Raw genomic sequence first — 137,983 nt, forward strand, 5'->3', positions numbered from 1 at the left:
GAGCGCTTAAATAAGAGACTATACCGACCCCAAACTTTTGAACTGTAGTGCATCTCTGCCTGCATACAGTAATGATACAATATTTAAAACAATAAGTTGATTTATGCACTGATAATTATTCAAAATATAACAAATTTTGCACAGCTGTTTTTTTTACATACAAACACTTTCCCTCCAGGATGTTTATTTTTATTTGCAAGGATTTGAAAAAAAGTTAATGCCAGTTCTATCACATTAGTGAACGCAGGAGCATGAACGCCTCTCTGTCAGTGTGAAGGAGGTCAGGCAGACACGCTCAAACTAGTACATACCGAGTACACAAGACGACGTCCTGATGGCATAATGACTTCCTCCACCATAGCAGTTGTCTGGACATCGTGTCCCTGCAGAACAACTGTGCCAGAGTATCAGGAAACCCCTAATGCCAGACAGGGAACTGTTAGTTTACTGGAACAAAAAACAAGAAGTGTAATACAGTATTGAGAACAGTTTATTGGGATTTGTTTATCAATAGAAAGACAAAGCACGGCGCCAATGGCCTCGTGGTCAGTGCGCCGACATGTAGCGCCTTTGCGCTCGGGTTCGAGTCCCGGCTCGTGGACCTTTCCCGATCCCATCCCCTGTCTCTCTCCCACCTCGTTTCCTGTCATCTCTCTACTGTCCTGTCACAATAAAAAAAAAATAATAAAATAAAAATAGAAAGACAAAGTAAAATATCTGCCATTCAACTTTATCAGCTCACATGGTAAACACGTGGACTGGGCTTCTGATGCACGCAGTATTGAGCAAAACTTTAATCCGGTTGATGGATTTGGATGTGAAGTTTTACCGTGAATCCCTCTGACTTTGTTTGAGACGCTCAGTAGTATGAAAGTGCATTTTTTTTCGCTTTGAAATAGCCTTCCATAGAGTAGCAAGCAGGAGCTTAGGAACAATCTGAATAAAATATTTTATGCTCAAAAGTGGCATTTATTTGATCTTAAATATGAAATGAATGAAATATGATTACACAATATTACATCATTTAATAGCTGTTTTTGATTTCAGCATCATTACTCCAGTCATCAGTGTCACATGATCAAGAAATTTGCTGCTCAAGAAACATTTCCATCAAACAATCGAATTGATTTAAAAAAAAAAAAACATTTATGATGGAAGTCTGGTTTATCTCATCCTATCCATCCATCCCTCCCTCCCAAAAAGAGGGATTTTCCGAGTGCTCTTCCTGTTTTCTCTCACTCTCTTGAGTATTTAGGATGCTGTTCTATCTGCTGTATAACTGTAAATCTACCCCCGCTCTCTTACTCTATGATTTCTCGTTCTCACTCTTCCTCTCTGGAGTGTTTAAACAGATGAAGTGTCCAGAGTGCTTGGCTCCTACAAGCATTTAGCGGCTATTTTGGGCTGTTGATGACATCATAGGGAGGCCCTGGCAACAAGATTCACGATGCTATGACTCATAACCTGACACACACACTTAACAATAAACATGACTTCATTGCCTGGACACTGCCCTGGCAAATAAAAGAAATATAGACACTGATTCTTTAAAGGAATACTGCCATGCAAAGGCAAAACACTGCAACTTACACTTTGTGTTAAAATGATGACCAAAATCAGGTCTCCTTGACTATGTCCTGAGACAGACTGATTTAGCCTATCATTAAAAGCCATTTTCTCACTTTCATTTTCGATGTAGCTAAAACATTAGGTAAAAATTATGATTAATAAGTTGTGACAACATATGTTTTTACATTGCTTTAACTCATCAAAATAAGTTAAGAAATTTTAAACTTTTTTTTTTATAAGATTCAGCTCATTTAAGTCAGTTTAATGTAACTTAAGTTGAAATGACTTAAGGAACACGCCGAGTTTTTGGAACTATATTCTCAGAAGGCGAAGCACTGCTACTTGGGCGGAGTGATTTGCTCGCAGCACCTGAGAAGCCCCGTGGTAAGGAGCAAAGTTCGCTCTGAGTTGGAGTAAATCACTATACAAATCACAACATGTAAATAGGAAAATGTTGGCGTTATTTTGTCACTTATTGGGAGCAGTATGCTAGCTGGAGCCATTTACCTCCAGTCTTTGTGCTAAGCTAGGATAGCGGTGGGTGCGTCAGACAGAGTTACGGCACGCACAGAGATGAAAAAGGTATGTATGGACTTATCTAACTCTGGGGGATACGGTGAATAAGCTAAAGTCCCAAAAAGTCGGCATGTTCCTTTAAACATCCAAGTTCATTGTACTTAAAAATTTAAGGCAGTACGTTTTTTTCCTACAGTGTACTGCAATTTTTCATTCCAAAATGAAATATATGGGTTATGGTATTTACAAGTCGCTGCATTGCATAAGGTTAAACTTTTCCCAGCTGTCACATTGTCAATGTGCCAGAAATAGCCCATGTTCATTGTAAGTGAGTGACTTCTGGTTGTTTTATCAATCCAAATAGCTGTATATGTGATCTGCAGGTGCTGGTCATAAAATTAGAATATCATCAAAAAGTTGATTTATTTCAAGAATTCAACTTAACAGGTGAAACTAATATATTATATAGACTCATTACATGCAAAGTGAGATATTTCAAGCCTTTATTTGTTATAATTTTGATGATTATGGCTTACAGCTATCAAAATAAATCAAAATCCCAGAAAATTTGAATATTACATGAAATCACACAGTAATTACACAGTGATACCATGGTCATTGAACCAGGTTTTGGTTATTTTGGCAGTGTGGGCAGGTGCAAATCCTGCTGGAAAATGAAGGAAGCATGAAGTGCTCTGAACATGTCCTGGTAGACGGCTGCGTTGACTCTGGATTTAATAAAGCACAGTGGACCAAAGTCCTCTTTTCTGATGAGAGCAAATTTTGCATCTCATTTGGAAACCAAGGTCCCAGAGTCTGGAGGAAGAATGGAGAGGCACACAATCCAAGATGCTTGAAGTCCAGTGTGAAGTTTCCACAGTCTGTGTTGGTCATCGGCTGATGTTGGTCCACTGTGCTGTCCACTCAACGCAGCCGTCTACCAGGACATGTTCAGAGCACTTCATGCTTCCTTCAGCAGACAAGCTTTATGGAGATGCTGACTTCATTTTCCAGCAGGATTTGCACCTGCCCACACTGCCAAAATAACCAAAACCTGGTTCAATGACCATGGTATCACTGTGTAATTACTGTGTGATTTCATGTAATATTCAAATTTTCTGGGATTTTGATTTCGTGGGTTTCATAAGCTGTAAGCCATAATCATCAAAATTATAACAAAGGCTTGAAATATCTCACTTTGCATGTAATGAGTCTATATAATATATTAGTTTCACCTGTTAAGTTGAATTCTTGAAATAAATCAACTTTTTGATGATATTCTAATTGTATGACCAGCACCTGTATATGTGATTGTTCCTTTACACACACACACAGAACAATAAACGTTTGCATTTGTATAGCAGTAAAAAGCACATATTCCCTAAACATTACAAATGAGAATAGTCACTATTTAATACCTTACGCTCCATAACGTTCATACTGTCTGTGTGAACCTTACTTTATGTAACTCATAAGAGCTCCATGGTGATTAGACCTGATTGATTTCGACCTGTATTTGGACAGGAAGTTGTCTTCCCCTATGATGTCATCACACTTTAGAATCCTACGCACTTCAGTGGATCCAGCGCTCAACATCTATTGTTACCATGGTGACAGCACTGACACACTGTTCTGTTTTGCACACAAGTATTAAATGATACAGAAATTATCTTGATTCAAGCTTACGCCCTCAAGCACGTTGTTGCTGGTCAGTGGAAAAACGAAGGACAGAAATACCTGTTGTTTGACGCCAGGTAGTTTATGGGGTTATTGAATGAGAGGGAACAGAGTGTTATAATGTGCAGGGAAATAAAAGACATCTTTCACTCTGAGAGCAGCTGGTGGCGTCTCTCCTCTCATCCACCCACCTAGACAAACACACACACACATACACACACGAGAGAGAGAGAGAGAGAGAGAGAGAGAGAGAGAGAGAGAGAGATATGAAGGACAATAAATGAGTACTTTACCCAGGAATGAATGTTGTTCCAAAACTGACTTACTTTCTCCTCTGGAACATAAAGAATAAATTGAGAAATATCCCGGTCACTCTTTTCTATGAATGTGAATGAGAAAACAGAAATAGTATCATAAACATAGTTCTGTCATGACAACTCTTGGAGTGTTTGGCATGGTAACGGATATGACGATGCTGATATGTTTGGTCTTGGAGGAATAAATCTGCTACGCTGCTGCTGCAGAGCAAGTACGGGACTTGCTACTGCCAAAACATACACAGACACACTGATGTGAGCAAGTAAGACATGCTGCTGCTGCTGCTGCTGTACAATAGGCTATAGCATGAATTACCTGTAGCAGGTCTATACAGGTGGAGCTGGGGAAGGTGGAGGGTTTCTGAAAGCGCGCTGCAACTGCGACAGAAAATGCTGACTGAGTATTTGAAGGTTGAGCAGCGAGCTCATTGGCTACTAGTACAGCAGGAACCAATCAGCTGTGCCCTAATGATGCTTGCTGATTGCAAGCAGATTGTGTTAAAGGAGAACTCCGGTCAATTTTAACATTGAGCTCATTTTTTTGTACATTTGGAGTGCTGTCAGTACAGAGAACAACGACAAAAATCGGTGTTGCCTACAACGTGTTATCCTCGTTTTAAAATTTGCACCCTGTTGACTTCAATGGGGCAAGTTTTAAACCTGCTTTTAGCCTCTTAACATCCTTGATGTGTCATTACAAGTGCACAGGTCATGTGAGTGTTTGATTGTCGAGTTCACGCGCATAGGTTTAGTACCTATGATCACGCGCGTGAACTCGACAATCGATTACTGTGGACTTCGACCGAAAACAGGATGTAAATACAGGTATGTGCGCTGGCTGAATAAACATCATTTTTTATATATTTCTTTCACATCTACTGCAGTCAGATTCACCCGCGTTCACTCAGAAAGAATCACTCACATTGGCTGTGCACTTGTAATGACACATCAAGGATGTTAAGAGGCTAAAAGCAGGTTTAAAACTTGCCCCTTTGAAGTCAACAGGGTGCAAATTTTAAAACGAGGATAACACGGTGTAGGCAACACCGATTTTTGTCGTTGTTCTCTGTACTGACAGCACTCCAAATGTACAAAAAAATGAGCTCAATGTTAAAATTGACCGGAGTTCTCCTTTAAGGACCTGTCAGCCTGCGTCATCTAGAGTTTCATGACAGAACTTTGTATTCTATGACTCATATTTCAAGTCTACTGCAGTCATTCAATAGCTTTCTGTGAGAGGTAAAACAAAGAAATGTAAGTTATTATTCACTGATAATTATCCCCTTCAGTGAGCTGTTAACCACTGTTAACCAGAGCCAGTGAGTACGCAATCTGAAACTACAATTGATTCATTGAAAAGACTCTAAAGCAGTGTTGTTATTGTTAACTAAAACTAGAAACTGTTTTAGTTCATTGAAATAAAGCTGAAATAAAATATATATAAAAATAAAATATTAGGTGAAAAACTTAAATAAAAAACTTGGCAACTAACGGAAATAAAATAAGTTCTAAAATAAATAGAGCTGAAAAAAACAAAAAAAAACTAAACAGAAATATATATATATATATATATATATATAAAACTAACAATAATAAAAAATAAAAAAGCACATAACCAGAAGTAAAATGAAAATTGAAAAAGTAGAAAAATACAATTATAAAAAAAAAAAATACTATAATAGTATATTAATAATAATAATAATGGTAAAAACCATACCCATATCATAAAGGCTGGCCAGGATATTTTTCTAAATAATATATATATTTTGTGTTCTAAAGAAGACAATTCCTACGAGTTTGAAACATCATGAGTGTGAGTACATGATTATTATTTTTTTATTTTTTTTTATTTTTTGCTGAAGTAGTTCTGTTGTTTTATTTTATTACATTTGCGTCTTTACTATAGTCTCCCACTCTTCATATTCTAATCAGTCTCATCAGAGTCTTGTTAATCTTCTCTCTCTGCCCTTTTTCTCTCCCTCAATCTGTTGTTTTGCTGTTTCTGATTTAAAGCTGTTGATGTTTGCTTTTGAAAAATGTTTGAAGGCTTTTCGCCATTTTATTGGTAGCAAAACTAGAGAGATAACAGGAAATGATGGGAGAACGGAATTGGGAAATTACAAGAAATTTGAAACCTGCATCTCTCAACTGAGCACAACTCACTATCAATCACAAGACTACTAAGCCATGGCTCCAACTGGATATTTGTTTTAAACATCATGACTCAGTTGTTCTCTTAATCAATACACATAATCCATGGTACTACCTTTTGGATTTGTATCATGATATTATACAGTTTTCTTAGAAGTCCAATGGAGTACCATGTAAATACCATGGTATACTTCTGAGTACAATAGTGTTACCATATGATACCATCATTGTACCCTTTACCGTCCTAATACTTTTGTGTAGGGTAACGTTACAGTGATGGTCTCATAAGGTAATATTAAGGTACTTTCCTTTGGAAATGTAATAATGCTGTTTAAAAAAGAAAAGAAATGAATACTTTTATTCAGCAAGTGACAGTAAATACATTCATAATGTTAGAAAAGATTTCCATTTTAAATAAATGCTAAATAAATGAATCTTGGGGGGAAAAAAGTATCATGGTCTCCACTAAAATATTGAGCAGCACAACTGTTTTCAACATAATACATAACTATACATAACAATACATAACATAACTATAGTTATTTTAAATTGTAATAATGTTACTGCTTTTACTGAATCATCCCCTCAGATTCAGAAAGAAAACAGTCGTGCGCTCCCACACTTTACCCCCGTTTGCTTCAATGTCAGGACTAGAGGCCCGTGATCCAGTCAAGCCAAGCTACTGGCGTCATTCCAGATCCACAACACACACACACACACACACACACACACACACACACACACACACACACATCGCCTAAACCTTCACTGCATTAGCTGAGAGAGCGAGAGGGAGAGAGAGAAAAAATGAAAGGGAGGAATAAAAACGAGTAGCTAAACATACACGAACTCCCTCCGCAGATCCGCATCATATGAAGTCAGGCTGGTGTCTCAATGCTGCATTAGTGATCCATTAGAAGTCACTGCCTGGGGTCAGCGCTAATGCTAAATTTAGCCGAGTGTTTATTTCAGGAGCAGCATGTGGTCCGCAGACTCCGCACACACAAAAAGACTTACTGTGAGGAGACTGGTCTCTGCTGTAGCGGTAAAGAAAATATATGGTTTGGCTGTGTGACCGAGCCAACAGAGAGGACCGTTGAGAAAGACCCTCCCACTGATTGTGTACATATACTGTCATACAGAGGAAACACAGTCCCAGAGGCCCTCGGGGGAGAACTCAAATCCAGCTGCCGGTCGCATGGGCCTCATGTCAACACTGATTGCTTTGGAGCAGAGGTGGACAAAGTACACAACTAACTTACTTGAGTGAAAGTACAGATACTACTAGTCAAATATTACTCTGTTACAAGTAAAAGTTGTAAAGACCGATTTTTACTTAAGTAAAAGTACAGAAGTACTTGTTTTTAAAAGTACTTAAGTATCTAAAGTAAATGTCAATGCATTGTTTTTTTTATATTGTTGCATTGTTCTATGTAATACTTACAGTACCTTATGCCTCTGAATCTATGCCTCATATCAATATCAAATTTATTTCTAGAACACAGTTCCAGTAGTGGGATTGAATGTGAGATTGAATAAGTGCAACTCAATAACGTCCACAATGGTTTCGGACACCCAAATGGCTGTTCCCTCAAATAGTGCCCTATTTAAAGTTTTTTGGCTTTTAGTATGAATATATCTTAGCCTTACTGTTATCTATAACAGTGTGCTCCAAAACAATGACAAAATTTGCATTTAGAAGACCAAACCCAACGTTGAAAATGAAAATCAGGTTGATGTCAGAATCCAACGCCAGATTGACGTTAAAGGATAACTGTCGCCAAAATGCAACCTATGGCCTTTTTGTGAATCTACGGCAAACTTTCGTTTAAAAGCATAATTAGGATGGAAACACCACTTTTAAGATTGACCGTATTTTCGTTTTATGGTCAAATTGCTTGTTGAATGGGAGCGCTTGGGGCATTAATATGAAAGCATCAAAAATCGCTATTTTTAAAACACTAAGAAGGCTCGACACATTCAAAAGGCAATTTGACCGAAAACGAAAATACGGTCACAACTTAAAAGTGGCATTTCCATTCTAATTATGATTTTAAACGAAAGTTTGCCTCGGGTAGATTAACAAAAAGACCCTAGGTTGCATTTTGGCGACAGTTATCCTTTAATCTCCAAAGTTGCAGACGTTGTATTGTGGTTGAAAATGAAAATCAGGTTGACGTCAGAAACAAACATCTGTCGGGTTCTGATGTCAACCCGACTTTCATTTCCAACCACAAAGCAACCCCTGCAACCAAAATCATCCCCTGACTGACGTTGCTACTTTCTACTCAAGGACCTTGACAGAATTGTAGTGGAGTAAAAAGTACAATACAAGACTACACCATTATGACCATAAGTTTGCTAAGAAGTATTTTCTACTAAAGCAAGGCGCTATATGACTCTGTTAAGCTTATAGAGAGCCTAAGTCCCTCCCCTCCCGGCTCATGGGACCTTATTTAAAAAAAAAAAAAAAATACTGTCTATGATGGTAGGCTAGTCAATGGCGAGAGACAACTTATCTTTTTATTCCGTCTGAACTGTGCCCTGAATTACACATAATGATGTTTGTCAATTTAAAAGATAATTATGAAAGTCAAGAAAGTCGCAGTTTGTCATAAAACAGAAGAGTAACATTTAGTTTTATGTGAAAATCGCTCAATGAACTCCATCTCTCGTCTCGCGCTATGTACGTCACCAACATGGTCTCGTGCAGTCTGGTACAAAACACTCAGGCATGACGGCGTAACGTTACGATTATAACGTAAGACTATAGAAAAAATGACAGACGTTAGCTTCAGTAAAGTTAGCTTCATTCATTGAGAGAAAAGGTATGACGTCACATGTGCGCCTTTTGGGTTTGTAGTCTTTGTAATTACGTATTTTCACAGTCTTATACCTCAACAGTTTTACATCAAACTGCGACTTTCTTGACTTTAAAATGTATCTTTTAAATTGACAAACATCATACGTGTAATTCAGGGCAGAGATCAAAATATTTGTTGTCTCTCGCCATTGACTACCATACAATATTTTTCCGAAATAAGGTCCCATGGTGGTCAACCGGAAGGGGAGGGACTTAGGCGCTCTATAGCAGACTGGTGGGCGTGGCCTTGGGACTGTAACATGTCCAGTGCATTGTGGGTGTTGAAGTTTTCCTACCTAATTGGCAAAAGGGAAGAAAACAGCCTTTTTTCTCTAGTCAGGTAGCACAGATTTAAAAATGTTCTCGCCTTTTTACTGTATAGGCAGCCAAGTTTTGTTGAAAACCCATTTTTACAAGTGGTGAAGTACCCCTGTTTTAATAAAAAAATTTAATAAAAACCTTAAGGCTTGTTCACATCAAGAACTTGCATCACATGAGAAGTGACAGAAGACAGTCACTTCTCGCACAAGATTAACAATGTGCTGACATTTAAATCAAGCGTGAACTCACGAACCCACATACAGTATGACCACTGGATGGAAGTGATGGTTTACAATTTAAAAGTTTGAAATATAGTTCAGTTCTTCCCTATAAACATCACTACCACTAAAATGTTTCTATATAAGGAATCTCTCATTGAAAATGAACGAGTTTTATATTAATTACTTCAAGTCAAGAGTATTTTCATGTATTTGGTTCTGATATTCTATATTTTCACCTCTGAAAAGGCTTTTTGAGGAACCTGAAACCAGAGCAGTGACGCAGGACAAACCATACGCTGGTAAAACACAAAACTCAAGTGCATTGAATGCATTGACCTCAGATCCTCTCCTGAGTTTTGTAGAGAGAGAAAGCCGTGTTGTGGCAGTGATGCGGTTGGGTCTGTGATTTATATGGAGGGAGAGACACGTAAACAGGCAGACAGATAGTGGCAGCATCAGGGGTGACTCATCCCTTCAGAAGGATAATAACAGCTGAAAGGGGAAACACGCAACCAGCGGCCAAGAGTGCTTTAGAACATTTACATTTATGCATTTGGCAGATGCTTTTATCCACATTGCATTTCAAGGTACACATTTACATTCTTATCAGTTCTTGCTTTCCCTGGGAATCGAGCCTATGACCTTGGCGTTGCGAGCGTCAAGCTACAGGAAAGCTCAAATGAAATTCTATGGCTTTCCATTATTCCAAAGTCCTGTATTCCACTCATTCATCCTCGTTACAACATTACACATTCGTGCTAGAGAACATGAGCTCGTGATAGGTCTAAACACATTGGTGTTGGTGACTTTGGATTAACAGATTGGCCCGGCAGAAGTGCTAAGGAGTGAGTGTGAGCCGCGAGACACAGAGAAATCCACTAATACAGCTGTTATCCTGTTACTCATAGACAACAATAAGTGTGTATTTGCAATGCATTCTTCCATAATGTGACATGCTGTATATTTCAAATAGAATACTTATGTATATGGGGCTTGATTTTAACCCTTGTGCATTGTTCAAATTCACTACCCTTTCGTTATGTTCGTGGCTGAAAACAGCCACTACTTTAAACTGCTGTAAAAATTTATCAGATAAATATTTTTTTCATTTTTTTTTTTTTGCATAAATCTATTAATCAACCTCAGTCCTGATCAAAACTTCTAAATATTTTTTTTTTTTTAAATCAGGATTTTAACTCTTTAATTGCCAAGTTCATAAATTATGTCACTGATTTGCATTTTTGATTTTCTCAGACGCATCAAGGTGAGTTCTCACACTCTCTCTCTCTCTCTCTCTCTCTCTCTCACACACACACACACACACACACACACTTTAATATGCTATTATACTCCATATAACTCCATGTAAAAGCCAGAAACTATAAGATTTTTTTTTGCACAGGCCTGTCTAAAGGGTTAATGGTGCCACCTGGTTATCAACAGTAAAAATAAAAAATGTTACCTCTTCCCAACAGGGAAAACCACCAACAATAAAAAATGCATGATTATATGGTGTCATGGCTTTGCAATCAAAAAATGTGGTTATAATGGAAGTCAATGGGGCAAAAACAGCCACGAACAGTAAATGAGGGAGAAAAAGTTAAAATCTGATGCTGCACAAAAACTAACAATGCATCAAAACCAATGTTGTTTCTAATCTTTGACATGTCCAAGACTGTGATAAAAGGTAAAAAAAAATCCAGTCCACAATCACATTTTATATTGAAAATAAGTCATTTTGTGTGTTTTTCCCCCCCAAATCAGTGACATCATTTATGAATTTGGCAATTAAAGAGTTAAAATCCTGAATTTTTCTTTAAACATTTAGTAGTTTTGATCAGGAGTGAGGTTGATTAATAAATGTATGCAAAAATATTTGAAAAAAATATTTATCTGATACATTTTAACAGCAGTTTAAAGTAGTGGCTGTTTTCAGCCACGATCATAACGAAAGTGTAGTGAATTTGCCCACAGTGTACTGTTGAGTTTTTTGTAAATTTCCAAAGCATTTTCCCAAAATATGTGTCAAAATAAGATTTGTCACCAAAAATCATTCCATTTGCTGAAACACGGAGAATGTTATGGCCAAATTAAGACTCAAAAATACCCCATAGTGGATGAAAACATCCCCAACAGCACATAAGGGTTAATGGGACTTTTGTGCACTATAGGCCAGACAAGCAGAAAAACAACTTTACTACTTAAAATTTCAAATCCGACTTTGCATATATTCTTAATCAACCAGGCAAAACAGCAACATGAGGATGGGTATAGAAGATGACAGAATTTTCAGTTTAAACAAAGAAATATGACTTAATTAGACTGACCAAATTTAGACAAACCAACTTTTATTCAGTAAGGATGCATAAATTGTTAAAAAAAGTGACTGTTCTTTTGAACTTTCTATTCATCTTGAATAAGTCGAATCTAGACTTACAACACACACAAAAAAAGTTTAAGATGTAAATAATGGTTTAAAGGGGTGACACTTTATATCAAAAGTCCACTTTAGACATTCTGCTTACTATAAGTAACTTCATGCCAACTTACTCTCATTAGCGTATCAGTATACTGTCTGCTTAATATCTGCTAACTCTTTATTTTGATGATTAACAACAGACTTTGCGACAGGCAACTTATTCTACTTACCCGAACCCTAACCTAACAGTCTACTAATACTCTGATTAGAGTTAGCTGACATGTAATAGCAAAGGAATGTCTAAAGTGGACTATCAAAATTAAATGTAACACTTACTGAACAGTCAGTTAATCATTAATTATTGGCTTATTTTTGTTTAATTATCCTTCAAATGTTTGAGAAGTTGTAAATAATGCTAATATGCCCAAAATATATGTTCAGTTAACTATTAACTGGTTTGTTAAAGCTTAACTACATAAATAATGTCTTATATGCCTTTACTTGTTCAGTTAATCATCAACTAGTGGTGTGTTAATGTTTAAGCGCATAATCATTGACCCTTAAAATAAAGTTAACAATGTTTCTTGAGCCGCAGATCAGCATATTAGAATGATTTGTGAAGGATCAAGACTGGAGTAATGATGCTGAAAATGCAGCTTTGATCACTGAATAATAATTATAATTGAATAAAAGCATAACCCTAAACCCCTAATAAATCATTTTTTCTTGAAAAAAGAAAAAGAACAACACGTACTGAAGACGTACAGACAGTAAGAGGGTAAGGTTGCAATAAACAATTTTGTGCTGCTAGGATAATGACTGTTTCCGAACAGTAACACTCCCTCCATCCACCATTGTTCAGCAAATTGTCTCGCCCATACTCAAGCTTCCACATTTTCAGAGTGACTAACACATATTTTGCTTACAGAGTCTGGAGCTGTCACAGGAACAGGTGTGATTTCTCAAGACACCTATTTCAGTCGTCTGTCAAATAAGACATTTTATGCTGAATGAAAATGCTTACAGCGGCTACTGTATACGAAATGAAATGGGGTCGAACTTGTTTTTATATGGTCTTTAAAGTATTATTACCACCTATTCCAATCAGTGTTAGTTTGGAGATGCTATTTTAAAATGACTGAGACTTATATCAGCGAGAGACACACAATAGATACACACATTTTGCGCCTCAGGCATTTTTTACAGCTGGCACTAAAAATGCCAGCTGAGGCTCGACGAACCGATTCACTCGTCTCTCTCCACCCATCCATACATCTATACACACATGTGTGTGTGAGCACAATCAGTCAGTCAGGCTCCTTCCACCTCTGAATCATATTCACCCTGTGAAACACACCAGCTGTGTCTTGGTTAGTCGATGAAGCCCCAAATCAACAGGTTTCCTATTTGATGTGCTTTACTTGTATGACCAAAGGAGGATGCAAAATAAGTAGAATCATGTAAAATAACAACAGTAGAAATTGATTAAACAAGCATTAAGAAATAAAAGTAATTGAAATAATTGAATATTTGAAAGATAAAAGATAAAGAACCCAAAAATATCCAAATAAAACATTTCTAAAATAAAATAAAACAAAAACTATACTTTAAATCAAGAAGAAACATTACTTTAAATTGTAAGTTAAATGAAATAAAATACTAAAATAAAATAATAACATAACATAATAAAATAATATTAATAAAATCAAAATCATAAACAAAATGAAAAAAACTTTCATAAAAGAAATGTAAAAATATAATGTGCTACAATAAAATACTATTTAAAGTAAATGAAATTAGATACTAAAATTAAATTAAATTAATTAAAATAAAATAATTATATAAAAAACTACAGTAAATAAAAATAGCATAAAGTTAATGAAATAAAATACAAAAACAAAACAACGAAATAATATTTAATAATACTAAATTATTTTACTATTTTATCAAACAAGTAATCTGAGCTCAAATGCAAGATATCCCAGCAGCTCTCATTCACACTTTCACACAAACACATGTAATGGTGCAGTGCTGATGGTCGGGCACTGGTGGGGTGGCAGGGGACCAGACAGGGCTGGAAAGTTCCCAACTGTCAGCAGCTGCTCCTGCCATTGTCACCTATTCTGTCAGCAAAACAGCCAGAGAGAGCGAGAGAGAGAGAGAGAGAGAGAGAGAGAGAGAGAGAGAGAGAGAGAGAGAGAGAGATCATTTCTCACTGAACGGCTGTATCATCGATCCTCCGAGTGCATCTGTCACTGTCAACTCACTGTCCAACAAGTTCAAACACACTGATCTCATAAAGGCACAGGTGCTCGTGATGACATCATCAGAACAGCTGACGCATCAAATCCACACAACGCGCTTCAGGATCATAAAGGCTTAGCTCAGCCCTAAAATACAAATGATGTTATCGTTTATTTAGCCTGATGTCTTTTAAAAGTAGATTGTTCTTGCTGCTCTTTTCCAAATAATAAAACCGAACGGGAATGGTGCTGTTGAACTCCAAACATGACAAAAAGAGCAACATAAAAGCAATTCAGGTGATACAGTGCTATGCATAAGTTTAGACACCCATGCTAAAGTTGACTAAAAAGAGGAATAAAAAATCATCTTTTGGAAATTGAACTTAATGCCTTAATTTAAAAAAATTAGGAAAAATCCAACCTTTAAGGACACCAATTTTCTTTGTGAATGAATAATGTATCGTAAATAAATAAATGTTCTTCCTTAAAATACAGGGTGCATAAGTTTGGACACCCCTATGTTAAATTCCCATAGAGGCAGGCAGATTTTTATTTTTAAGTATTTTTTGTAATTTTTATTTTAGGATACTATGCATCCTGATAAAGTTCCCTTGGCCTTTGGAATTAAAATAGCCCCACATCATCACATAGCCTTCACCATACCTAGAGATTGGCATGGGGTACTTTCCATAAGATCATCTCTCAATTAAAATCAAACTAGCTATTCGGCTAACTGAAATAAAACCATGCCAATCTCTAGGTATGGTGAAGGCTATGTGATGATGTGGGGCTATTTTAATTCCAAAGGCCAAGGGAACTTTATCAGGATGCATAGTATCCTGGATCCATGAAGTAACTGGCCTTTAAAAATAAAAATCTGCCTGCCTCTATGGGAATTTAACATAGGGGTGCCCAAACTTATGCACCCTGTATTTTAAGGAAGAACATTTATTTATTTACGATGCATTATTCATTCACAAAGAAAATTGGTGTCCTTAAAGGTTGGATTTTTCCTAATTTTTTAAATGAAGGCATTAAGTTCAGTTTCCAAAAGATGATTTTTATTCCTCTTTTTAGTCAACTTTAGTATGGGTGTCTAAACTTATGCATAGCACTGTATACACCACTGTATTTGTCATAATAATAATTAAGATTTACCAAGCTCACATTTATTTGATCAAAAATACCTTAAAAACAGTAACATTGTGAAATATTATTACAATTTAAATGTTTGATATTTTAAAACGTAATTTGATGCAAAGCTGAATTTTCAGCGTCATTACTCCAGTCTTCAGTGTCACATGATCCTTCAGAAATCATTTTAAAATTCTATTATTACTGTATTTTTGATCACATAAATGCAGCCTTGGTGAGAATAAAAGACATCTATCTATTAATCTATCTATTCCAAACTCGCTAGACTGGCAGTGTATCAAGTCATCCGAGGCCTATAAAGTCTATGACACAGCCTACAACACTTATACTGTAACATGCCAGTTCATGTAGACTGTGTGTTTCAAAACTTTAAAGAAGCTGCTCAGGCTTTAAAATCATCTGTCTCAATGCCAGTCAGTGCCGTCCATCATCACAGTTTAAACACGATCCAAAGAGACTCTGGCATTCAGACATCAAAGAAATGGCACAAAACATGACATTTTCCTGGATCCTCTGTCAGGAACAGATGGTTACCGCTTCACTGAAGGGGTCTTTTACACACCATAATAGAAATTAGAACTATATCTGATACTCTTATATATGCTACAGAATTATATAACTCTGAGACAGTGTAATCTTTATCCCTTTTAAGATTAATCTGTTTCATCACTTTCTTTCCACTGAACTAAGGCAGACTAAAAGATGAGTTCGTGAACTCAAAATGTTTAAATCTTAAACCAGTTTCAGCCGCTGCATGCACTAAATTATGTTCTTATAATACAATTATGACAATGAAGAACTACATATAAGAATGTAAGCATCTAAGTATCCATCCATCCATGTATGTATGTATCCATTAGGGGTGTAACGATACCCTCATGTCACGATTCGATATATCATGATGATACGATATTATTGAGTATTGCAAAATGGAAATCCAGGCCTAAATCTGAAAGATTAATGGTCTGGCGTCGACTAATGAAAATCTGCCAGCTCGAGGGGCGGCACCAAGCATGCGTTTGAAAATCTCACTGCACGCAATTGGATAACACTACGACCAATCACAACAAGCCCCATTCGCAGCGGAGCTAACTGGTAGATTAGACTCTTACCGTATCCGGTCGGCAAAACAGCAAAAACGCCCTTCTTGCAAAGGAACGATTCGAGCGCCGTCTTCTGTTCCTCTTTTAGAGAAAAAGCCAAGTCTAACTCGTTCATTGTAGCCATTTCAAACAACTGGAGTTCACCCATAGCCATCTTGCAATGTTTACTAATGACTTCGACGTCGCAGCGCTGTCGTCATCTCGCCTCTGGCCCGCCTATATCAGATAACCCGATGTGATTGGTGCAGCTCGGATACAAGGGCATATTTAATGAGCATCATTACTAGACACCAGAGTAAACTCGCTGAGCAAATTCAACTTGTGCTCTCGCGAGAACTCTGGATTTCCAGGGTACCAAGTCATATGATAAAAGGTTGACAAAAAAACGAACTGTTGATTAAAATGCTAAATTTGGTATTACATTGGGTGTGGAAATGAATAGGCTTGGACTTGGTGCTGGAAACCCAATGCACAGGACAATAGAGACACCAGAGTACAAATATTCATGATTCTGAACGAATATGCTTGCACCCTGTCACCCTGTCACTGACTAAAATAATGTAGGCCACTTTTTACTGGTAACATAAGACATTTGGCACTATCAGGACACACAGATATTCCCCCATTGCATTATTATACAGTAGGTCAAAAGTTTGGAAACATTACTATTTTTAATGTTTTCTTCTGCTCATCTTTCTTCTGCATTTATTTTGATCAATTTTTCTATATTGTGATATATTATTACAATTTAAAATAATTGGTTTTCAATTTATTATACTTTAAATTATCATTTATTTCTGTGATGCAAAGCTGAATTTTCAGGATCATTACTCCAGTCTATCACATGATCCTTTAGAAATCACTCTAATATGATGATTCATTATCAAAGTTGGAAACAGTTCTGCTGATTAATATTTTTTCATAACCTGTGATACTTTTTTAGGATACTTTGATGAATAAAAAAAAAAAAAAAAAAAAAAAAGCAGCACATTTTTTAAAAATAGAAATCTTTTGTAACAACAATATACACTACTGGTCAGTAAATTTTTTTTCTTTCTTTTTTTGAAATAAATCAATACTTTTATTCAGCAAGGATGTGTTAAATTGATAAAAAGTGATAGTAAAGAAGATTTATATTATTAGAAAATATATATATATTTTTTTAATAAATGCAGTTCTTTTTAACCTTTTATTCATCAAATATATTAGGCAGCAGAACTGTTTCCAACACTCATAATAAATCAGAATATTAGAATGATTTCTAAAGGATCATGTGATAGACTGGATTTCACATGTGACACTGAAGACTGGAGTAATGATGCTGAAAGTTCAGCTTTGCATCATAGGAATAAATTATTTTTTAAAGTATATTCAAATAGAAAACTATTATTTTAAGTTGCAATAATATTTCACAATATTACTGGGGGTTTTTTTTCAGTATTTTTGACGCAGCCTTGATAAGCATTAGAGACTTCTTTCAAAAATATAAAAAAAATCGTAATGTTTCCAAACTTTTGACCTGTACTGTATATAGTAGTTAATGTAGTACTGACAATAAAACTCTGAAAACTTGTTTTTTTCCCTCACATAGTAATTTTTTTCTTTTTTGGGGGTGAACTATCCACGATACATACTGTTGCTTTTTTGCTTTGCGATATATTGTGACACCCCTAGTATCCATCCATCTCCATCTCTCTCTCCGAACACATTACTGGGGTCACCATTAAAGAAATGACACATGCTGAAGCCTCAAAATATGCTATTCAACACACATAATGTGTTGGCAACATCATAAATAGCTGTTTTGGTTCACAGACAGACAGTAATTTCACACAAATAGTGTATGGGAAAACGAGAAATGCTTACGCCAGTTAGGAGGAACGTGTGGAGCTCAGAACAGGGCATTATTTGAACATGAATCTGCTGGGAAGTTGAACTATTCGGGAAACAGTGACAGATTTGTGTGTTGCACTGGGATGGGCTTTCCTCCTGCACTCTGACACTATAGACGAGCCCGCCTGACTTAAACCACCAGAGACTGACTGATGCACTTCACACAGAGAAAACGTGTGGCTGATCGCTTCACACACACACAAGAGCAGAGCATGCAGAAGACACATGCAGGGTTACGTAAAGGCCGGAAGAAGGCACATCCACAAGTTGTTTACCAGGACATGCTCACACACCTGCCTGTATCACTTACACACAGAAACATCATCTGCACTTCAGTGTCCTGAAAGACGCGCTTCAATCTCATACATAAAGTCCAAAATGTTGGGGTCTGTAATGTTTCTGAAAGAAGTTTCTACTGCTTACCAAAGCTGCATTTATTTTAATATATTTAAAAAATGTGTCAAAGGTGAATTTTCAGCATCATTACTCAAGTCTTCAGTGTCACATGATCCTTCAGAAATCATTCTAATATGATGAGTTGATGGTTTCAGAAATGATTTCTTATTATCATCAATGTTGAAAACATCATGCTGCTTAATATCTCTGTGGAAACTGACAATTTCTTTTCAGGATTCTTTAATAATAGAAAATAGAAAAAAAGAATAGTATTTATTTGAATTATAAAACTATCATAAATATGTATATAGATGATATGATGTCACTTTTGAACAAATTAATGAGTTCTTACGGAATAAAAGTATTCATTTCTTTCTTTTTTTTAAATGTCTAACTCCACATTTTAAGCAGTAGTGTGTATATGGGTCATATTTTACCAAATATATATATATCTTTTTTAACTGTTAACATTTTCATGACCCAAATTCCCATTAATGCGATGCAGCTGGAATTATAATTTATTTTTTATACAATTATTCTCGGTGGTGAGTCTCAAAGTCATTTCTAATGTAAACATATCATTTATTTTATTTCTTTCGATTTTGAGGAAAAAAACTTGATCTGACAGGTTTTGTGAGATTCATCCTTTTATGCCAACAGAAGGAAGAAAAATGGGCAATAACTTTCAGAAACAGTCAGCTTGTGTAATTGGCTCCCGAGGCTGTATGAAACACGCTTGGGTCGAAAAAAAGAAGAAGTAAATAATAGAAAAAAACCCACACAATCAGCAAGAACTGTCAAGGACAAAAGAAAGCAAACATAGGAAACTCCCCTCCAGGAAAAGACATAAAAAAATTGCAGACATAACAACAGAGAACAGCTCTATTGCATGAACTACACAGATTTTCCATTCAACATTCTGGAAATGTAAATCCCATTGGAGGACACAATACCTGCACTCATGACAGGAACAACTCACAGCAATTGGTTTAGTTAGAAAACATCATTTTTTTTATCACTTTGGTCCGAACCCTTATTCAATGAGATATTATAAGGAACGCTCTCATCATCATAAGTCATTTTTGCTTATTAGTATGATTGAATTGGATCATTGAAGATCAACAGCAAAGACATTGGTTAATAAAGTGAGATTAAATACACAAATGCATTTGTGTTATTTCAAATTTTTAATTACTGCGTTACTTGAAAAAGTAATATCATAACTCGCGTTATTTGTAATGCGTGTACCCCCAACGCTGCTCATTATTCATTTACTCTCATGTAGTTCTAAACCTCAATGACTTTTGTGGAACACAAAAGATATATACAGAGTTCATAGTGAGCGGTCAAGCGCTGTAAAGGAACAAAATATGACCAAAACAATTAGCTTGGTGTGCTGTAATGGCACTTTCTTGGAGTGAACTTTATGACTGATTAGCAAAAAAAAAAAATATATATATATATATATATATATATATATATATATATATATATATATATATATATATATATATATATATATAAATAATAATAATAAACAAAAAATAATAACAAAAAATCAAAATAATAATTATTATTTTATTTTTTATATATATATATATATATATATAAATAAAATAATAATTATTATTTTTTTTTGTTTGTTTGATTTTTTTTTTTGATACATTTCACAGATATATATTTTTTTTATATATATATATATATATTTTTATATATCTCTATATCTATCTATCTTACTAAAAACGTACTATTATATTACAAAATGAAAATGAAAATATAGGCTAATTCTAAATATGAATACAACTATAATAAAACTAAAATAACACTGGACCATACAAACAAAAATAAAAATAACAATATTGAGTCATGAACATGCCAAACTTTTAGCAAAATGCATTTATTAATGCCCATATGCAATCATTTAATATGCAAAAAATAGCAATGATTATTTACAGGGCTCAATATCAAGACATGAGCAAACTACATGTGAACAAAACAATCCCTGCCACATCAATGATCTTAAAACACAAAAACTTTCAAATGAGAAAACATAAAGGGGAAAGACCAAGAGGTTTGCAAACACTGCACAGAATAAGATCTAGAAGAGTCCAGTATGGCATATCTGACCCAGAATCAGCTGTTGGTGAGGTGGCTCTACCAGGAGCTGAAGTCTCCAAAACCTGCTCTGCCTTTGTGTTTCTTGGCAGGAGCTTCACTAGTGGAGGGTTTGTCACCATCTGGGTGGGAATGTTTCCTGATGAAGGAGAGTGAATGAGACGTTAAAGTTAATTAGGTTTGTGTAACTGATTCAGTGGTGATTATATATGCGAGTCCGACCTCAGCAGTTTGTTTGGCACGTTTCAGAGCGCAATGTTTTGTGAATCTGTCAAAGTAAATGCAGACCTTGCAAAGAGGCTGTTATTGAAGGAAACCCAAGCTGGACCTTGAACATAATTCTTATTACTCATTTCACAAGCAGAGGTTAGCCAATGACATAATTCCTTTACATAAAGTGGTCTTAAAGGTACAGTAGCACAAACAGCCTCTTTAAATCAATGTTTCATAAAAAGTGGGGGAAAAAATGGTTATGCATTTATTAAACACTTTGAATTTTTTATCTTCTCTCTATCATTTTCTCCTTTCATCTTAAAGAATCTCAATTGCCAGTTCTTTTAATTATTTTGAGCTTTACCATGGTAAATATTGGCCAAAATTTGATTCAAAGCGATAATTTGAGAGTCTTTTTGACCAGAAATATTTCAAAGACAGAAAACAAAGTTCCTCATGCTGCGTTAGCTTGCAAGACTCTTTACACCAATTCGGGTTAATTAATTTATTTTGCTTTGATGTTGAAGATTCAACAGCGACTAGAAAAATTTGTTGTAACCCTGTGTGTGTGTGTGTGTGTGTGTGTGTGTGATCCAGATCTCAGGTGTGAGCAGCAGGTGTTCACATCGCTCTGTACGCATGTGCTTGTCTCTTTAACAGTCAGTCAGTGTGTTAGGGAGAGTGTATGGGAGTGTGTGTGTGTGTGTGTGTGTGTGTGTGTGTGTGTGTGTGTGTGTGTGTGTGTGTGTGTGTGTGTGTGTGTGTGTGTGTGTGTGTGTGTGTGTGTGTGTGTGTGTGTGTGTGTGTATGTGAGAAACAGTGGGGTTGGTGAGGGATAATTAGAAAGATCTCCTGCCATTCTCAGTAAACTTTGCTCATATCCTGAGCCCTGCTGTGGTGTGGGACAAACCCCTCACCAGTAACACAAACATTTGCCAGGATATGACTTTAAGCTTATTTTATATTTAAGTTATTAATTATTAATAACATAAAACAGTAACATCCACTGAAAGCTGTGCACATTATTATAATAGGCTACGACACATCTATCTACCTACCTATCTACCTACCTACCTACCTATCTATCTACCTATCTACCTATCTATCTATCTATCTATCTATCTATCTATCTATCTATCTATCTATCTATCTATCTACCTACCTACCTATCTACCTACCTACCTATCTACCTACCTATCTACCTACCTACCTACCTATCTATCTATCTACCTACCTATCTATCTATCTACCTACCTATCTATCTACCTACCTATCTATCTACCTACCTACCTACCTATCTATCTACCTACCTATCTACCTACCTATCTACCTACCTACCTACCTACCTATCTACCTATCCATCTATCTATCTATAATATATACTTTTTTTGTCTTTTTGACCAGAAATATTACACAGACAAAAAACTAATTTCCTCATGTTGCTGTAGCTTGCAAGATTCTTTACATCAATTCAGGTTAAATTATTTATTTTGCCTTGATGGTGAAGATTCAAAAGCGACTGAAAACACATTTGTAATCCTATAACCTTTAGATAAATAACAACAAATAACTTTTATTTTCAGAACTCAAACAGTGAAATATTGCTTTTAATAAATAGCTTGTTGTGGTAAATATGAGGATTACCAGAGCAAATTTCAAAAGGACTATAAAAGTCAACAGACTAATGAATTACTTGTGTGCTTGGAGGAAAGGTTCTGGTGATGTAACTCATATTTATTACCTTAATAATGATAATTATTTGATCATTATAGAGGTAATAAATATGAGTTACATTACCAGAACCTCCTCACTGTTGTGAGAGGAAAAAGTTCAATGAAATAAATCAATGCAATATCTTGCAATATAAAAAGATCAGAAAAAGTCTTGCAATTTTATGAGGCGGTCGTATTCATCAACCGTGCATCATCACAGATGAGTGTGAACTCACGTGGCAGCCATGTTGATGTATTTGCCCACTCCTGGTTTGAAGACTTTAGGCTTGTCCTCTGTTTTTGCTTTAGCTGAAGCAGAAGTTTGCGCTCTCTCTTCCTCCTGTTTCTGTGCTTCCTTCTCTCGCTCGGCTGCAATCTAAACACACACAGTGTCACATCGACTGCACGCCATGAAAACAACAAATACGACATTGACTACATACATGCACACAAATGCTGACCTGTGCATCGGCTTCCTCATACGGATCCACAAATACTGAAGCGCTCAGCAACTTTATCTCAGACTGAGAAAGTGAAACAGAAACAAGAGATTCAGACTGAGAAAAAACACTCTTGACTCATTAGCATGCTGTTACCGTTTAAGAAATGAAAAGGCAAAGAAAAAGCGAAGTATTCAAAAACTCTGTTGCCCCAAGCTAAAATACAGTTTGCATTTTACATGAGGCAGAAAAAAATGCTTAAAAAAAAAACATGAATAAACGTGACTATTTTCTCTTTTGGCATTCTGGGATTTGACAGCAGGTGGAAAAATATAAACAAACAGGAGGTACCATGAGTCATGTTGCACAACCCTACACTGCTGACACACGCTTCTGCAACCGAATCATACATTTCTGATGCCACAGAAGGGGAATAAATGGAATAAAATAACCTTGGGTTTGTCTGTCTTCGGATCACTTTCAACATTCTCCATCGCTGTGAGAGCCTCTAAACCGCCAACCACTCTAAAAGAGAGCAAAAGAGGGACAGAAATCCTATTAAAACCCCGCTGCAATGAGTAAATGAGGTAAGTATTCAGTGCCAAGTGGTGATAATATCACTAATGAGACTGGATCAAACCCTTTCACTGTAGACGACAATTTTGAACTTTTCTTAAAGTAACAGCACACCCCAAAATGAAAATTATGCAATTTACTTTAACTGTTACGCTCCAAGAAGGGCAAAAAATAAATAAATGAATACGATTTAAGCAGTCCATATGACTAAAATAAAACTCACTTTCAACCTGGTTTTCAGTGAATAATGACTCAAAGTTCAGGCACACAAAGCTATCAAATGGCTTCAAAAGATTCGGAAAATTGTGCAAAAGTTGTATGGATTGCTTTTGTGATCATTTCTTGCTTTTTGCCGTTTTTGGAGCTTGACGGGCGCCAGTCACAGTGCACTTTCATTATATTGACATTTTCAATATACTTCTTTTGTGTTTCACAGAAGAGTCACACAGGTTTAGAGCAACATGAGGGTTAGTAAACAATTTAAGAGTATTCTCATTTTTATTTATTTTTTATTAACTGTTTCTTTAACAAGTAGCTGTAGTTGCAAAGTAAAAAAAAAGTGATGATTCAGTGCCAAGCTGTGATAATATCTTGGATCAAATCTATAACGTTGTTTGTGTGTTAGAGCTATATGTGCACATGCTGTGCACTTTCTCTCTTTGCACAGCTGTGGGACATTTCATCTTTAACAGGGGCTCAGGTTTCTAGGTACCCCATAGGCTAAGGGTCGAGGGGCGAGTGTGTGCGTTCTCACTGCACGTGCTCAGTAAGTGCACAGACTTTCGTTTGCTGTGGGGTGAGGGGTGCATGAGAGTGTGCACAGCAGTTTAGTCCAGGCTTATGCTGACAAGCCTCTGAATTCCACAGCTAGAGTCCAAGGGTTTCCACTCAATGCCAAATGGGCAAAGACTTTCCCTCAGAGTGAAAGTGTGCGCGTGTGCTGGAATGTTCTGATTCAACAGAAGACAAGCTTTCCCCCAGGAAGGACTTCACACACACAGAGAGCGGACCAAATGAAGAATATACCAAAAATGGTACCCCCAAAATAGCTGTATGATGTTGAGATCCATTATTACCACTCAGGACAAGCGAGAAACTCATTCACGGCTGCAAACAGCTATTGATGCACTCTTTGGTCTGAGGGATGTGAATGTACACAGGTCAAATCTATTACTGAAGACAAATCCATAAGTGTACTTACCTTCCAAACACAGTGTGTTTCCTGTCCAGGTATGCGCACGAGCGGAATGTTATGAAGCTGAAAGAAAACAGGAAAAATATTCTCATGTGAACCGAGAGTTTTCGTAACAGGGTAAATTTATATTTAAACTAGATTTGTATTTAATGAGCAAAGCACCAGAGCTTGTAAAGGCAAAACAACAACACAGTGTTGAAGATTAAGGTAAATTTAAGCTTTGATTCTTCCCATTTGTCATTGCTGGTTATTAATGGTTAAACGCAAGGGTAAATTCATATTTAAATTAGATTTGTATATATTGAGCAGTGCTTGTAGAGGCAACAAAACTGTGCTGGTTATGAAGGGTTAAATGCAAGAAAGACCATTCTCAAATCAGTATGCAAATACCATAAGAAAATCAACAAGAATTCAGTATTCAAATTCTCTCTATCTCTCACTCAAATTTCTCTAAAAGCGGTTTATAAAAACCAAAAGTAGCCTAAAGTGGCCTGTGATCCAAAGTTTGAATGGTGTTTGTATGTTCAGAAGTTTGGGCTGAAATAATTGCAGAAGTTTAATACTTAAGGGATTTAGAACAAACACAAACCAGAATGTCTGAAGCTGACAATCACTGTAATGAGCAGATGAAACATACTCACAACTGGGATTTATTTGTGTTGGGTCCTGAGTTAGCCATGCTCAGAATCCCACGACCCGTGTGAGACAGATTAGGCCTGAATTCATCCTTGAATGGCTTTCCCCAGAAAGACTCGCCTCCTGATATACACAACGACAGAAAGAGGATCGACAGGGGGGAAAAATATGAATATTAAAGATCTGTATGAGATTAAGAGTAACACATCATGACACCTGGCCAATAACAACCCTGCTGCATGTGCTATCACGTCTGGTGTAATTGCACTGGAAGAACAAATCCAGAGATCCAGCACAACACAACACAAAAACGACAATTACATTTACACACACAGAAACACAATAGTTTAAATGTAGTGTTATTTCTATGACACTAGCAGCACCAAACAGGATTGCAAAAACATACTTTGGTTCCCAGATATGGCTCAGGTCCCTCACATTCAATGTCTTTGGGGTTTTGTCCTGCCTATGTTCAAAAGTGCCAGCATATCTCTTAAACAAAGCCAAGTGATTTGAGGATAAATCCATGTCCGTAGCACAAATGATGGTGAGGCAATTCACGTACTAGATTTCAATAGGTTTAGTGGTTAATCTCAAATACTTAGAATCAGCAATATGCTCAATTGAAGAAAACATACACTACCTTTCAAAAGTTCGGGGTCAGTAAGATTTTTCTGACTTTTTGAAAGAAATTAATACTTCAGAAATGATGCATTAAATTGATCAAAAGTGACAGTAAAGACATTTATAATGTTAGATATGTATAATGTTATAACTTTCAATTCATCAAAGAATTTAATGAAAAAAAATGGATCACCGTTTCCTCAAAAATATTAAGCAGCACAACTGTTTTCAACACTGATAATAATAAGAAATGTTTCTTGACCATCAATCAACTCATCATATTAGAATGATTTATGAAGGATCATGTGACACTGAAGACTGGACTATTGATGCTGAAATCGCAGGAATAAATTATATTGTATAATATATTAAAATAGAAAACAGCCATTTAAAATTTTACTGTACTGCATTAATCAGTTAACATTAAAACGTTATCAGTATCTTTTAAACGTTAGCAGTAGTCTATTTAATTCTTCCTACAGATTTTACACTGAAATATTAAAGCCGTTCAACTAAACTTGACCCAGATTGTCTTTTTCAATCACTTCAAATCATTTATAAAATGAACCCAGTGCCACATGCATCGTCTTCCGCCACCATAAACAAACACCTCATGCCAAAGGCCTCCAAATCAGGTTCACTAATTAACGCTTCATCACGCTCAATCAAAAGCTCTGCTGGATGCGGCTCTCTCAGCGAGTGTTCGCGTGTGTGCTGAGGCTGACGCGAGACGTTTCTCAACTGCAGGATTTCTGTGACACCTGCACCTACCGAATTCACAAAGTCACGCGAGTTTTAAAATCTTTTGTACTTCTTAACGAGTCGCCGCACATGATTCTAGACGTAGCGTTTTAACGTCCAGCAGCTTGTGTCGTTGCGGAGCGATGGCTTTACAGCGCACCAATTCTACCTCTGAAAACTCGGCACACCCTCATAAACATTCCCCCCAGGTGACATTTCTGCATAATTTATGCCCGTGCTGACATTTCCTACCCCCATGCCACAGACTTGATTAAAAAGGGAGGGAAAAAAAGGGTTATAGGAAGTGGATGAAAATCAACCGGACAGAATAACAAGGCTGACACGATTAAAAACAATGAAAACATGATTTATTCATTTTGAGCACCTTAGGGGGTTCAAGATTAAAATGTTAAAATCCAAAAAGGTAGATGGTTAAATCCAAGGTTAAAACCAACTATCTGTAGAAGTCTATGAGCCAAACGTATCACAGCTGTTGCCCCAAAGACTTTTCTGAAACCAAGTTGAAACTTTTTTTGTTGAATAACTGACAGCAATGTATAGACCCTGTATTATTCCTTAAAATGATTTGGAAGCAGAGCTGAATAGCAATAATCAGAGCTGAATAAAATAATTTTAACATTAAATTTAAGATTAATTCGTTTTTATTCCATTATTTTGCAATAAACAAAAAAAATCATGTCCTCTGACTCATACATAAAAAACTAATTTCACACAAAGGCAACTGAGTAATTCAAGCTTCGTGTCTTGAGTCGGCAGTGAGCAATTAAAAAATTATCTCCGATGAAAATATGTAACTGATTGTGATTAATATGATTAACCTGCAAATCAAACTAAATTGATTATAAATGCAATTGTATGATTGCCATAATTTTAACAAAATAACAACAATTAAGAGACTCTGCGAATAAACATAGTACATCACAGCCGATGACTGCCACAAAACTAACTGGAACTCAGGAGTCTTCTATATTCTATAATATTTCGATACTATATTCTTTGTCATTTAGGAAAGATTTGATGAGCTTTTACTTATTTCCTTTCCTTTGCCAATCATGTATACCTTTATACCTACAAATACACATCTAAAAACGTCACAGATGTCACCGTGAGTTGTGATGTTTTCTGCCGCACTGATCCCAAACTGCTGCGCAAGAAGCCTTGATTAAATTTTGTAGATGAATCATAATCATTGCACATTCATTCACAGCCTAACAGAGCACCATTATTACAGAACGTGGCATCTCTTCAAAGGAACATTGTGTGATTTGACACACTCGTGACTTCTTGCTGCAGCATCCAAAACACATGTGGATAATTTGGTTAATATTATCTATTTTTCAACTAAATGGAGGAAAACAGGATGGCTGAACACATGATCAAAGCTTTCAAAATAATTTAACTAAGCCACGTTACACACTCAGAAAAAAAGTTGTACCTTATTTATTACCCCTAAAGATGCATTAGGATCTAAAAGTGCATATTAATACCTTAAAGGTAACATTTGAAAGAGTACCGTCCCAGTGACAGATTTTGTACCTTTTTTTCCGAGTGTATTATGGTTTTGTATAATGCCAATGTTTATCAGAACATATCTCATATAAGGTATATTTTCACTCAGAAATGTACTTATCCTCATGTTGTTCCAAAGCTTTATGACTCCTACTGAAGCATTTTAACAATGTACTGGTCATTCTTCTATGCAATTCAAACAAAAGTATCATAAGTGTCCATATAATTCTTGCATGTCATACAATACTATTCTTTTATTTATTTTTATTTTTATGAAGAACAGACTGAATTTTAAGTTGTTATTTGATGCAACTGGAATCATTGAACATCACAATTGGTCCAATTATTGAATAAATCACTCATGTTTTTTGAGCTGTATAAGCAGATTCATTAGATCTAACTGATTCCTCCCAAAATTGGACATCACTACTTGCCAAAGGAAAACTAGGATGAATTATCAGTGTACAGCAACATCAATTTTAGTCTGTTTGTCACACAATTGCTATCATATGACTCAAGAAGACTGCTTCATCCAATATTAGGATGCATTTATGGTGTTTGTCACACAATTGCTATCATATGACTCAAGAAGACTGCTTCATCCAATATTAGGATGCATTTATGGTGCTTTTTTGTCATTTTGTCCTTGTTTGCTTTCATTATATTGAAAAGAGTAGTCTTGAAAGTTCTCCTTTTGTGTTCTATAGAAGAAAGTCATACAGGTTTGAAACAACATAATAGTGTGAGTAAATAATGATGATTTTCATTTTTGTGTGAACTATTCCCTTACAAAAAAGGGCATGTGTTTTTAATCATTTAATGAACCTATTGTACATGGAGTGTCACATATAGAGATGGATTGAGGACACTGCAAACTCTTCTCTAACATCCGTGAACATTCACTCAAATGACTAAAAGCACATATTTTGGGCAGGCAATCAACAGTTTGCTCTGATGCAAAATCTCTGCCTCTTTTTGCACCTATTTTCAGGTCAAATGCAAATACAAATCTTGCCTCAATGTGCGTGATGATGGCTGGAAGATAGAAGCTGCTTCTGACCTTCAAATCTAATACTCAACACTTTAAATTCACTCTCTGTTCATGAAAAATCATTCGGTCTACTTCCCTGTTCACTTCTTGCTCTCAATCTTTCTCTCTACACAAGAGTCTCAGGTGAGGCTGGTGCATTTTTTATGGGATTGAATTTTAGATACGCACAAGACCATTCAAGGGAATGGAGAGTGCACAAGCTCTTTACCGTTTCTTTTCCTCAGTTGAACCTGCAAGATTTTAACACTCATGACCACAGGAAAACATCCCTCGCAAATGTGCACCAAAACGGCATTCAGAGAGCTGAGCTCATATTGTCTAGACAGCTCAAGAAAGTCTGAGAAAGCAATGCAATTCTCATCTGATCAACTGAATATGATAAAGAAAGTCAACCTCAATTTTATTTTTTTCATTTTATGAAAGACTAAACGTCGAAAATAATTGTTTCCACTAGAAAAACCTTTTCTGATCATTTTAAGAAGAATCACAAAAAAGAGTCAACTGGTTGACTTAGATTCGTAACTAAAACGATGTATTCGATGTATATTTTGTACTTTAGTGAGGGTAGGTGCCATATTTAACTCGTTGTGAGAGTCTGAAGACAGTAACGGGGGGAGGACCCTGTTTGTAACTGTTAATGCGCAAGTGATCAAAATGACAAGTGATTCTGAACAAATGTTAAAATGATTACCTGTACCAGTCCCTGTAGGGTCTCCTCCTTGAATCTGAAAACAAAGAATAACAAAAAAACAACATTAAAATGCCACATTTTCTAAAAAAAAAAAAAAAAAAAAAAAACTGAAGCTAATTCTTTGGTTTTAAATGGCTAGCAATCTACTTCAATTACTATTGATGTACCGGTCAAGTGTTTTTGTGCCTCCAATATTGAGCATCTGCCGATACAGAGTCGATCCGATCTGATACTTGTAATTTCCCAGTGCTTGGTGCACAAGTCAAGTCAACTTTATTTATATAGTGCTTTTTACAATACTGATTGTTTCTAAGCAGCTTTACAGTGATAACAGGAAAATAATGCAACAAAGTTTGCATTATATATACACACACATGTACTTCAAGTACATGTATATAAAGATACAGGAAAGAACACATCAACCATTTCACATCTATGCAATTTCTTGGTACATTAATAAAATCAAATAAATAGTGAAATTACACGGAAATCAAAGTAAAATTAGCAGGAGAACTCTAGAATTCTCTCACGTATTTCTAGAAAATACAGTTTTGTGAGAATCACCCTTCAATCTTACAGTTTACTTTGCTGGATATGGCAAATGATGACTATATAAACGCGTTAAACAAGATAAATTATTTATGCTTAATTTCATGATAAATATGCAATTAATCACGATTAATCACACGCTTAATCTAATCTTAAAATATTTTTGACAGCCCTGATGATTGGTAGTTATCTAACGCTAGCAAACACACACACACACATATTCAGACACACACTGAATATACTGTAGGAAAATATTACATTCGAGGTAACATCTTAAAATAAATTTATTTAAAGGCCACATTTTAGAATAATAAAGAGAAACTTATTTACCATAAAATTTCGAATAGAGCGGTGGAATACTGTGCCATCATAATATCCTTTCTTACACAGTTTAATAAAGTTCTCTCCTGCCTTGGGGACCTGCAAGAAAAAAACAAAACAAATATCAGTTTTAATGTCAGGAAATGTGATTTATGAAAACGGTTTGTCATTATGACAACACCAGCATTGCAGCACGCTAAACTGATAAAAAAAAAAAAAAGAGGGTTTGAAGAAATGTTTAGACATTTACAAATACTTTGTTGTGAGACCATACAAATCACATGAACAATCAATAAAGAAACTCTTCTGAAACTCTTTTGACTCGAAGATGAACCCACTGAATCTATAGGAACTAGGAAAAAAGTAAAAGTAAAAAGCTCTTACAGTGGGTGAATCTAATGAAATCGGTCAAGAGCACGTCCAGTTTAATGTTTAACCCCAAAATTAATTTAATTACAAAATATTAAAATAAATTAGAAGTTTAAAATAAAAAGAGAAATCTATGTTGGACAATTTGGATTTTTTTCATTGTGACATTAAGCACATTTGACCCCATTTTGTTTATAAACAAAACAAACAAAAACAACCTGTAATTACTGTAATTCAAGAATTATTTAAAAATAATTATTAAATATTAAAATATTTATACATCATGGAAAAATGTATTGCACTAAATAAAATAAAGAAATGTCTGGGCAGGAGGATTTTCTTTATTATATTACAGAAAACGCTTAATTATCATGAAAATAAATCAACAATCTAAGATCTTAATGATATTAAAACAGGCTTAATTTTCTTCATGCAAAATATAACTTATTTTTTCTTATGATATTTGTGGTGAAACGTATTATATTTCTTCATGAAATTCAACCAAATTAAACAGGACTGCAAAACATTCACATTACTGAAACTGCAGTTGGCAACATTAAATCACTTATGAATATTACAGGAAGTGTCCACTGTAACTTCAGATGATGTCTTAATGATTTTTATACAAGCCTCTCAAATCCCATGTGTGCTACCAAAAGGGCCGTCTGTGGGATAAAAAGGCCAATAAACACTTAGGTTTTGTTTGCGATACATCTGCCAGCTTTGAATGTATTTTAAATCTGCTACGTTATTCAGGAAGAGAAAGGCTTGCTTATAAGACATATAAAACATAGCACTGAAAGTTTAAGGAGCTGGTTCCTATCTCACTGTGTAATGTTTATTTGTTCGTTTCTATGGCGATCAGACATCCCTCTCCTCAAATAAAACCTCAGAGAGTCACTAAACTGATGTTGTGCTCAGGAAAGACATTGGGAGATGCAGAAGCAATTTCCACATTAAAGTTTTATAAGTTACCCTGAGAGGAGGTCAAGTATGGAAACTTGTTTTCGCCACTGAATCATGAAAAATTTATATAAAAAAAGTAATTGCGCCATATTCTAGACTTTTTTTTCGCAATTGCGACTTTACATCTTGCAATTCTGATCTTTTTTTCTCAGAATTGCGGGATATAAACTTGAAATCGCGTGTTTTAAAGTCCAATTCTGAGGACAAAAAAAACAAAAAAAAAACACTGACTCACAATTGCGAGTTTATATCATGCAATTCTGAGAAAAAGTAAATTGCGAGGAAAAAAAAAAGTTAAAATTAATTTAAAAAAATACTTTTTAAATGTTTTATTGTGTGGCGGAAACAAGCTTCCATAGTCAAGCATCTCAGGACTTCAAAAGAGTCAAGATTTCAATGTCTCACACTCATGCATGAAAAGCACACAGACACACAAAACAGCTACAAAAATAAAGTTGTCAAGCTTGATCTCAATCATCTGCTCCATCTAGACTTGACATTGTTGCATAACTGGCCACAACCACATTCCAATCTAAATGCCACTAAAAGAAAAAGAAATGCTGTAAAATGTACATCCTTGACAAGAGGGCATTTGCATATAGGCAAATCAAAATGAAAATAAGAAATCGTATTTTGATTACATAAATAAAGCCTACTTTAGACCATTACGATTTTCTGCATTGACTTAATAAAATAAAAAAAATAAAATATCCACATTTACCTCAAAATGCTCATAACCCCCCCCCCCCCAAAAAAAACATTCATATTACAGTAATGCAAAATAAGTAAATAAATATTACTTAAACTAATGTGTATATAGGCTACATATGGTATTGTTTGTTTCATTTTAGGAAGTCACAGTATTAAGTCATTATTGTATTTCTAACAGTAATACATTAACGATTGTCTTAAATGTTATTAAAAGCAAAATAACTTAATGTTTTTAAATGCACCTTTTTGAAGGTTTAATTTTTTTTTTTTGCAATTCTGTTTTGAATTCTGTTTTGTTTAGGAGTGAAATGTGAACATCATTACGTTTGATCTTGACATTTGTCTTAAGATTTCATAAGATTTCATAAGATTCAGTGTTACAGTCAAAAAAGGCCACTGTATACTTTGTAAACATTGCACCACAAACAGAATCGTCACGAATGCAAGCAAATGCAAGAGGGAGGGAGGGAGGAGAGGAGAGGAAGAAAGAAAACGGAGGGTAATTTTCTTATCAATGTGACCTCTTCTCTTTATCCTGATTTGACAAGCACACAACCAATGAAAATACTAGGACTATGAGGACCATGCAATGCTGTTTCTGTGTCCATTAGGCAGTGTTTACCTTGGTTCCCAAGTCACACTGACACACACACACACGCGCTTCTAAAGGGTGTGTCTTATTCTGCACAATGTGTTCCCTTTTCCCTAAACTTTAGTTACGTGTAAATCTAAAATTCAAGGAATTTTCAAACCAAATTAGGTCTTTTATCATGTGGCCTTGTGAAGGCTTAAAGAGATAGTTCACCCAAAAATGAAAATTGTGTCATCATTTACTCGCCCTCAGGTGCTTCCAAACTGTTATGAGTTTCTTCTGCTGAACACAAAAGAAGATATTTGGAAGAATATGGGTAACCAAAAAAAAAAATACTATAGAAGTCAATGGGGTCCATCAACTGTTTGCTTATCGACATTCTTCAAAATCTGTTCAGCAGAAGAAAGAAATGAATACAGGTTTGGAACAACTTGTGTTCCAAATGATGACAGAATTTGAATTTTTTTGAACTATCCCTTTAATGAATCTGCTTCTTTTGTGCAAGACTGAGCCAAAGCGTTCAAGTAAAGTGATATAAAAGTGCTAAAATGCAAAAAAAAATGTGAAGTGATTTAAATGTACAGAATCTTATGTATGTAATTAAAGTCAGTAAAGACCAAGCTCACCAGTTTCTCTGTACCATATTAAAGTGAAAACACTAAATGATAGATATAAAGTGATTCATGAGCAGCTTTGACCCCAGGAGTGAGAGCCTGGCACACGCTCTCACATAAATCAGAACAGGGACGCTGAGGAGAGAGAACTATCTGCCAGCACAAGGCCACAACCAACACAATTTTTCAGAGGAAGTGTTTTATGGCAGGGATGATTTTACAAGCTCAGTGGAATACAGAGCACATCAAGGAAAAGAAATGAGTAGAGAGAGAAAACACATTAGAAACGGACACAAAGAATAAAGAATAGAATCTGACAGCAAAAACAGAGCAAGGAAAACAAGACAACATAAAAATGAGAAATAGAAAAATAGAGTGAGTCGACCTATATAGGTCAGCAAATGCAGTGTGACACTCTGAATGGATGAATTATATATTATGTAAAGACAAGATGGCCTGTAAACTACATACACCCCTGCTCAATCTATAAATATCGGGACCAGTCTGTATTCTTTGTCTGCAGTTAGTCTAAATTGGAGTTTAATTGTTTCCCCCTGGTTTCACAGACAAGGCTTCAGCCTAGTCCCAGACTAAAATGCATGTTTGAGCCATTTTAACGGAAAGCAACTTGCACTGACAGATCTTAAAATATGTCACTGCCATTGTTTTGTCTCAATATTCACACCAGTAATGTTTCTTCTAAGGCATGTTTATAAAAGCTACTTAAATGTTAATTGAACTAAGGCCTCATCCTGACTTAATCTAAGCCCTGTCTGTGAAACCAGGCCTCTATATGTACCTTATGTAGCCCCGCCCCTTTTGTTAACTTTACGGCTGTAACTTTTGTTAACTTTGCAATAAGTAAATCCACTTTACCAGCTAATTACTCCTCGACAGCGATGCCATAGAGATATACAGAGCGCCCGCAAAAACGGAAGTTCATAGACAATATTCTAAAGATGTCTGCGCGCTTGTTTCTCTGTCGCATAAGGTCTATAGGAAATTTCCTGCAGACTAATAGAAAGATTTTGCCAAAATTCTGCACCTTTAAGCCAGTCAAAAATGTGTATTTACAAAATACAATCCAAACAAAATATAAAAAAACAAGCACATTTTTCAACCAAATCAGTTCATAAAGTTTGTTAGGTTTCAAAATGTAAAATAAATTAAAATTTCAAAACTAAGATTTCAAAAGTTTTTAATGTTAATATTTTTCAATGTTAAAGTCTCTTGTGCTAACCGAGACTGAACTTACTTGATCAGAAATACAATAAAATGGTAATGCTTTAAAATATTAATCCAATTGAAAATAATTATTTGCTCTTTTTTTTTCAATATATTTTAAATAGTAATTTAGTTCTGAGTTTTTTTTTTCTTCATGATTTTTTTAAATAGAAAATTCAAAAGAACATAATTTATTTGGATTAGAATTTTTATAAATGTCAAATTTGATTTTAAATTTAAATTTGAACAAAAGCATTCCTTTTAAAATCGTATTGATCCCAAACTTTTGAACGGTAGTAAATATTTACTACCAAACTTGGTGGAACATGTTAGCATGTTTATTTTTGATATGATAAACTACATGGGGTTAATCTGCTAGGACACCTGTGTAACCTTGAGACCAACTGGGTAAAAATAATTGGAAAAAAAAAGTAGCACAGAAATGTCAAGTTAGTTGTTTGGAGATGCTGCTTGCTTTGGTATTTTGTATCTAAAGCATTGAAATTCAGACATTTTTTAAGTGTGACTTAAGTGTCCAAAAGTGGACCACTGTTTACAAGCAGAGTTGTTTGGGCGTCACACACTGTGTAATTCTTTTCTCATTCCTTCACTCTGTAATTAGTCAGCCCTGGCCTTGCTCTGATTAAGTGTGACAGCAAACAAGGTGGCAAACACAGCCAGGAAAATCTTATTCAAATGATGAACACAAATGAGGACGGACAAGCAAAACAATGTTTACAGAAATACAACACGTCTGAAAAGAGATCTTGCACAGTTCTGCTTGGACTCAATGCAGGAAAAGTTTAAATCCACCCCATGCACAACCAAGGTTTAATAGTGTCCGACCATTTCACATAGAGTTACCTTATCACAGTGTAACTCCACATTCAGGTCTCCTTTGTTTGTGTGTAGGCGGACATAGCCTTTCTTCTTGACGTACTGGTAGCGAACGGCATCGTCTGCAATAGCATCTGAAAACACAAAGATTTCATTCTTTACATTTATGAATGACTCTGCTGCAGACGGTATTGACAACATTTCTGTATCATAATAGCCTTAAACTAATCTGAAAGAGAATGAACAGGTTTGCAGGACCGATTTGACAGCTGCCAGATGGTTTCCTGAGGTATACTGAAGCCAGACTCACTCGAAAATGAGTATAAATAACAAACCAGAACTAATACTTGGCAGGAGTTTCAGGTTTTGCAATGATGCAATGTTATGAAATGCATGCAGCAACTTCCCAGCATAAACAAAAAGGGAAATTATGTCATTTGTTGTGTGCATCACCAGTCATGATGACATTTACATTTGCACATTTAGAAGACTCTTCTACCCAAAGTGACTGTGGGCATTACCATTACCAGCAACATAGCTTAATGGAGTCGATCAGAATCAGTAATTGGCTCAAATAGGACAGTAACAAAGAGAAGGAACCATGAGAAGACTAAAGGGAAGCTTGTGACTACTGATTAGAATCAACCATGAGCCATGAACCAGCTGATGCATTTCAAACAAAAATGGTCTGTTCCTATCAGATTAGTTTGGTATGAGTAAGCAGAAAAAACATGTTTAATCTCCATTACCTGCTTCATGGGTGGTGGCTGGAGCCATAGCTGTAGATGTGAAGGAGGCAGACACTCTTCCAGTGGAATAGTGAGCCTGAAAGAAGAGAGACAGACATGGTTTACAGATAAGACAATCTAGATAAGACAAAATAAGCCCTAACACCTCCATCCGAAACGACTAAATGATCTTCACATGCATGACATCCCTCTTACACCTCCTAATCACACTTAATAATAGTGTTTTATCACCAATTCATTCTGAAGACAGACAGACAGGAGGATATGTTCATTGATTCCTGTGGGGCGAGTCAGGTGTGTTTGGATGTGTTGATGTTTATGTGCAGCAGATGTGTGTTCTCAACAGGTCTGTGTTCACAGCTGACTCGCTACTCTGAAAATAATAGTTAAAAATAGGCTTTTCTCTACAAATTAAAATTTTCGGTATTCAACAGAATGAATTTAAAGTGATAAACTAAAGCTACCACTCAGAAGTTTGGGGTCGGTAAGATTTTTTGAAAGAAGTCTCTTATGGCCTCCAAGTCTGCATTTATTTGACCAAAAATACAGTAAGAAACAGAAATATTATTAAGTTTTACTATTTAAAATAACTTAAATATATTATATTTTAAAATGTAATTTATATTTCTGTGACAGCAAAGCTGAATTTTCAGCATCATAGTCTTCAGTGTCATGATCTTTCCCATTATTATCAATGTTTAAAACAGTTGTTTATTGATATATTTTTTAGAGACATTTGAGAACAACAGCAGTTATCTGCAAGCCTTTACTCTCTTTTTTGATCAATTGAATGTATCCTTACTGAATAATAATATTTAGTAAAAAAAAAAGAATAATTTAATAGGTTATATTCATAAATATAATTAATATTTAAAAAAAAAAAAATCACATCTGAGGGCGCACTTACTTGCCCAGGGATTTGGTTGAGCTAGCAATTGATAGCACCTTGTTTTACTGTCTTGTTTTTTTTGGTTTGGTTTTTGTATTTTTGTTATTTATGCAATTAAAATGTTGTTGTAATGGAAAACACTTTGGTCAACTCGAGTTGTTTTTAAATGTGCTATACAAATAAACTAACTAGATTTTTACATTTCCTGAATAAAAAATTACCTCCTCAATGCTATTGCTATTAGCATATTGCTATACAGTTGCTAAGGTGTTCTGGGTGGTTGCTAGGTGGTTTCTCACTGACTCGTGTAGTTTAAATATAAAAGTCAGATCACTTTACACTCAACTCTTTACAACAAGTCACATTATATTCTCATATTATAACATTATTAATTTCTGTAGCATAAACGGTGCTCAGTGAGTAATGCATTTTTGTTTAAATTTGAAATCTAGCACATTTTGTTGAAAACAGTTATTTGGGATATTATAGTTGCCCTAGTATGGTGTAGAAATAGCAAAGCTAAATCAGTAGGAGAGTGGGCTTGAATGCCAGTCTATTTCAGCGTCACAATACCAATCCAGCACAGCTAGGGCTGAAATAGACTGGCATTCATGCCAAAAGTTGAGCCAATTACACTCTGTGAATGGGCTGAGCAAGAAAAGCTTATATAGCTGAAAGCACAGGGCAGACACACTCCAACCTGGACTAAAAGAAGGCTTGAGACACGGCCACAAACACACTCAGAACCACCGCAGAGCAAGTGAGCAAAAAAAAAAATGCTCATGATTTATATACCAGGTATTGGTGCGGTGGGGTCATTACGCAAGAAGTGAGTAATTGGTGTGATAATTTTAGAAAGAATTGACATGACATTCAGAGGAACTTCTTGAGATTCTTGCTCTGAGTGTGTGTGTGGTCGGTTGAGGATCCTGCGAGGCGTTTTCTTCTGCTCCAGTTGCTGTGTGATGGTGGTAGAGTCTGAGAGGCAAATCACCTCGTAATGCACAGACACTTTTACATGCACGTACACACACACACACACACACACACAGACAGAGACGTCAAGAAACGTCACCGTGACCCAAACAGCGCTGCACTAAACTGCTTTATCTGACCTCAAACTCCTCGCAGGAGATCTCGTTAGGACCCATTATTACCAATTACAATTATTGCACTAAAAGTAAGGCTTTGGTAAGATTTTTTATGGTTTTGAAAGAAACCTCTAATGCAAACCAAGGCTGCATTTAAGTGATGAGAAATATAGTAAAAACAGTAATATTGTGAAATATTATTAAAATTTTTAATGATTTCTGTTTGAATATATTGTAATGTAATTTATTCCTGTGATCGGAATTTTCAGCATCATTAACATGTCACATGATCCTTCTGAAATCCTTCTAATATGCTGATTTGATTCTCAAGAAACATTTCTTATTATTATCAATGATTTTTGCATCTCCAAAATGACGACAAAAAGAAAAAAGAAACAAAACGGTGAAGACAAAGAGGAGAGCGAAGAATCTGCCATCGACTATAGCTAGAAAGGCAATCTCTTAAAACACTCACAGCATTGAACTTGTCTGTTTTTTTGGTTTCTGGCTCTTTCATAGTGGAGGCCAACAGCTGATCTCCTTTATAGTCCCTATAGAGCTCCGCCAGGGTTTCTCGCGTCTCCAGGTTTGTGGTTTTCAGATGGTATCCCGGTTCCAGTTTGGCTTTCTCTTCATCTGTAGGGGAACGACAAATGGACAGGGGCTCATAAAAGTGACATCTCCACAATACAAGTCATCAGATTCACAAAAACACTTGGTATGATTACCTTTTATCTGAAGCCTTTGTGTGCATATATATATATATATATATATGTGTATATATATATATATATATATATATATATATATATATATATATATATATATATATATATATATATATATATATATATATATATATGTGTGTATATATATATATATATATATATATATAAATGGTTGAAAAAGATTTTGGGGGGAAATTTTTTATTATTTTATTCAGCAAGGACATATTTACTGTAATTGATCAAAAGCTACAGTAAAAACTAAATATTTCCATTTTAAATAAATGCTGTTCTTTTGAACTTTCTATTTATCAAATTAGCATAATAGAATGATTTCTGAAGAATCAGTAATGATGCTGAAAATTCAGCTTTGCCATCAAAGGAATAATTTATTATATATAATACATTCAAACAGAAGACAATTATTTTAAATTGTAATATTTTTTGGTAAATTTTATTGTAAAATTATTTGTAACCCAAAAAAATGCTGTGGCGAGTACAAGAGACTTTGAACTGCATAAAATGCATCAACCAATTACAAATGCATCAAACTCTTTAAGCTTGTAATTATAAAGAGGTGGGTAATAATGCATGCCTATAGATTAAACACGTAATACATGTGCATGTTATCATTGTTTTCACAGATTCACGTTTTTGAAGAGATAACGGTATGGCTTTCAAAACCGGTTTTCAAAAACATGTACTTTGAAACCTAAGTTTGCGTTCTCAGGCCACCAAAACGCCTGTCGTGTAAATGAACAGCCAGAATGCATTCAAAGTTTTCTGCTTTCAGTTGGCCCCAAGTTCAATTTCAAGTTCAAGTTTTGTATTTGTATAGTGCTTTTCACAATACACATCGTTTCAAAGCAGCTTTACAGAAAATGCATGTGTCCACAATTACAATTCAGAGTGATCTATTATCAGAGGTAACTGTCTTAAGTTATGCATTTCAGAAATGTACATATACAAATCACAGTTAACTAAAAAGGTTAAAAACTTACTTAAGCTGGACACCGACTTTCTTCTAGAGCTGCTGTACAGCCAAAACCATCTCTGTTGCATTAATTTCCTATTATCACTGTAAAGCTGCTTTGAAACAATCTGTATTGTAAAAAGTACTATATAAATAAAGGTGACTTGACTTAATATAATGTACTATATACAGTACCAGTCAAAAGTTTGGAAACACTACTATTTTTAATGCTTTTGCAAGAAGTCTCTTATGCTCATCAAGCCTGCAGTTAAAAAAAAAAAAAAAAAACGTAATATTATGAAATATTATTACAATTTAAAATAATGGTTCTCTTTTTTAATATACTTTAAAATGTAATTTATTTTTGTGATGCAAAGCTGAATTTTCATCAGCAAGTACTCCAGTCTTTGGTGTCTTATGATCCTTCAGAAATCATTCTAATATGATAATTTGATACTCAGTTATTATCAATGATGGAAACAGTTGTGCTGTTTAATATATTTTTTTGGAATACTTTTTTCAGGATTCATTGATGAGTAAAACGTTAACAGCATTTATTCATAAAAACAGCATTTATTCAAAATAAAAACATTTCTAACAATATAAATCGTTACCATCACCTTTTATCAATTTAACACATTCTTGTTGAATTAAAGTACTAATTTCTTTAAAAAAAAAAATTATTGTTCCCAAACTTTTGAACGGTAGTGTATATTGTTACAAAAGATTTCTATTCTAAATAAATACAGTTCTTTTAAACTTTTTATTCATCAAATAATCCTGAAAAAAGTATCTCAGGTTATAAAAAAATATTAAGCAGCACAACTGTTTCCAACATTGATCATAAATCATCATATTAGAATGATTTCTGAAGGATCATAAGACACCAAAGACTGGAGTACTTGCTGATGAAAATTCAGCTTTGCATCACAAAAATAAATTACATTTTAAAGTATATTAAAAAAGAGAACCATTATTTTAAATTGTAATAATATTTCATAATATTACTGTTTTTTTTTTTTTTTTTTACTGCAGGCTTGATGAGCATAAGAGACTTCTTTCAAAAGCATTAAAAATAGTAGTGTTTCCAAACTTTTGACTGGTACTGTACATAAAATATAAATATATATATATATATATACACATACATATAATACACACACACATATATAACTGTGGTTCCAATTATAAAAAAGAAATAGTGTATTATATGACATTATGAAATACCATTTTAATGCATAAAGAATATTATAATGCATTATACAGGATTCAATAAAGTGCTACCATCCAGTCATCTGAGGACGTTTCAAAGAAGGACCCTACAGTAAAAACTGATTTTCTGGGGGTTCTTGAGATTGAAAAGTCTAAGCTAAACAGAGTAAACCAGCCACACATCATGAGATCCGCTATAACAGCAGCGCAGACAGTGTTGCAGTGCTGTCAGAAATATGGATCTCTCCGGCTAATCTAAGACCGCCGGTCAGCGATTACAGTCTGTGATGACATACACACACACATTATCTTGCATTCCTGTCACGATGGGTATCTTCATGGCCTTTTGCGCATGTCATGTTCAGGGATTCAAATGAATTCACATCATTTGACAAATACACTCCCTTTAGTGAATTCATTGCGCAATGTGAATCCATAACGAATTGCACCAAGTTCTAGCTCGTTAACCAATTAATTTCCTTAAATCATCACGGCTGGGCTAATGCAAGTAATATGCCTACATAACTAAATGTAATGTGAAAATAGCACACCTGAGCCCGGAGCTAAATTATTCAACTCTCACGGGTTAAGTCTAACTAACTGTAAGTGAGGGGGTTTTTTTTCTTCAATTATTAATTTTGCAATCTGTGTTATTGTGGAATGCAGTCGCCAGAAAAGTGTGCTCTGTTGTAAACTGCATATCAGTGTTATTATAGTATTAATTAATGTTTTGAATTAGCTTCTTTTTGTCATTTTAATTAGGGGTTTTAAGTTTTGTTGTGTAATTCTGTCATTTTTATTAGTCTTATTTCTATTTAGCTTTCATTTATTTTATTTCAGTTTTAGTCATTTTAAAGGGGTCATGAACTGGATTGTTTTATTATTTTATAATGTTGCCTGGGGTGCCCTTATAATGTTAGTATGATTTTTACATCAAAAATTGTCATAATTTATAAATAAAAGCCATTTTTCCAAGCCTGATTTCTGCCTCAGATTTGAACGCTCTGTTTTAAGGGGCGTGTCTGCTGTGAGACTGCAGTGCAAACGCCCACTGCTGTGATTGGCTGACATGCTTGCATATGAAATAGCTAGTATTACAGGAACTCTCTCGAAAACTTTTACTACGTTTTTACTATTACAGCTATCGAGATTAACAAATCGTGAAAAGTATAGTTTAAAACATTATATTTAAATCTATTCCATTCCATCACATGAAAGGTTGCAGCATGACGAGCACTGACTGAGCAGATGACAGACAGTCTGTTGATCGCGTGAATAAAGATCTTATCATTGCAACGCAATTTTTGCACTCTCACAAATGCTTACACCAAATCACAATGCAAACACGATGTGAGTACACAGTATGAGCCAGGGGCGGACTTTACCATTAGGCAAAGGTCGGCAATTGCCTTGGGCCCCGAGCTGGGGCCCCCAAAATGCCCTATTAAATGCTTAATTTAAAAAAAAAAATATATATATATATTTCTAAAACACCATTTGCGAAAAATGTTATCAAATCATTAGTGTCGCAGGAGGGGGCCCCCGCCTCACTACATTGGACTATTCCATTATCTCACTTACTGCGCATCTGCGAAAGTGACAAGGCTGTGCCAAAAAACTGACAGAGAAAAAGAAGTGAGTGACAGAGTAAAAATTAAGCGAAGCTAGCTACCCAAGCGGTGCTGAAAAAAGGAGGAAGCGGGAGGAAAGCAAAAAGTCTGTAAAGGTGCGCGGCGCAAAAGATAAACAACACGCAGTAACAGGAGGACTGGGAAATACACAAACAGAGCAAGACGAGTCTAAACGCGAAAATGTAAAGTTTCAAAGTTACCCAAGCGGCTCAAATAAAAGAAAAAAGTGAAAAGACGCTGATGAGTATTTGGGAACGCTGCCAAAGATGACAAACTTTTTTACGGCTACCTATACAGATCAGGAACAACAACGTCCAACCCCGCGTCCAACGCACAGAAAAATCGTGCAGAGGACACGGAGATCGACAGACAAAACTGAGCAGTTTAACGCTACTTATGAATCATGATATTGAAAAAAATCTCAGCTTTCTCAGATTCTGTCAATTCTATTACGAAATTCAAACAATAAATACCGTTTTGTCGTTTTAATGTGACATTCCTATAGCGATACAGTAAAGATACAGTATAACTTACCGAAATGTATATTCCTCATTCATAATATCGATCAATAAGTGTTTTTTAACCGCGGAAAGAGGTAAAACAGCTGGAGAACAATCGTCACATAACATTTACCTCAGGAAAGCCATTTAATTAGTATTTGGCTAAATATGTGTATTATATTACTTATTTTAACCTTAAATTATACCATCTGATAGGGCTATTTTTCTTGAGAAAAAGTAATGCATATCTTGTGAAACTTTACGTAATATTTATCCAAATGAGTCAATATTGAATCAAATCACAAGAACTGAATCGAAATGGTGAAATTTGTCAAGAAAAAAAAAAAAAAAAAAAGAAAAAAAAAGAAAAGAAAACATAGCTTACCAGATATTGTACCATGTAAACATTGTAACATGTTTCTGTTTAGGAGTAAAGAAGTGTAGCCTATGCAGGGTTTAAAGGGGATGTTTTTTTCTCCTCTCTAACCTTTACTTCCCCGTAGATTAGCTTTACCTGCCTATCCACCATTCAGTCGGTAGGCCTACATATTTTTTCGTTCTCTTTTAAAGATTGGATGTGGAGGGGCCCATAGCCTACCTTCGCCTTGGGCCCCCGATTTGCTAAATCCGCCACTGGTATGAGCTTCGTTGTGTAGTGTAACAGTGTCATTATTTCATCACGAGTTTGGTAAGTGTCCAGATAAGCTCTCGCGGCTCACGCTGTGCTGTTTGATTGACAGCTTGGGCGAATGGAAAGGGATCGTTCTTTGATCGCTTTCTGTATATAATTTAATAACAGTTTAAAAAAAGATTATTTTTATAATACTACGAGAAATGATGTGAAGTTGATCGTTTAGTCACTGATGCATAAACAATATTGAACGATTTTAAGAGAAATATCTGAACTTGAATAATTACACCGAAATCACTGATCGCAGATCAGGCATTAGAATACACATGGTTACTTACATGTTGCTGGCAGATCCGTGTCGGGAAATTGTGATTGACTGATTTAATAAAGTTTAACCATGCTGGAATCCGAAGGAAGCTTATGCAGACTGTCTTCTTCCACAAACAGGCGCTGCACAATATTTAGTAAACAGCATGTTTATTGCTTGGAAGTAGCTCGATCCGGTTTAGCAATTATCATGTCGTCCTATGTTATTTAGCATGTTTGGGCGAATCGGTGGGCGGGGCTAAACAGGCCGTGATGAAGTAGGCGTTGATCTTCTTTTGTGGAGGCGGTGTTTTATCCTCTTTGACGTCATAGTTCCCCACTTTGAAAAACGAGTCGTTTGCTGAGCCTGATGTCTATAAAAGCTTTTATTGGACTCAGGGGCGGACTTTACCATTAGGCAAAGGTCGGCAATTGCCTTGGGCCCCGAGCTGGGGCCCCCAAAATGCCCTATTAAATGCTTAATTTAAAAAAAAAAAAATATATATATATTTCTAAAACACCATTTGCGAAAAATGTTATCAAATCATTAGTGTCGCAGGAGGGGGCCCCCGCCTCACTACATTGGACTATTCCATTATCTCACTTACTGCGCATCTGCGAAAGTGACAAGGCTGTGCCAAAAAACTGACAGAGAAAAAGAAGTGAGTGACAGAGTAAAAATTAAGCGAAGCTAGCTACCCAAGCGGTGCTGAAAAAAGGAGGAAGCGGGAGGAAAGCAAAAAGTCTGTAAAGGTGCGCGGCGCAAAAGATAAACAACACGCAGTAACAGGAGGACTGGGAAATACACAAACAGAGCAAGACGAGTCTAAACGCGAAAATGTAAAGTTTCAAAGTTACCCAAGCGGCTCAAATAAAAGAAAAAAGTGAAAAGACGCTGATGAGTATTTGGGAACGCTGCCAAAGATGACAAACTTTTTTACGGCTACCTATACAGATCAGGAACAACAACGTCCAACCCCGCGTCCAACGCACAGAAAAATCGTGCAGAGGACACGGAGATCGACAGACAAAACTGAGCAGTTTAACGCTACTTATGAATCATGATATTGAAAAAAATCTCAGCTCTCTCAGATTCTGTCAATTCTATTACGAAATTCAAACAATAAATACCGTTTTGTCGTTTTAATGTGACATTCCTATAGCGATACAGTAAAGATACAGTATAACTTACCGAAATGTATATTCCTCATTCATAATATCGATCAATAAGTGTTTTTTAACCGCGGAAAGAGGTAAAACAGCTGGAGAACAATCGTCACATAACATTTACCTCAGGAAAGCCATTTAATTAGTATTTGGCTAAATATGTGTATTATATTACTTATTTTAACCTTAAATTATACCATCTGATAGGGCTATTTTTCTTGAGAAAAAGTAATGCATATCTTGTGAAACTTTACGTAATATTTATCCAAATGAGTCAATATTGAATCAAATCACAAGAACTGAATCGAAATGGTGAAATTTGTCAAGAAAAAAAAAAAAAAAAAAAGAAAAAAAAAGAAAAGAAAACATAGCTTACCAGATATTGTACCATGTAAACATTGTAACATGTTTCTGTTTAGGAGTAAAGAAGTGTAGCCTATGCAGGGTTTAAAGGGGATGTTTTTTTCTCCTCTCTAACCTTTACTTCCCCGTAGATTAGCTTTACCTGCCTATCCACCATTCAGTCGGTAGGCCTACATATTTTTTCGTTCTCTTTTAAAGATTGGATGTGGAGGGGCCCATAGCCTACCTTCGCCTTGGGCCCCCGATTTGCTAAATCCGCCACTGATTGGACTAACAAGGTAGTTTTCAGTTCTGAAACTTACAGGATATTATTATAGTATGATGATCTCTTATATGTCAAAAGCTCAAGGAAACTTTGATTTCTCAGTTCATCACCCCTTTAACACTTTCATAATATTTAGTATACAAATATTAGATGAAAAACTAATAATTTGACTAAATCTTTTTTAGGTTTAAATTAAGTTTTTAAATCTAATATTTGTATCTCAATAAACAAGAATAATTTGTAATAGTTTTGGTGTTGGTTAACAATAACAACACTGCAATGCAGGATTTGCACAGTAAACACTATATACTGCATACTATGAGGAAGAATAGTATGCTATCCTCAAAACAAAACGAACTGAACATTTTGTTCTGCGTTCAAAACACTGAACTCACCAGGGTCAAGGACTTTCATATTGTTTTTCACATGGAAGAAGTTGGAGACATTGAATTTATCCAGATTTGTAGGATCCTGGGAAATAAAGTGACAAGATGAGATGTTATATGACAACTTCAGATTTGCTGACAAACTATGCACAGATCATTATACACACACAATTGTTATAAAACAACTCGTATCATATTTTTCCCTAAATAGAAAGACAAGTAAACACTCTCTAATGAATTTGTTTTGGCAGTGTTTTATCAGTTTAGTGTAAATGTTGCTGACTGGACAGTTCGGGGGCTTGTCTGCTGCAACACACACACACACACAAACAAAAGAGAGTTCAGGACCTTCTCATCTCTCACTCTCTCTCTCTCTCACTCTCTCCTCTGCTCTTTGCTTGACCCACCAAACAGTTGCATCTGTTCCAAATAGGTCAGACAGTGAAACTATACCTCAGCCCATTTCAGTCCTGCTATTTCAACTTAACTCCCACTCCCGACCATCTCTCTTTTCAAATACTTTCCCCCCCATATCCTTTTAAAACTCCCCCAGCTTTCCCATCCCACGGGGCACCCAAAATAACCTCTGTGTCTGTCTCAAAAACTCTTTAACCCTTAAAACTACGCCGGCCGACACCTCCCTGACCTGACCTGCCTCGAGCTCCAGGGATAGACACGTCCAAAGTTACCACTCTGAACCACATCAATCTAAAATAAATCTCACCCCAAAATAACTCAAAGTCCCTTTCTATTTCTCTGAACACCCTAAATAAACCATGCAAGGACTTTCTATGAATACTGGACACTGTAGCTCACAAGCACACACACACAGAAAACACTGATTCAGCTCACAGTTTCTTTCACACACACCCACGTTTCCCTGGCTATCTGAAGACAGACATACCATAGACTACTTTACTTATATAAGGGCTGTCAATCAGTCATTTTAACAGATTCTTTATTTCCACGTTATTGCATAAAAATGCACAGGAAATGCAAACATAAAACTCAATGCGAAGTCTGAACATATAACACTGTTCAAAGATTTGGGGTTGGTAAAAATGGTGTTTTTGAAAAACAGCCTCTTATGCCTGCCAAGACTGCATTTATTTGATCAAAAGCAACACAAAAACAGTAATATAAAATATTATCTATATGATATATTTTAAATGTAATTTATTCATGTGATCAAAGGTGAATTTTCAGCATCATTACTCCAGTCTTCAGTGTCACATGATCCTTCAGAATTCATTATAATATGCTGATTTAATGCTCAAGAAACATTTCTTATTATTATCAATGTTGAAAACTTAATATTTAATATGCTTAATATTTTTGTGGAAAGCATGCTTTTTTTTTTCTAGGATTCTTCAATGAATAGAAAGTTAAAAGGAACAGCATTGATTTGAAATAAAAATCTTTTGTAACATTACAAATGTCTTTACTGTCACTTTTGATCATTTTAATGCATCCCTACTGAATAAAAGTATTTTAAAAAAACATCTTACTGACCCCAAACTATTGAATGGTAGTGTACATGACCTACTACACAGATCCTAACATGCCAGTGCCATGTATAGATTTGTTGATAGAAATCTGACCCAGGTTACATAAGTTCTTACACTCAAATGGACAACTTTAGACAGTCGCCACATCTCACAATCTGAGGGATGCGTTTGCAGTAATGCACTTACAAAGGAAGTCAATGGGGCAATACATTCCAGAAGGTTTCAAAGCAGAAATGTGCAGCTCATATTTTTGTTAAAGGGTTTATATTAATTTGTCCTTACAAAAATGTGTGTTATTTCAGCTTTAAAGCTGTCCAAATATCCTTTAGTGGTGAGATGCTACACTTATCATTCCTGTGGGTGAATTATTCTGTTAGTTCCTGGAATCCTTGCAAAACTTACCAGGTTTACAAGCTTTATGGTGTCATTAGTCATATTATTCAGACAAGTCAGTCAGACAGGAGTTTAAAATATTCATTTAAAAACACAAACCTCATGTTAACATGTGGCTATTTTGGAACAGTGAGCACTAACATTTATATCCCGGTAAAATGATTTGCCCCAAAACATCCACTATATGTGCTTTAGTGTTTTTGTTTGTTTGTTTGTTTGTTTTTCACAAACTTTAGGACCAGTGTTAAGTTTTAGGTAATTAAAAAAGCTGAAATAAAATTACTAAAACTACAAATTAATTAAAGCTATATAGAATTAATTAAAGCTACAAAACATTTCTAAAAACAAACAACTTAAAATGAAACCTGAACATATAAAAAATGTCATTAGGGATGTGAATAAACACTATACTAGCTGAGCAGATATTTATAATTGTTGCATGCAAATGATTCCTGTGTGTCTGTCAGTCATCAGGATCAGCCTGACTGCCTCTCTCTCGATAGCTGTTAAACACTGTAGACCGGCTTCAACCTGACATTTGATGAAATCACACGGAAAACAGGGTTTTGATACACAGACAGCCACATACAAACTAAAATTGAACTGGGCGATTGTTGTCCGAAACGCGAGTTGCTTGATACTAACTTGTGTGTAGAAAAGCTGTATTAAATCACAAGCCATGCACACATAACAGCACTCGTGTGGCACTGCTTAATCGTCACTTAACAGTCATAAACACACACTCTCTGTGTCCGTCACCTGCAGTGTGATGAGATCCTGGCGGGTGAAGGGTTCATCCGTCAGCAGGTCTTTATAACTCTTTGTCTTGATGTTGAGCTGCTCTACTGCCTAAACAAAACACACATTTATAGGATTTTGACTAATTATTATGTACACATTTATACAGTTTAAAGGGATACTCCACTTTTTTTGGAAATAGGCTCATTTTACAACTCCCCCAGAGTTAAACAGTTGAGTTTTACCGTTTTCGAATCCATTCAGCCAAACTCCGGGTCTGGCGGTACCACTTTTAGCATAGCTTAGCATAGATCATTGAATCGGACAAGACCATTAGCATCTCTCTCAAAAAAAATGACCAAAGAGTTTCGATATTTTTCCTATTTAAAACTTGACTCTTCTGTAGTTACATCGTGTACTAAGACCGACGGAAAATGAAAAGTTGCGATTTTCTAGGCTGATATGGCTAGGAACTATACTCTCATTCCTGCGTAATAATCAAGAAACTTTGCTGCCGTACCATGAGTCCAGCAGGCGTAATGATATGATGCAGCGCCTGAAAATAGTCCCCAGCTCGGTAGACTATAGCAACTTTTCATTTTCCGTCGGTCTTAGTACACGATGTAACTACAGAAGAGTCAAGTTTTAAATAGGAAAAATATTGAAACTCTTTGGTCATTTTTTTGAGAGAGATGCTAATGGTCTTGTCCGATTCAATGATCTATGCTAAGCTATGCTAAAAGTGGTACCGCCAGACCCGGAGTTCGGCTGAATGGATTCGAAAACGGTAAAACTCAACTGTTTAACTCTGGGGGAGTTGTAAAATGAGCCTATTTCCAAAAAAAGTGGAGTATCCCTTTAAAGACAGCTAATGCTTTGATTAAAAATTATTAACGTCAGCATGATATTAAAAGAGAGCATGAACAACCGTATTTTCCTTGACTTTTAGTATATACCTACATTTTCCACCATGCATGGAAACTGAACAGCAAAAATTAATATATGAATGTATTATTTTACTTATTTAATTAAACACTATACATTTAGAAATATTTATATAATCATTTTTGGGTAAAACTAAATTATGACTGTTTTGGGTTCAAGAAACCTTGAAAAATATTACAAGTTGACTTGGAAGTAGAAGTAAATGCTACAGACGTGTAGACTATGGTCCCTTAAATTTGCACGCAAAAAGAACTTTAAAACATTTCGGATGTAGGGTGTTTTACCTCATTAGAGAAAACGTTCCCTGTGACTTTGTTGGTAACAATGTGGGAGTTGTTTGTGAACACTGTGTAGAGCACAGGACAGTGGTACTTCCCTAAAGTACAGGAGAGAAAGACAGAATATGCACTGTAGAGGACTTCAATCCATTATCTCGTCATTAGCACATATTGTTGTTGACGCAAGTCAGGTAAGAGGATAAAGAGCGCACACACACACAAACATATTTACCTTCACTGTTTTTGCTGAAGTTAAGCTTGATGAGGGATTTAGCCTCAAGCTTCTAGAGAGAGAGAGAGAGAGAGAGAGAGAGAGAGAGAGAGAGAGAGAGAGAGAGAGAGAGAGAGAGAGAGAGAGAGAGAGAGAGAGAGAGAGAGAGAGAGAGAGAGAGAGAGAGAGAGAGAGAGAGAGAGAGAGAGAGAGTTAGGAAGTTTGTGACTATATCTGTCAGACTTTGGCTCTCAGACACACCTAATTGAAAAGGTTTTCAATTATAATGTAATCACACCCTGTATGAATGTCTAATTGTGTTTCATTATTTAGCATGAATTGGCCGATTCATGTAGGACGTGTTTGGGCGATGATAAATCAAAGCACTAACTGAATACCACTCATTTTAAACACCATCACGCAATGCTGTGGATCTAGTATGGTTTTAGAGAAAAGAAAAAAGTAAATTCATGTGGGATTACAGCAAAGAAAGACTTCAGTTAATTAGTTAATTAGCTAGTTAATTCGTTTTTTTTTTAGCATACAGAAAAACTGTAAAACGATATTTAAAGGTGACGTACAACAGCATTCAAACGTTTGGGGTCAGTTATATTTTTAGTTTCATAAGAAATGAATGCTTTTATTCAGTGAAGACACGTTAAATTGATCAAAACTGACAGTAATGACATTTAATGCGTTACACAAGATTTCAGTTTCTTTAGTAAACTTTCTTTTCATCAAAGAATCCTAAAAAAAAAAAATGATCCCAAAAATATTAAGCAGCACAACTGTTGTCAACATTGATATTTCTTAAGCAGCAAATGAGCACATTAGAAGGATTTCTGAAGAATCGTGTGACTGAAGACTAAGTAATGATGCTTAAAATTCAGCTTTGCCATCACAGGAATACATATTTTAATGTATTAAACAGTTATTTCACAGTTTTTACTGTATTTTTGATTAAATGAAAGCAGCATTGGTGAGAGGCTTTTTTCAAAAGATATATATAAAAAAAAATCTAACTGCCCCCAAACTTTTGAATGGTTGTGTCATTTTTCAATGCTAATATAGCTTATCATTCATGTAAACCATTCGTAGTTGAGTCTATTTGGTGTCGCTAGGGGTTTAAACTTTGTGACCGAGGATTGTTCTGCCTGCGGGATACATATAAACTGACCACACCGTGATCCAGTGACACAGTGAATCAGACTGAGACAGGTCAAAATCCTTCAGGATTATTTCTCCCTCCCTGGTAAATCCAAGTAGCTGGTGTGTGATACACACTGGGAGTCTCCGCCTCAGACTACAGACTGATTGTGATGGATACGTTGGACACAAAAAAATGGCAAGAACTACTTGAAATCAGATTGGCTGAATGGATTTTACATCTTTTGTGATTATTTTATGATTATTTTTTTAATGCATTTTATGTAAAGCACTTTGAATTACCATTGTGTCTGAAATGCGCTATATAAATAAACTTGCCTTGCCTAACAAACACACAGACATTTCAAAAATGCAATAATGTAGGACTGATACAACATAACACATGCCTCACTACTACCCATTTAAACACACAATTGTAAAGCAGAGCACAGGAGAGCATGATGCTTACACCACAGAACAAGTCCTGGCATGTCCAGAAGATCTCTGTAAAAGTCACTCTAACACACACACACAGAATCCATTTTCACAGTCACCTCTCATCAACTCACAGCACTCGCTCTCCTCCTCTCCATCTAGCGAGACAAATCAATCATGAATTCTTCAGATAACAAAGTCAAACTGTGTGTAGGAACAGAAACACACACACACACACACAATCACAGAGGCATGTCCAGACATGCATTCACTCAGATGCATGGCTGTAAAGATGAATTACAGATGACAGCCATGTGCTTCAATGGACACTGAAAATTAATTTTGAAGCAAGTAAATACAGGACATCTGCATCACACCCAAAAAAAAAAACACTCTCAGTAAACATTCACACAACTTTGGCTGATGCTAGAGCAAACTGATAATGCATGCAGCACGCACATGCAGAGACCCTATAACTCCTATTCCATAAATTAAGAGTGCAGCGATGTGTGTCCAGTGAACTGATTACACAGCAATTTACACACACATCCACTCCTGGCACACTGAACGCTGTTAGCCACCATCAGCAGGCCTGTGAAATATCTTCATATAGTCCCAATAATAATGTCTAGATGGGTACAGTAATAGAGTATTTTCCCTCCAAGCAAGCGACACATAAGTGAATTTCTGAAGCTTGACTATTCTCCAAAATATAAAATTAAACTCTCAAAGCAAAAAAATACCTACCTTTTGGCAAATATGCAATGAAATTATGATTATTGTTACATTTTATTGGTAATTTCTTACAAATGTACCACAAATTGTGTGTTGAATGGTTTTTAGAGGTGGTTGCTAAGTGGTTACTGGCAGTGTTTTTTTTATAATAAATATATATTTTTTATCCTATTAAAGTATTACTATATTTTCCTTTTAGTAATTTTGTTATGTGCTTGTCATGTTTTTATTTTTCGTTTTAATGTATAGTTTTCATAAGGTTTTTTTAATTAGCTTTCATTTGTGTATTTTCATTTTGGTCATTTTGATACGTGCTTTTTGTCATTGTATTAGTTTTTCAAGCTTTAGGTTAAACGTATTATTAATGTATTTTTAATTCAGTTTTATTTTTGGTAAAGTTTTTCACCTAATATTTTTATTTAATTTTTATTTCAGCTTTATTTCAATTACAGCAAACTATTTTTAATAGTTTCAATTTAAGTTAAATATAACAACACTAGTTCCTGGGCCAAGTTAAAAGAGCACAGCCACAAGTCTCTAACATATTCTAGCCCACAGATGAGGCTCAGGTATGTAATTCAACGTACAGTAAGTCTATGGGGGTTTTAGCCCTTGCAGTTATCTGCAAGTTGAAAATCATAAGACGGATCGCATAAAAATTACTTACAGATCTCTACTCAAGATGAGAGATCGCAAGATTGCATGGTTTTAGGTATTATTAACATCTGTATCGTACACAAAACTACAAGTTTATTACCTAAATACGAGAAACACCACTAAATATGTTTCTTCTTCTCGAATTACCCGCAGTGCTCTTTACAACACGCAGAGATTCTGGTTTGTAGCTTTGGATTCTCTAGGATGAAGGTGCAAGTGCACTGATAGCATCATCTGGAGTTAATGATGTTGCAGTTTACTTGGTGTCATCAGTCTTTGTCTTTCCTGAAGCGCTTAGCTTCTCCTCAAATGGAGTCTGACGCCCTCTAGTGGTTTAATCCATGCAGGACATTTGATAATGAGCTTATGGTGCGTTCAACTCATGTCGGAAAGATCGTATTTAAGAGTTGAACACACATGAACGCCACCACGATGAATGAATGAATGAATTAGGTTTATATAGTGCATTTCCTATGAATTACTGTACACCCAAAGTGCTTTACAATCATATCTGGGAATCTCTCCTCAACCACACCGGGTGTGCAGCCTCCACTTGGATGATGCGACGGCAGCCACACACCAGCTATAGATGGAGCGGAGAGAGAGTGGTGCACAGTCTTTGTTTTTCATTTTCTAGAAGTATAGAGTTAAAAACCTTGCTTATTTTTGTGTAGTTAGTTAAGAAAAGGTACACCACCATCTTATTCCGTTGTAAACAACTTCAGAAACACTTTATTTTACAGTGTCCTTTGTTACATATGTTACATGTACTTGCCATAGTAATAACAATAAATTATGCATAATTACATGCAACTAACCCTCAACCAAACCCTAATCCTACCCTAACCCTATAGTAAGTACATGTAGTTGCTTAATATTACTCAGTACTTAAATATATAATTACACTGTAACAATGACACCTTAAAATAAAGGTGTAACCACAACTTCGCACCTTGTAAATACAAACTTCCCAGCAGGACTTGAAACCACCATTTCACCTCCAAAGACTTTGAAAAGTCTATTGGTCAGCATCAAATAAACAATAAATAAGTTGGAATAACTGAAATACCTCTCCAGTTATGGGGTTGGTACCAAACTTCTTAATCCAAGGCACAATGCTCCTAAAGAAAACAAAAAGAAAACACATTAATCATTTTCTGGTCTCATCACAACACTTAAGATTATACGTTTATACGTGTTTTATATTTTTAACAGTTATTTATTCCTGTGAGAGCAAAGCTGAACTTTCAGACTTCAGTGTCATCATTCTAACATGCTGATTTGGTTGACTGGATACGTTTTTCAGGATTCTTTAATGAATAGAAAGGTCAAAAATAGAAAAATAATTTGTCATAATCTAAATGTCTTTACTGTCACTTTTGATCAGTTTAATATAATGCGTCCTTGCTAAATAAAAGTAGGCTCTCAATTTCTCACCCCAAACTTTATAACGGTAGTCTATGTAGTGATAAATATAAGGTGCTATAAATAAGTATATAATTAATACATGCAAGTAAATTAATGATTTACAAATGACTCGTTTTGCTATTGACGAGAGTGATATACTCACATTAGGTCAAAAATCAGCCCGTCCACTGTGCACATGGGATACTCAAAGGGCTGAAGAGACAAACTATGTGAGGGATAAAAGACAAAAATTAAAAAAACTCATAAATATAGCATGATACTAAAGCTGCTGCGTGTCATTTCTGAGCCCCCAAACAGATCCGCAAACATGCTGATGGTTTCCAAGCAAGTTTCATGAACAGTCTCCTCATCTTCCACTGGACAAATGAGAAGCCCTGTCCCAAACTCAAAAGGTTTTTTGTTTGAGCTGTGAGTTCACACACATCAGGCCGCTCCAACAAACAGAACAATGTTTTGGAAGCACAATTTGAAGAAAATCATAGTTGTCTCTGCATATTAAACTAGAACAGGAGAAAAGTATTTTAAATTGGCAATTTTGACATTTCTTATTTTTACAGAATATTTCAGTATTTATTATAAATTATATATCTGTGCACATTTTTTAAATCTTTTTATTTATTAATGTGCCCTTCTCTTCTCTGATGATGTTTACTGGCGCAAGAGCGGGACAAAATGTCACTCACATGAGATCCACCAATAGCAAACCAACAACCATCCAACCATCCAATCAATCCATTTCATATTTTCTTATTCGACAAGATGTTTCACTCGAATATGTGTCACAATCGGGAAGAAAAGACTATCACAACTTCCGTTTCATGCCGACTTTAACAGGGTTTTTCTTTTTTTTTCAGGAAAACAGCAGCTTTACCTCAAATAAAGGCAATGACAGCATTATTTGAACCCCATATCAGCCGTCATGAAAGCAGGATCTATTGTACGAGACCTAAATTAGGGAAACACAAAGGACTTTTCTATCAAACATGAAAGAAGTGTTATGCATTTCTAAACTCACCTGCAGTGATCAAAGGGCAGACGTCTGAAATTGGACCGTGGGATTTCTATAAACAAGACAGCAAAAGGTTTATTTTACTGATCACAGGGAGATTCGGCGGAGAAGCATCAGCATCAAATCATATGTGCACAAAATAAATCATGGTGCAATCAATCAAACAACACAGCGAGAGACAAGAAAACCAACAGCATATTCCATTTTATATAATATTTAATATTTTTGCGGAAACCATGATGCATTTAATAATCAGGATTCTGTGATGAACAGAAAGTTTCAAAAGAACAGCATTTATTTGAAACAGAAATATTTTGTAACAAACCTATTTACTGTTACTTTTGATCAATTTCATGCATCTTTATTGAGATTTATTCTTCAAAAAAGAAAATCTTACTGAACCCAAACTTTTGAACGGTAGTGTACAACGTGTCAGAGAACCTGATTTGTTTCTGGAAAGGCCTGGAAATAACAATTTTAAAAATGTCTGATATTTTTCAAAAGTTTAATTATTTGAAATGTGTATATTTTCCCCCACAGGACATTACTCTATACTCTCTGTAAAAACTGCAATATGACATTGCATTTAAACCACAAAAAGTATATTCAATCCCTGAATACACTGTTCATTTGTTTAACTCGTATTGTATGTATCCAACAATGCTTGCTTTGTGTTTACTGCCGAATACTGTATTGTGTACCTATTGTGTTAATCAATAATACAGATTGTTTCAAAGCAGCTTTACAGAGATAACAGGAAAATACTGCAACAAAGTGTGTTTCCAGAAGAAAATAGCGTCACAGTCCAGCTTAAGTAAGTTCAGTGATGTTTCATTTTTGTTGTAAATAAGTTATTTACATAGCTCATGAAAACCGTGATGACATCGTCCAGCTCAGTTCAGTTCTTCTCATATAATGGTGTCAATGCAGGCAGATCAATATTCCTGTGTAATATTAAATTTAATGTTAAATTTAATGTCCGCAAGCCAAGCCAATGGCAACAAAGGTGAAAAAAGGCGACAGTGGCAAGGAACCAAAACTCCATCAGGGCAGAATGGAGAAAAAAAAACCTTGGGAGAAACCAGGCTCAGTTCTCCTCTGGCCAACGAACGAACAGCGTATGGTTATGATTCAGGCAGCATTATAGGTCAGAATGGTCAGAGTCATCACACCAATTAATAATAATTTTAGTTTCATGTACTTATAAGTAGAACACCATTTGGTCACCGCACTTACACACATGATGACTGATTTGGAATAAGCACCACTCACAGATTTTTTCTTAATACAAACAGTGCAATACATCTAGACTAATGCAAGTACCTGATTTCTTCCCTCCATAAAACTGAGTGTATTCTGTACATGTGATGTACCTGAAACAGACAGATATAAAGAACAATATTATCATACTTATTGAAGAAGAAGAAGAATTAAATGAAACCATATGAAAGAAATGGGCAACATCTCACAACTAAATACTATGTTTATATTATTACAACACAAAAACATAACTACAAAATAATTATTGCGTTAGACGCAATAATAAAAGCTGGGCTTGTATACAGTTTTAAAACAAACAACACATTACACGATATCATTGCAATAAATAATACATTTATATATATTGCTTTCATTGAAATATATTCATATATAGATATAATAATATATAATGCTCGATGGTTGGTGTAGAGTTCAAACATGATGTCATATTTTTTTACTCGCGTTATATTTCATTCCAACTTACATCTTATCTTTTTGATGCTGTCGTTTCCCCATTTTTGCGGCCGAAGATGTAGTAGTAAACGAAAGAATTAAAGTTTATAAACGCATAAACAACCAACACAAAACCTACGACTTTTTAAAACATACGCTTCCGGCTAGCGTTTAGCGCGACAGTAAAATGTGTCCGATGTGAAACGGCTAAATGTTTTTATTGTGCCTCTTCGGTACTGAATAGTGATTTCAATACTGACTGAGACACTATTATATCTGTAGCAACGGCAGTCTTTTTGTGATGGATATAATCAAAAATAATGATCAATAATGATATTTTATTTAGATAATTAAAATCAGAAAAAAATTAAAATAATAATAAGATATTACTAAACCTAAAGTGAATCTGAAAGCACTGGGGCTGCATTAAAGCTAAATAAATAGGCTATAATATATATAAAGTATGCATACATATCTTTTTTTATTTTTTATTTTTTTTTACTATTACTATAACTATTGTGTGTTTGTTGACCGGAAAATAACATTGCTTTCAAATGTGTATTAATTGACATAATTGCCCTTCTTTAGGCTTACTGGCAAGATGTGCATGACATATACTCCTTGGCAAAAAAAAAATATAATAAATAAAGCCAAAATAAATAGAGCCAAGCCAAAAATCTCAAAATATTTAGTGGTCTTTTAATGGTCTTAAACATTTTAATCACAAATCACTGGTCAGGAAATTAGCAAGAATGGCACATATACTGTAGATAAAGCATATAGAATTAAGCATAGAACAGCTTTTTACAGGGGAAAAGGTCAGCGTTGTTCCACTAAATGTTAATGGCTTCAAACTGAGTAGTTGATAAATGCCTCCCAGTTCATTTGAGTTCAATGTGAGACCAAATATTCCCTAAAGGGTTCCCAGTCAACAATTTGATCTCACAGTGATCTCACCATGAGCTCCCAGGATACTCATACTCACATAAGCTAAAACTAAAGTGTAACCTCAGCACTGTGTGCTCGATGTGAGGTCACAGTGCATTTTATTTCCATCAACAAAGTATTAAAAAAATTCCCCAGATAGCATGTAATCACTGAAACAATGTTGAGTCAGTGTTGATGCGTCCGTCAACGCTAATTACATTGAATTAACGTTACAAAGTGATGTTGCTTTAGCATCACTCTTGCACCCTCAGTTAATGGTGAAGCAATGTTGAGATTTCAACCAAAAATCAACGGTAATAGTATTGATTCAACATTACAAAGCGATATTTCATCAACATCACTTTTGCACCCTCAGTTAATGTTGAAACTGTTGAACAAAAAAAAATCAATGGTAATGCTATTGAATCAACAACACTAGGATTGATTCTACATCACCGATGCTGAATCAATATTGAAATTAACAAAAGTAATCAATGGTAATATTGTTGAATCTACATCACTGCTGTTGAATCAATACTGAAATGAACAAAAAATTATCTTTGCTAATATGGTTTGATCAATGTTACAATGTGATTCTAAATACATTTTGTTGAAACACTGAAAATGCAACTGAAAAGGAATGTCAAACAATGTTACCATCTGATGTACCAAGTTAATGTTGAAACAATAATCATATTTATTATTAATATTAATATTAATATTAATAAAATATATTATTAATATTTAATCATATTCAGGAAATTCCTAATGTAGAAAAATAGATGCTTTATTCAAACACTTTAACAACTTTTTCATCTAATTACAGTGAGTAAAAACACAAATTAAACGCAAATAAGCACGCAAAACAAAGGAACAGAGAAATAAGGAAAGATGCACCATTGTTTGAAACTGCTAGAGAAGTCATGTAAGTATGTCAGGTGCTTCAACAAACAAGACTTCTATAGGATGCACCAATGTTTTCTCTCTAAGCATTAGACTACTGAGAAGTGCACATGCAAAACCAAAATGGGCGTTAACCAATCAGTGGCCAATTTCAAAACTACAATAAATGTTTCAACAGACTTGCTAAAATCATGAAGGCCCACCCCTAAACCAACCCCCACTGATTGAGAAACACTCACTAGTGTTCTGCAGAGATACATGCCTGAATGATCTTGTGCTCATCAACTACATATATCAACAACTATAATCACTGTTAGTTCAATATCACTGTTGACTTTCATCAAAATTTCAATGCTGATCCAACACACTTTAAACATTGAAATTTCACTCTCAACCAAAATGATGGTTTGGATCCAAACTCAACATTGTATCAATGTCACCATGCTGTCTGGGTCACTTTCCTTGCTTGTTTTGTATCAGCCTGGTGTTGGCATTTGACACAAATATTTCTATTTGACGGATGCATTCAGATTCTGGTGTTGTTTTGGTGACTCCTTTTTGCTTCTTAACCTCTATTTATTTTCCCCCTTGAAAAGACTTGACACATCCCAAAACACAGAGAGCAATATGAGAAATTCAGTCAGTTGTAACACTAGCCAGCTGGTGTGATTACTGAAGCCAGGTGATTCTACACCTGAGCTGGCGAGATGGCTGGTTCACATGTATCTGCCATGTGCCAGGACTCTGCTAACACACAGGGCCGAGCCACAGTGCATATTGGCATTATAATATCATATGAGCGTATGCGTATAGCAATTAAAGAGACCACTCATTATTCTCCAGTGTAACAATGCCACACAGAGTCCTGAACACAACTGTGTTAGCTAACAAATCCTGCAGTCTCCACGTTTCTCCAGTGTTGAGAAACAGCAAGTAGAAAATCCCCCCAGTGACATTCGGCCTCCTTTCAACCTGCTCAACATTTTAAATTCACATTCACAATTAGCTCTATTACTCACTGTGAGTATCAGCACAGTATCACAGTATGAGAATGGTGTGATGTCAATGTGACTGACAATCTCACGTGTTGACTGGGTTCAAATCTGGACTCTGACCAGCCAAAACATAAGCCTGATGGACTTCTTCTCAAGCCACTTCTTGGTTGTCTTTGCAGTTTGGGAAGGAGCATTGTCTTGTTGAAAACAAAAAACAAAAAAACATCTGATCATTCCTCTTTAGACAGCAACTTTTCATTTGTGGGAAGCAAACAATTCTGCAATATTGTACTGTACTCCAAAGCATTAAATGATTTTCACATTGAAGTAGCTTACCAATACCAGTGGCTAAAAAGGCTCCCCACATAATGACACTCTTCCTCCATGCTTCACTGTGGTAGAGATGCATTTTTTATTATATTTCTCAGCAGATTTTCGAAGACACCGCTCTGGAGCATCACCATGCAACTCGTGTTTCATTCTGATTTATCACTCCACACACAACTTCCCATATCCAGCCAAAAATGTATTCTGTCTTTGATGTTTTTCTGAGACAGCAATGGCTTAAGTAGTTCATTTGTTTAAATCTGGCCAATTTTCTGACCAATAATTGGTGGTTAAGACAATTAAAAGCTTAATGTTTAGCCATTTTGGGGCGTGGCTCATTTTTTGCTCAGGAGTGTATGTATTGAAATGCATTTATCATCTGCTGAGGAACACTGCAGATCCTTGCTTTTTCAGGCATCAGTCAGTGTGCATTATCAAACAACACAACTGCAATTGCCAGAAGGTTTTTCTTCAAGAGTCTAACCTGGGTCATGACATTCATAATACACTTCTGCTCTATTTTTGTAAGAAGAGAATGTGTGAGTGTTTACATGCAGTATAAACAAAAGAAATCAATGTGTTTATTCATTTGTCCATTCTGAACTCTGAAAGACGGGATTTGTGTAAGTAAGCGATGACCAAACATGAACGAGACATGTGTATGTTACATAAAGTTTTTATTTTGTCATCTCTTGTGGATTTCAGGGCTGCTCATTGCCTCTTCCACAGGAATCACATTTCAGTTTAAAATCACTTTTCCTCTCAACATTCTAGTCGGAGTTAATCATCATTCAGGTGATGATAACAGTGAAACTCTGAATGAGTCTAAACCAGTTTAAGAAATGAGCTAATTATTGCTATTGCCACTGGCACCAACTATAAGAGCTTCAAAGAATGAGGTCATGTGACAAGCGTAGTTGATTCATTTTTATGATTGACTCAAGCAACCACACACTACATAATACATAGTGGTGACTTCAGGCCTATTCACACCAAGGACAATAACTATAAAGATGTAGTATAAAAATCAATTCCTGATGGACAAAATCAAATTCCACCCTACTTTTTTTCACTTGGATATACAGTACATCACAATAGGGAAGAAAAGACTATAACAACTTCTGTTTCATGCAAATTTTAAAGCAGCAGACGACATAACCGCAGGATGTGCCTATGATAAACAATGTTATCATGCATCGCATCGGTGTGGATGATAATATAGATATCATTAGTTATCGTTCTTGGCATCAACGGCCCTTTACAGTACGTATATGGACACAAAACATATGTTAAAGATGTGACTGTCACCACTTATTCGGGTAAGATTCATATAAATATGAAAATGTTTTATTCAGTCATGCTTTTTAATGTTTTTATTCCTTTCTGACACAGAAAAACAGGTTTTAGGTCTGTTGTATACAAGTCCGTGCTGACCTTTCACCTCAGCAAACATCTCCTCTGTGCTACCAGTGAAGGATCTCTCTTATGTGACCCCACAGCCTAGTTATCCACAGGTTGACGCCCATTTCGGTGAGATACTGCAGCTCTGGCGTGAGCATCTTCCTGCAGAGCTTTCCGTGTGCTTTGTCGACATTCTTTTTCAGATTGTATCCCATAATCGACTTCTCACCGATGGGTTGCCACGGCTGCATGGAAGTCTCCACGATGCTTCCTGCATCAACGGCATGGCCTCCTTCAATGCAAATGGAAGCCATTTCTGCATTTCTGCGCTGCAGCTCTGCGACGTCTCTCGCCATGCGCTCACGGCCGTAAGCGTCCACTTTACGCCAGAAGGTGACGTTGAAATACCGGTAAAGCTTCCAATCGATGGCGTTCCACTCCAGCGCCTTGGCCCTGAGCTCTGGAGTCAGTTTCGAAATGGTTGAATCTTTCCGGGCATTGAGTTTGAAGAAAAGCAAGTCCTCCACGTCCCAGCAGAGGCTGTCCTTGAGCAAGATAAGCGACTCTTCAAAATACTCCACAAGCATTACCAATTGGAAGCGTTTGGCGATTGCGCGAATGGCCTCATCCACCTTTGGGTCATCTGGATGTAAGTTATTATCCTGGCCGAAGTCAAAGAAAAGCAAGTTTTTGAGATAAAAAGAATTGAATCCTTCTGGGTCATAGTAAAGCGTTGGATCTGTCAGGAATTCTCTCAGCTTATCGTCCCCAGAAAGCTTCCACGTGAGAGGTACAATGCGTCCGAAATAGTGGAACGAGGACTCGGCAAGATCAGCCGGGTCCCGGAGGATTGTGATGTACGAGGAGTCGGCTGGAAGCACTTTGGCCACCTCAGCTGCATTGAAACGCATGTGATTACAGATGATGTTGAAACACATTCCAGGCCTGTAGTCCTTCACTTGTGAGTGATGGAAAGGGGAGGGGTAAAAGAAGTCATTGCGGCTGTTGGGGAAGGCAAATTTGAGGTGGTGTTTTTCGCCAAAGCGAAAGAGGATGTTGAGAAAAGTGCTACTAGCTGTTTTATGGGTTTTCATGAACATGATGTCCACTTTTGGAGTGCAGATTCTCTGCCCAGAGGCATGATGGGAGTCGTTTGAGATTGTTGAGGAGTGGGCGGCAGAAGGGCGATGAGCACATGAGTAAGGCACTGGGACCCTGTAAACAAAAATGAACAAAAATGCTGTCATTTGAATTTATTTTTAGATATATTTTGATCATCTTTAGAATAAGTTGTTAAACTAGTGGTGTCAAATCGATTATTCGTGATTAATTGCATATATATATATATATATATATATATATATATATATATATATATATATATAAAGTGTGTGCGTGTGTGTATTACACTCATATATTATATATTTACAAACTTTTATGTTAGATGCGATAAATTGATTTGACACCACTAGTTAAAACAGATAAATAAACCTATATGGATCTATATCCATATTCAAACACATCAAAAGAACAATTATGGAAATTATATTTAAAAAATAATATATAAACAAAACAAAGATTATTCTAAAACTTTTTGCTTTGTGGCACGATTTTCATGACAATTTAAGCACACACACACTACCAAGTTTGACTTTGGTTTTGGGTCAGTAAAATTAATACTTTTATTCTGTAAGGAAGCAAGAAATTGATCAAAGGTGAAAGTAAAGATATTTATAATGTTAATAAAATAATTTATATACATTTTATTTGTATCATGGTTTTGTATCAACTGTTTTCAACGTTAAAAATATGTTTTTTGGGCAGCAAATCAGCATATTAGAATGATTTCTGAATTATTATATGACACTGAAGAGTGAAGACTGCATGTTTGATCAAATAAATGCAGCCTTTATATATATATAGTATAATATTAGTGCTGTAAAATTGATTAATCGCATCTAACATAAAAGTTTGTGTTTATATAGCCTAATATATGTGTGTGTTAAATAAAATAAAATATAATTCAAAAATGTTTTCTGTCTGGATAGATCGGAACAAGAATTTAGGGAGAATTTAGGCCTTCGTTTTCTTGATGAGGTTCATGGAAAAAATACTGCTATAATCCAATGAAACTTTGACTTGTTCTTGTTCAAAGTCCATGAAGGGACTCACTCTTGCAGGCCAAATTGGACCTCAGGGGTGGACAGGCAGTACAAAAGAATCATGCAGGTGGTCAGGAGCACACCCAGGATCAGTCCCTTACAGATGGACCTCCATTGCCTCACTGGCTTTCCAACCATCATAGCTGCCTGGTCGGACTCTGGAAGAAAATCCTGAAACAAAGAGAAAGAATCTTCAATAATGACATGGTGCTACTGAGCACAACTTTAATGAAAGTTAACCTTGTATGTTTAAAGGGCGTTTTACGTAAATATAGTTTAAATGTGCTGCGGTATGTACTTTGTTTACGTATGCAGAGTCCTAGTGCGGCATGAAGCATTTCTAATGTGTTAAGAGACATTCGTCACCATTTCCTCAAGTGCCCAATTATTTAGGTACACTGCTGCTCACTCAATTGCTTTTCTCCCATGAGTTCATCCATTTGATCTACATCTGCTCAACATGTGTTTATGATGAGATTAGCAGTGGCATTGCAGGTAATTTAACTGTGAGATTCTAGAATATTTTCATTTTAGGTGATGTTCACTGTTTCTTTTAAGATATTCTCTATATTTAATCACAGATGAGTTGTTTTGTAGTAGTAGTCTTACAAAAGTCTTATCCAAAGCCAAGAAACAAACTAGAAAATATAAAATTGTTTTGCAGTTGCCTTTCTTTGTTTAAACTCTTTACTTCACCTGCTACCTTTGTGTTAATATACCCTTCTTAAAAGAATAAAACAGAAGAAGACATATTTCCACTTTTGTTTGTATGCATTACGCCAGGGTGTTATAATGTGTTACAACCCCAAATCCATAAAAGTTGGGACATTTTGTAAAATCTGTGATTTGCTCATTCTCTTGAACCTTTATTTAACTGACAAAAGTAGGCTACATAGAAAAGATTTTCAAAGTTTTCACTCACCAACTTAATTGTATTTTGTAAATTTAAACAAATTTTGATTTTAACGGCTGCAGAAGAAGAAGAGACGATCGATCGGTATGTTTACATCTCTCAACCAGTGTTTCAACTGCGGAAATATATCAATAAAACAGCTTGAGAATAGTAGGCTATCTCACGTAGCATTACATTCACCTCAGGCATTTATTGTCGACAGAAGGTTAGTTCGGTAGAGAAATGAACTCTATGAGAAGCATTTTGTATATTTCATTATATTTACTTAACCTGTTAGTAATGTTTTGATTATTTAATGTATGTTTGAATAAATTTGCCACAATATACGCTAAATTCACCTTTACTGCGCATGCGTAAAACCCCACAAAAGATCACTGACATGATTCAGATAAATATATTATACCCCCAATATATATTGTACATGTTAATAGTTTAAATAGTGCTATGCAGGGCATGCTTGACACAAAACACAGAACCTGTATCGGTGTATGAATATTACAATGCATTTTCCGAATACAACCATCCATGACATATCTTTGATATTCTGATCCTGAGATGAATGACGGTTGTTGAGACTGTGCGACTGCGGGGTTCATTATGAGGGCAAGCTGTCCAGCGATTGAATTATGCATTGAGAAGAAAAGTGACACTGTCCGCATCTCTTCATGTCCCATAGACCAGTATCAGTTATCTGCGGTGCAGGGCCACAGGTGGAAAACGTAATACTACCAAGACAACATGTTAGAAGCACTGACGACAGCCATATATGCTGCTGAGCACTGTCACCAAAAGATATAAAACAAAGCACCAGCAGTGACTAGAAATCTAGAAGAAGTCTGAAGGAACCCATTGTTCTGATTTGCAGCAATCTCTAACCCTACATTTTTCAAAGTCATCCTTTGTTGACAGAAAAAAACACTAACAACATCATCATTGTTATGCTGATGGTCACGGATAATGAAGATTTTACAAACCCACAAAGAATAGCTACAGCAGCTGCATCTCCTAATTTAGGATAAAACTCATAAATGCATCCATCACACACCAGTTTGGTTTTTTTGTGAGATATCAGTAGGCCTACAGTCAGTGTATAAAAGTCTTTGGATATGTTGAATGTTGGATTTACTCATGGGTGTTTAGAAAAGTGGACCTGAAAACTGGGAGATTACACTGTATAGTAATTTCTGCATTAAATCTGTTTAATTTCTGTTTTAAGAAAGAAAAGTGCAGCTGGCACATTCATAACAGACAAGAAGTCACTGTAATGAAGTTTAATGATGGGTTACAAATAGAATAAAGGTTTCTTTTACTTTGCCACAAAAAAGCAGTCAAATTAAGCAGTCTGATTAGAGAGGAACATTTACGAATGCAACTGATTACATGCCATCAGCAAATTATTTGATCTACATCATCATAATAAAATAATAATAAAAATCTGGTATTTCCAGTAAAAACATCTAAACATCCACAAACAAGCCAAATTTACTTGAGAATCAAAACTGCATCAACTATTAAGACTATATATATGGATTAAACTAAAATAAATGGATTTAAATGTATTTTTCTTACCAGAATGGTCAATTATACTTTTGTGTTTCAATAAATACAATATAATTTAGTGAGGTTTATGCTTAAATCACAAAAACATTTTATTTTATAAAATAAAACTTACATTTAATTTTTTATTATGTGGATGTTTAGACTAAATAAAACAGACAACCACAATTATTGATTGATACTGATGTTTACAGTGAGTTAAAGACACTGCAGAGAATTTAATTTTATATTCTCCCAATATAATGTATACTGAAGATTAAATATAAAGCATTAGTATAACATCTTACCAAATCATGTAGATATCCCTGTCACAGCTTGATTTTGTGAAGAAAGATGCAGGGTCAAGACTGGAAAAACCATTGATTCCTTCTCAGTTAACTGTCCAGACGTGCAATCCAAGGTTAGGAGGTCGTATCCCTGTGAAATATCCAGGCGATCATGATTTTGAAGCCCCCGCCTCTCCTCTCCTCTCCTCTCCTCCTCTGTCTGCACACTGTACAGCTGAGCTGGCTAAACTGAACACAAAAGAGGCTCGACTAGTGCTCCTGTGACGCATGACCGGCGTCTGGGGACCTGCACCTGTCACTCTGTGTGTGTGTTTGCACATGTGAATGAAGGTACAGCAGAGAAGAGTGGAAGAAGAAGTGAGGAAGAGAAAGAAGAAGAGAGAGAGGGAGAGATTCGAAACAGGGTTAGCGAGAGAAAATGAGTGAGAGGAAGGGTAAGGAACAAAAAGAAAGGAGGAGGGATCTGTTCAAGCTGGAAACAGAGAGCTATTGAGAACTGATTGCTGGTTTGAAGTGTGAAAGTTGCTAAAGGGTAGTTTAATGCATGACAGGGGCCAATGCAAAATTCCAGGTATTCGGCAACAAACTTCAGTTCCAAACTGAACCAGCTTGCTTAACTTTCCATGTCCAAGTAACAAAAACACATTCTTAGCATGGATCAGGTCTGATTATTATAAAGTGAAACTGCACAAAAATCACTGACACAGAAATTATTTTAAAATTGAGAGAGACACAAACTTATTAATGCCCAGATGATTCATAAAGATGTCTTAGAATTGTTTGCATACGAATATATTTTATGGTTAAGAAGAGTATTTTTTTACATGATTGGTTAGTGGTAGTTTCATGTGAACTTTAGTGACCAGTGCACATATCTCTGTATAGAAACTCCCATAGGAACTATTAGATGAGCCCAGGAAGAACTTTTGACAACTTGCTGAATAATGTGCCTTTGTTTTCTTTAGTGACCGACGGAAATAATCCATTCTTATCTCTTATCTCTTGCAATATGAGTTTCCATACAGAGATTTGTTCCAGGTTGATTTAGGTAAACAAAAGCTCTTGACACATTATCCAGCAAGTACAAAAGGTCTTCCTAAGGTTGTTTACTTGCCATGTCCTAAATCTGGACTTTTTTTTTTTTTTTTCACTATCCAACTTTTGTGAGGTGTTTTTTAAGGAACTGACACCGAGGGTCCTATATAGACCCTAGAGTACATTTAGTTAACACACAGGGTTGAAGGACTTAAGGTGTGGGTCTTTGAAATGTCTTGACTATCATACAGTATGCAAATATTTCATGTTTATTGATCCTCTGACAATGCTACAGCTTTTAATAGTCTAATAAAACTTTTTTCATAGTGTATAAAGAGTTTAGAGAGACATTTCAAAGGAAGAGCATTTATTTTAAATAGAAAGACTTTTGTAACATTATAAATATTTACTAGCCTATCACTTTTGATCACTTTAATGTATCCTTGTTGAAAAACAAGATAAGAAAAACCCTTACTGACCCCAAAATTTTGAACAGAGCTGTACATATTTTCATAAAAAGTTGCTTGAAATCAAGCAATAATTAATGAACCCCCTACTAAATAACTGTTGTCACCATGAAATCAAAATAGACAATATTGATAGAGAATATTGCAGTATTAATAATCTATCCAAAATAACTTCCCCTTCCTCTTGCAGTGACCTCTTGGCTGCTTTAAGGATTTATGAATGACAGTGAAGTGACGTAACTGACGCTGGTAGGTCACATGATAATGACAACATGGCAAATATGTAGTATGTCCAGATTACATTCATACACTCATACTGCAGAACATACTTTTTTAGCGTCCGTGAAGTAATTACTTATTCAAAAGAAGTACCTACTCAAGAGAGTATGCGAGGGCGGGACATCCTGTCACTCACATGAGATCCACCAATAGCAAAGCTCAACCATCCAATCAATTCCCTATAGCCCTTCGTTCCCCCCCTTTGTTCGAGAAGCTGTTTTACTCTGATACGTGGGCAACGATTAATCGCAATAAATCGCATCAAAAATAAAAGTTTGTTTACAAAATAAATGTGTGTACTGTGTATAATTATTTTGTATATATAAATACACACATGCATGTATTTAAGAAAACTGTGTTATTTATATATAAAATAGTTATATATAATATAAATTATGTATAAATATATATATACAGTATAATAAACATGCAAATATTTCTTAAATATATACATGCATATGTGTGTATTTATATATACAAAATAATTATGCACAGTACACACACATATATTATGCAAACAGAAACTTTTATTTTGGATGCGATTAATCGCGATTAATCGTTGCCCAGCACTATCACAACGTTCGTTTCATGTCAACTTTAAATACATTTCTCTCTCCTCTTTTGAGACATTACTCTTTTATATCTTTACATTCCTCTTGAGAGACATCACTCAATCCATTCTCTTTATTTTCCCCCACTTCTCAATGTCTCTTACTGTTTAGCACAAGATTTTTCTGTTACTTTTGACTGGTCTTAAACACTCAGGTCATTGTCTGCATCCACACATGCGGACACACACACACAGAATGTCATGCCAGTGCCAGGCAGTGTAAGAGCGACATGGCTGGAATGCAGATGGGCAATGTGGGAAACACTGCATGCTTGTGTGCATGAATGTGAATTAGTAATAAAAGGCCATGAGTCGCCTGGCCTAAAGCCCACAGGGGTTACACAGCGGCGAGGAGAACACCAACGTCATAACTTCCCACAAACACAAGGAAAGCGCAAACATACAAAGCTGCTACCAAGGGTATAGGGCTTCACTGATAAAAAAAAAACATGTTTGAATGGTTCTCAGGGTGTGACATACAAAGGAACAAACTGTGTCACGGGTTATACACATGCTTACAAAATAAAAGAGAGTGGATTACTTTTGAAATCTTCAAACAAATTCAGTTTTGCCTGTCCTTGATAGTTTTTGGCTGTAAAAACCTAGTAGCCTATAATCAAATTCTGTCACAAAGGACTGAAATGGAGAACCATTCAGAGCTAAATAATTCAGCTTGTAATCCTAAACCAAGAGAATCTGACTCCATTCACTAGCCTACTTCAATAAAATTCACAATGAGGAATTCAATGCTATCTGAAATGAACCGTATTTCTCAGTGGATTTGAAAATCTTTACAACTCAAATTACAGTTCTCCCTAAAAAAGTAACTGACTTTGTTAGGCCTACTTAGTACATTAAAAAAGTTTTTTTTTTTTTGCCAAATGTAAAGTCCATTTCACGTCAAACGTGTAATGAATAACACCGTGTTCTAACAGTAGCCTACGCGACGCCGCGCGATAAAAGATATATTTTTCATGTTACACCGTGTCCTTGCCAGACGCGATGCGATAAGATTCCAGCAACAAATAATTCTGTCCACACTAGAAGCGACGTGACTGCGAGATGCGTCAAAATCAATCAAAACCCACAGCCAATCAGAACAGCGTGTGGGCGGAGTCTCGCGGCAAGTGCACAGCACCAGAGAGTAACCTTGTCGGCACTTGCATATGGATAGGCTACATAATCAAATTCACTAATATTAAACCATTTAAACATTATTAAAAATAAATAGGCAACTGGGTTACTAAAATAATCTTTGTCAAAGAATACACTTGCTTGTTCACACTTTGAACGTTCTTGTTCCCATTTGTTTAATTTCAAGATCTGAGGTGAATTATCCATTGTTGCTTTTACAGCTACTTAAAGCTGGGAGCAAAATGATATTCAAAGTCACATTACACGCTTTTAACATTAAATAAAGCACTAAACAGTAGGCTACCTGAGATTATCATTGCCACACTTTGTGTTTGATGTTCCAGCAGCGTCGCAGAAAAATAGAAACCGTTTCTAAAATAAAATCGTTGCGTGCCGTCGCGGCTGGTTAGGACACGGTGTTAATCAGAGTTTTTGTCCTAACCAGCCGCGACGGCACGCAACGATTTTATTTAGAAACAGTTTCTATTTTTCTGCAACAATGAAAACAAAAACATGAAACACAAATGTGATGTTTAGCTAAAGTCATTTTTGCTTATATGATTAGTATGATGATTGAATTGGATCATCGAAGGTCAGCAGCAAAGACATTGGTTAATAAAGTGAGATTAAATACATAAAGTAGCCTATATTTGTGTTATTTTTTTTTTTTTTTTTACATTTGAGGGATACTGAATCTGTTTTTGGGCAAGTGAGATGAGTAAATGCATGCTTAAATTTAGTCTAACTACAATAACCATCATGTTTACTCTGCACTTACTCCCGATTTCTCTCAACATGAAGACAGGAGGTGTAGATCAATAAATGGGAAATTATTTGACAAAATTACTTATTTGACAAAGTAGCCTAACTCAGATGTTTTGTTGTAAATTTAAAAGTAGCCTAATGCATTAATTTACTGGTTAGCCTACTTGACAAAAGTAATCTGATTACATAACTCCTGTTACTTGTAAAAAGTTACCCCCAATACTGGTCCAATATAATAACAACAGATTACATAAATTACCTTTATTTTGTTTGTGTAGATCTGGCAGAAATCAGGTCATGCTGTCCCAGTCTGATCTTGTTTTAGGGAAGAGAGCACACACACACACACACACACACACAGTCACACACACGCACAAACACTCTCTTTGTTGTTTTCATGTTTCATGGGGACTTTCCATAGACAGTGATTTTACTGTACAAACTGTATATTCTATCCCCTAAACTATACCCATCACAGAAATTTTTCTGCATTTTTACATTTTCAAAAAACATCAGGATTTTTAAACTGTTTACCTCATGGGGACCAACAAATGTCCCCACACAAGGTCCCCCATCTTTGTGGGGACATTTTGTCTTGAGGGATTACCTGAACCACACACACACAATAAGAAAGGGGGAAAAAAAACAATCAACAATCATTAAAAAATGCTGATTGATCAATCATAAACTGAACAAGACTTGCCTCATTAAATATTCACGCGTTTTGTCAGAGCCACTTTCGTTTTTCGTTTCAGAGAAAAAAATCAAAATGCCAAACGGTGAGGGAAACCGTTTTATTTTTACAGTTATGGTCCGGAAAGTATATTCAGGAGGACAAAATAGATGATACAGCAAGGGTTAAAAAAGCCCAACTAATGCGCAACAGCGAGACAAGACGTTATTTAAACGTATCGCGAGCTGAGTTCGTCCGTTCAAAAATACAGACACCGCAGAAAATGAATAGAGTGAAACATCGAACTCTGAATATGCTTAATTGCAAAAAAAAAAATGAGTTTTTATAATGATTTTGGATAATGGTAGTGAACCTGTAATACAAACTAACCTACACTTGTTGCCCCAGGGTATCAAATCCTATTTATACCAGAAACTAAACAAAGTCAAACAAAAGGTTTATTCACACAAAGAGAGATAAGAAAAACGCCTTGTTGTTATTCACGTTTTAATGCCAACCCGTAGATAATTTGATATAGGCTAAGAGGTGAGAGGTCACCCACTTAAGTGCAAAATACAATGTCCGTTAATGCAAATTTTACTTGCTTTGTAAAATATAGCCTAATCTGATAATCTGATCACAGAACAAACCTCACTTCTCATCAAAATACAAGCCATCTGGTGTGATTTGCAAGCACCATACACTAGCCTACCGTTCAAAAGTCTAAGGTCAGATTTAAAATAAAAAAATATTTTAAATTGTAATTAATCCTGTGATCAAAGCTGAATTTTCAGAAGCCATTACTCCAGTGTCACGTGATCAGAAACATTCTACACTCTCAGAAAAAAAGGTACAAAAGCTGTCACTGTGGCGGTACCTTTTCAAAAGGTACACCTTTGTAAAGAGTGCATTCCCTCAAAGTCCCTCAAAGGTACATATTGGTAGCCTACCAAACGTGTACATATTAGTACCTAAATGCATAACCCTTTTGAAGGGTACTGTCCCAGTGAAAGCTTTTGTACCTTTTTTTCTGAGAGTGTAATATGCTTCTCAAGAAACATTTCTTATAATCAGTTTTAAAAAGTGGTGCTGCTTAACATTTTTGTGGAAACCATGATATTTTTTTCAGGATTATTTGATATAAAAAGTTTTTAAAAAATATTTTGTAAAAATAAAACAATATAAATGTCTTTACTGTTAAAGACAACATCCTAACTCAAAAGAATTTCATTTTAAAAACAATCAAACCGACCCCAAACTTTTGAACTGTTTTATTATAATATATATATTTTTTAAATCTTACCTTTCCCAAAGTTTTGAACTAATATTTTATTATTAGTAAAACAAATACGTATATTTTAAATCTTACCCTCCCCAAACTTTTGAAATAATAGTTTGTAATAGTATAGTATAAAAGTATATATTTTTAAAATCTTACCTTCCACAAAGTTTTGTACTAGTATTTTACTATAGTATAAAATAATTCATAATTTTTTTCTTATCTAACCGACCCCAAACTTTTGAACTAATATTTTATTAAAGTGTAGTTAATTTATTTCTTCTAAACATCAAATCGATTTAAAAGTTTTTAATATTTTATTATAGTATTGTATAAAAGTAGTTTTTTTTTCATTTATTTAAATTGGTTTCTAAACACTCTACACCATAGGAGGGATGTGCTTGACTTCCTGTCTGCAGTCCAGATCTGGCTCTATTGAAAATGTACGGTCCATCATGAAAAGGAGAATCAGAAACAACGATGACCACAGACTGTTGAGCAGATGTCTTGTATCAGGCGAGATTGGGCAAAAAGTCCACTTGCAAAACTTCACTTAATATCCTCAATTCCCAAACATTTAAAAAGTGTAATTAAAAGGATGTGACAGTGTTAAACATGCGTGTGTTGCAGCCATCAAAATGGTTTATACTTACAAAATACACTTAAGTTGGTTCAGTGAAAACTCTGAACATCTTTTCTTTGTACTTTTGTCAGTTAAATAAAGGTTCAAGAGAATTAACAAATCAGATTCTTGATTTTATTCCATTTTACAAAATGTCCCAACTTCTCTGGATTTGGGGTTGTACTTACAATACTGTCATACCAGCTAGTAAAATTTCACATGAAACAAAAAAAGAAATGAAACTTTAATTCATTTAAGATAATAATAATAATAATCTTATTTTGTTTATTAGAAATGTTTCAAAAAAGTTAGGCCCAACACAAAGACAGACAAGAAATGCAGAATGAAAGCTCGGAAGTCACTGAAAATGACATCGAGTTCAGCGATTCATGTACAGTCCCCATTAAATGATGCAAGGAGTTGAAACCAGAGAATAAACACTCCTCCAAGTCTCTTCACAGAGGGGGGGGGGGGGGAAAGCACAAGAAGAACTTTAATACATATAAAAATCAGTCCTTCAGCACTTTTTCTTTTTCTTCTTCTTCTTGTCTTCCTTGCTGGCGTCATCATGGGCTTTCCTCTTAGCAGCTAGCTTGTTAGCCTGTTGGAAAGGGTGCATTAGATTCATGAACAATAAAGTCGATCAAGGTCACTGGAGCTCAAATAATGAGCCAAATGTAGGTCAAGCACCTTTTAAAAGGTCGTTGACAGCCACTGTTCCAGCTAGTGCTACATTTACACCTTTAATTAACCATTAACCAAAGCACACATTTTCAACATCACAGACTCATCTTACTGCATAAAATAATAAGAAAAAAACCTAGGAAATAAAATAAAGCTCATTATTCTGTTAAATGGGTCTAGTTCTAACCAATTCTTTTTTACAGGGTTCCTGCAGGTTTCAGTTAGTCAAATTTAAGACCTTTTCAAGACATTTTAAGACCATAAAGATTGAAATTTAAGACCTACTCTATCCAAAAAAAATATTAAAATCATAGAATTCATTTTATTTCAATGAATTCAGTCATTGAAAAAGCATTAACTTAATTTACAGATAAAGCAATCACATTAGTAACCTTCCAGACCCAACAACGTGTGTCAGAGAAAAGAACAGAATCAGATATCATTTTTTTATAGAAAATTGTACTTTGCATATTATAGGCCTACTGTAAAAAACACATAATTAGTTGATTTTAGTTGATCATAACTAGAGATGAAATGGCATGAACATTTCATTTAATTATTATAGTGCCCAAAATGATCACTGTTATCACAGAATCCTGTTCAAAAAGTACTAATACTACACAATGAAATCAATTCACCAAGTTTTGTCAAAAAACAGCAAATAACAAATAAAATTAGCATCAATACACACTAGCATAAACATTAAAATAATACGATTAAAAATGATAGCCAGATTTTAAAAGTGTCTTGCAACATGTTATATACTAACATGTACAAGTTCAAATAAAGTTGACAAAAAAGGTTTTTATAAAAAGATAAACCTCACATATTTCAGACTTTATCTTTTTTGACTCATTCAGTCTGTCGTTGCTATGCAACCATGCACTGCGCTCTCCACAATGACAAAAAAGTTTTAGTGGCTAATGGATTTCCACCGCCGAAAAACGCTTGCTGTAGTTCTGTTACAAGATTTATTTACGGAGAAGAGAAAAACACCCGTAGTGTTTGGGTGCACCCGCATCCTTCATGTCTTTTTTCATGTTGCTGCGCCTGGAAAAAAACGAGCGCGCCGCTTCAATTATAAGCGCGCTTACCGCGCGCCTACATTTGAATGAACTTGAGCGCAAAAAAGACACGATATGTGAACTGCCTCTTGGCGAGCGACTTCGATACTTTTTTGCTACTTTGTAATAACTTTCTGCGGCCAGCGTTTCTGGAAATGAACGAGGGTAAAATCTTTTTTAAGACCTGACTAAATGAAATTTAAGACCGCGGATGAAAATCTGCCTGTTTTTAAGACGTTTTAAGGCCTTAAATTTAAAGTTTAGAATTTAAGACTTTTTAAGACCCCGCGGGAACCCTGTTTTAAAATTATTTACAAAAGAGAGCATATACGATTGTAAAATGGTACCTGACACAACTATTTCTATGCACTCTTACCTCTCTGACGTTTCTCTTCTTGCCAAACATGATCTTGTCATAGAGGTATTTCTCTCTCTTCTTCATCATCATGATGGCCAGCCTCTTCTCCTCTGCTTTCTCCTCCTCTGCGGCTCGCTTACGGTTCTCTGCTTTGGCTTTCCCAGGAGTCACCTTTACTGACAAGCTCTGAGGGAGAACAGCAGATGACAAACTTTAACACTTATCTTTTTACATTTAACATATTCCTCTAACTTTATGGGTTTAAATGAGTCAATGGCGCGTCAAAAAGCGAAACTGCAAAAATGACTTCTTCAAATTTAAAATGATCTTACCTTTCCCCGAGATCTCTTCTCCTCCATTTCAGCTAGATTTGCCTCATCTTCAGCCTCATCTTCTTCCTCACTTTGATCATCTTCTTCGTCGTCCTCATCCTCTTCTTCCTCCTCCTCTTCTTCCTCCTCCTCGTCTTCTTCCGTTTCTGTGAAGAGTCCATTTTTGAAGTCAACAATCACTCAACATTCACACATAATCATATCAAAATCAGTATGGCAAAAGCCCTCACGTGGCTTCTCTCCTCTCTGCAGGGCCATGAGCTTGAGCTTCTCAGGAGGCACATAATCTCCCTCAGTCTCCTCCACGAATGGTGACAGATGGGGCGGCAGTGTAACTCCCAGGAAGTATTCCTCTACGGGTAACAGTATCTTAGTGTTGACAGAGTCATACACCCACTGGGGCTGGATGTAGTACCTGCGTAAGATGAGAAATGCATTAAGTACAAGAATATACATTATTGATGTTAACACCTGCCAATAATTTTTATATAATATAGACTTTTTTTAAATTTTTGCATTTAAAAAAAATTCATTTTCACTGCTTATTGCGCTTAAACAGTCAAAACACACAAAATAATGTCAAAATGCCAGTCTTTGCGAGTATTCACAGAAACACAGTTATGTTTTAAGTGAAAGTAAACAGTTGAGAAAAAAATATGCATGTGTAACAGTATAATGGGGTATTAAAGTGACAGCAGCCTAATATACCTGCTGCCAAATTATGAGTTAATATAAAAAAATATCTATATGGCAGTTTTTCCTCATGGTATCAGTCAAAATTGTGGCCAGTAAAAATGTAGAGTGGCTAGTAACTTTGGAGAACCACTAGCCACAGTGGCTGAAGCCCTGATTATTATGCATACAATCAGAGAGAGTTGGTGTCAGACCTGTTGATATACTGTTTGTCAATGCTGGGTCTGTCCACAATGTGATGTGTGATGGTTTCGTCTGTGGCATCATATGTGCTGCCAATGCACAGTGATTTATCCCAGGACACCTCTCCACCGAAACACCTGCACAATGGAAGATGTTCTTACACAAAGACAAAGTAAAACTACACATACTACAGCCTTAGAAAAACACACACATCTATGAACAGTTACTTGTAAATCACAGAGTAAAACTTATGGCACTTTCCACAAATAGGGACTTTGTAAAAAACTAAGGGAGATAAAATAAAATACATTTTGTTTTTCTTTTATACAAGGTTTGCAATTTTAAAACCTAATTATATAATTTATATATATATCAATTATTTAAAGAAAAAAATCCTAAATATAATTTAATATAAAAAAAAATATTGATTAAATAACTATTTGATTACAATAACTTTGATTATAGGGTTGAATAGTTGAACTTGAATACAAGTTGAGAAAATTCAATTATTCCTTTGTGTTCTCACCATGCTGTACAAATGATGTCACAGACAACGATACATTTTTTAATTAAGGAAAATGTTACCTATGCAGTAACAGTGTGAGAAACAGATAAACATTTCATGATTTGTTAGTTAAAATTAGATCATTTAAAAAATATTTCTACAGTGAACTGAATATCAATTAAACGGTCACAATTATGACATTATAGCATGATTTGTATTGCCACAGTCATTTGAGAAAGCAAAAACCACTGAGATGGGACAAATCCAAATATTTTCATAGATTATCAATAATATGTAATACCTCTTAGGAACATGGGATTTGTGCCTTCATTCCTTTGAAAAAAAAACAACAACAAACCAATTTGTACCCTATTTAAGGAAAGTGCCACAGATAGAATGACGTGTGATAAAGGTGTCACACCTGATCACAAAAGCCAGCGATTCCCTGGGAACTTCTCTGTTTAGGAAAAACTTCAGGCCCTCGAAGAACTTCTTCTGTTTGATCTGCTCCTGCTCCATCTTCTCTCTCACCTCCATCTTCTCCAGGTCCTCCTGTATTTGAAAGTGCATATATAAATAAAGCTCAATGAAAGCTGCATCAAATAATGAGGACAAAGTTCACCTGCAGTCACGCTGGTTTCATCAGAATGTTTTTTTAACACCTCCACCGTGTAACCATAGCAACAGTCTCCCTCAGTGAACATGAAACATGAGGTCCGTCCAAAACAACAATTAATCAAACCACGGGTTAAATGCTTCACTGACATCTTGTGATGTGTGACTAAATAACATCTTGTGACACTTTCTTTTAGTGAACTTGAAGAGTGGAAAGTTATTGTGGATTCATATAGTTGCAGTAATTATTACAGAGTCCACGTGTGCTTTAGCAAGGAATCTGACGGCTTTGAGCTTGCTAACCATACAGCTCTGCTAAATGCTTTCTATATTCTGACCTGCATTTTATGAAAGGTGCTCCACAAATAACTTTATTAGTTATTAAATTTAAAAACTTTGAACTTTGTATCACGTTTTCATGTCTTCCATTTTTGCCTCAAACTATTTTTGAGCTATTTTAGGTCTAAATAACAACGTTATTAATATAAATTGTCCAAATAATCACTGGTAAATTTGGTTTTTAGTAAGAGCACAGGTTTTAAAGGGGTCATTCACTGTTGGAAAAATGGACATTTAATAAAACTTGACTGCATATGTGGTAGAAAGGCGATTTTTTTTTAAATCGTTGCTACCTGACTAGAGAAAACAAGGCTGTGGTCTTCCCTTTTGCCAATTAGGTAGGAAAACTTCAACACCCACAATGCACTGGATATGTTACTGTCCAAGGCCACTCCCACCAGTCTGCTATAAGCTTAACAAGTAGCGCCTTGCTTTGAGTAGGAAACACTTCTTAGAAAACTTTATTCACAATGGTATCGACTTGTATTGTTCCCGAGTGCAAGAATTCAAGGAGTAAACGTTTAGCAGGAGTGAGTTACTATCGGTTTCATGTGAAGAATCCAGCGCCTTGTAGGCAGTGACTAAAGTGACAAAGAATCCTAAATATGGAGAGGACGCTGTGAGGGAAAATCTGAAAAACCTCTGTTTATAGACGCCATTTCAAATTAGACTACTAAGAACAAATCTGAAAGAAACTGCTGTAGTTATATCTGTAGTTTTCACGAAAGCCCAGGAGCTGTCAAAAATCATGATGCAAAATGCATTCATTCGGCAGACTTTTGTTGACAAATACATTGGAATTTTTCAGTCCAGGTAACATGGAGAAAGAGTCCCTTAAAATGAAGACAGCTGTCACTCGCTCACCCCTTCAGTAGGGAAATGGTCCAGTTCTGTCTCCTCCTCCTCCGCTGATGGGACCATACGGGCCAGGCTGGCACTCAACGCTGACAGTTTCTGGAGGGAGATGTGAAGAGGCAAGTCTTTAAACACACTGTAATATTTGGCACAAGTTCATGTTGATATGAAAAGAGAAAATGAACTAGTCTTGTACCTCAGTATGGCTTTCTGATTCCAGGGCATAATCTTCTTCAAACTCTGATTTGAGACTGATCTCTCCTTGTCCATCAAGCTAACATAAAAAAAAAAAAAAAAAAAAGATAGAGATTCAATTCCCAACTGGAACAAATTGGAAATTCTGCTACTGAATAATATAAAGGCATTTAAAGGAAGCACATTTGATACCTTAGGCGGGTAGACAAGGTTGAGAGTCTGGTAAAGACGGAAGTTGACAAAGCCAAGCAGTGTTGTGTAGAATTCGGTAAACGTGGCCATGACTCTGTAGTCCACATCTGTAGGGTGCTGAGGAAAACAGGGACAGGGGTGCGTTATATTAAACGTTCATCATGAAAGACCTCAGCATTCAAAAAACTGCATTATACAAAGACACTGACCCAGATGATCAATGATTTTAACATAGGTAACAACAGCAATATGATAAAGACCCTATTTGGGATCAAACCTGCTTCAAGTTTTTTTCATGTGTTGTACTTCAGTAAAACAGGGCGGGAAAATCAACTATTTTATACTCACATCATGGGCAAACTGATATGGTATGATCCATGTGATGGTTTGCCCCAAGACCTCTGCCTGGTAGTAAATGCCCTTAATGGAAAGAAAAACCTGAAGGAAAAAATAAATCATAACGAGTCAGAGAAGTGTAACATTAATGAATAAAAAAAAATGAAAGCATATGTAATACAACACCTTTCTCAAGGAGCGTGAAGAGATAATGTAGTTCATCCACTCGACACTGAGTCTCCGGCACAGCTGAATTGTCTGAACGTGGCATTTTCCCGTGCGAGCAAATGTAGAGAACAGGAAACTCATAGAGAGGGAATCATCTACATCTCGAAGAGCATCAATGAACGTGGGATATCTGGAAAAACAAACTTATTTTATAAACCGTACACAAGGAGATGACAAAACACTTATAGAAAAATAGAAGAAAAAAAAAGAAAGTTGATCAATGTGGCAGCTGAACAAAACCAAGTGAAATTTGAGATGAAGAAGCTAAATATGGTGGCAGATTTTATAGAAGATTTGACAAGTTATGGTAACAGTTTTGGAAATTTCCCCACTCAAGTAGATGTTAAGAGGAAAACTGGAAAGAAGGCTGCACTTGTCAAGCTATTTCCTGGTATTTTCTAGTGAAATAGTTATAAATTGCAAATACAAGCCCAATGTCTTTATTGTAGTATTGCAAAGTTTGCCCAGTCATAATAATAACAATTATTTTTTGTTTATTCTTTGAAAGAAATGAATACCCTGCATCGTTTCAATTTAAAATAAGCGGCACAAATGTTTTCAACACTGATAATAGGAAATGTTTCTTGAGCAGCAAATCAGCATATTACAATGATTTCTGAACGATCCTGTGACACTAAAATACATTAAAACAGATCACTTTAAATTGTAATAATATTTCACAATATTACCAAATAATTGCAGCCTTGTTGAACACAAGAGATACTTTCAAAAACATTTCAAAATCTTACCGACCACAAACTTTTGACCGGTAGTGCATGTTCTACTTGGGGGATAAATAAATAAAAACTTCACATGCTAAATCCCAAACCCAAAACCTGCTGATGCAACAGTTGCAAACAGAGGCAGATGGACGGACGAAGAGAGAAACGGTCTACGAGACAGTGAGTCGGGCCAAGATAATTAAAGTATCGTATTCTTATGATTTCTCACAACTGATCTGTTTTGTGGACACGGGCTGAGACTCTTCCCAGACTCACAACAGTGTTTGGACACAAATAGATGCTTATCACGTAACACTGTCTGGACACACAGAAAAGTCTTTAACAGCGTGTTGGTGTTGTTGAGCCAGAGAGTTGAAGTGTGTCCTCTGCAGGCCACAGACAGCACTGCGTTTACGCTCACCTCTCCTTGATGATGTGGTCCAGTTTGTACACAGGCTTGTTCTCTTTCAGTCTCTCCACTCCACCCCACTCAGCCTTGCCATAAGCCTTCCGCAGTTTCCGCACAAAAATCTATAATCAAGTAATACACAGTGAGCACACAGACTGTCTGAGGGTGTGCAAATAATACTGCATAAGTTACTACTAGATATTTATCAGTTGATCAAAAACAAATTCTGGCCATAAGCATGAAAAGATCTAACACTGATGATTTATTAATAATCAGCTGGGTACATTTTTATGTCTAATATAAAAAAAATGTTGTCGGATGCCCCTTGTACGCATTAAACAGGTTCTGTTGGTAAAGCTTCAGAGTTTGACAAGTTACTCTTGCAACTTTTCTACTTAAACAATAAAAAAAATTTCTTCAGAAGTTAATGCGGCAACTAATATGCGATATTCTACTTGCATTAAGCCACCAAATCAAGTGTATAAAAACATTTTTATGAGAGATTTCACTGGCTAGCTAGAGTAACACAATGGCATGTGTTTTTTCCCCCTGCAAATATGCGAGAAAAAAACCAGCTAAATAATTCAATACAGGGGCCAAAAGCATGTTTTTTTTTAATACAAATAATGAAAAATACAATTTCATTAAAAGTAAAAACTATTTATATGGACAATATAATCTCTCAATTTACCCTATCTGTGATGTATCATATCATAAACAAGACAGTGTGAAAAGAAAAAAAAAGTTTTTGTAAAGCATGTTTTAAAAGGCACCTCAGCTTCTCAGTAATTTGACTTTTGTAATTTCATTGTGCCTGTCATGCTTCAAACTAACTTGCACAACTGAATAATTCTGAGTGGAAATGACTCTATATTAAAGGTGCAGTAAGCGATTTCTGAGAAACAGTTCAACCCACACTAACACACCCCTCCCTTCATTGCTCCGCCCCCAAAATGCAATGTATATTGCAGATGACTAGCTATCAGATGAAATGAAGCAAAATAATGCGAAGGCGACGAACGAACGACAAGGAAGAACAAAAAATGAACAGTCACAAGAGTGTGTACAAGCAAGAGTTGGTTGTTAGTCTCCAGCAGCTCAAAACTATCCTGCTACTACAGCTAACATTACAACAACAGCTTATTTTGAAACGGCAGGTCGGTGTTTCGACAGAAATATGAATGCAACATGGACCAAAGATATCTAAACGAACCAAAAACATGACGTGATGTCACCAGATGCGACCCTAAAAAGGACAGAATGCTGAAGCGTTTACGCATTTTTATTGTCATAACGATGTTGCCCATCACAGTTCGGTACAGGCATCAGAACCACGTCTCTTGCAGCAGATGTGCGTGTGTGTGACGGGAGAGATTTCTGCTGCTTTTTTTGACTCCTTTACACGTTATAAGCTCTTCACAAGTTCTCAGCCAGTCAAAATACAATCATGTGTAGCTACGCACATTAGGGCTGAACGATATTCGGTTTTAACATCGACATCGCGATGTGCGAATGAGCGATAGTCACATCGCCGGAACATGCGATGTGAAGGGTAACGTTACGTTAGTAGCACCCATAGTGTAAGAGAACGGTAGCACCAGGGTAGCACACAGTAAACACAAGTTTGTTGTATGGCTGTTTGCTGGGGTGACATACGCGTTCCGTGTGCCTGCACAGACAGGAACGCGCTCACCGCTCACAGCCAACATTCACTGGCAATCCTATAGCTAAAAATGCGCGACGAAGAGGATCCGCCGCAAAAAAGTCAAAATCAGCTATTTGGGACTAGCCTATTTCGTCTACAAAAAGGAGGATGTTGTTGACCAAAAAGAGGTAGGCTACTTTGCTGGAGTGTTATAAAGTTGTGGATGGTTGTCTTTTAAAAAAAAAAGTCGTTTCGTGTTCGCATTTATGAGGGAAAAAAACAATGTTACGTGACATTACGGACTCGTCACGCGGCCGTTATGAAAGCGGCACTAAAATACTGCTTTAAAACTTTCACAGAGACCTCAAACAGAAAGCACAAAGCCTTTCTTTAAAACGAATTTCGTTTTGTATTAATTGTATCTTAATTTTAATCAGTATTTCATTATCCATTTTCTTGGATTTAATAAATAGCCTAAAAATTAAATATAGCAACCAGCGCCTGAACTGGAGATTAAGCTATCATCCATGAACCGAAACTCAGCATAAAAGGTAGCCTACTCGCCTCACATACCGAAAAATAACAATAAAAAAAAAAAAAAAATTGAAATATAACTATTATCTACAGAAGAACCATTAAAAAAAATTAAAAATTAATCTGTATGAAAAGTGCATTTCTCCCGATCACTGCTGCGAAGATCGCGAGTCAGTAGGCTATTGTCAACTTCATCTTTACAGAAAACACTTGTTTATTAATAAACAATTAAAATGTTTCATTATAATATTTTACATACTATTAATCATTACTTTTGCTGGTTCTAGGTGCCGTTTACATGAACGCGTCACTGAATCAGCACAGAAAACATAATTTTTCGGGTCCTAGAACCTGAAGAACGTTAGGTCCTGTGTAGAATGTTCACCGAATTCTGAGAGAAATATGTTTCTGGAATAAAATATTAAGTGGCCTTTTTGTCACTTGTAATGAAGCTTGCTTATTAGTGGAATTATTAATAACATGGAATGGTAATTATTGACTTTAGCCTGGATTGATGGCTCGCAATATCGCGATATATATCGTTGGGAAAAAAATATCGCAATGTAATTTTTTTTCCAATATCGTGCAGCCCTAACGCACATGCAACGAGCACATTTAACCCAGAACACAGCATTGATTTGAATGCTCGGTAAGTGCCGTCTCAAAATACGCAATACGTCATAAAAGTCGACCAATCAGGTTGTGAACATATCCCTGTGCCTTAAGGTTCGGCAATAAAAATGCCACTGCGAACGCCAAGCTAAATGTTTTTTTTTTGTGGTCCGGACCGAAAAAAGAAAGAAAAGCGAACCGAAAGACAAGTGTGAACGCTCCCTTACGTTGTCATTGACATTTCAAAAAAAAAATGTTTTATGTAATTCAAGACTTGATCAAAAAGTGATCAAAATGGGAAAGCTAAAACTGCTGTGTGTTTGCAGCTGCTTTCTCTAATCCCTTAGAGTTCTTACCTTGTACTCTCTGAACTTGCCAACGATTGGCTCATGCAGGAGGAAGCGGATGTCCTTCAGCAGGTAGAAGGTCCTAGGGGCTGTCGAGCCCTTGTTGACCTTCTTTTTGTGTTTGGGCTCATGAGGATAGATTCCTTTCAATATACACAATCGCCTATAAAATGAGATGCATGTATTAATTCACAATGAATTTTATTAAATGCATAAATATGATACAGCAGGTTACAGTACATACATCTGTGGTTCATAAACAACACCAGGGAAGAAATACTAAAATGATAAAGCTAACTAACTGCCCTTACAAAATAAGTATACTTTCAGTCTACTTGACATGTACTTCTCAGAAATATACTTAAAATTACACTTAAGTATACATGACTTATACTGACAGAAAAATCTAAGTATATTTGGCCTATAGGCTACTTGTATTCAATCTTTTGATTGAGATATACTTAAAAGTATAAATAAGTATTCTCAGTATACTTGGCTTGTAGTTGTGTTTGCTCTTTTGATTGAGTAGCCTGTAAAATACTTTTTTTTTTACATAGTTTTACATGCCGTCTTAGCTTACATTGTTTGAAAATATTGATTCATAATGTGAAAATGTTCCTAATTCTGAGTATGTGAATTTTTGTGTAGGCTAGTCCACTGGTAGTGTACATATGAATATACTCAAAAGTACAATTAAAGGTATATTTCAAGTATAAAAAATTATTACCTAAATAGGAACATAGTTCAAGTGCAAAAAAATAATATATACATAGCAAACTACAAGTATGATGTTAATTTCACTTACAAGTATACTTGCAGAATTAAACGATTAAACTTGAAGTTTACTTAAAGTATACTTCAAAGTGTATTTTCATAAACTAAAAAAAATTGTAGTTGTAATTTTTAAAAAAAAATTGTAGTAAACTATCAGTATACAGTATACTAAGTTCACTTGTAGTTGCAGTACAAGTGAAAAACGTAGTTGTGTACTCAAAGTTTACTACTGTTACACTTAAAGTATACTTTTATACACTAAAAAGTTGGCCAATTTAGACAAGTAGTATTAAAATAGTACACTTACAAGTATACCACTAGTAAATTGATATTAGTATACTTACTACATACATTTCAATTTAACTAAGTATACTTAATAAAATGTACTTGTTTTTGTAAGTGTATATAGTTGAGAAGATGGCTAAATAAATAGGCTTAATATTTTCTTTCAAAACTAACTTTTAAATACATTTTGTTGCTGATGTCAAAGGTCACATGTCCAATCGAACTCTAAAATATCAACGCACAGATTTAGTTGTCATTTAGAAGCTAGTTAAAAAGTAGTTGAAAACCACTGACATACACTGCAATTAATATGTACATACCGCTGAATAAAGTATGTGACATTCTATATGCACTATACAATTATATAATATATTATGAATGTAAAATGACCAAAACATCAGCATAGAACATGTAGTTAAATCTGATGCTTTGTTTTGTTAACTAACCTGAAATCAGCCAGACTCAGACTCAGCTTCTTGCGGGCTTTATTCCTGGTGATGTAGTTAGTGGCTGATCCACTCTCATACTACACAAAAACAAATGACAGGTTAGCAAGTGCTCTGACATGACTCAAGGAAGATTATACAGAAATAAAGACCCATTTTCACTGCGTGTCAGATCTTCTGATTAATTAGGCTTAAGAACCCTTATTAAAGCAAAGCAGCAAACAGCTGAAAAATCAAGTCACAATTATGCCGTAGATCTTCAACCATATCTTTATCATATGTATGCATATTTAACATGTTAGATGTATACAGTATAATGTGCTTAAGCGCACACACACGTCTGCAGGGCCTTGCGCTCATCAACACATGTTTTGTTTACCGACAGTTTTGGTCTGAATCGCTGCCTTACCTTTTTCTTTTGTAATCCACCCATTACAGCGGATGGTATTTCCACACGACAAAACCTAAAATAAAACCTATTGCAGTAAAACTGTAAAAAGATCCCAGATCAGAGCCAGTAGTAACGTGCTTCTTCCGAACACACGTGTTTTGTGTGACGTCAGTCGGCAGAGACGGTAGGACCCTTGAAATGGGTGCGCCCGCAGAAATGCCTGCATAGAAATGCATGAACGTGTCGTAGTGATAGAATACGTATGTCTGTGTAATACTGTAACTGCATGTGTAATATTACTAGTCTGTACTATATATAATCTATTTATATGTTAATTTAAATACCCAATATATCTTTATCTAAGGCATAAATGAACAATATATAGGCTACACTGAATATATAGCCTAGGCTAATTGACTTGAAAATGTGGTGAAATGTAGGCTCATGCATAGTATATTTTTTTAATGTAGATCTATCTATCTATCTATCTATCTATCTATCTATCTATCTATCTATCTATCTATCTATCTATCTTAAATTACATTTATAAATACTTGTTTGCGCAACAAAGATACATTGTACCTCATCATCAAGTTTGCTGTTGTTCCATAGCCTAAGCTTTAGTAAAATTACACAAATCTGAATTCTTTCAGTAAAATAATAAACTTGATCAATCAATATTTAACCACAGAAAAAAGGACAAGGCTGCCATTTCAGGGGAGAGAGAGAGAGAGAGAGAGAGAGAGAGAGAGAGAGAGAGAGAGAGAGAGAGAGAGAGAGAGAGAGAGAGAGAGAGAGATGAAGTACAGAAAGGGTATCACCATACAGCATCAGTTCAGCGGTGAATGGTGACGATTAAGACATTCATTTTGCAGGAACAAGTAAGGAATTTTATAAAAATGGGTTGTCTAGAATTCCTTAAAGACTTTTTCCTGGGTTTTTGGGACTATGAGACTCCACAAGTTATGGTGGTGAAGGACAAAAAACTAGGGGTCATATACAGAGCTGTGCAGTTCCTGGTGATCACATATTTCATTTGGTAAGAATCTACTTTCCTTTGTCTCTGTTTAGTCAATCAACAAAATTGATACTTTTAATTGGTCATAAATGACCTTTATTATATTTGCCTCTGAGGGAGAAAACTGCAGAACAACAACACGGAAACTCAAAATAGAGTAATTTCAATGTCTCTTGAGTTTGTACGGTAAACCTTTGCCTACAAAGGACTGGAGTATTTTACCTTTATCTTGAAGAAGACAAAATATATGCAGTAGAAATGCAACAAAAATGTCAATTGCAATAAATATTAAGATTAATGCATCCTTATATAAACATTATGAAATGTCAAATCTAATTAGTTGTTCTTATGGTTATTCATCTGAAGTTTTACAGAATAATAAATTCTGTGAATTTATAGTTTTGGTTTTTGCATTTTCATTTATATCTTTGAATATGTTTAATCTTCTAATGTTGATCTTATAGTTCATGCAGCATTTATTCTGTTATACCCATGAAGGTGTTTTGCTTTTAAAGTCTGCAAATAATAGATGGATTTCTGTTATGTTTTATGAGTGCAGGTATGTATTTATCAGTCAGAAAGCATATCAGGAGACCGAGACGCGTCCAGAGAGCTCGGTGTACACTGAGATGAGAGGTGTGGCCATGCTGGGAGACTTCGTTCAGGACACTACAGAATATGTCAGACCATCTGAGGTGAGGGACCAAAACTGTACATAAATTCATAACATTACATCATCTGTTTTTTACTTGAAGAAAGTTTCCAGGGCAGACCAGTTATCCTTTATTACGTCAGATACTGTAAAGTGATAACAGTTTTTCTCAGTCGCTTTGGTGCATTTCTCACATCACTATTTACATTTGCACAACAGTTAGTTCAACCTCCACGCACATCATAGTAGCAGTTTCTCATTCCTTCCAACAAATTGCAAATGCTTTTGGACATGCATCAATTGCTTTCATACAACTCTCTGCTGTTTTATAACATTATCATTTGCTTATGTCATGTCAGTCAAAATTAACTATACTTGTGAATGCTGAATAGTCATTCCATCTAAAACTTATAGTCCTCGTTTCATTGCTTGAGTCATTACATACAAAAATGTTGAACTAGTTGTCAAAATCTGGCAAGCAATTTTTTTTATCTTTTTTTTCCTGAAAATGTCTCCTAAATTGAACAATTTCTCTCAGGTGAATCTCAGCTTTCACTGATGAGGGACGTCTGGATGTGCATGAATGATTACAGTACGATGTATGTTGTATGTTCAGTTGCAACATGTACTGCAATATTGTGTACAGTTGTGCACAGCTCTACCCAAAGGGAGTTTACTGTATGTTTGTTGTAAATAAGGGTGTACGTTTTCTTTTGCACAATGCTGTGAACAAATTAGAATTGCTAAGAGCATATGCAGTAAAAATGTGAAACATACATATTCAGTGTCTTGTACTCAGTTACCTCACTAAATACCGTAATGTGTAACTTTACTGTATTTTTCAAATGGCTGTGCAAATAGTATATAGTGCTGTCTCGAGCATGTTCAGGTAGTGTCGCCAAGATCTGACTTTTTTGCATTGGAAAACATTTACAGAGTAAACTGTCATAATGAAAACATGACAAAGCCATTTGACTATCTTGTTCGTAAACAATGGTGTCAGGACTTTTCATCTTGATGACACATTGACATGAATACTTGCTTTTGAGGAATGAGCGATCCATTTTGAGAAAGTGACACGCTTTTGCAGGTTATCAACTAGGTTTTGCAGTTTGTGAACTGCATTAACTGTTGTGCAAATGTAAATAGTGATGTGAGAAATGCACCAAAGCGACTGAGAAAAACTGGAAATCATATTTTCCCTGCTAGATCATAATATATATTCTTACTTGGTCAGCATTATATTAACGGGTTGTAAATTGATTAGAAACAAAATAATTTCTTCACGCACAGGGTGGTGATGTCATTAGTACAATTCTTAGAAGAGAAGTGACGTATGATCAGACGCAGGGCACATGTGCCGAGGTGAGAGCAAAAACTAAACAACAATATAAATACAAAGTGTTCATGTTTTGGTTGGAATGCTTGGTCTGAGTCAAACAGCAATTGTTTTCTTCTGTGCTTTTTCAGCATTACAGTGTTGCCAATGCAAACTGCACAACAGATTCCGACTGCACTCAAGGGGAAATTGATTTTGACGGTCATGGTGGGGTTTACATTCATAATGCATATATAAATACATACATACATACATACATACATGCATACATACATACATACATGCATACAGTACATACATACATGCATACATACATACATACATACATACATACATACATACATACATACATACATACATACATACATACATACATACATGCATGCATACAGTACATACATACATGCATACAGTGGGGTCCAAAAAGCTGAGATCACTAGTTTAAAGTCACCATGAAATCAAAATGGATTTTTTTTATTGAATTTTCCAGTATTTATTATAAATAATTTATCTGTGCACATCATTATTTGTTTTTATTCATATTTCCACGTAATCTTTAAGCAGAATAACTTTCCTCGTGCAGCGACATCTCTTCTCTTCTCTGATGACGTGTTTACTGGCGAGAGGGCGGGGCAACCTGTCATTCACATGAAATCCACCAATAGCAAACCACAACTGTCCAAATAATTCCTGATGGACAAGATCAAGTCCCGCCCTCAATTTTTTCTTTTTTGAGAAACTGTTACACTTCATCACAATCATCACAATAGGGAAGAAAAGACAATCGCAACTTCCGTTTCATGCCGACTTTAATATTAAACAACTTCTGATTTGATGCAGTTTCTCAATACAAAAAAAATTCAACATTGAAAAAAGAAAATGTATATGACTGTCAGAATTTGCTATAATTACCGCAGCACAAATTATTATTTTTGTATTTAAGTCCAAATCGAAATAAATTAAAAAAAGGTTTTCAGTTGATGGCCCACTGTATAAATATGAATACCAAAATCACTTCAGCAAGTCTCAGAATAGTTTGAATATGACTTACATCAACATGTGAACTTGTTTTTGAATAGGTCAAAGAACAGGACGGTGTATACCATACTACAACTACACATTCAAGACCTGTGAGATCAAAACCTGGTGTCCCATTGAGGAATATGCTGTTGTCAGGTATTGCGCTTTAATTAATTGATAAGTCAAAAATCAAGCAGAGAAATGCACTAAAATGTCTTTCCTGTCTCCACAGGGAACCAGCTTTGGAAAAAGCCATTAATTTCACTGTGTTTATAAAGAATGCCATCCATTTCCCAAAGTTTAAAGTTCTGAGGTACGGTTATGAGTTTCAGAATATCTCATAAATCAGAGGATGTTTATCCAAAGCCACCATGCTTTTTAACGTTTTACCAAAATGTGAATGTGAATTTTGTGTGACTAAAAAGGCATATAGAGTGGCACATTTTTTAGGCCAACTCGCAAATTAGCATCACACAGGTTCCCTCTACAAAAACCCAATAGGATTTTTCCATTGGCTTTTGGATTGTTGTAGGAAATAAGCTCTGTGACCAGCAAAAGTGAATGTTTCTTACGATAATCTTCACAACTTCTATGAATTTTGAAGTCTAAAAACTATTTCCAGGAGTAAAAAGCTAAACGTAGACTATAGAACGACACCATGATCACATGACTACCATCAAGTCTTTGGGATGTGCTGGAGGAGACTTTACAGAGTGCTGGACTCTTGCATTGTCAATACAAGATCTTAACCGAAAATGAATGCTCCTCTTGATGGAAACAAACGTTTTGATGTTATTTCCATCAAGAGGTGCAACCACTTTCATGGTTGTTTAAGAAATGAAAAGCTACACACTCCATCAGTTAGGGTTAGAAGAACTGTTGGCGAACATGTAAGATGCTAGAAACACTGCAATAATGATCCAATCATAAGCCCCTTTCACACAGAGATTCCGGAAAATACACGGATAAAGTGACCCGGGATTTGACCCGGGTTCATTTGATTTTGGTTCATTCACACTGCCAGTGATTTTCCGGAATCAGAGAGCGCGTTCACACACAACCCGTGTATGTCCCGGAAAGACACGTGACATCGATGTGACTTGTAATGTCTCAGCAGTGTCTTCAGTTTGCTTATGAGCTGCTATTTCTCTCTCGAGAAACCACGCTTGTGTATTTTTTTCTCTGATTCGATCATAAAATTGCGCATTTCGTACCGTTTCACAGCTGGCGAACGATCCCGGCTTCAGCGTCATCACTACGACACGGCATTATTACGGCTTTTGTTCACACAGCGCGCGTTCCGGGACTGAACCTATTTTTTACAGTCTATGGACTGAACACGGCAATGTTACTAGGTCCCCAACCCGGCATCGATCCCGGCATTAAACCCGGGTCGTGTTTGCGTTCACACAGAAGGCGTTCCGGCAATTTGCCGGCAATTTCCCGGGTTCAATGCGCTGTGTGAAAGGGGCTATAGACTCTTAAGCATTTGCCTATTTAAATCCAAACAGCAACCTTTGTTTTTTTTGTTTTTTTTTGTCCGGGCAGTGTATCTTGAGCTTGTGTAAACCAAAAACCCATTAAAAAATCCCATTTACTTCAGGACAATGGAGTAATGGAAGTGCTAATTCGCTCAAAAAAAAAAAAAAAAAAAAAAAAAACATTTCCCTGCAGCACTCTATAGTAAAACATGTTCAGAAATTCCTATATACAGAATCAATCAATCAATTTGTGTTATTTGATCTTAAAAATCTTTTGATCTAAAGTGAAATTGCCTATGGTTTACAGGGGCAATATCAAACCAAACAAGCCAAAGAAGTTGTTACGTTGTCATTATCACCCGGAGACCAACCCTTATTGTCCAGTGTTCAGCTTGGGCTTCATCGCAGCGCAAGCTAGAGAGAAATTCAGTGAACTTTGCAGAACGGTACGTATACGGTCTGTTGTCAAACAGCATACCAATAGTTTTTCTGCATTTTTCTGCAACAGTAACCTTTCTATATGTAAGTTTAATGTATGTGTTAATGTGTCTAGGGCGGAATAATCGGCGTGTTAATTAACTGGAAGTGTGATTTTGATGTGGATCCCTCAAAGTGCATTCCAACATATTCATTCAGACGTCTGGACATGAGAAAAAACCTGCCCAGCTCAGGTTACTACGACAGGTACTGGTGGGACAGTTAACATGAACTTCCGTAATTGATTGTCATTTAAAATAAAGATCAGTTGATCATTAACATACATTACTATAACAAGATGCATATGCAGGACATTACATTTACATTTTACATTTAGTCATTTAGTAGACGCTTTTGTCCAAAGCGACTTATAATTCAGGACTAAATTAAGCGAGTCATCGTGAAGAGGCAAAAACAACGCAAGAAGTGCTCAAAATACAAAGTTCAGCACATGGTTGTTTCATCATTATTCTATAATAATAATAACTCAAAATAATTTGTTTACTTTTCAGGTTTGCAAAATATTACCATAAGGATGGTGTGGAGTACAGGACACTCATTAAAGCCTATGGGATTCGCCTGGATGTCATTGTTCATGGACATGTGAGACCGTACAGGAAGTACATTAGTGCCTGTCTGACATGCTGACTGCACATACGCCTAATATTGAAACAGTATTTCCTTTCAGGCTGGAAGATTCAGTCTGATTCCAACGATCATCAACACAGTCACGGCCATGACGTCAGTAGGAATTGTAAGTTTTTGCTGAATGCATATTAAAAACGTGGTCATTTGGGGTTAAAATGTGTGAGAAAATGACAGTCATAGCAGACATAAACACTTCGCAAATTGCATTATGGGAATGATTCTCAGGTTTCGCTCAAAGCGCTTGATCTGGCGTAACCCTGATGGAAAAAGGAAAGTGGCATTTATGGACATGTACAGCTTGTCCTCATGCTTGATCTTAGGAAATGTCTTATTTTCTCTCGTCTAGTGCTCAATCATCTGTGACTGGATCATGCTGACGTTTATCGATAAGAATGAAGTCTTCAGTGATAAGAAGTTTGATGATGTAAGTCAAGCAGGATGGAGACGGAATTGAACTGACACACGGAAAATGAATTGGTGTAGGATTTACTTTGAAACAATTTTCACTCAGAAATTGCTTGTAAATTTAAAAAATGATTACAAAGAGTAGCACATTGAGTTAAATGTGAATTTATGAAGCAGAACGTTTTCATAGTAGTCTTCACCTGTAAAGCATATTCCAATAATCTTTTATTTACAACTGGTGTGTGTGGTTAGAAAGTTATGGAAACTTGTTTAGGCCACGGAATAAAAAATGTTAAAGATAATTGCGACTTTTTATCTCACAGGTCTGACTTTTTTAAAGTCGCAATTGTGAGAAATAAAATCAGATTAGCAAAATATAAACTCGCAATTCTGACCTTTTCTCGCAATTCTGACTTTTCTCATAATTGTGAGTTATAAAGTCAGAATCGCGAGATAGTAAGTCAAAATCGCGAGATTAAAACTCGCAATTGTGAGAGAATAAAAATAAGGTTTGCGAGTTTATATTTTGCAAGTCTGAATTTATAACTCGCAATTCAGATTTTTTTCTCTCGCAATTGCGAGTTTATATCTTGCAATTCTGACTTTATTTCTCGGTTCTGACTTTATAACGCACATATTTGCTAGTTTATATGTAAAAAGTTGAAATTACCTTTTTTTTTTTAATTCAGTGGCGAAAACAAGCTTCCATAATATTTCTAATATAAAATATTTGAAAGAGTTTGGCCAATCAGACAATAAATGTATCAGCAGTATTTTTATTACAGTGAGGAAAATAAGTATTTGAACACCCTGCTATTTTGCAAGTTCTCCCACTTGGAAATCATGGAGGGGTCTGAAATTGTCATCGTAGGTGCATGTCCACTGTGAGAGACATAATCTAAAAAAAAAAATCCAGAAATCACAATATATGATTTTTTAACTATTTATTTCTATGATACAGCGGCAAATAAGTATTTGAACACCTGTCTATCAGCTAGAATTCTGACCCTCAAAGACCTGTCAGTTAAAATGTCAGACCTTTAAAATGTCCACCTCCACTCCATTTATTATCCTAAATTAGATGCACCTGTTTAAGGTCGTTAGCTGCATAAAGACACCTGTCCACCCCATACAATCAGTAAGAATCCAACTACTAACATGGCCAAGACCAAAAAGCTGTCCAAAGACACTAGAGACAAAATTGTACACCTCCACAAGGCTGGAAAGGGCTACGGGGAAATTGCCAAGCAGCTTGGTGAAAAAAGGTCCACTGTTGGAGCAATCATTAGAAAATGGAAGAAGCTAAACATGACTGTCAATCTCCCTCGGACTGGGGCTCCATGCAAGATCTCACCTCGTGGGGTCTCAATGATCCTAAGAAAGGTGAGAAATCAGCCCAGAACTACACGGGAGGAGCTGGTCAATGACCTGAAAAGAGCTGGGACCACCGTTTCCAAGGTTACTGTTGGTAATACACTAAGACGTCATGGTTTGAAATCATGCATGGCACGGAAGGTTCCCCTGCTTAAACCAGCACATGTCAAGGCCCGTCTTAAGTTTGCCAATGACCATTTGGATGATCCAGAGGAGTCATGGGAGAAAGTCATGTGGTCAGATGAGACCAAAATATAACTTTTTGGTCATAATTCCACTAAACGTGTTTGGAGGAAGAAGAATGATGAGTACCATCCCAAGAACACCATCCCTACTGTGAAGCATGGGGGTGGTAGCATCATGCTTTGGGGGTGTTTTTCTGCACATGGGACAGGGCGACTGCACTGTATTAAGGAGAGGATGACCGGGCCATGTATTGCGAGATTTTGGGGAACAACCTCCTTCCCTCAGTTAGAGCATTGAAGATGGGTCGAGGCTGGGTCTTCCAACATGACAATGACCCGAAGCACACAGCCAGGATAACCAAGGAGTGGCTCTGTAAGAAGCATATCAAGGTTCTGGCGTGGCCTAGCCAGTCTCCAGACCTAAACCCAATAGACAATCTTTGGAGGGAGCTCAAACTCCGTGTTTCTCAGCAACAGCCCAGAAACCTGACTGATCTAGAGAAGATCTGTGTGGAGGAGTGGGCCAAAATCCCTCCTGCAGTGTGTGCAAACCTGGTGAAAAACTACAGGAAACGTTTGACCTCTGTAATTGCAAACAAAGGCTACTGTTCCAAATATTAACATTGATTTTCTCAGGTGTTCAAATACTTATTTGCAGCTGTATCATAAAAATAAATAGTTAAAAAATCATACATTGTGATTTCTGGATTTTTTTTTTTTGATTATGTCTCTCACAGTGGACATGCACCTACGATGACAATTAGACCCCTCCATGATTTCTAAGTGGGAGAACTTGCAAAATAGCAGGGTGTTCAAATACTTATTTTCCTCACTGTATGTTATATTATATTTATGTTCTCTAATTATCATCTGTTCGCCTTCATGCCATTCCAAACCATTGACTTTCTTTCTTCCATGGAGCTCAAAACAGAAATATTTCACCGAAAATAACGTGAAAGAAAGTCATCCAGTTTGGAACATGTTTGATTTTCTTTTTTTTTAACAGGTTAATCAAAAGCCATTTCTATTTTGTTTAACCAGGTTTCCAAGCAACCCAGTCAGCCAATGACAACAGACCTCACGCTTACAAGCTATGGCTCCACCCACTCTGACCTCTCAGATGGTGTGCCACTGTAAAACATCACCAAAACCGCTCCAGTCGCGGCATGCCATGCCTAATATAGAGTATAGTACAATATTTTTACCTAAAGGACTGGATATTTTACTGTCTGGGGAAAAGAAGTGTGGAATACAGCACGAAATGCCATATCTGAATATAGAAAAGCTTCAAAAAACATGTAAAACCACATATGTAGCTTTGCTTCAATAAATATTAAACACTGATCAACAATTGACTTGCTTTTTTAATTCATCTACACAACAGGTTTGCATATTTCTTCCATCTTTGAACAGTCATGGAACATGAAATGTTTTTCATTAAGTAAAAACTCATTGAATATTGTGTCTCATACAAATGTGTCACATGATTTGATTTCCAGGACCTAAAGCAGCACTTGATTTTGATCGGACTGTTAAAATATTGACAAATATTTTTCTTCGGAATAGCGTGCTCAGACAAATCCCACAAAATAAACACGACGGATTTTGATTTCATGTTGACTTTAAAGTGTGACACTGAACTTATTTGGTGATTTTTGTTATATATTTTTTTTTTAAAGTTGGTATGAAAAGGAAGTTGTGATAGTCTGTTCTTTCTCTATTGTGATGGATATCCGAGTAAAACGGCTTCTCGGACAAGTAAAAAAATGTAGGACGGGACTTGCTTTTATCCCTCTGAAACTGATTGGATCATTGTGGTCGTTTGCTATTGGTGGATCTCGTGTGAGTGACAGGTTGTCTCACCCTCGCCATCATCAGAGAAGAGTTTAAAAAAATAATGATGTGCACAGATAAATCATTTATATTAAATACGGCAATACTCTATATAAAAAAAGAAAATAAAAACAGGAATTGTCCATTTTGATTTCATGGTGACTTTATGTACTGGAAAAGATCAATCTGTTCCCAATAATCCCCTCTTTTCCGGGAGCCTACACGCATCAAAAATCATCTTGCGTAAGGAAAGATGAGATGGTTTCTCAGAAGAGAAGCACTCGCACTTTCAACAACTCCTCTTGTGATATTGGTTACAGTAATGAAATTTAGGGGAAGAGAAATTGCGTCTGCCCAAGATCTCTAAATGTGATTAATAGAAACCTATCGATTTATGCAGCTCACACATTTAAGGGTTTATGGATCAGTCTTTTAAGTAATGATGAAGGGTGCATATAAAACCTCGTCTCCAGACAGGACGAGAGACTGAAACCAGATGCTAAAGTGGATGGACAGACAAATGAACTTAGCACGACTATGTAACCGTTTGTCTACAGCATTCTTATGTAGAATTATATATACACTTATTTTAGTTTATTAAAATTAGAAGACAAATAAATAATCTCATTCTAATTTCGGAATTTTTACCCAAATTGTTGTCAAACCTCAACCATTCTATTTTTTTTATGATTTACAACCATTTTTTATGTATTTGAAGCATCTTATGCTCACCAAGTCTCCATTTATTTTATTTAAATACAGTAAAAATTATTATTGTGAAATATTATTATAATTTAAAATCACTTTTTGTGTTTTTATATACTTTAAAATGCAAAAGCTGAATTTTCAGCATCATTACTCCAGTCTTCAGTGTCACATGATCCTTCAGAAATCATTCTAATATTATTTGCTGCTCAATAAACATTTCTTATTCCTGTTAATGTTGATAACAGTTGTGCTTAATATTTTCATGGAAATTATGCTACTTTTTTTTTTTTTTTTACAGAATTATTTGTTGAATTTATAGTTCACGTTAGCTCAGCTTGATTTCATTAATGCATTAGTAAATGTTGAAATTTATGTTAATACATTTTTATTTATAAAGCGCCTTTCCCAAGCTCAAGGTTGCTGTACAAGATGATAGTAAAAACAGATTAATAGATGCTTTAAAAATACACTTCAATGTTAGTTCATGTCAACTAATGTTAAGAAATGTGAACCTTATTGTAAAGTGTTACGAAAAAAAAGAAGAAAATAAATAAATAAATACTTTTAAATATATTTACTGATACCTTTTGACTGGTAAAGTTGATCAACAACTCCAAAGCAACATTAGTGATCCCCTACTGAATTACTGAATCTGCAATCCTATCACCCAATTATGCAGCACTTTTAATTATTTTTCTTTCTTTTTATTTAATATTTATTGCTATTATAAAAAAAATCTGGGTTTTAAACTGCATTTAGACATGCTCCAAATGTACAAGGTCATGCCAGGACATGCTCCGGGGTCACAAAAAAACTGTAAAACTTGTAAAATAACAAATGTAAAACAAAACAAACAGTATAAAATAACAAATGAAATATGATTAGATAATTTTTTAACCCTATTCTGAAGAAAATGCTTTTTGCTCTTACGTTTCAGTAAGTGTGAGTGCAGCAATGCCAATTCGCAATGGTTGGATTTCAAATTGCACATCATGTCATATATCTCCATGATGTCCAGGTCTTTGCCTCAGAGTTAAGAAATCTAATTATAATGTGGTAATGTAAAGTGGGAAGGCAGAGCTAGGGAGCCAGGCAGTGATGTGGACGTCTCATTAAGTTAAACTGGCTATTGCAAACCTCAAATAGCCCTATATGTGGTTACAAAAACTAAAAGCCATATTCTTTACAGAATTAAACTCATAAACGTCAAAAACGAGGTGATATCCAAATGGACTATTACCACAGGGACATATTAGTTGCCACTGTGAGAAAGAGCTGTATCATTGCAGATTCAATTAGTAACCATAATGACCAAAACCATCATTTACACTTGGTTACTTTGGAAGTAATGATTGAAGATCAATTGCAAAAGTGATTTCTTCATATACAAAAATATTTATTAACACACAAAAAAAAAAAAAAAAGGTCCATTACCAAAACATTTCCCCTGTTATAATGTACACAAACTTCAAATGAATTCAGATCTGTACAAATGGCACAAACACACATAGTTTGGCACAACCAATGGAGAGTATCAGGTGAACAGCATCTATGCGTTCATACTAAGGACCCAGTCAATGGTCTCTAGCAGGAAGCTCATATTATAATGAGCGGCAATGTTCCGGAACACTTCCACCTGCTCAGAGAAGCTCTGCAAACACATCCAAACAAGTGCAAATGAGAAAACATGACAGGTGAAAGAAAGAAGTATCTTATGTTCAACAACGCTGCATTTATTTGATAAAAAATTCAGTAAAAACTGTAAAATATTATTACAATTTAAAAGTACTGTTTTCTATTTTAATATATTAAAAATGTAATTTATCCACGTGTTGGCAAAGCTGAATTTTCAGCATCATTACTCCAGTCTTCAGTGTCACATGATCCTTCAGAAATCATTCTAATATGATGATCTGCTGCTCAAGAAACTTTTATTATAAATGTTGAAAATGGTTGTGCTTGAGTGATTTTTTTGATGAGTAGAAAGTTCAGCATTTATTTGAAATGTATAATGTATTTCTTACATTATAAATATCTTTAGTGTCACTTTTGATCAATTTAATGCATCCTTGTTGAATAAAATCTTACTGACCCCAAACTTTTGAACTGTAGTAATGCTAATAAACAGAAGTATTAGCATATTAGTATTACACAAGTACCTTTGTGGTGAAGCTGAGGTTGAAATCTCCAGCACAGCTACAGTACAGAGGCATGTTTGCCTCCTTCACTCCTTTGCATTTGGCACATTCCTATGATGGGATAAAGTGCCATAAGTCCCACTTACAGAAGTGAAGGTCAGTGGATATACATTAAACTTGGACATCTTACACTTAAAGATTTAACTTTGGCAAAACCATAAATCTAAAACACTCTGAAAGTGGTAAATGTGTCTCTCACCAGGTCTTGTAGGGTGTAACTCATGAGTTTCTTCTGGAGCGCCTCCACCAGGGCCATTTCTATGGACTCTGTGTCATACTGGGCCTGACAGTTAGAACAGAACCACTGAGGAAGAACTGAACCATCCTACATGAGGAAAGAAGAGAGAAGAGAGAATATTATTGTCTTTTTTGGCTAGTTCGATCACATGACAAAAGAGTGAACATGTAGCAAAACACCAAGTTAGTTGTAGCTTAACTCTTAAAAACCCTTAGTCAAACGTAAACACGAGTAGCAAACCATTAACCGCAGGCTTAAATATAACAAACTTTAACAGTGAGAGTCAGGTTATTACCTGGGAAACCGCAGGGTCTTTGCAGAGGTCAAGGTCACGACAGAAGTTACAGTGGTGGCAGATGACCTCTGGCAGGACGTAGGACTTGCAGGGGTCACAAAACTGGGCGTCCTCTGAGAATTCTCCAACATCCACCAATCGCAGAAGATCTCGCTTCAGTTTGTTCACCTGATTGACAATGTTGGCATCCAGAGAGAGCACCTGGAGGGACATTACGCACAGAAAATATCTTAATTACAATGTTCAAAAGTTTGAGGTTTCTTATAAATGTGCATTGAAGTCTCTTATGCTCACCAAGGCTGCATTTATTTGATCAAAAATACAGTAAAACAGTAATATTGTGAGATATTATTACAATATAAAATAGCGGTTTTCTATTTTTCTATATTTTAAAATGTCATTTATTCCTGTGATGGCAAAGCTGAATTTTCAGCATCATTCCTCCAGTCTTCAGTGTCACATGATCCTTCATTCTAATATGCTGATTTGATGCTCAAGAAACATTTATTATGATTATCAGTGTTGAAAATAGTTTGTGCTGCTTAATATTTTTATGGATAATTGTGATTCTTTTCAAAATTATTTGATGGATTAAAAGTTCAAGCGAACAGCATTCATTCGAAACAATTTTCTGAAATGCCTTTACTGTTACTTTTGAGTTTTAGAAGTATGAAAGTGTTCATAAAAAACTCAAACTTTTGAACGGTAGTCTTGTGTAGAGATATTGTTACAACTTAAGGAGTTTAAAACAAACACAGGAGCAAGAGGTGCATGTTGATACCTGGCAGACATATTTAATAAACTCCAGAGCAGGGTTATTGAGGGGCAAGTGAGAACCAGGAAGAACAGGAAACATCTCAGAAGGGAGTGTAACACTGCGAGTGCTCGACACTTTCTTCTGAATCTTCTGAGTGATGGTGAAAAAATTCTGTGTGAGTTCACTTGACACGTACTCCTGGGAGAACGTGATCAAACCTAAACACAACAGACACAAGAAAAATAACCACATGAGTGAATCTTGCAGAAGAGTAATGCTGGGTGGGGTATGACCATAGACTGTAAAAAATATTGACCCAAGCGTGCCGCACGCGATATTTTTTTTCACAGGATGGTAGGGGAAGACTCATGAATATTCATTAGGATAGTCATCCCTGATTGGTCTTAACCCCAGTGACGGGTAGGTTTAGGGCGGGGTTAGGAGTAGGTCATCAGACCCCCAGTGGCGGGTAGGTTTAGGGGTGGGGTTAGGGGTAGGTCATCAGACCAATCAGGGATGACTTCCCTAATGAATATTCATGAGTCTTCCCCTACCATCCTGTGGAAAAAAATATCGCGTGCCGCACAAGCCCTGAAAAGTGAAGCCAAAACGTCTCGATCGCCCCCCGGTGACTGGTCCTAGTATAGGTCATAAGCCCCGCCTCCCCGTGTTATTCAACGGGACGTGAGACCAACTAAACAATTAAATTACACTTCAAATATCTTTTTTCCAAAGGTGGTTTCTTTCATTTGCTGTCGTTTTTATCACGCTGGTGTAAGTTCAAGTGTCTGTTTCAAAAATAAGTTGGTTTTTAGTTAGTTACGTGATGCGGTGGTGTAACGTCATGATTGACAGCTGTGATTGACAGGTTCTCGAGCGAAGTAGTCACTGAAGCACCAACGGACATTTTTACGGGATCTTCGGAGGACTGAGGAGATTGTATTTACTTTATTTTAACAAGCCTCTTGTCTAACTGCAATCAATTTTTAAAAAAGTGTGCAGAATCCACTCTCCCTGAGTGCATTCTGCGAGAGTGAGGGCGGAGCGTTGATTTCGCGGCTTTACTTCCTGCTCACTACTGCGCAGGTCTGGTCCCGAGATCGCTACTGCGCAGACTCAAGTTCCAATATGTCAGCGCCATATCAGGACTCTGGCGGCTTCAGTTCTCATCAATGGAAGAGAGCGAAGGGGCGTCGTCCATCTTTTTTTACAGTCTATGGGTATGACCAAAAATATAGATCATAGTATTTTTTTAAGATTCTGCCAGTTGCACAGTATATCACTGTATTTTCTTTTTTGATGACTGGACCTTAATATAGGCTTACACTGGCTTATTCTTTCTGTCAGGGGTACACTAATGTCAAAGACAAATTTACAGTTTATAAAACGAACAATTTAATTAATCTTTTAAAACAATGAATCTTTTTGGCAGGTTGTAACGAAGACATTTGAGTTACTGCATTTTAATAAACAGTATTATTATTACTTGAATTACACTTCACTGTGTAATAGTAATGTATTTCTGTTATAATTTCTTCAAGTTAAACTGAACTTTTAATTTGATGGGTTGTTGTGAAGAGCTTTGTGTTTCTGTGTACATGATAGGATGATAGTTTTATCAAATGAAATGTTGAAATGCCCGTGAAGTGACTCTCAGGGCAGTTCTGCAGATGCAGTTCATGTGTCCATGTCCTCATATACTGAGACGGCAGACACTGAAAACACCACGAGCGCTTCAGTGTGTGTGTAGTGGCGTGACTGGAGTTTTCTGCATCACAGAAATCATAGGGCTCTACATGGTATTTGCCATGTTAAAGAGAGTTAGCTGTATGGATTATTTATTGTTGTGTTATAAAGTTAACTAACCATTAGTAACAAGGGTATGCAGTTCATTGAGGTGCCTTCTCAATACAATCTACATACAGGGTTCGTACACCTATTCCAAGGTCAAATTCAAGCACTTTTCAAGCACTTTCAAGGTCCATTTTAAAGCTTTTTCCAGCACCTTAAACCACCGTAAATTACATACCAATACATAGTCAAAATTATTATTTAGTGTTTTTATCACATTAAAAGAGATAATGCTATAAACAGCCAAAATTGTTTCATAATAGCAGAAGGATCAGATATTTAAGCAAATCACAAGTTTTATTTTTCAAAATGTATCACTGTCTAAGTAGATAATGCCTATGAATAATACTTTTCATTATATTAATGTCCAAATATTGCTAACCAGATAATGTGATTTTCAGGCTGTAAAACTGAAGTTATTTCAATGGCTTGCACCGCGCGAGGACGTTTTGTTGCTGTGTCGACCAAAGCGTAGTGCAGCATTGGCGAGCTTGCACGCACGTCAAAGTTAAAAATAGTTCAACTTCTGCCGCTACGCTCTGTGACGATTACCCGCGCGGCCAATAAAAACGGGGCATCCAAACAAGCGTGGAAATCAAAAGGAAAACTCCGCCTACTTTTGCGCTGGCCAGCGTAGTGCTAATCGCTCTGTATCTGAAGGGCTACATTTTATTTCTCCATTTAATAAACGAGCTATTCAGTCAGATAGGTATTTGTTGTGAAAGAACAAGTTACAATTTCAAGCATTTTATCCAAAATTTAAGCACTTTTCAAACCTTGAAAACACAACATCAAAATTCAAGCATTTTAAAGGATTTCAAGCACCCGTACGAACCCTGTACATATATACATATATTGCTCTGCATGGCCACTGAATAGATGTAGCAATTGTTTCATCTACGCACAGGTATTTAAAAAATACATATTGCCCAGCACTACAGAAGAGCAATTTATTTTTTATATTTAAAAAAAAAGAATCTCTCTTGCAAAACATTAATTTTAAGTTTAATAACATGAACAATTAAAAGGATGCTTTTCAATGTTTCATCTTTGAAATGATCAACTCTCCAAATTTTCCTCAACAAAACGAAATGAAAATATCAAATGACAGCCGTAATAATTCATCAGGATTAATCTCATGGGAAGTTTATTTAAGAATTCAATCATAAATAACCCATTACAAAAGCATATAAAGCTGAAACTGTATGTATCTTACCAGGAAGTGCACTGACGTCCCCAGTTGGCTGTTGGGATGCTTGGGTCGCTCCTCGTCTCTTAATGGGAGTAGCGCCAGGGGCGTTCCGCCGAAGCTCTTGTCTCATGCTGTGATAGACGGCTGCAATGTAGGCTGCAAACAACCACTCAATTATCATGATGAGAAATTAAAATAAAATTATAAATTCACCTGTAATGTTTCTTGAGCAGCACATCATCATATTAGAATGATTTCTGAAGGATCATGTGACAATGAAGACTGGAGTATTGATGCTGAAAATTCAGCTTTGCTTCACAGGAATAAATTACATCTTACAAATATATTAAAATAGAAAACAGTTATTATTTTAAATTGTAATATTTCACATGATTTCTGTTTTTAATGTATTTTTGATCAAATAAAAGCAGCCTTGAAGACCATAGTAAGAGACTTCTTTCGAAAACATTTTTAAAATCTTACCAACATCAAACTTTTGATTGCTAGTGCACATGGAGCATAAAGACACAAAGCGACTGCAATTTTGGAAGGCTAAAAAAGGACAGTGATGGGAACTTTGAAAACAAATGCAATCTGTAATGTTACCTGAAATGATCATAAGAAAGTATTTCTGACAGGATGCCGTCTGAGGAAGGTACTGCATGATGTTCCAGTTACTTTCAATCAGGTCTTCCACATCTTCTTCCCCGTCCTGTTCTTCATCCTCCCTTTGGTTTTCTTCATCTTCGTCCTCATCCTCACTTCCATCTCCCTGTGCTCCATCCTTTTTTGTCTTCTTTTCATTGCCATGCTAGAGTTGGTAAAAAAATAAATATAAATAAAATAAATGTGCGTTGAAACTCAACTTGAACGGTATAAAATTCACCAATCTTTTTACACTGAAAAATTACAAGTTGGAACAAGTTGTTTCTAGGCCTTGTGCTTTACCTCTCCATACAGAAGGCTAGAGGGCAGCTTTCCCTTCACTCCTCCATAGTTAGTAGGATCCATCCACAACAGAAACTCCCAACAGCGTGAGAACGTGATCGACAGAGAGTGGAAGATTTCTTTTGAATGGATACTGAAAAACAGCAAACAGAAAATTAATACCAAAGTTGGGTTTTCAGAGACTTGCACATTGCACAAGAAACTTGGATTACAGTCTAGACGAGAATTAATAAAAAAAAGAAAAAAAAAAAGGGTTTGAAACCTGTTAGTGATATACTCCACGTATGCAATGGAGTCATCAATGCGTCGTTTCTTGGTGCAGAGGATGAGACGGTTGAAGTTTCCATAGATCACAGATGATCCCAGGCGCTTAAACTCTGCCACAAGTCTGGAACGTTTAAAATAAAGTGTTTAAAACCAGAAAAATATTAGTAGTCATCCTGTGGCTCAAACAGTAAAGCATGGTGTTAGCAACACCAAGATCATGGGTTTGATTCACAGGGAATACATAAACTGATCATTCATACTTCAAAAGTTATTTTGGGCAAAAGTATCTGCCAAATGCATATATATTCATACCAGAACAAAAAGCTGCTTGGTTTGAAATTGATTTCTGTGAGCTGTGCTTCATACAGACAACAGATCTTTTTTGGCTGCTAAATTTCACTAATGTGACCACACATCAATGGAGCAACTTTCTTTAACTCCAAACATCAAGTTGACATAAAACTGGTAGTCTGTAACCTGTACTCACTGTAGGAAGATCTTCTTCATCATGTTGAGGAGTGTGCGGTGCAGGGCCGGGTCGTACAGCAGAGAACTGGGTGATCGCAACCATCGATAAAAATGCATCACCTGGTTATCAGCGTAGACGTTATGATACTGCGTGATCTCTCGAACCCAACCAACGACCATACTCTTCAGAATCCTGCACAAGGACGGAAAACAGAATGAGTTTTTGCAACAAAAAAAAAACAAGATGGTTTGATTGTGTTTACTAGCCTTACTCATTTATACATGCATACCTGAATGTGTTGGAGCAGAGCGCTGTCTCGTCATAGCTGGCCACCGCGTTTGTCCCCTGATTTCCTGACATCATTTCCTCCAGTGATGCATGCTGAATGACATCAAAGCTGACGCCCATGCTGGCCCCGCCTTCCATGTCGTTAACATGCTGGGACTGCAGAATGGTGTTCACTGCCAAACTCTGAATATCCAACTCCACACAAACTGGAAAAAATAGGCAAAAAGTACTTTATAGAGATACATTTTTAAAAGTAATATTTTTACTAATATTAACTTTTCAACCTGATACGTTATCTGTTCTTTAATATCGCGTCTACCGATAGGTATTTGGTGGGTCTCTAAAGAATAGCACATAATGATATTTATAGGTAAAATAACTTTTTTTTTTTTTTTAATGCAGCATCAGTATTTTTTTTTGTTGGTATAATTACACATTTTTTCAAATATAAGCCCTTAATTTCAAGTGAGAAATGAAATACATTATTTATTTAAAAATAGCTTATTTAAAAAAAAAATACTAATATATTTACCATAATTTTGCATAAATATGACATAAAAACACCAGCAATTATTGTATTTAATTTAAAAAAAGCATTTATTTACCACAATTTTGCATAAATATTATAAGATAAATAAAAGCGCCAGTAATAGTTATTTTTATTTATATTCATAATGCATATTAGGTTTATTAGTCTAATAATGATGTAGTTGTGTCAAAAAGAAATAAAACAATTACAATAACAACTTAAGTGGATATTTAGGCTATACTGCCATCTCCTGCTACAAATGCAATATTCTCGCTGTGTCTTTAATATCTGCTGTACTCCTAAGGCCAGTTGAATAAACATAGCCATTGTGTTAAGACTGTCTTAAGAACTAGTATGATCAACTAGAAGTTAGTTAGGGGTAATCAGTCTTACTGTTCGGTGTCAAATTAGACCAATCTACGTTTTTATGTTACTGATTTTAAAAAGTTATTAACAGTTTTAAAGAATAAAATTGGATGACTAACTTGTAAGACTAGTCTTAACAGTTTATGCAACTGGCCACTATCTGCGTGTCTGATCCTGTGTCTTAATTTGCTTACCTGTGGAGTAGCAGCCTTGGCTGTTGATCTCCATGGAGCCTCTCTCATCACTCTCCATCACCAGTCTGCTGTCGTCAGCCTCTTTCCCCCCAAGGTCCGGCCGTGCCGTAGGTGACAGCCACAACAGGTGGTTGTGCTTTCTCAGATGACGCGCAAGAAATAGATCTGATCCAAATATAGAAATATCCTGAGGCAGGTTTCCCACGGGAAGGTGATAGTACCTGCAGAGAGAAAGGACATTACAGTACATGAGTCTGAAGTCAGCTTCTCCTAGCATGCTCCGTGATGTTGATTTTTTTGGGGGGGGGTTTAAAGACACAGTATGCAAGTTTCGCCACTAGAGGTCGCTTATTCAAAACAATATCAAAGGCATAGCTTGATGATGCTGTCAATGAGCGTGTAATCATGGGAGTTGTCATCTTCACCTCCACAGAGAAGAAGAACACAACCCCAAACATTTATTTCACACTGACTTGAGTGCAATTCATACTGTGCCTGAATAAAAAAAGAAGATAGCTTTATACACTAATTAAATAAGTCTTACCTCATGGTCAACTTGAAATAAAACCACTAGTATGACAGTGACAAATTTGTGTGGTGTACCTGGCCATATCAAACGCCTGTGAGAGGCAGCTGTCCAGGTTCAGGTAGTGTTTGATCATGCGGCGAGCTCCGTGTCGTTGCCAGTCCAGTACATTGTAGCTTATCTCATCTATAACATGAACTGGCACCACCGGAAACTCCTCCAGTACAGTCATGCCGGCTGCCAGACGCCGCAGCTCCCAGTTAGACTGGACAGCGATCAGGGTCGGACCACGGCGCTCCTCCTGCACACACGTTAAGAAAAATGGCTGCTATTTATCTGCTGGGCTGTGCAATTGGCTTTTTTTTTTTTCTATTATGCTTTTTTTGCATATTACCGTTCATGTAGTGTGTAATATAACAGTTTGTGAATGTAGAAGGTCTGTAAAGTTTTTATTTATTTAATACATTTTATTTATTTATCGTCTCCCAAATGAAAGAACCGATTCTGAACTGCCGAAACGAGTTCCCAGCAATTCCAGTCTTATTCCTGCAGGTTTGTAACAAATCTACATAATGCCAGCCTACGGGTTTCAAATCACAGGCAGAGTGTGAACCAACTCTAGAGCAAGGAAGGCTAAGGAAATTAGCTTTCTATTTAAAAACACATTTAAACAGAATGTCATGAAAAAGCCCTACCTTTATAATCACTAAAAAGCTGTCACTCATCTCAATTCATCGCAATATATAGATCAATGAAGCTGGCTGCACAATCAATCTCTTATGTAGCCTACATTGATCTACACTTTGTTTGTTAAAGTGAACTTATACTGATCAATGCTGCAAAAACACATCGTAAATGGAAACCTTTGATGCTCTCAAGAGCGCAAACACCAAATCTGTTTTGCCAATATGCTATTATTACGAATACGTAATACACATGCTCCACCCATGGCTCACTATGAAAAACATCTCAGACACTGTGAGAAAAGCAGTGATGCTGCAATATACAGTATATTAAGAGAGAGAGAAAGAAAATTGTAGGAGGCCTTCAACAAAATTAGGAACCTTTAAAATAGCATAACAGGGCCACTTTAAATAACATGTGGAGGCCGTACCTTATAGTTGAGGAGAATGCGCTGCAGTGCACGGTAGATGGCTTTGATGTCATTTTCAGCACGCACTTCAAACTGATGTTTCTCAGGTGGCAGAAGCTCCTCTGTGGTCTTCTCCAGCAGTGCTGTGCGCTCTGCTCCGTACACTGAACTCAGGTTCGGCATCTGATTGCTGCGTACCTAACATTTGGTGTAAATTACAGTAGTGTAAACTGCATCATCATCTTTGCACTGTGTATTTCTTGCAGGGCTGATTTTATTAAATAAATAAACCGCAATAAATATTAGCATTGTAATGTTACAGTTGCACTGTAAAATTACAGTACAATACTAAACTGCAATATTACAATAGTAATTTTTCTTACTATGATTTATATTAATTTATTATTATAGAAATATTTATTATTTTGTTTGTTTTTATCTAGTAATGATAATAATAATAAAAAATCATAATAATACTTATCATATAGTCATATTAATATAACCACAATATTTGGCTTATTTTGGTTTGTGTCCTAGTTGAGTTTTTAGTTTATGTTTTAAGCTAAAATGTGGAGCTTACCGTGTCAAGAACAAAGACACTGGCTTTACGTTGAGACGGTATGAAGAGGCCAAAGAGAGCCTTATGGCCCTGACTGTGATGGTACAGGTAAATGTGCCTTACACTGCCTGCAACACATAAAACACACCCAAACATATATTTTTTTAGCTAAAACACTATTATTTTTAGCCACTAAACAGATGCGCAAACATTACTATAGTGCATGTACAAATTTTGAAACCAATTACAAGCAAAACTAAAACCACACTGAAAGTGATTATCTCACCTGGCTCGAGGTAGCTGAACTGGGCCAGGGATCTCATTTCTAGGTGTTCCAGGTCAAAGGTGTCAGCCTCTCTGCCAGCCAGGGCTCGGACCACCTGTTTATTGACCATACACATGCAGCCCAGCTGGACCAGAGCCCGGAACAGCAGCGGAACCTACAGGTCGTGTGAGAGGGCACGAGACAGACACGTGGAAATGACCTCTTTAGATACTGCAAGATAAGGTCAATGGAGCACAGAGCAGAAACCCCCTCTGGAAATCTCCAATTAGTCTAGAATATTCCAGGCTGACTACAAAACTAAAAGACAAATTCATATACCATAATGGTAATTAAAAGGCAAAATGTCATATTTTGGAAAAGGCATTTACCTGTGTCTCATAGACACCCTCAATATCAGGAGCAGAGAGATCTGCATTGATCTCATTGATGTGTTCTAGGTACATGTCCTCAGGAACTGCATACTGATACAGGTAATACACCACACTGGAACGTGGAAGTATCCGGTTCACCTGTCATTTAAATGGGTCAAAGTGAGATTAAGTGCACAGCTTTGATGGATGAGTTGAAATATCCATTTTCAACACTCTTTGGAATACATGATTCTGAGCAAAATATAGGTAAATACAACATTAGCAATGATAATATTATTATTAATAAATGTAAATTAATAGCATCATCTTGCTAAGCAGATTTCTATACTGTGATGGACTCTTTGCCTTAAAGGAAGCTTTAAGCTAATCTCCAAGCAAGATCAAATTCTTCACTGACACATTCGCTTGAATCTTTAACTGGCACTAAATTAATTTATAGTCAAGAACATGAAGATTTCTCCTTACACAGATCATGGACAAAATTGGTGTTGAAAATGTTATACAGCAGACCTTTTTGCAGGTAGCCCCCTCTTCTTGCTTGGGCACTCTCTGATTGACATAAAACACTCGTGGGATGTTGAGCTTCATGCAGTGCAAGTCACTTCCAATGACCGCCCACAACTTATAAAGACCCGGGTGACTGGTCTCTGCAATCTAGAGGTGGATAAAGATACACATCATGCATAGTGACAAAAAGAACAAAACAGTAGTCATGTTTAATAGTTTAGATACAATGGATACTTTTATTCAGCAAGGGCACATTAAGTTGATCAAAAGTGACAGTATAAAGACATAAAAGATTTCAGACAAATCAGCATATTAGAATGATTTCTGAAGGATCATGTGACACTGAAGACTGCAGTAATGATGCTGAAAATTCAGCTTTGCATCGTAGGAATAAAGTACATTTTAAAATATATATTAAAATAGAAAACAGTTATATAAAATTGTAATACGTCACAGTATTAGGCTACTATTTTCACTGTATTTTGTTTAAATAAATGCAGCCTTGGTGACCATAAGAGACTTCTTTCAAAAACAAACATTTGAACGAATGTGCATGTACATTAGAGATCAGCTCTAACGTCACCCGATTCCACTGTTCATCCACCCGCCACCCACCCGAAACTATGACTTTCTCTGATTTAGATATCCGCACCCGATCGGCACATTACAAATGTTCTAATTCTCAGTGTTAAGCGTGATGATATGGTAAAATATTACAGGCTGTTTTCAAATAAACATTTATTTAAAGTAAAAGTGTTTCTTTGGCAAAATTACATTTAGTTAATAGGCAAGGCAAGGCAAGGCAAGGCAAAGCGCTTCACAGCCATTACATATCACTCACCCAACACTTTAGTCATCCTGATTAACTACACTAAAACTATCCCCACATGGTACTTTATTTCTTCCGTTTTTTTTTCTTTTAATTCTTTGTTTTTAAATTTCTCCTGGATCTGTTTTGCCTACACTGCTGCTTAAACAAGTGGATCCCGCAATTGCGTAGCTGAATGAGAGTCTGCAAATTAGTGCGAAAAATTAAGCTTTAACTCATTGATATGTCTATCATTATGATGGTAATCACTCTTATCAGAATAATTTATGTAAAATGTGTGTAAATAGTTAAAGCTGTTAAGTTATTAAGCAATATCTCATGTAGGCTTCTTCTTCTAGTAGACAACTAGGAGGTGCTTTTCCGTTTATTAAAATCAACACATTTATTCATCCATCCACGACCCACCCATTAAAAAAGTGGAATGTTATATTTTTTACTTGGCCCACCAGACCTGCAGATTATCTGCTGTGTCCAAGGATATAACCACGATCCGCACATCACTAATGTACATGGAAAATGTATTTACATTAAATCACTGAATTGCCAGTGTGACGTACCTGTACAATTTGCCAGGGCATGTCTAGAATACTGCGGGCGGTTCTCCGCAGGAAGCTGCCAAGACCTGTTGTCGGTCCATCACGGATTACACCACCCCCTGTCGGCTGAGATTCCCCATCAATCAAACGTCGTCGTTTCCGTCGTTCCTTCCTCTGACGAATCTGCAGCTCCCATTTTTTCTTGTGGTAGCGCAACCAGACAAGAATTTCCTCCTATACACACACAAATACAGAACAATTTGCTGTGAAGCCTTCCTTTTATTTGATATGTCGATAGATTTAATCAAACATAATATCTAATCATATGTAACATGAGATAACAAATGCTCCAGTTCAGCTGCAGGTGTCATCAATATATAGAGCTCAGACTTGACTTTTGCGGTTTATTAAAGTGCCCATATTATGGCATTTTAAAGGTTCCTAATTTTGTTTTGGAGGTCTCCTACAAAAAGTTTAAATGCATCCAAGGTCAATACTCTCTTTAATTTTCTTAGAATATATCACCTCTTTTATCAGTGTCAGTGTCTCTCTAAACCGCTCCTTTCAGAGAGCCTACTCTGCACTGATTGTTTAAATGGCCCAGTCTGTTGTGATTGGTCTACTGCTTGCGTGTCGAATACCAAACGCTCATTTCAATATCTGAATTTCAGCTCCGGAGGCTCCCACAGCACTTACAATGGCGTTGGTTTAACCGTATCAATTCGAGCAAGAGTCCTCATCTTTTGGAAGCGCATGCAAAGTGGATTTGCTTTCACAGCGCAGAAAACAGTGTCTTCTCAACAAGACAACACAAACCGAGCTCTTCTAGGCCTCAGCTACAACTAAAGTGTTTGAGGGAAAGTCAAAGTTGACGTTGTTCGAGGGCAGTCAATGAAAACCATAGGTTAGCATTATGGAAACCTATGGTAAATCATCCCCATATACTGATTGGCTTCATCACTCTGTCTCCTCTCCACCAGTAAGCTGGTGTGTGGTGGGCGTTCTGGCGCAATATGGCTGCCGTCGCATCATCCAAGTGGATGCTGCACATTGGTGGTGGTTGAGGAGATTGCCCCTTCTATGTAAAGCGCTTTGAGTGCCGAGAAAAGCACTATATAAATGTAATGAAGAAGAAGAATGAAGAGAACCTACGCAGATTAGTGCAGGACATAAATAAGGCTGGAATTGACTCGTTTCAGGCTGTTCAGAATCTGTACTTTCTTTTGGGAAACATTAACTCAATTTATTGTGATCTTTGAAACATTTACATTCACAAACAGATATATAACACACTACATGAAAGGTGATATCTGAACTTCATAATAGGGGAACTTTAATTATAACTTGCGGCAAATGTTATTGCATTGTTATACTGTCTGTATTACCCGGGTGGCGCCCATGGCTGGCGGTGGCCCCAGTATTTCTCTCCAAGACTGTGTGAGTTCTTGCTCTTGAGACTCGGCCTGGCTGTCCTCTGCCTGAGATACCCTCTTCCTTTTTGTGCTGATTAGTATGGCAGGTTGCACGGGGCGCTGAGGAACACCGAAATCCTCCATATCAGGAGTCTCACCTGATGCTAGAGTTTGTTGGGCCACCTGAGAAAGACAGAAGAAGGTGTGCGTACAGAAGGAGACAGGTAGACAGCAAGTTGTGTGAACGGTGTGTGCGACAATAGACCTACCTGTCTCTTTCCCTCACTGGTAAAGAGCTCACTAATCTTCTTTTGCTTGTAGATGTCATTCTTTTCAAGAAGCTTCTTATGCAGCCAGTCTGGATGTCGTACCCTGGGTACTGGGTTTTTCACCTGAACAAAAATAGTAACTGTTAAGAACATGGAACTAAACAGAAGAGAATATAAATGCACAGATAGAGACCAACAAATATTTGATGCTTGTCAAATTAGGTAGATTGGGTAAAAATTCTGATTATCGTAGAAGAAATATAGTGCTTGATTCTGGTTAGGACAGGTGTGACAGGACTGATATGGGTCTAAATGATGTGCATGGTAATTGACCTGTTGTAGAGCTGCAGGAATAGTGATGATCTTCTGTATAGCACTGCCCAACCGCTCAATGTAGTAACTCCAGTCCAGAATCTTATATGGGAAAGACATGAAAAACAGTAATTAAAAACATAACAGCAGTAAAGAATAAAACACTCCTGTAATTTCAACAATTTTGAAATTGTAAGTCAATGAATCAAATTAACTCACAGATCTAATGTCAAGGTCATGGAGGCTAGGCATCTTCAGCCATTTACGTAGGAAATGCTTTTTAACACTCTCTTCAGCCTGAAAAATGGCCAGAGGGATCGCCCTGTGTGTGAAAGAATACATTTTTTTATATTTATTTATATTACAATTTAAAATAACTTTGATTTTAATACATTATGAAATGTAATTTATTTCTGTGATGGCAGAGCTGGATTTTCAGCATCATTACTCCAGTCTTCAGTGAAGAAGACTGAAACATCTTCAATAAATCAATGTTGAATGAAGTTTTGCTTAATATTTTGTAGAAACCATTTTTTTTTTCAGAATTCTTTGATGAATAGATAAAAATAACAGCATGTATTTGAAATAGAAATATTTTGTAACAATGTAAAAGTCTTTACTGTCACTATAAATATGAATTATTTCTTATCAAGAAATACTATTTTTGCACTCTGTTTAAGCGGGAAACAACATTCTGAATAAGATGAAAATAACTATTTTAACGTCTCACCTCTCAGTGACGGGCGAGCCCTCCGGTTTGCGAGAGATGACATAGCGACAGCTGAGGCCGGCGTCCTTCACCATTTGATCACCAAGGAACTCAGCAAGACGCTTGGCCGTGCTGATGGAGGTGGATTTCTGCTCTCCATAATCTTCCAGTTTACGGGACATTGAGCGGTTTTCTGAAATCAGCTCAAATAACTCCGCATCTGGCATGTTAGCAGCCTTGAAAACAAAAGACAAGAACACCACTCTCACTGAGTGCCACTCCCATGTGGCTTTGCCTTGTTAAAATAATAAACACTGGAATAAATATTGTAATAAAATACAATGCAAGCAATTATTCCCATTATATTTCCACTTACACCTGTGGAAGATTGTGTAACATTTGTCAATACCTTGCTGTAGAGCACATCAAGCCAGTAGTCAGCCACTTTAGCCACAGAGGCATAAACCTCATCTAGAGTTGTGCCTTTCAGGAAGGCCTCAAACACAGATGACTGGAAGATCTTAATGAGTTGAAGTTCCCCTCTCCTCTTCACCTCAAAGCCCTTTAGCTCAGCCAGAGACCCATCCTCGTTAAACACGGCATACCTGAGGATAGAGAAGATACTTAGAAACAAAGTATCTCTACAGGTTACAACCAAATACATTGAATATATTTTTCCTATAGTTGAGGCTTTTATCCAAAGCAACTTACAGTAGTTTGGATCTACTAGCGACTTCAGGTACTGGTCAGACATGTCCAACAAAGTATAAATTTAAACCAAGAAAGTAAAACCATGATGTAAACAAGAGATTCATTGTGCAGTATAGACAGATTTTTTGATTATAACAGGAGTTTTTACTCCTTGAGCTTGTTTTTGTAGTTTTTGAAAGCTACATGCATTATTGGATTATTAATAGCATTAATAATGGTTACAATTTTACTGTAAGTAACGTTGCACCTACATATCAACTAACTCTCGGAGCATTAGTAGACTGTTAGCGGTAGGGTTACTAGAATAAGTTGATATGTACTTGCAAAGTTATTAGTCACTAGAATGTCTGTTGGGGAACCATAAAATAAAGTGCCAACAGAAGGTGCTGTATGTAACTTTTTCACTCTACTAAAGCATAAAAATACCATAATATGTTTGCATATTACTCGTTTCGCACATACTCGTTTCTCTGAAAAACACTACTACAGCCAGTAATTTTACTTTGAAATGTGCGTTTCCAGGCTGGAATGTTTGTTATTGTTTTGGTCTGTGATACTGCACGTTGCCAATTTGCCAATTGTCATTGTCCATTGCGCTCGATCCTGTTGCGTGTGCTCAAATTGGCAATCCAGGTGAGCACCATCCAGTCTGAGGAACAGGTAGCAGGAGAAACGGCGATCTCCGATATTTTTAATTGGACTGCAGTACCTATTTCGACCACTAGTTTTCATTCTTACATACTGCACCTTTAAGAAGACAGTCTACTAATACTCTGAGAGTTAATTAACAAGTATGTGCAACGTTACTTGTAGTTAACAGAATGTCTAAATGGGACATTCAAAATAAAGGTCTAACCACATCATGGTACCAAAATCCATGAAAACGACTACTAAAATTTTGGTACCTAGTCCTTTCAAAAGAGTGAAAATGAACAAGTAGCTTTAGTGTAGCTCAGATGTAGTTCGCTCACCTCTTCTTTAGCTTCTTTCCTTCCTCTTTGGAGGCGGGCAGGATCATAGCCAAGTACGGCCCATCCACTTCAAAGAAGATGCTGTTCTCAGCTCTGGTCTCATATGTTAGAGATGCAGGGTCCACCAGCTCTTGATACTGATGATTTGTGAAACCCTCCTACACATACAAATGACAGGATCTTTTCAGATTATCATTAGTTATTCTCTTTTAACCATCTTTTTGAAGACATATTCCTTATTAATATACAATTAACCATCTGATAATGTGGTTTACTGCTCAAAAGAGAAGCAAGATAAATTACCTTGACCATGATATTGAGCATGGCTCCTGGATAACTGATGGTCACCTTTGACTTCTTCTCATTGGTGGATTTTATGACAAAGTTCTCAGGAAAGGTGTTGGGAAGAACACACCAGATACCATCAGTGTCCAACTCCAGAGGCCTCCTAAAGAAGAAGAGGATAAATTAATCAATCAATTACAATAAACTGGTGTTTAAATTAACCACAACTCTGACAGTGTTTATGGGTTTGGTGTAAGAGCCTGACCCGATCTGCTCAATGAGCTCTCTGGCCTGGGTGATGATGTTGGCACCAGTATAACACACAATCCCAGCCATCTCCATCGAGTACCATCGTGCTCTGAGAAACATAATAAGAGCCATCATGTAAAACAGGAGTTAGAAAACAAAAAGTAATATCAGCAACTACAGAAGACAAGAAACTCCTCAGGTATATCTGCTCTAGCACTGGGCAATAAAAGTGCCTTGAAAAGTGATGGCTCTGATTGGTCAATACCCTTTTCTCATGACGTATCCGTAGAAGGAGTTGAGGATGCACTTGTGCGCCAGTTGCAGAGACTCATAGAGAATCTCCATGTTCTTGCAGCGCTTCACCTCTGCTGCGTCCCCTTTATCCTGCGCTGAAGACAGTTTCTTCTTCCACACCTGGACAGATTATATAAAAAAAAATAATAAAAAGTGATTCCTTCCTGCATAGGTGAGCAGACTAAAAAATCACGTTAAAAGACGATATATCCTAGAAAAACATATCCTTTTTAAATAGAGTTTGATGCACTACGTAGACAGACTCGGACTCAACTTTATTGTCCCGCTCGGGGAAACTAAGATTGGTGCCAAACACTAACCACATCCATATAGTACATTTTAAAATACAAATAAATACCAAACTGTAACATTCATAACAAAAGAAACAATTCAACACCATTTAGGCCTGAATCCAGTACCTTGTGGAGTCCTTTGAACTCATATCGACGGTCTCTGAAGGCTCGAACCGTGTCAACATAAAAGGAGTTCTCTCTCTGGCAAATGGTAGTGACTCTCTCCTCTAGTCTGGTCAGGTGAACCTTCTTATAGGCTTTTCTACAGTAGTCTTAAGAAAACAAATACAAATGTAATAACGTGTCTCACTGTTCATCTATACAAAGTGATGTACAAGTGCATAATTTAAGCTTTTCTTGGTCTGACAATAGTCAGACAAAACCTAGATCCTTGCAGATGGGTATGAGAATCAAGAATATACTGACCTCCCAAGCGCTTCTTCTCATGACGAGCCTGTTCTTCTCTATTGAGCACATGGAAAGCACGAGGTGGACCGTTTGGAAAGAGAGGGGGAAACTTCTCTGACTCCAATTGCTGCTGAATGCGGTGAAACTCACTCCTACTGGCCGGCACTATGAGGAAATAAAAAAAACAGCTTGAACCTCACTGATAGCAAAACTGCATTAATGCTTTATAATAGTTAAAAGTTCAGCAATTATGAAGTATATTAATGTTATAATGTTTGTTTATGTTATTACTACCCAATGTAAATATTACTGGTTATGAGTAGTTTTGTCTTCACTTTATAAAGTATGTGACTATGGTTGCTTTTTGAGAGAAATCTCTCTTTTTGTGTGATTTTTCAGGATTATTTGATGCATAGAAAGTTCAAAAGAACAATTTATTTGAAATGGAAATATTTTGTAACAATATAAATTTCTGTCACTTTTGATAAAAAAAATGTGTCCTTGCCAAATAGAGGTATTAATTTCTTAAAAAAATTAAAAATAAATTCTTGTCATTCTTGAGTCAACCCAAGATGAAAACAATTGTGGCATTAAACGTCTCCTCAGAGATGTGAGAAGTTCAAATCACTCACTGATCTCTCCTCTCCACTGCCATGACATCTTGCGCTGACAGTTTGCACCAGGTTTATTAAAATCACAGGCGGCACAGGTCGCCTCGTCCACCATGGCAGAGGGCTAGGAGCAAAAAAAAAAATAGATGGAGAGAAAGAGATGATTTAACTCACTTTATTCATATACAGTAGGGTGGTCCTTATTTTTAAAGTCTCCAATTGTCATGCTCTTAACCCTTCAAATTGTTCCTTTATATAAGAAAATACAGCATGCCAATTTTTATGGCAGTAACATAATAATTACTGGTAGCTCAATAGCTTTAAACTTTCTGAGATTTTGATGATTTTCGTAAAAACCAATCATTTGAATTGGTATTGTACCTGGCTAGTAAAATTCCCAAAAAATCTCCACATATTCCATATGCTCCATATATTTCTAAATATGTATTTTAGATGCATATCTCAGTTTACTTATTGTAGAAACTAAATCCAAATTAATCCATCCATGACCCGGTTTAGCAGATTTACCTTTCCTGGTGGAATCAATACATATTTCTATTGATGATCACCTTGGTTATTGTTTGGGTTTAGAGCACATTTTTTGGTTTAAAAAAATTACATTACGTTCCTTGAAATTGACCCGGAACTTTGGCTGAATCAAGCAGATTATCAGGAGGCACAGGCAACCATACATGCAATGAAAGTAGTCAATGATCACGCCGAGAGAGGAGTGGCTCTGATTCAAGAATACAATGGCTATCTCACACACTCTGAAGAACAATTGCAGTTTCTCCTTCATGTGGTGGAAGATCAACGACGGATCTATCCAGACTGCAAAAAGTCAACACTGGCTGCTGAGCATCAGAAATGAGGGATTGTTGAAAACGTTGTGCTTTTTCTTTAGATTGTTGTCATTGTTGTCATGTCAGTGTTGCTCTGATTTCAATAAAATGTAGTTCATTTGCAGCAACTTTTAATATTACTTGCATATCACAATAACGCCGCACAGCTTAACATAGGCAATCTTCCACATGATTGAGCTACCTCTAAATATAATTTTTTTGTCAACATTTTTGCATATTTCCAATTTTGAAGTTAAAAGGAACAGTTTAAGAGGTTAAGACACTAACATTTTGCACAAAAAAAAAAAATTGGACTTGATAAGGACCACCCTAATATACAGCTGAAGGGAACAAACTAAAAGTTGTCTTAAAATGTCATTACAATGAAATTAACAACTTAAGCACCAGTATAAGCTGAGAACTGTATTGTACCTGTAGTCTGTTGGTGAGGATGATGTTGGGGTACATAGCCCCCACGTCCAGATGGTAAATAAGAGGACACTCGATTCTATTGGGCACTTCCTTCAGAGAGATCAGCTTTCTTTTGATCTCATCACACACCTGAAACAGGTGAGATTATTATGACAACTGGTATTTAACGTGATACATGTAAGCATGAAAAACATCATTCACAAAATAGGACCATGTGTCCATAAAAAACATCACTGAATACTGACCTCATTTAAGTTGGTGACCTGCTCAAGGGGAATCTTCTCCTCTTCCTCAATCGCATGACGAAGAGTACGGTCTACCCTCTGAATCAAAAAGTCAAATGCTGCTGGATTCTGTAAGAACATAAATTATAAATAATTATGAAGATACGATACAAATAAAACAACTCAAAACAATGTGCTTTGGTTTAAGATGGACTCCCAGTTACCATTTTAAAGCGACAGGGGATGTCACTGCGAAACACACCAGACTCCAGAGCCTCGACGTGGCCGCCCACATAAGTCTCAGAGTCGAGTACATGACCATCATCTGTGAGTTTATTAAAGACCTGCTCCTGCTTGTTTGGGAAGACAATGTTGGCATGGAAGGCCTGAACCATCAGCAAGGCTTCACACAGGGTACCGGAGCCTTTCCGCAAAACCTGTTTACACATTTGTGTGTCCAGACAGATATAAAACAAAACCATGATGTTAAAAACAATTATATTTACAGCTTTCTCATCACAATGTAGTAACAATAAAACCAAGAATTCGTAAATACAGACCTCATCGGGTTCCATGGGAATAATGGTGCAGAGGGCAAAAATGAAGGGATGAACATATTTCATGTAAAGGTAGTATGTGGCAACAGCGTCAGACACCGAATAGGTGGCCAGAGTCTGAAAAACAATAATACAGCTCATAATATAAAAACAAGAACTGTCAAACACAAATCCATCAAATCCAAAAATGTAAATATTTCATTAAAAGAATAAAATATATTAAAACATTTATATTTAAAAATTATAATAATAAAGAAATAAGTAAATTATTCACAAAGTAACAAATTCAAAGTCATTCAGAACCAATTTGAGGACTAATATGCAGCTACACCAAGCAGGATTTAGCAAACTGACCAGCTAAACGTCTTGTTAGATGTGGCTGGTAACATAGTATGGACAATGTATGGTGTTTCAATAAAATTTGTGTTAAAAATGAATTTATATTTTGCCTGACATTTTTCTGGAATGCTAAATTCATAAAACCTCGGAAATTAAGTGCATTGACTAAATGTTTATTGTGTAGTAAGTGAACGGTCATCCATGTAAATGATCAATGAGTGTGAAAGTTGAGGAGTAGAGGAAGGGCACCTGTGGTTCTTCAGTAGCCATACGGCACATCTCCTCTGGGTCCAGCTCTACGGGGTCATAACCTAACTTAGCTTTTGCTGCAGCCTTGAGGTTATGACTTCCTACAGGCAAGTAACTGTCTCTCTTTACCCACCTGAATGAGAGAGAGGGTGAGACCGGGTGTATTTCCTAATATAAAGTCATATACAAGCAATTCATTAAAAAAAAACCCATTTAAGCCACTCTTACCTGAGGCAGTCCATGTGAATAGCTTGGCTGGCTTTATATTCTCCCTGATTGTCCTTCTGGAAGCCGATCTCCTGATGCATACTCAGGCCAAGTTGGGCCGCCCTGGTCTCTATAAATGGCCTGAGGGCATAGAGACACAAATTCACCATCATCACATGCTACTTGTAAAAACACAAAAAAACCTGTCAAAACCATATGTAAATGAAAAATAAAAACATTAAACAGCCAACAGGATTTTATGTGATATAATATCAGATAGTCTAACAGTAATAGTCTAAAAGCATGTCCTACCAGTCAAAGAAATCTCCGTTGTAAGTGACAAAAATGTTCGGCTTGGTCTCATGGACGTGTTCAAACCATCTCTGAATGAGAGAGGCCTGCAAGCAGACAGAAAAGGTCAGAGATAGGGAAGGCAAATATTTACCAAACTACAGAAAAGTAGTTTGACAACTTAATTTTCTCAAGCCTTGTTTTACAATTGACGACATTATATCAATTGTTCAATTGCAGCACTGAGTACCAGTCTGGTAAACAATGCACATCATATACTGTTCAGCCTTACCTCATCAGGTTCATTAAATACTGTGAAAGGGCCCTCGTATTCAGGTTTAGGTGTGAACTCGAAGTCTTCAATGTCCTCAGAGACAATTTCTCTGTTTGTGATGAGGAAGCCCTGGGAAAATAGCACATACATTATTACCCATTATTACCCTAACCCATACAGTACCCATTACTGTATGTAATTAATGACTGACCTATCGTAAGAGCACAAAATACATTACCTGTCCATCTATCATGTATGATATCATCATGATCTGGTCTGTTTCAGCATCAGGAAACTTCAGAGGGAGTTTAGTGGTCTCAATATCAAATGCCAACACTACAGGGTCCTTAAAATGACAGAAAAATACTGCCATGAATAAGTGATTCATAATAATTAACTCAGGATCCTCAGTGAATAAACTGGAATGACATTATTGGCAATCATTGCCAGAGACTAAGCAAAGATCTCAAGCATTTAAACTCTTTAAGACATGCAGAAGCATATTTTCTAAGATTCTTACAGGTCTTTCCACAAGATCATCCCTGCGCACAATCTCAGGAGGATAGGCACTTCCTCTGTACCTCACATTATACCAGTGAGCCTGTCAGAAAACAGAGCTGTCAGTCAAGAAGGTCTCAGACATACTGTATAATCAGTCATGTAGCCTGTATGGGATGTTTCTTTACCACATGAATCTTCAGGTCAATAGAAACACGGACGTGATAGGGCACGTCATATTCTCGCATATCCAAAATGTTGTCAAGCTGCTCAGTCATCTTCTTCGACGAGCCATCCTTATTCTCCGTCACTACACTCCCACCAACCAAAGCACTGTAACATGCAAAAGAAGCATTTATAGGTCTGGATAACAATAGAGAACAATGTCAAGTGCATTGTGGAAAGTCTTAAAAATGTATTTCTTGAATAAACTTATTTTCCTTTTACATTGCTGCAACAAAGGTTTCAAAATTACCAGGACATCTAAATTTACAGTGTGCTTTCTTAACACTGCCAAAACGTGAATACCTGGATAACATGCTTGTGTAGGCGTCATTGGACTTCTCTCTCTCTCTGTTCTTGCGGACAGCAGGTGAGATCTCCCTTTTCACTTTAACAAGGTCATCCACCGTGTTAAAATAGAGTTTGATGTAGCTCCTCTTCAGGCCCACCAGGTGATTAGGCTTTTAAAGACACATAACAATCAAATGAATGACAAAAATGACAAAAGAATGAGTAAAATAAAAAAGGATCAATAAATGAACAAAATTGAAGTATTGATAAATAGATTTGGATTTATATTCATGTTATATAATGGCATCAGAGTCTTTTAAATTGATTTCTTCTTTAAACTTTTCTCCCAGGCTTTTTGTTAACACTGTTTAGCATTATGATGGACCACGATGCCTTATGTTGTGTAATAGTGCTGTTTTAAGAGATATGCTGAAACGCTGACGTAGGGGTGGGCGATATAGCGGTAGACACGATGAAAGGGTGGAAATTTGTCAACCGGTGGGGATTTTGGACTATCGCCTGAATCGCAGTTATGCTCATGTGACATTGCTGTGCTGCGCAGTCACGAAAGCTTATCGTTTGCCTATGTTTTAAAGCATTGCGGTTTAAAAACAGGTGATTTTAAACTGTTGAAGCACAATTAGCAGCGAAAAAGACAACTCCAGACAGCACTGTCTGAGAGACACGCGACATAGAGCCGCTACTCAAAGCGAGCGAGTACTGAACTGAGTGCTTTTTGCCACCTAATTAGGCTTGAATGTTTAAATATGGTTAAGTGACAATGTATTTGCAAGTAAACAGTAATTCATGTCTAAAGTGAACGTTAACAGTTGAGAGAGAAAATGCACAAGTAGATATACTATATTGGATCCGTGCAGTCGGTCTTAAAGTGAAAGCATCCAAATTAACCTGCTGTCATTATTAATGCTAATCAAACAACAAAAGAGAGAGAAAATCTCTCACTGCTCTTGACTGGATCACTTTTGTAACTTTAATAAGAATACATATATATTTAATTCACACAGTAAAGACTATGCATTGTTTTTCTATATATTTGCTTATTGATACTTTATACATTTTATGTAGTATTTCTAGTGCTTGAGGTTTTTCAGGTAGGTCCATTTCATTTGTAGTTTGTTTTCGTTGATCTTTCTTTATCACAGTTTACTTGTCTTCAGTAAGCTTGAGCATTTTTTTTAGGTTAGTATTAGTTTTTTTAATGATATTGAAAAAGAATGATGAAATTTCAATGGTATCAAAAATGTTGATATCATAAAAACCTTATTAAAAGCAAAAATAACTATATTGTAAATATATATTGTCATCATGAAATAAAATTACTCACATACCCTGACAGTCTTTGCTATGTCATTTAGTGGCGTGTAAGCTTGTTTTATATTGTACTGCACATTTTAACTGTGCTTTACAAATAAATTGGCTTGGCTTGCCTTGCCTATCAGGGACATAAATGATGAAAACAAATTAGTAGAATTAATGTATGAAAGAACTTAACTTACCAGATCTAAATCTTCCTTTGGGACAACTTCAAGCTTCGCCACTTTCCCTTGGAACTTCTTTGACAGGAAGGAGATAACCTCTCTTTCACAGTTCTTTAACAGATACAAAAAGACATACAGTATCATTCAATCCATCCAAACCAAAATGTTTTCATTCAGTAAAGAAGCTCAAACTCACCTTTTTAGTGGCTATGTAGAAATACGGCTTAAAAGGAAGAGCAACCTGTGGGGACACGTACACAAAAAAGGGAAACTTACAACATCAGGACCTCTGCCAACATAACATTATTTTCCTGCTCTATGATAATGTCACAAAGGATAAAATACATGTTTTAAAAAGTGGAGAAACCTTTAATGTTACATTTGAAAGAAAGAAATATGTATATTTGCAAACTGCTGTAATATCGCACTTTGAATCTGTTTCCATCTTCCTGTATGAAGTAATAGTCCACACAACTGATCATCCGCTTGTCATCATCCAGAATCTCAGTCTGAGAAGAAATACATAGCGTAATGTTAAAAATCTTCACAATATTGGCAAAATTATCAGAAAAAAGCCAGAAAGCACAGCTTACTGGTCATCTAATTACAGTGTTTGAATGTCTGACACTCATTCTTACCGGGTGCATGTTGATCAGCCATCCCGTCTTCTCACCAGGCTCCTTCATCCGTTCGAAGCCAAAGCGCTCATCCATCCCATCAGTGAACTGACTGCGCTCCAGCCGCTTGACAGCGGACAAAGCAGACGCATCATCCCTAAAAACCAACAACAACATGAAATCTACTGCAACAAAACCTGTCGTCCACATTCAACAGGCGTTTTGACAAATGCAAAAGCTGTCAGAGCACGCAATGAGAGAAAGGTTCACAGAAGAGATTGTGTTCTACTAATTAAAAGTCTATGCTGGTAAACTGAAAGGTTGCAGGATTTGGTTTCAATCTAGGCAATTGTCAATTCTACCAAAGTTGTCATTTTGACATTTCAACCAGTGACAGCAGTGTCAGGCTATATTTGAGCTAAATTATTATTTTCCTAATTCTTGGATAATCATCTAACATTCAGTGTTTATGACTTCATATTAATGAGACATTGAAAGGAATATTTGTAATAAAAATAAGTTGTTGTACATGGTGTTACCGTTAACTAAAACTATTAAAAACTTTTTTGTTAAATGTAATGAAGCCAGAAAAAAATATAAAGTTTAGATGAACAATTTTGAATAAGAAAAAAGTTACAAACTGAATTGAAAACAAATACAAGACTAATATTTAGAAACATAAAAAAAAGTAAAAACAAAATGACAAATGCACATAACACAATTACTATAACTTAAAAAACTGAAGATATACAAATAAAAACTGATTTAAGATATTAATAAAAACTATAAGTGTATATAAAAAATAAATAATAATAATAATAATAATAATATAATATATATATATATATATATATATTAAATAAAGTAATACTACCAGGACACTTTAAGTGAACAGCAAACAAACTATTAAAATGTTGAAGAACAATTGTGTCTGTTTCTAGCTACAATATACACATTTATAAAGATTTTAAACTAAAATCTTAATGTTAAAGAAAAGTGGTTATTTGTCAACTACCCAAACACTGTCTGCTTTACCAAACTGTACCAACAATACTTTATAACTGGTGTTAAGCACTAAATTACCATTGTAACATTTTAGACTGAAATATCTATCGTGTCAACATTACATTACATGCACTTACTGCTGGTTGTCCTGATCCCCGCCTCGGTCTGTTTTATATCGCCCACTGTTTTGTAAAACCATAGCTGACAAGAGTCTGCAAGACTCAAATCAGTCAGCAAATACAGCAGAACTAACTTAAGTTAGTTAATTAAAAGCGTCACTTCACACAATTCGACCAACTTTCAGCGCGATGGACCGAATTTTAGACCTTCTGTTCGCATGAATGTCACTAATGTGCTGCGAACAGCGATAAACTAAAGTATGTGTCCTTATAAATGTACATACAATTCGCGTTGCCACCGGTCTACATAGAATATTACTGTAAATATATATTTCCGTTGTTCATACTGTGCAGACGTAGAAATTTGGCGCGTTTTGAGTTGTTGCCGCGAGCTCCAGTCACCTTCCTGCTTTGATCCCGCCCCTCATCATTTCGACCAATGAAAATGCAACCTCGTGCGTACGTTTTTTACTAATGCTCCGTTTAAACTTATATTTCTATTTATTTTAGTATGTCTAGAAATTAGAACATTTAGGTGTGCGTAGTAAAAATATAAACGGAGACGTATAAAATATTTATAATTCATTTGGTGTGTTTTTTCTTGATGACGTCTACTGTGCTCTCCTCCATTCAAAGCTGTGAATCTGCGCATGTCAAGTAGCCTCGTCTCCTCCCTTGACGTCCAGGAGCAAGAAGCGTTATAATTCCTATCTGTATATATTCCATGCTATTATTCCCTTCTGTCATATCGACGTGTTTAATTTAATATGTTATGTTCATTTAAGGTGTTACGATTGTTATTAGACGTTTAGAGACAAAAATGACAGATGATCAGATACACTTGTAACGTTAGCTAGCTAACGTTAGTCGTATTGAAGGTAAGATTGTAAACAATCATAATAATCTTTTGGGCAACATGGTTCAGATGATCCCAAAACAGCTCAAACCGTCCGACAACTTACAAACAAATTAAAAAAAATTCGGCTGGACAAAACCTTGCTAGATGTAAACTGAATGTCATGGTTTCCTGGAGCCATGTCTTGTAAATCTAAAGTTGCTCCCAGTGTTGATTTTGACCACAGCTGCTCTGACAGTGTTGAGTATTTGACACTCAACTTCGGGCCTTTCGAGACTGTCCACCGCTGGAGGAGGCTGCCACCATGTGATGAGTTTGTGGGTGCAAGGTAGACATTTATACACGTTTTTCTCCACCTTTAACAATAGGTTTTGTATTCAGCTGTAAAATATTGGGTTTTGTTTATTGCAGGCGTAGCAAACACACTGTTGTGGCATACAGGGATGCCATCTATGTTTTTGGAGGAGACAATGGGTGAGTATTTTGGATTTCCTCCATTTTCCTTTCACTCCAAAGATACAGGAAGATCTCACTCCGGTGATCATTTCTTTCAGCAAGAACATGCTTAATGACCTGTTGCGGTTTGATGTGAAGGACTGCTCGTGGTGTCGGTGAGGGTTATATGTTAATCGCTTGAAGGTGCATGTGCTTAATATATATTTTTTTGTACCCTCTAACATGAATTTACATTATTAATAGGGCGTTTACTACTGGCACCCCACCAGCACCAAGATATCACCATTCTGCAGTTGTGTATGGAAGCAGCATGTTTGTATTTGGTAGGTTTTCAATGTCAAGTCACTTTGATTTAATATTGCTTTATACAATAGAGATTGTTTCAAAGCAGCTTTGCAGTAATAAACAGGAAAATAACAGAATCAATGATCCAACTTCATCAAATATGAGACCAATTTAAATAGGCTGTAAAGCAGCTCCAAAAAGACATTATTCAGCATTATTAAGTCAGTTCAGTGCAATACCTGTGTAAAGTTCTTCAATTATGAAGAGGTAAATTCAGTTATAAGCAGCTCTACAGAAGACAGTGGTGTCGTTATTCAGCTTGAGTCAGTTCAATGTTGATTCAGCTCATTCATTGATTGATTTAAAACTCGACATTTAATGTGTTGTGTTTTCCTTTCCTGTGTGCGTAATGTATTCTTGCTTGTATTTTTAGGTGGCTACACTGGTGACATATATTCAAACTCTAACTTGAAAAACAAAAATGATCTATTTGAGTACAAGTTTGCTACCGGGCAGTGGACAGAATGGAAGGTGGAGGGACGGTAAATCACAAGTTTTCAATTCTCAAGTCATTCTCATCGTTGTTCTGTTGTCTGTCTGACACTCAGTTTTGTTTGTTAATAATTGTTTTTTTATGTTCCAGTCTGGTTGCCAGATCGGCTCATGGAGCCACGGTCTATAACGACAAACTCTGGATTTTTGCTGGATATGATGGAAATGCCAGGCAAGCATGTTACTCCCCTCTTTACGCGGCGTTGAATGGCAAATTTAAATCTGTTGTAACACAAACAAATATATTCCAACATAAAACTATGGGATTTATTTTTTAAATGTAACTCTTAATATATGAATTAACAATTTTTTGTTTGTTTTCAACAGGCTGAATGACATGTGGACCATCAGTCTTCAGGATCGTGAGCAGGCATGCTGGGAAGAGGTGTGTATCTTTGCATGTTTAATTAAAATTTTGTCTAATTATAATTTGACTTTAAGCTTTTTCTTAAGAGTTTGTGTTCACCTTTAAACTTATAAAATGCATAAGAACTTTTCTGATGTACCACTTTCTTTGTTTCTTATAGATTGAACAGAGCGGTGAAATCCCACCTTCCTGTTGTAACTTCCCAGTAGCCGTATGTCGGGATAAGATGTTTGTCTTCTCCGGTCAGAGTGGAGCAAAGATCACCAACAACCTCTTTCAGTTTGAATTCAAAGGCCACATGTGAGCACGGCAGAGAGGACATTGATAAATGTCATTTTATGTGTAATACTGTATGTACATGAGTTTTTATTATGTCAATTCACTTTTATTTATATAAAATTGTTTCAGAGAAGTTTCACAGTAACAAACAGGAGAATAACAGAGTCAGTTGTGAACCAATGTCAGTTCCAGCTCTACAGCAGAGACAATATTATCATTATTCATCTCATTTCAGTTAAATGTTGTTTCAATTATGTAAAATGGTAGGGAAAGAGGAACCACACAATTTTTGTACGCAATTAGCAATGTATTTTTTCCACAGATGGACCCGTATCCCGACTGAGCACTTACTGCGTGGCTCCCCTCCGCCCCCTCAGAGACGCTACGGACACACCATGGTGGCGTTTGACCGTCACCTGTATGTGTTTGGAGGAGCGGCAGACAACACTCTACCCAATGAACTGCACTGCTATGACGTGGACTCACAGACCTGGGAGGTCATTCATCCCAGCACTGACAGCGAGGTATGACCTGGACAGATAACACCAGCTAACATAATTACAACAAATCTATAATATTCCCATTGAAAATTAATGTTTGTTAACATACACTACCATTCAAAAGTTTGGGGTCAGTCAGAATTATTTTTGCTTTCATTCAGCAAATATGCATTAAATTGACCAAAAGTGGCAGTAAAGAGATTTGTCACAAATTATTTTTTTGGTTCTTTTGGGTTTTCTATTCATCAAAGATTCAAAAATAATAAGCAGCGCAAGCTGAAATGTTTCTTGCGCAGCAAATCAGCATATTAGAATGATTTCTGAAGGATCATGTGACACTGAAGACTGGAGAAATGATGCTGAAAATTCAGCTTTGCATCACAGGAATAAATTACATTTTAAACTATATTCTCATAGAAAGTGATATTTTAAATTTGACTAATATTTCACAATATTACTGTTTTTATTGTATTTTTAATCAAATAAATGCAGCTTAGTAATAGTGAGCACAAGAGACTTCTTTCAGAGAAATGTAAAAAATCTTACCAACCTCAAGCTTTTGTATGGTAGTGTATTTGCTTTTAGCCATTTAAAAACACATGCCGTTTAATTAATTGCAATACATCTTAACAATTATGGGTTTTACTGTACCTATAAATTCATAGCTACATCATAAGCATCCATGACTCAATTGTGGATGTTTTCAGCATTCATTTTGATGAGTTAATTGAGTTCCCCTGTAGTTTGGAAAAAGGGTTTGCCTGTTAGCTTGTGGTGTGTTTGTTCTTTGTAAATAAAGATGTTGACCTGTTTCTCTCAGATGCCCAGTGGGAGGCTGTTCCACGCAGCAGCTGTTATCCATGATGCCATGTACATCTTTGGAGGGACTGTGGACAATAATGTACGCAGTGGAGAAATGTACAGATTTCAGGTGAGTGCTTGACCTCATCTAATGCAATTAAACATACCATATTATTATTTAACTGTTCTTTTTTATTAATTTTTTTTTTTTTGTCCTAGTTTTCTTGTTACCCAAAGTGCACACTTCATGAGGACTATGGCAAACTTTGGGAAAACCGTCAGTTCTGTGATGTCGAGTTTATCTTGGGGGAGGTTAGTTTGTCCTGTAAAAGATAATTACATGTTTTTATCTGATACACACTGTCATTCTAAATCATTGGAAAATTTTTAGTTTTAGTAATAAATTACCACTTTTATTTTCTGTTAACAGAGGGAGGAGAAGGTCCTGGGTCATATTGCCATTGTAACAGCTCGCTGTAAGTGGCTCCGAAAGAAGATTCTACAGGCGAGAGATCGACAGAAACAGGTCTATTTCATATTTCATCATGTCTGATTTTGTATGCATCTTATGCCATGTTGTCCTATCACCTGTTGTCAAATGAGGGTTTTTAAAATAAATATTAATAAATGTTTATATAAAAAAAAAAAAAATATATATATATATATATATATATATATATATATATATATATATATATATATAATTATATATTATATTATATTATTATTATATATTATATTATTATTATTATTATTATATTTTTTTATTATTATTATTTTTTATTTTTTTATATTTACCTTGTAACATTTGTATTATTTGCACACACAAAAAAAAACATTATTTATTTTTAAATCTCAATATTCCTCCATTTAGGTACATTCTCTAAATGAATCCTGTCCAAACCTATTTACTTTTGGTTAATCAGAATGTGAATAATATTTGGCCTCTTTTTTCAGAAGAGTAAACTCGAATGCAATGAGGAGAGCGAGGAGTCTGGCTCAGGCAGTCAGAAGGACAACTCTGGAAAGTCCTCTAGGGGTCTTCCTTTATTGGAAGTGTCAATCAGAGAGGCAGATGCTCAACCATTTGAGGTTTTGATGCAGTTCCTGTACACAGACAAGATACAGTACCCACGTAGAGGTAAGTCACACCACATCTTAAGATATGCCTTCTGTTGATCTGCTTAAAGTGCCCCTATTATTCTTTTTCGGATATTACCTTTCATGTAGTGTGTAGTATAGCAGTTTGTGAATGTTAAAGATCTGCAAGTGCACAATAAATGGAAATAAAAGTCTTATTCCTGCACAAACCTATGTAGGTTTGTGGCAAATTTGCATAATGCCAATCTGTGGTCTTCATTGGCTGCCCGCGAACAACTTCTATTTTGACCTCAAACACTGTAGTTGTATCTAAGGCCTGTGTGAGTTTGATTTGTGATGTCGACATGTCGAGAAGATGAATTTTTTTTCTGTGCTGCCAAAACAAATTCACTTTGCATGTACTTCCAAAGGATAAGGACTCTGGCTGGAATTGATACGGTAAAACCAACACCATTGTTACTGTTTGTATCAGTCTCTGTATCAAGTGTTGAGGAAGCCTCCGGAGCTGAAATTCAGATATAGTAATGGCTGTTTTGTTTCTGACCAATCAAAGCGGAGTAGGCTCTCGGAAAGGAGGGGTATAGATAGAGAGACCGAATCCTTGATTGAACCGTTTCAGAAACTGAGAAAAGAGATGCTGCAGTGTATATTATGAGAAAATGTGTGTTTTTTTTACCTTGGATGCTTGTTAACCTATTGTAGGAGACCTTCAAAACAAATTTAGGAACCTTTAAAATAGCATAATTGGGGCACTTCAAGAAAAGACATAGAGGGCGTCATGGGGTCATATTTTAAATCACTCGCCTAAGAGTCTTCCTTCTCTCTCTCCTCAAGGTCATGTGCAGGATGTGCTGTTGATCATGGACGTTTATAAACTTGCTTTGAGTTTTAAACTGTCCAGACTGGAGCAGCTCTGTGTTCAGTACATTGAGGCATCGGTCGATCTGCAGAATGTCCTGAGCGTGTGTGAAAACGCAAACAAACTTCAGCTGGACCAGCTCAAGGTAAAGTTGATGACATTCCTGAATACAAATAAACTAACCTTGTTAGAATGTCAAATTCTCTTCTGTATCTATATTTCCGCCCCCCCCCCCCCCCCAGGAACATTGCCTGAACTTTGTGGTCAAGGAGAGTCACTTTAACCAGGTCATCATGACTAAAGAGTTTGAGCACCTGTCCACTCCGCTGATCGTGGAGATAGTGAGACGCAAACAGCAGCCTCCTCCCAGAGTCTATTCGGATCAGCCGGTGGACATAGGTGAAAATAAGCACACAAATACAAATACACACACACATTCGCTTTCAGGACAGATCTAAAATTGGGGATGTGGCTCCAAAAATCAGGATGCCCTTTCTTTGTTTCAGGCACATCTCTGGTGCAGGACATGAAGGCTTGTCTGGAGGGGGCGGGCCATGAGTTCTGTGACATCATCCTTCTGCTAGATGGTCATCCGCGCCCTGCACATAAGGCTATACTTGCTGCTCGCTCCAGGTAATGGACACAGTAGTCACTAGGGCCTATAACAACACCTCGATAAAGCTTTGAAGTATTAAAGGAGATGAGTGTATGGATATGTTCTTAATGGAATACTACCATAATTCTTACTAGATAGTATTAAACTACATTTACTGCATATTACTTTTTAAAATTAAAAGTGTGGGGCAGTATGCATTAAAAAATTATACATCTACATTGAGCTATGTTGTTGTCATATGACATGATTTCAATGCATTCACATGGGCATTTAAGCAAATGATGTCCGTCAAAGTGAACATGATTTTTTTTTTTTTTTAGTCTTCCAATCAATGAGTTCGGTAAATCACGGTTGATATAACCATTCATCACCATGGAAGAGGACGGTCAAGTTGACAGCAGTGTATTCTGATTCAGTGTTATTTTAGTGTCATTATTATAGTATTCATTCATATTTTGAATTTAGTGTTTATTTTTATATTTTCCATTTTCATTTTAGTAATTTTGATTGTCATTTTTTTATTATTTGAGTTATGTTAATGTTATTTCCTTTTAATTATTATTTCAGTTTTTGTTTTGTTATTTTTAACAAATTTAGGTACAAATATTTCCAATTTTAGGTAATTTTAGTACGTCAACTAAACGAAATTGAATTTTTTTGCCTTTGCAGCAAATTGAAATATTTAGTTTATATATATATATATAATTTTATTATCAATTAACATTTATTTTTTTCAATTAACAACAATAATAACATTTCTTTGATTATGCAGTAAGTCGTCTGGGTATTTCATGAGCAAAGTGCACAGTATTATTTTATTATTTAATTTTACAACATAAATAGAAACTAGTAGTAAGGCACTCCAAACATGTCTTGATCATTTTAACTGTCTTTTGATTTATCAGTTGATCACTGCCTCAATTCTTTCTCAGTTATTTTGAGGCCATGTTCCGCTCCTTCATGCCAGAGGACGGGCAGGTGAACATTTCAATAGGTGAAATGGTTCCTAGCACACAGGCCTTTGAGTCTATGCTGCGCTACATTTATTATGGGGACGTCAACATGCCTCCAGAGGACTCACTGTATCCTCATTACCGCTTCATGTTCTACATTTTTATATTGTAATGTGCAATCTTTCTTTCTGAGACCATGCATAATGCTTTGTTGTAATGCTTTGTTGACTCCCTTTTTATATTATTATTTTTAGATGTTTATTTGTCATATTAATGTCATCTAATGTTTATTTGTCATCTAACTCGCATGTTAGAAACATGAATGATACCTCAAATAGAGTAGCTTGTTGAGGAGAGATGTGCTGTTACTTTTGCTAACGACCAGACTTGCGATTTTTCACATGGCAGATGATGAAACGGAATGAAGAATGACGGAAGAAACCTGAGCTGTGTCAAATTTTAAATGATGTATTTGCCCTTAACTAGTGCACAGATACCTGTTTGCAGCACCTTATTACTACGGTTTCTCCAACAACAGACTGCAGGCATACTGCAAGCAAAATCTGGAGATGAACGTTACTGTAGAGAATGTCTTACAGGTATGTATCATATATCATACACTATCGTTCAAAAGTTTGGGGTCAGTAAGAAATTCATATTTTTATTTGGCAAGGATATATTTCAATTAATTAAATAGTGACATTTTTCAGATTTTTTTTTTTTGTTACAAAAATAATTCTATTTCAAATAAATGCTGAACTTTGTTCATCAAATAATCCTGAAAAAACATCATTATGGTAGTTTCCACAAAAATATTAAGCAGCACAACTGTTTTCAACATTAATAATAATAATAAGATATATTTCTTGAGCAGTAAATCAGCATATTAGAATGATTTCTGAAGGATTATGTGACACTGAAGACTGGAGTAATGATGCTTAAAATTCAGCTTTGCATCACACGAATAAATTGCATTTTAAAATATATTCACGTATAAAACAGTTATTTTAAATAGTAATAATATTTCACAATATTACAGTTTTTACAGCATTTTTGATCAAGTAACTGCAGCCTTGGTGAGCAGAAGAGACTTCTTTCAAAAACATTAAACCCTACTAACCCCGAACTTTTGAAAGTTAATGTGTCATAACGTTCAAACCCTTTAATGATAAAGAACAGCAGTCACATGCTATCATCCCTCCTTTATCCTCAGATCTTGGAGGCGGCTGATAAGACTCAAGCTCTGGACATGAAGAAACACTGCCTGCATATTATAGTCCATCAGTTCACCAAGGTGGGTGTGCTATTGACCACAGCTCTAAGCGTGTGCTGGCTACCTCGCCACGGTTAAAAACACGGCACCAAAATATCCTGTCCAATGTGGATAACCTCAACGAGCTCTTTAACGTCTACGATATTCTGGTCGGTTTTTCAAAACAGAGAGATCTGTAACTATGCACTCTCAGGCAAAGTTTGATATGCTTTTAAGACCTATTTGTCATGTTATCAGTGTTATCCATCACGCATATTTACTTCAATAGTGATAAATTCTTGTCCCACTTTCAGCTACACTAAACAATTCTAGTATTTATAAATGCCATTGAGTGCCTTTGTGAACATAATTTGACATCCTGGTGTTATTTGGCCCTGTTAGCTTATCAGTTTATTTTTGGTTGTTTATTTGCGGTCTATTGCATGGCCTGTGTTGTTTACCATTTATTTCTTTGGTTCTCCTTCCTTCCCTGAAGGTGTCCAAGCTCCCCAACTTGCGATCGCTCAGCCAACCGCTGCTGTTGGACATCATTGACTCGCTGGCATCCCACATATCAGACAAACAGTGCACTGAGATGAGCTCTGATATATAGTCTCTCCTCCCCTTTCACATCCCAACCAATACTTTATGAGCTTTTTCATTAACGCTTCTGCTCCATCTCCTTCCCTTTTCATCCAGCACCTCCTCCCAACCCTTATAATTCTGCTTCACACCCCTCCTGTTCGCTGCACCACATTCCTCTGGATTTTATTTACCAAATTGTGTTTAAGAGACATGCTGGGTGATTTGTTCAGTTTCATTCATTTTAATATGCGAATATTTTAGGCAGATACCTTTTTTTTTATTAGTAGTGCACATCAACTCAGTTGACGGCCCACAACGTTGTTTAATTAGACATGAAATTATGTGTCCAATAAAACATGTCCAGGTAACCTTTCATTTCAAAATCCAAAGAAAAAAATTAAATGTTATATTGCATAAAGAAAATGAACTCATTTTATAGCCGCCCATATCTTTTTTGCCTTTTTATAATAATTATGAAATTTTTCAATAAATTATTTCAACAGGTTCTTCTAAATTAAAATAAAGTGCATCAAGTACAAATAATACCATTGTGTATAAATAAAAAATCATTAAAATATTCCTTGTGCATTACAGCATCATGAGAATTAGATTTTTTTTATTTTTAATATGCATATATTCATTCTTTCAGCAATTTTTTTTTTCTTTAGATTTTTTTGTATCATTAAATATGACCTGGATTTGATCTACTGCACTTTATAATTATAGTAGACCTTTATTTATTCCTGAGCCTTGTAGTGATTTTGTGCTGCTGCTGCTGTTCTGAGTTATGTCAGTGCTCGTGATTATGCAGTTATGGCATAATATAATTATATAAGGGGATCGACACATCAACAGTCAACTCATGTATGCTTCACTGTAATCACTGAGATGTTCTGTTGGTCCTGTGGGAACTATGCCTTAATAAATAGTGCAACATCAGCAGACTGTTTTGTGGTTTTATTTTCTGTGTATATATTATGCATACGGTAAAAGAATGTTAATGTGGATGATGGATGGCTATGACAAATCTGTAAGTATCTATTTATTTTTCCTTTGTGCAATGTGATGGATAAGATTACATTTAACATGCTATTTGTTAATAACAACATTTAATGGTTCTGTGAGCGAATGTTTTCGAATACCATGTATATAAAATGTCTTTGCTACCTGTCCTGAC

General features: G+C 36.1%; 6 protein-coding genes and 1 long non-coding RNA gene across 9 annotated transcripts; 2 read left to right on the top strand and 5 right to left on the bottom strand.

Moving 5' to 3' along the window:
• Positions 1–244: 244 nt before the first annotated feature.
• Positions 245–7,438, bottom strand: LOC311294302. 2 transcript variants are annotated; one of them, XR_014628038.1, is made up of 4 exons: positions 7,248–7,438; positions 4,089–4,141; positions 3,823–3,953; positions 245–662 (listed from the first exon to the last, which is right to left on the bottom strand). It is a non-coding gene; the product is annotated as an uncharacterized lncRNA (long non-coding RNA). The 2 variants fall into 2 exon arrangements; XR_014628039.1 differs by lacking the exon at positions 7,248–7,438 and adding an exon at positions 7,075–7,200.
• A 13,284-nt stretch (positions 7,439–20,722) lies between these two features.
• Positions 20,723–58,830, bottom strand: ppil2 (peptidylprolyl isomerase (cyclophilin)-like 2). The gene is made up of 20 exons (XM_084415055.1): positions 58,667–58,830; positions 58,246–58,295; positions 56,929–56,974; positions 56,056–56,118; positions 55,555–55,606; positions 51,534–51,585; positions 51,308–51,399; positions 50,100–50,189; positions 47,449–47,524; positions 39,756–39,916; positions 37,301–37,376; positions 36,579–36,685; positions 31,248–31,337; positions 30,369–30,402; positions 25,737–25,854; positions 25,102–25,158; positions 23,777–23,849; positions 23,346–23,408; positions 23,121–23,260; positions 20,723–21,098 (listed from the first exon to the last, which is right to left on the bottom strand). The coding sequence occupies exons 1-20, from the start codon at positions 58,696–58,698 to the stop codon at positions 20,999–21,001; spliced, it is 1,572 nt and encodes a 523-aa protein (XP_084271181.1). The 5' UTR covers positions 58,699–58,830; the 3' UTR covers positions 20,723–20,998.
• Positions 58,831–62,454: 3,624 nt separating this feature from the next.
• Positions 62,455–68,536, bottom strand: gal3st1a (galactose-3-O-sulfotransferase 1a). The gene is made up of 3 exons (XM_084413173.1): positions 68,108–68,536; positions 65,361–65,521; positions 62,455–64,403 (listed from the first exon to the last, which is right to left on the bottom strand). Exons 2-3 carry the CDS (start codon positions 65,489–65,491, stop codon positions 63,251–63,253), a joined length of 1,284 nt encoding a protein of 427 aa, XP_084269299.1. The 5' UTR covers positions 65,492–65,521; positions 68,108–68,536; the 3' UTR covers positions 62,455–63,250.
• A 6,556-nt stretch (positions 68,537–75,092) lies between these two features.
• Positions 75,093–87,962, bottom strand: pes (pescadillo). The gene is made up of 15 exons (XM_084414557.1): positions 87,734–87,962; positions 87,325–87,404; positions 85,829–85,982; positions 82,694–82,803; positions 81,509–81,680; positions 81,335–81,424; positions 80,987–81,103; positions 80,796–80,873; positions 80,609–80,698; positions 79,212–79,342; positions 78,297–78,422; positions 77,640–77,824; positions 77,410–77,555; positions 77,096–77,263; positions 75,093–75,572 (listed from the first exon to the last, which is right to left on the bottom strand). The coding sequence occupies exons 1-15, from the start codon at positions 87,755–87,757 to the stop codon at positions 75,489–75,491; spliced, it is 1,755 nt and encodes a 584-aa protein (XP_084270683.1). The 5' UTR covers positions 87,758–87,962; the 3' UTR covers positions 75,093–75,488.
• Positions 87,963–88,484: 522 nt separating this feature from the next.
• Positions 88,485–97,660, top strand: p2rx2 (purinergic receptor P2X, ligand-gated ion channel, 2). The gene is made up of 12 exons (XM_084414558.1): positions 88,485–88,754; positions 89,293–89,428; positions 90,679–90,750; positions 90,856–90,931; positions 91,804–91,900; positions 91,977–92,057; positions 93,533–93,671; positions 93,779–93,909; positions 94,215–94,305; positions 94,391–94,456; positions 94,697–94,774; positions 97,356–97,660. Exons 1-12 carry the CDS (start codon positions 88,561–88,563, stop codon positions 97,449–97,451), a joined length of 1,257 nt encoding a protein of 418 aa, XP_084270684.1. The 5' UTR covers positions 88,485–88,560; the 3' UTR covers positions 97,452–97,660.
• Positions 97,661–100,235: 2,575 nt separating this feature from the next.
• On the bottom strand, positions 100,236–127,698 carry pole (polymerase (DNA directed), epsilon). The gene is made up of 49 exons (XM_084413979.1): positions 127,363–127,698; positions 126,242–126,377; positions 126,032–126,112; positions 125,800–125,844; positions 125,622–125,714; positions 124,120–124,274; positions 123,780–123,924; positions 123,614–123,694; positions 123,332–123,439; positions 123,112–123,222; positions 122,841–122,926; positions 122,550–122,669; positions 122,322–122,454; positions 121,737–121,850; positions 121,401–121,613; positions 121,198–121,305; positions 120,953–121,081; positions 119,700–119,802; positions 119,086–119,232; positions 118,786–118,931; positions 118,338–118,486; positions 118,089–118,181; positions 117,842–117,986; positions 117,539–117,696; positions 116,266–116,461; positions 115,878–116,092; positions 115,367–115,469; positions 115,169–115,249; positions 114,836–114,958; positions 114,540–114,749; positions 113,176–113,388; positions 111,793–111,936; positions 111,280–111,420; positions 110,912–111,065; positions 110,647–110,753; positions 110,088–110,264; positions 109,051–109,274; positions 108,448–108,668; positions 107,360–107,564; positions 107,089–107,262; positions 106,597–106,722; positions 106,335–106,467; positions 105,993–106,197; positions 105,411–105,542; positions 102,368–102,561; positions 101,587–101,787; positions 101,253–101,378; positions 101,015–101,104; positions 100,236–100,506 (listed from the first exon to the last, which is right to left on the bottom strand). The coding sequence occupies exons 1-49, from the start codon at positions 127,422–127,424 to the stop codon at positions 100,405–100,407; spliced, it is 6,858 nt and encodes a 2,285-aa protein (XP_084270105.1). The 5' UTR covers positions 127,425–127,698; the 3' UTR covers positions 100,236–100,404.
• Positions 127,699–127,979: 281 nt separating this feature from the next.
• On the top strand, positions 127,980–137,745 carry lztr1 (leucine zipper like post translational regulator 1). 2 transcript variants are annotated; one of them, XM_084414099.1, is made up of 20 exons: positions 127,980–128,528; positions 128,612–128,674; positions 128,755–128,811; positions 128,900–128,979; positions 129,375–129,483; positions 129,585–129,665; positions 129,821–129,878; positions 130,021–130,160; positions 130,462–130,663; positions 131,460–131,570; positions 131,660–131,752; positions 131,871–131,966; positions 132,398–132,581; positions 133,376–133,545; positions 133,643–133,799; positions 133,907–134,033; positions 134,949–135,098; positions 135,463–135,568; positions 136,183–136,263; positions 136,718–137,745. In XM_084414099.1, the coding sequence occupies exons 1-20, from the start codon at positions 128,359–128,361 to the stop codon at positions 136,832–136,834; spliced, it is 2,352 nt and encodes a 783-aa protein (XP_084270225.1). In that variant the 5' UTR covers positions 127,980–128,358; the 3' UTR covers positions 136,835–137,745. The 2 variants fall into 2 exon arrangements, with proteins under 2 accessions (XP_084270225.1, XP_084270226.1); XM_084414100.1 differs by lacking the exons at positions 134,949–135,098; positions 135,463–135,568; positions 136,183–136,263; positions 136,718–137,745 and adding an exon at positions 134,337–134,502 and having other exon boundaries at positions 128,013–128,528.
• The last annotated feature ends 238 nt before the right edge of the window (positions 137,746–137,983 follow it).

Source organism: Rutilus rutilus, assembly GCF_951802725.1.
Source record: "Rutilus rutilus genome assembly, chromosome: 7".
Classification (NCBI taxonomy): Eukaryota; Metazoa; Chordata; class Actinopteri; order Cypriniformes; family Leuciscidae; genus Rutilus; species Rutilus rutilus.

Bases quoted from the DNA above. Each gene is read 5' to 3' on its own strand.
- ppil2 (XM_084415055.1), bottom strand. From the start codon at position 58,698: ATGGGGAAACGACAGCATCAAAAAGATAAGAT. The intron at 51,400-51,533 runs GTAAATATGTTT...CCTGTACTTTAG, and splicing joins CTTCAGCAAAAACAGTGAAG to GGAAGTACCACTGTCCTGTG. The intron at 47,525-50,099 runs GTGACGGACACA...TTTATTTCCCAG, and splicing joins AGGATCTCATCACACTGCAG to GATCCTACAAATCTGGATAA.
- gal3st1a (XM_084413173.1), bottom strand. From the start codon at position 65,491: ATGATGGTTGGAAAGCCAGTGAGGCAATGGAGGTCCATCTGTAAGGGA. The intron at 64,404-65,360 runs GTGAGTCCCTTC...TTTTGTTTACAG, and splicing joins GTCCAATTTGGCCTGCAAGA to GGTCCCAGTGCCTTACTCAT.
- pole (XM_084413979.1), bottom strand. From the start codon at position 127,424: ATGGTTTTACAAAACAGTGGGCGATATAAAACAGACCGAGGCGGGGAT. The intron at 122,455-122,549 runs GTAAGAGTGGCT...TCTCTCATTCAG, and splicing joins ATTCACATGGACTGCCTCAG to GTGGGTAAAGAGAGACAGTT. The intron at 119,233-119,699 runs GTGAGTGATTTG...ATTTCCTCATAG, and splicing joins GCAGTGGAGAGGAGAGATCA to TGCCGGCCAGTAGGAGTGAG.
- lztr1 (XM_084414099.1), top strand. From the start codon at position 128,359: ATGTCATGGTTTCCTGGAGCCATGTCTTGTAAATCTAAAGTTGCTCCC. The intron at 130,161-130,461 runs GTGAGCACGGCA...TTTTTTCCACAG, and splicing joins TTTGAATTCAAAGGCCACAT to ATGGACCCGTATCCCGACTG. The intron at 130,664-131,459 runs GTATGACCTGGA...TGTTTCTCTCAG, and splicing joins ATCCCAGCACTGACAGCGAG to ATGCCCAGTGGGAGGCTGTT.
- pes (XM_084414557.1), bottom strand. From the start codon at position 87,757: ATGGGTGGATTACAAAAGAAAAAG. The intron at 87,405-87,733 runs GTAAGGCAGCGA...GTTTTTGTGTAG, and splicing joins GTGGATTACAAAAGAAAAAG to TATGAGAGTGGATCAGCCAC. The intron at 77,556-77,639 runs GTGAGGGCTTTT...GACTCTTCACAG, and splicing joins GCAGAGAGGAGAGAAGCCAC to AAACGGAAGAAGACGAGGAG.
- p2rx2 (XM_084414558.1), top strand. From the start codon at position 88,561: ATGGTGACGATTAAGACATTCATTTTGCAGGAACAAGTAAGGAATTTT. The intron at 93,910-94,214 runs GTACTGGTGGGA...TTTACTTTTCAG, and splicing joins AGCTCAGGTTACTACGACAG to GTTTGCAAAATATTACCATA. The intron at 94,306-94,390 runs GTGAGACCGTAC...ATTTCCTTTCAG, and splicing joins ATGTCATTGTTCATGGACAT to GCTGGAAGATTCAGTCTGAT.